Below are 144179 nucleotides of genomic sequence, written 5' to 3'. Positions count from 1 at the left end.
TTAAGCGCTGCGTTCACAGCATGACTATTATGTCATTTGTTCTCCGTCGTCTTGTTTTGCTGGCAGTTGGCAACCCACTTAGGCTACGTTCACACTGGAGGCGAAAGCGCATCAAATCAGATTTTTTTTTTTTTTGACCCTATGCGACCCATATCCGATCATGCTATGACAGTGTGAACGGCACAAATCCGATATTTTCAAATCCGATTTGGGTCACTTTCGTATGTGGTACTGAATCCGATACATATCCGATGTTTTAGAAAGAGACTGCTGTTTGAACGGTCAAGTTGCATTAAATCCGTCTTTTACATCACTGACACAAGACAGACGCTAATTATCAGCACTGGAGAAGACATCACGAACGCTTCCTGGCCATCCAGTGTAGATGTCAGTGAAACTGTTGGGAAGACAACGTGAACATTTTATTTGTACTGTATAATCTGCAGATTCTGACAGAAATCTGCAACTATCCTTTGAAGCACCGCTCCTCTCTTAAACAGCAATAAGGATCATTATTAGGTTATCTACATTATTATGTAAATAACAAAATAACTTAAGCAAAAATTGGGAAACGTGAAGTCCGAAGTCTTTATATTAAGGGCCATCAGTCAAACAATACTGTTTGCTCTGGGTCTAAACAGAGCGCGTTGTGTGTGACATCTTCTTTCGCGCATGCGGGCCGCTTTGAGCGTTCACACTGGAGGACGTTTGCTGTCGCATTTTATTTGTAGTGTGAACGAGCAGACAAAAAAAATCGGATTTGATCAAAAAATCGGAATTGAGCATCAAGACCTGCAGTGTGAACGTATCCTTAGCAGATCGTTGTACTGCCCTCTAGAGGAAGAATGTAATTGTTCTGCCCGTTACTCACGCTGATCGCTTAGAGTACTAATCAGGTGGAACCAAATAATCTTCCACAGCACACCTCATCATTTTCAAGTGGTTGGGAAACACTGCCTCAGATGATCCGATAACGGGTATCCACTCTCTTCGACATCAGTACAGATCTCCAAGAGAACCACTCTGAGTGTTTATAGCAGCCTGGCGCCTGAGCTTTTTCTTTATAGGGATTACTCTTACATACCAAACTTCGTTATTTGAAACGCTGGCCATGTTTAATTAGAAGATTCACCATTTATATTTATCACAAAGGGAAAACCACCTCAAAGGTCACCCTTTAAGTTTGGGAGTGGCTCTTTCATTATCAATTGGTCATCAACTCGTTGCAGCTGGTGTTAGTGCATTTTTAAGCACCTCAAGTGTACTTGAATGAGCCCTAATACTGTGGTTCTTTCAAGAAGCTACAATTAAGTGTAATAATAGAACAATTCTTGGCAGCCACAAAACTCAGAAGTAAATGTTTTTGCCTTCAGTAAAGAATGCTGTTCTTTATGACTCTGTTTTTGCCCTTGAACTGTTATTATCATGAGGGGAGCTTGACACAGGGATTTCTAAAACCGTAATAATGACAAAAAGATTGCACTGAATAGATTCCTGCTCCTGAGCTGCACCGAATCAGGACTTGTACGTTTCCCCCTTGCAGATCTGTGTATTTATATGTAGCAGCTATTCTGCTGCAGTATATTCACTCCTGGTTGTTGAAAAGCTTTCTGGGAAGTGGAGTTGGAGTGAACTGGACTGGAGGAGAAATGGTGAAAATAAAAGCAGATGAAGATGGACTACCAAAAATATCTCGACAGCATCACGAAACACTTGTTAGAGATGCTCACGCTGAGTGTTTGAAGATGCTCAAACCTTCCTTTGTACCTCGCAGTCTGGAAGACGACACTGAAAGATGTCTCTCTCTCTCTTTCTCTCTCTCTCTGCAGCTGTGGACATCGGAAAACCAGGGAGATGAGGGTGAGGCCGGCGATGGAGAGAACTAGAGCGCACTTCACTGTTAACCCATCCCCACACTCTTCTTCCTCTTCCTCCTCCTCCTTTTATCTCTCTTCCTCTTTCTTCTCTACTTCCTCCTCTTCGTACACATAAACGACCCGTTCATTCCCTCGTCCCACTTTTTCAGTCCCAGCCTCCCGACTTCCCTTCTGTATAACCAACAGCATGAATAGTACCTGCCCTTCAGACAAATATTAAAAACAGATATGAGAGGAGGACCCCCCCAGAAAACTACTCTTTCACCCCCACCATTTAATCCATCCCTGTCACCCTCCCTCGATCACGGCACTCCATTGCAGGCCAGCAACTAAAAACCACTGGCCAGTCTAGTCTTATAGCACGCGGGGAGGGTTTTTATCCAGAACCACCAAATAAATTAACGTCTCCTAGAGTCGACATTCGCCTCTTATCTTTCTTTCTTCATTCCACTCTTCCCCTCACTTCCTCCTTCCTAACATCTCAGTCCCTTCCCTCCTGACCCCCACTCCTCTCTCTAGCGAGTTAATGCATTTATATAGTTGTCCATTCCTTCTGTTTTGGCTTTTCTTAGTGTACTGGCAAAAAATGGCTGGTTTTATTCCACTTTAAACAAAAACAAACAAACAAAGGTTATTAAACTGTCCATTTATTTTCAACAAACACTGTGATTGCTTAGTTTTTCCTCCACCTTGCCACCAAGAGCCCTTGTTTGATGGCAAAATCGATATTGAGCTGGGATTGGGGGGGGGGGGGGGGGCGGGAGTGGCGGGTTGGGGGGAGGGAGTGGGAGTGGGTTGTGTGTGTTTCGGGCAGCAGTGCAATTCTGCTGAGGTTTATACAGAAGGGTCCTCCTTACAAGGCTGTATTGTGACACTGACGAGTCTAAAGAGGGGGAAAAAACCCCAAATCAAAAGCGCCTCACCTGCCGCATAATCAAACACTCACCTGCTTTTGTTTCTCTATTTAACAATCCCTGCACTGGGCTTCAAAGAAAAATGATTTGGATAATGATTAAAAGCAAAAGCACATACATTCCACCTTCACGTTTGACTCAATTTAGGATATTTTCCACCGCAAAATGGGACGACCCCAACCCACCCTCCACCTGCTCCTGAAATCCACCTCCTGTCGGGTGCTGTTGAACATCGAGTACTACTGTCCCCCCCCTCGGTTATAAACATGTTCATTTATCTTTGCAAATGCTTGTTTTTTTTCTTTGTCTTTTTAATTACTTTTGTGTGTTTGTATAACAAATCAAACTAATCTTTGTGGTTTTTGGAGACTGTAAAATTGTAAAACATTTTTAGAGCTTAACTGTAAATCTGTCTTTTGGAAAACAGAACGGTTTTGTGGATCTTGTTCGTTGAACACATGCTTGCAGAGAACTTTTGAAGCCGTTGCAGTCAGCTGCTCTTTCACGCTTGGGCTTTTTTTTCCCTCTGCTTTCACCCAGTCACTTTTTTGTTTAGTTTTTTTGGTACTTATCCCCTCACACCATCCCCGTCCCAGACCCCTCGCTTCCCTCTGCGCCCTCCTCACTGCTTGCACGGGCAAGTTCAGACAAGTTCTAAGTTTCCACTTGCTGCTGAATAGTGTGATCAACCAGCAAGAATGCACGCTTTCATTTATCGCAGTACAAATCTGCTGCCGCAGAAATTGTGCACTCTGTGGACCGACACTTAAACTCACTGCTTCCTCATTTCTTACCTGATCGTTCCAGGTGAGCTGCAGAGGAAAAAAATATCAGTAAGATGGACCTAAAAATACAAATCGGACTTGATTGTGAAATTCTGCTAACAACATGCAAAAATATTTGGCCTTTTTAAGCTCGAAACTAAAATGAGACTTGTTAGAGATGTAAACAAAGGAAGCATTGTTTTTAAATGTCACCTGTGGTGCAGTTAGAGTCCACAACAGGTGCACGTGTGGGAGGGAGAACACGTAGTTCGGACCAGTTTTGCTAAGCATGCGTATATATGCCGAGGCAATCTAAAGATCTGTCCACTGCATCAAAAGGAGGCAACGCTCAATCAGCAACTTACGGTACATTTTCTAGCTCATTTTCCAATCTCACTCCTGGTTTTCTTTTCTGGCAAACGTTTCCTCCCAGTTTTTGCAGTCCAATATCAATATACTGTTCGCGCTCTGAAGCAAGGCAAACCCCCACAATTGACCCCCGTTTTTAGACTGAGATGTGATGAAATATAGGCGGACGTCAGCTAACCAGAAATCCTGTTTTTGTTTTGTTGGTAGCGCTGCCCCCCGCGCTCAGTGTCACAATAACCTTGTCATCAACCATCTCGACATTCCACTCTGTAGGTGTAGAGAAGTCATACGTCTCAATGTTTTTGTTTTACTTTACTTTGCTGGGGACACATGTTTTCATGCACTGATGTTTAAAAGGTTGGAAAAGCAGGAAAAAAAAAACAACCCAGTTCCTCCCTCCTGCCGCTCTTTTTCTCGTTAGCTGAACAAAAAGGCAGTTATTCTACGCTTTTTAAGGAAAAAAATGATCCCATGCAGTAGTGAATGTGGCACCGAGCCTGTCTGTATATCTGGTATCTGAAATCATTTTGTTTTTACTGACCAGTATTCTGCTTAAAATAAAAAAAAGGAAAAAAAAAAAATAACCCAAAAAATAACAACAACAAAAAAAGTTTGCTTCTGTGACGGTTTTATTGCTTAGCAGCGCACGTGGTTGTGAAAATTTAGAGTTAGCTTCAGGACACCTATAAAAATGAGAAAATGACAAAAAAAGAAGAAAAAAAAAAAAAACACCCTTCGATACCCCCCCACCCCACACCCCTCCCTGGTTATTGACGTAATAATAGATTTGTGTATGTCTTTTAAAAAAAAAAAATTCCAACTCTAGTTTCACCTTACATGTTATAAACAGGACAAAATGTAAAAGACGATTTAAAGTGAAATAAAGGTTTTATCAGTTCGAATCGGCCCTCTTCTGTTTATTATCACCAATGGCCACATGGTTTTTGTTTGTTTTGGGGGTTTTTTTGTTTGTGGAGTTTTCTGATTAAAGATGAACGCCGTCCAAGATGTCACATCTGGGAGTTAGTGACAGCCAAAGTCAGAAACGAGTTTTAAAGCACAGTTGAGGCAAAAATGCAAATATTCAGCAGTACAGCAGGAGCTCGCTGTATTCTTCTGCTTTTAGAACGGTCGTTTGTAAAATAAGGAAGCATCAGATGTTTGCTGTCTTTATGAGGTCCGAGTAACTATAGTTGGAACTTCTGCCTCTGATGTTTTTCTCTTCCCTCTACCTTCAGCCATAAAGGTTTTTCTTTGGTGTGTTTAGATATCAACGGATTTGCATTTTATCAGAAAGAAACGTCAGCTCAACGTGGCTTTGATTAAATTGTGGACATTAAGCATCACACCTTTACAAACTCTTATCGAGTATCCAGATCCAGAGACTCAATCCATGCATGGCTTGAAGGGAATTTTCATCAGCATCAGACTTTTTATATTCAATTTATATTATTTCTCGTGTAGTGGTTCACTTCCTTTATAATTTTGCTTTGTATACATGCAGAACATAATATGACGTAACAAAACTCCACTTCTGTGCATCCCTTACAGTCATCTGAATGATTACCACAGCCTGATGTAGCCACTGTGTTGAACTGGGCATTTTGAAGCCTCAGTGTTGGGATTTTGGAACCAGAAGTCGCCATGTTTAGTTTATTTCAAGGCTATTTAGCAAGCTGCATCGTTACCCTGTGAAGGTAGAATGTGAAGACACAAGTCAGCTTTTTTGGCTAAAAAACAGACTCGTAAAACACTAGAATTTCACTCGGAGACTGAAGCACAAGGTGAGTCATAATTTTAGTCAGATAACCAATTAAAAATGCTCCAGAGGTCTCCGACAGCTCACACGAATAGGTTACATTTGGTTCTATGAAAATGATGAAGGGGAGGCCTCTCAGATACTGATGACTTACAGCTGTCTGTGTCAGGACACTTGTAAGGAAAAATAGCCCCACCCCTAACCCCAATATCCAGGTGCATGAGTTATTGAAAACATTGATGACTGGGGCTGTACTTTCCATGGAAACCAGAATCACTTTGTACCAGCTGGCAAACATCTTTTTTTTTCCCCCATGTGTGTGACGTGTGTGTGTGTGTGTGTGTGTGTTTGAGATAAGCGGATGGATGTTGTTGTTTTTTTTTAAATCTGCTCTTCACTGAATATTTATGGTAACCTCTGAACACTGAGTTGTAGGGATTTAATCAATCGGTCTATGAGAATGGGGGGGAAAAACCTTACCAGATTAAATTGCCAAATCTCGTGATTAAGATGTTGTTCTTCTATGTATCATTCACTCAGGCCTATTATGACATCTTGCATGTCTGCACGACACACTGTATAGCCTCTTTTACATCAGAACCATGATCCTTCAACTTAACTTTCACTTTGTGAAGTGGAGGAGCTCGGAGGGAGCTGGGTGGGGCAGGAGAGAAGTGAAGATGTCTGTCCAGAAAAGACTTCCAGGGAGTAATCTAAGGATGTTTTCACATATGTACTATTTAGCAGTGGCGTGTCCAGCGGGGTGGCCTGTGCCCCCCCAGGCCACCCCCCCAACCAGACTGGCCACCCCAGGTGCCACCCCAAAGGCAAAACAATAAAATTCAATCAAATATCAAATGTACGATTATGTTTTCACGGTGAAGCTCAGATATCCGAGTGTAAGTGAATGCAGCATTGGCTTCTGCGCTATGTGCATCAAGTTAGCAAAGGTAGGAGAGCCAAGCATGAAAGACGGCACTGCACGAAACAATTTTTCGGTGAAAGAAAATGAGGACAGAATAAATGTCCCGGTAAGTAATATTAAGTTTGTTGAGTTTAGTAAACTAAGGTGAAATTAGAATACCAAGGAAAAAATTGCACTTAAAGAATTATTGCAGCCGTCGAATATTTCAGACAGTATGCTACTGAGGGCAGCTAACATAAGAGTTATGAGTTATAAGATATAATCTAAGTCGTAACATTGCTGTATGGAGCTGCAGATTTGGTTGCAGGTTAACATAGCTGGACTGGCCATCGGGCATACCGGGCATATGCCCGGTGACTTATTTTTTATTTTTTTTTGTAATGGCATGAACAATGAGAGGTGGTGGATTGGCCAGATGCAGGTCGATGTGTAAAAATAACTCAGTTGTTTGGTGGTGTCTATGGCGGGGCTTCCACAGAGGCCAGCAGGTGGATGAGGGAAGGGGAGGCAGGAGGAGAGCCCCGAGGCGGCCACCAGTCCGAGTGTCAGGTGAACTGAACTTCAGGTAAGAAGTTATGACCTGCAGTCTATCTGGGTCAGATATAAACCAAGTTTAGGTGGAGTTTATTTTTGTTGTGCTGACTTTTTACTGTCAGTTACAATAACTCGTACTGCGTTCTAGCCAGCTTGACGGAGTTTTTATACAGCTGGGTGGGTGCTATGATGTTACTGATAGTGAACTTCTCTCATTCTCCCCCCTCCCTCTCCTGTTGCTACTTCAATCATGAAACTGATCAATGATCAGCTGATCGGCTTTTTTCTCTTGTTTATTTATCGCCCACTTTGCGCCAGAAAGGAAACCAGCAGATGTCGCGCTAAACAACAGCAGCACGTTTAAGCTTGATCAGCTTTTGTTAGAATTTATTTAATATTAATTTCTAGTATCAGCTGATGTTTGCTGGAGCCACAGCTGTAAACCTGCTGGTCATGATGTCGGTTTGGTTATGTGGTGAGAGGGAAACATGAAGATGAAACCAGGAGATGTCCTTACTGGATCATCAGAGCTGAACAGATGATGGAGAAACAGGTTTACCTTTTAGGTGACATGGATGAGTTGAAGGGAAGTTATGAACTGTTTCTGAGAGACAAATAACACCAGGATCCTTTTTTATGTAGCTGACAGCTGGTAACTGTGCAGGGGCGGGTCTAGGAAAGTTTTGCCAGGGGGGCCAGGTAGGGCATTAACAGGCAAAAGGGGGGCACAAAGAAATACCTTTCTTTCTTATTCTCATTTAAAATGTCTAGCTTTTATTAAATAATTATCTAAATCTTACAACCAAAGTTTTTATCTGATGTAAAATGTATAGAAATCATACATATACCAACAAGACAGTGTACATATGGAAAAGATATATATAAATTTTATAAAGTTTGTATCTGTCTTGTGTGAAACTTGTATGAAAAGCATACAAGAGTAAAAACAGATATAAGATCCCTTGAAAGATTATATAATGAATCTTGTATGTTTTGGATACTAAAACAACATATGAAAGTAATAAGAAAGTGGCCATTTTCATGAGTAAATCATGTAAGTTTTTACTATTTCTTTTCCATATGGGACTGTCACAACAGCATTTGTTTTCATTCAAAGGCTTTATGGCTTTAATACCTGGTGGGCCGGTCTGTAGTCAAAATGCCCGATTTTCTGTCCCAGTCCAGCCCTGCAGGTTAATACTGGCAGTGTCACCATGCCAGCTGACTGTATTTCATCATCAGCCAGTGTTGTTCTTGATCAATATTACCAAAGTTTACCATAAGGCAGCATAGAAAGTATTTACTTGCTTTCAGGTTTCATTCAAATGTTAGTCTTTTCAGTTGTTTCCCCACTTTTTTCCTGTTTCAAAATCACCAGTTTGTGAGAAGATTATCTTCTTTTTTTTAACAGGCAGATAAAGTTTTACATTGGAATTGGCTAATTTGTCAATTGTTTGTTACAAATGTTCGTATTTTAATATTCAAAAATGTTTTTCCCAAAACATATGTGCACTATATGTCAGTAAAAATACTATGCAAATATTGCTGTCCTTGAATACTGAGTAAACACTGACAAAGCACTGATTGTATCTCTTGTACTTTATCAACACAGTATCTAAAAACTTTGCACCATAGTGGTTAAAATCTCATTCGAATAAGAGTTAAAAGCGCATTCGGTTATTAGGTTTATAGGGTTATTGAATTATGGTTAACGGTTGGTAGGTCTGTGAAGGTTCTCAGTCATCCAGGTCATCGTAGTCAAAGGAGCTTGCAAGCTCCTTTGATTAACGGTTGGTAGAATTTTTTAAACTTTATCTGCCAATTACATCTGCCACCCTTCTCCAAATCTGTGCCCCTACCTGGCCCCCCCAACAAAAATTTTCTAGACACGCCACTGCTATTTAGGTGCTTATAATTGATCTCTGCTTGGTTTTTGCTGTGGGATTAGTTAATTTGTGCAAATGCCATCACAATATCTGGGTCAACCGCTCGGACTACAGAGCTACATCTCCAGAGAGTTTATTCTATGGTGAGAACATGATTCAAGCTCAATCTGACCTGACTACCAGGTGTACACTGCAATCTTCCTGTAGGCTGGTATGCTTTGCATTCTGCAGCAGAGTAAACAAACTATAGCAACTATCCTGGTGCATTTAGTTTGCTGGAAATGGTCTCCAAATAAATATAAATCTTAAAGGAAAATGTTCTTGTTACCACCCTTTGTCATGTGTTTACATTGTTATATAAGATGAATGTTCTCACGTGGTTTGGATGAGGCCACCCTTGGAGTTTCGTTTAAGAAAAAAAAAAAAAAGCTACAAGTTTGCAGATCCATCAGCTGATTCAGATCGAATGAGCAATGGGTGTTAAAAGACCTTGATCAAACAAACCTGCCTCTCCCTGAACCTGGATCTGCAGGTTTCTTCTGGTTAAAATTTAGTTTTTCCTTCCCACTGTTGCCAAGTGCTTGCTCAACAGTGGTTGATTGAAGGTGCCTTGAAGGAGCTGCTGTCATGATTTGGCGCTATGTAAATAAAACTACTGAATTGAATAGATGTACAATGTTGGTACAGGATCAACATTTCACCTGGCCAGTCACGTCTAAGCGTTCAGGTAGCATTACCCAAGAAGCTATTAAGAACTTTCACTAGGAAACTAACATGACTAGCCTAAATTTGGCTAACAAGAAAACGATGATACAATTTTTTTTAATTTTTTTTTTTGTATAAATTAATAAAGAAAACATCTGAAATGCTTACCAGAAGAGTTTTATATAAACAAAGGGGTTTTTCCCCTCCACATTCCAAGATATGACCGTTGATCCTGGACCAACATTATGAGGATGATGGAGCCTCAACACCAACACGGGGATATCAAATAGACCAGTATAGACTACATAAAGCACATGACATCACTTTGAAATGTTTATAAATTTCACATCGGTCTCACTGTTTGAAATGTATTCTAAAACTTTTTGAATTGGAAAAGACTGCAAACGTAGCACCTCCACTTTATACACTGAAACAGCCATCTATCTGGAAAACTTTACTATTGTTATAGTTGCCATATAAGTGGGTTTGCAGTTATAGTAAAGGAATAAACAACCATCACTTTTAAAAAGGTTTGACTTGAGTGTGAAATTACATCAGTGGAAAAAGTTTAAATGTTTGAACCAATGGGAAGGGGGGAGAGGGTTTGCTTCAGGCAGCTGGTTTCCAAGAAAAATGGAGAGCCAACAGAATCTAAAGGCACCTCTGCTACAAACAACTATTTAAAGCCGGAGGAATTTTACCCTCCAGTATCCCCTGAAGTGAATATTACTGTGATGGAGGACCACGCTGGTCCCAAGTCACGTCAGTTTGAGGCATTTGCTTCAGCCCCAGTAATGCCCAGAGCCACTGCTCTAAGAGCTGATGCAATCTGCAACCGTTTCCAAGCCGTCTGAGGGGAAATAATCTACTCCTCCAGTGCTCACACAGCATCAAAGTACAAAACAATGCACCAAATATGAGAGTTACCTAAAATATCCTGTGAAAGACGGACAGGATGGCGATGGAGTGGTTAGAACTGGTTTGAACCCCTGCTGGGGCCTTTCTCTGTGGAGTTGCATGTGTGGTTTTCCTCCAGGTACTCCGATTTCATCCTGCAGCCCAAGGACATCTATGCTAGGCTAGGTTCACTGATGATCCTAAACGGATTCATCACAGATGTGAAGAAGATAAAGTGATATGTGAACTTGTGACTCTGAAATATCTGACTATATGAACATGACGCAGGTTCAGATACACTTGTATTTAATTTTAACATGTTTTTATATGTTTTTTCAGGACTGACTATGGCAGCAGTGATCTTTTGAAATGCAGATTTAGCTAAAAATGTCAATATTAAGTAGAGGATGGATCATCGGGTGTGCAGCTCAGAGTCTGCACTACCTCTAAACACCCCCTGAATATATCGGGCTCTGGCTGCTCGAGTCTTTCGTATTTTTATCTGTTTGAGCTCGTTTTTGCTCTCCGAGTGTTGAATCCACTTTGATGTGCTGTCTTTCTGAATATTTTATTGTGCGCACACTCAGCGGGGTGAGAGATTGAGTGGTGTGAATGTAGATGATAGTTAACTGCTACTTGAGCATTGTACATCTATTAATTAAGGGCTATGCAGGATTTCTGGATCTTTCTTTGTGTACAGGAGATATTAGACCATTAGTTTTGTGCCCAGAACTATGTAATTTGGTAAAACTGAAACTGAATTACTGAAGTTAGTTAGTCAAGCTGAGCATAATGAGACACATTAGGAGGTAAAGAGGTGTTAAAGGTTACGTCAGGCCTGATGAAGAACGGTTTTGTCTGTGAACCTTATTTTTTTATTGACTGCATTGCAAAATGCCAACCTGTTTTTCTTTTTGTTTTTTTTATCTGTAGTTCACAGGAAACACTATTAGATTTGACAGATACTTTCTTTTTCTTTTAGAAAACTAGTTGAGAGGAAAGACAAGCTGCTGTAGTTCTTTGTAAGTGCTTTACAGTTAAGTGAAGTTGTTGGCTTCTCTCCTGCCTGACTGAACTGGACCGGATCTGGGGAAGGAGTCATGTCTGAGTGTGCTGCCAACAAAAACAGCACTTATCTCAATTTCTTGGTTGCACTTTCGATTTGAGGCTGACTTGTGTGTACAGATGAGGAGGAAAACCTCCAAACATAACAAATGGAATTCGATGTTTTCATTTGACTATAAAATATGCTAATCTTTATGTAAAAAAAATAAATAAATAAAAAAAGCTATGCTGATGATTTCTGACAATATTTTCACGGACCGGCCTTTAAGTTGTTGCAGATAAATAATTTATGCATAACACACGGGAAAAGACCCAGGGAAACAGCGTTAACGATAAAAACGATTAAAAAAAATAACGATAAAAACTGGTAAACACCCTGAAAACTATACATTTCACACTCGAGCCTCAACTCTCGCGGCCCGGTATCAAACGACTCAGGGACCGGCCCGGGGGTTGGGGACCGCTGAATTTAATGACTCTGAAAGTGGTATGGTTGTTGGTGCCAGACAGCCTGGTGTGAATACTTCAGAAGGTTCTGATCTTCCCAGAGTTTCCCACATAAAGAAGAGAAAGTATCCAGTGCATCATGGGAAGCCTCTCAGCAGTCTAGGCCTATTATAGCATAACTAAGGGATGGTTCAGGATAAGCTGATCCAGCCTGTAACTATTGGAATCAGTTTTTTAAATAAAGGGAAGTTTTAAGACTAATCTTAAAAGCAGAGCGAGTGTCTGTCTTCTGAATTCAAACTGGGAGCTGGTTCCACAAAAGAGGTGCCTTAAAGCTTTATGCGCTGTCTCCCATTTTGCGTCTGAAAGCTCTAGGAACCACATGTAAGCCACCAGTCTGAGAGCGAAGTGTTTGGTCAGGATAATATGGTACTATGAGGTCTTTAAGATGGGATGGGGCCTTATTATTCAAGATTTTGTAGGCAAGAAAGATTTTAAGTTTAATAATTCGTGTCATATTGAAAAAAGATTGCACAAAGCCATCCAGATTTTAAAAAAATTATTTCTTCTTGCTGTTTATGTTACATAGACACAAGCAAATCCATGTGTAGTTGTGTATAAATCAATGAGACGATCAAATCCTACAGTAAGTATGACGCTGTATGCAGCACCTGGTCAGCTTAGCAAATTGGGGGAAACTGTAAACCTGTGTCACTTGTGTCATTTGTCTTTTTTAGAAGCAGCAACACCAACACATATACAAAATAAGGTATCTTAGCACTTAAAGGGGTAAGCTAATAACTACCAAGCTAGTAGGGGTGTAGTTAGTTTGTCTTACTTTCATCTGATGCTCTGCCAAGTGATCAAGTGCTGTCATATTTTATTTTAAAGACTAAAAGAAGGTAGAGCATGCTCAATCTTTTTTTCCCCTCAAATTTATTTGCAGTTAAAACAGAAGCAAGTGACAAAACTAAAATAACAAACTGCAAAAACAACAGTGAGATAAAACAAAGGATCAAGCATAGATGTGCTTCAAAGTTTCCCTGAATGAATAACTTGATATACATGTGGAGGTGCTGTCACTGAAACAAAAAACATGATTTTAGCTTCAGCAGATGAAAGATGGACACAGGCACTTTAGTCAGGATGGAGATGCTAAGCTACAGCAAGTTAATAAGAAATTTTACTCTATCTACAATGAAATAGAAAGTTCACAGAATGAGGCAATACTTTGTACATAAGGACCCGTGTGAGGACACTACTACTTGGTTCACATACTGCATATGTCAAGAGAAGGGGAACAAGTCGACGTTCCGAAGCTAAAGTACCAAGCCAACCTCTCTCACTTGGGACAGAGAGAAATGAAATGAAGCAAAGTAGTAAGAATGTGGTGTCCAATAGGTGACAGAGATAATATATGCAGATAACCAGAGAAGGACTCCGCTCTTAGTTATAATTTGAACCATAAACAGACTGCACAAGTCTTACAACCTGGAAATGAGTTGGTATGTTTTATTTCCACTTCACTTGCCTTAAAGTCAGTGCATTTTTTGTTTGTTTTTTTAAATGTATTATCTTATTTATTCTTTTTTAGATGTTCAAAAAAGGTCTGCGGTTAACAGATTTTCATACTTTGTTCAGTTAAGCTTTTCTTGAGTCGTCACCATCGAAGCCTTCATGGTTTCAAAAATCCAGTAAGACTCGTCCATCAAACAGCCCGTTCAACAAGTCTTTCATTGGCTTGTAAAAAATGTGCAAGGAGGTGACGGCCACCTGAGAATTTCTACGCTCTCGCATGCCCCATAACAGCCTAGTGGTGTGACGTTAAAGTTAGAAGCAACCTTGGTGAGGTTTGTTTATAGCAAGCGAGTCAAACATGGGTCCAACACACCCATTACATGTCAGGTGACAGTTCGATCAATAACAACTACATTTTTATCAATAAAACGTACTGCTGAGATACCAGCATGGATCAAAAGCAGTGAACTAAAATACTATCGTTAAAACTGATGGCTCATTAAAACAGTGGAACATTTACAGACTTCACATCTTTAGCAGGTCAGCTAATGTAATTTATCAGTGGCTCTCGACCACTGCAGGTCAAATTGCGCCATATGTGGCCCTTTAACTACAATGAGTTGAACACCCTTGGTTTGTGTCCTAACATTAACATTTTACAGCTCGCAACTGCTTATTCTTAAAGCACAAACATATCATGAATTTTTAAAGATCATCATTCTGTACAAAACGTACAGGTATTACAAAATTTTACTCCCCACTGAGCCTACTTCCTGGGAAAGTCTGAATCACGTTTTGGCTGAAGGAACCGGGGCAGTACGAACTTCTGGGCTGGCCTACAAAAACAAAAAGGCAATTCTTTTGTTGACATCAAAATCTGCAGCATCACTACACCTTCCTACATCGGAGTAATTAAGAAGAAATGCCAAAGAAACGTTTTCCTTTATTCCAGGAAATTAAATCCAAAGCATACATACTGTAGTGATATGCTGCAAAAGGCTTGCTACTTGAACTCTCACACAAACAGCTCTGCAGGCATATGACTGCCTCACAAGTTAACTAGATCAGACTCTACTGAGGAAATCTATGCAAGCTATCCTATATGGCATGGACATTATAAATATCAAAGGACCTAGAAACAGAAACATGTACTCCAAACATGGGATAAATAAGTACACTACCTGAGAGTAAAAACATCTGAATTGGCTGTTACCTTGAAACTTAACGTCTATGATCACCAGTGTTTACAGAAGCTTTGTGATTTAACTCTAAAGTGGGCTTCTCAACAGCAACTGATTTCTAAGGAAAAACTCTTTCAGTTTCTGTCAAAACTTTTGGGATTCATCAAACTTTAAGATAATATTTTATCCATGGTTACCTAAAAGACCTCAGCCTGCTAATATGAAGGCATTTTTTTGCCTTCCTCATGCCATTTATGGCCATGTAGTGGTACCATGACACTCAAGCTCCGATAGTAAGCGCCAACCCTACCCACAGAGCCACCCTCTTTGCTATTCCTGTAGTCTCTCAGATTTCTATGTCATGTCTGATTCAACTTGGCTTATTTTTTGGAGAATTCAGCTGCATCTCAGATTTTGCATCAGCAAAGTAAACTTGTTGACTGACCTGTTTCACAGGGTTTGAATATGATCATAGTTTTTTGTCTTGGAAAAGTCCTTAGGTGCATACCCTTGAGGTAAATTTATTTGTCAAAACATACATTAACATCAAATTTAAGTTCTGGCACCCAGCAGGAGCGTCACGTTAGCTGACTGCCTGCTCAAGTTTTACAAATGACGATGGTAAACGTTTATTCTCAGAACCAGGTTGAGGTGTGTGAGTAAAATAAATAACCATAAATACTGGATGATTGGAAACTGACAAGCTAAAAGTGGTAAAAGAAATATTTCCAAGGCTGCTTCATTCCTATTCCAACATCATTTCTAAGTATCCAGAGCTGATGTGGTTTTCTACAAGCACCTTGAGACCAACTTCATGTCTGTTCAAGTGAGAGTAAACACATCAAACAGGAATTCAGTGAAGGAGTTTTGGGAAACACGGGCCTGGTCTTGGACTCACAGACAGTAGAATCATGTCACTGTTCTGCTATTTTCCACCAACTGATTCTTATAAAAAAAGATGACTTTGGCTTCTTGCACTCAGAGCAGTGACACATCCTTACTGCTGCCTCTAGTCCCTGACCTGTCCTCATTTCTTCTTCTGCACTTCCTGCAGGAGCTTCAAGGCGGCCGAGTTCTTTGGTTCCACTTTCAGCAGAGTGTTCAGATCGTCCACGCAGGCTCTGACGTCCTGCAGGGGAGAAGGCAAAAAGTTTCAGAGATTAAAAATGAAACAATGCTGACAAGGTCAGAGGAACTGAAAGTAAAAACACCTCAGTAGAACAGAGTCAGTGACCAATATCTGCATAAAAACAATCAACACAGTTCAGAACAATGCAATTTAATCCACAGTTGACGTATGTGCTTTCTCACAAGGTGAACTTGAACATTTTTAAAAACAAACCAGCTTGGAACTAACAAGTAAATAATAATGTCTCTTGCCCGCTGCCTTATAGTTTGCATATATTTTGCTATTTAGTTTTAAATTTTCATTCATCTGAGAAAACAACTCAATCAGTTTACTTTGAGAAGATCCCCTTGCCATTATTTTGATAGGACCTGAGCATCAACTGAACTTTCTGTTTCATGTTTCCCTGTGAACAGTCTGATCAGATTGCTGTTGTTGTGGCAGTCTCGACTGTCATCCTGTGACGGGTCAGGGTCTGATTCCACCACGTTGGACTGCATCAGGCAACAGTAGTCCTTGTTCTGTTCTGGACATCTATTTGGAAGTCTTGAGGCTCACAGACCAGATTCAGAGCAGAACAAGGACGACTGCCTTTGGGTTCAGTCAAAGACAGTAGAGGATGAGGAAGAAGTTGATAACTATCCCATTACTTTTTGTCACAAAGCATATGTGCTTTATTATTTATTTATATATTCACAAATTCAATCTATTTCTATGGGAAACACTAAACATGGGTAAACAAGTGACACTAATCACATAATGAAGGCTCTCTTGTGTTTAAATACACCTCTGTTTAGCTACCATTTAATATTAAAACGGGATTACAGTCACACTTATGACTGTAAGTGTGACTGTAATCCCACATGACAAAATAAATGTTCAAACTGATTTTTTTCTAAATTCCATCTCAAAGTAGATCAAGATACAAAACGTCACCCAGCAAAAAAACTAGTCATTTCCTTTAGTACTTTGTGACAAGGAAAAAAAATGCCCTCCAAAACGATGAAAAAACGAGTTCCTCTCTGCACAACCAGCTGAATGATTTAAAGCCCACAACTAAGACAGGAACAGCTGGTACTAGGTGGTTAGCATTGACTGAGCTTTAAAAAAAAAAAAAGAGTGAACGAGTGACTAGTGCCCTAGTCTGGGTAACCGGTAGACAATGCCTTCTTGTTTCTTCTCTATCTGAAATAACTACTATTTTTATTCACGTCTTTAGGTGACCTGATCTTGAACCCAGCTGAGATAGTGCTAGCTATGATCAATGATGTAGTATTGAGATTCACAATCACAGGAAAAGAAGAACATGAATAAAGAAAATACATGATAAATCTTTGTTTATTTTGCACCCCCGCCCCCTCTTTTTGTTTTCTTGCGCTGGCAGGTTATCTGTTACTCAAGGCAATGGAAGAGGAGACACTGATAATTGGATGTCTAGATAAAAATCACGTTGAACAATATGAGGTGGAAATGAAGAATCGACTCTCTTCGTGTCTTTTTGACAACTCAAACCTCCAAACACTGACTTGAGCTTTTCACTGCATGTAGCTGTGAGTGCCGAGCTTACTGTCTCCCCTGTGTGTTTTGACTACTAATGAGGAGAGACTGTCAGGGGAAACGCTGGTAATTATCAAGGCAGGAAATGCTTTTTATTTTGTCGCTTAGCTTGAAAACCTGCAGACACTTTTGAAACTAACGTCTGATTGCGCTGTGTGGGAATCAGAAGCTGGAGCGCGGTGATGAAGACTCGTGCTCTTACCTTGAGTTCCTTGTGAGCCTGAGCCCTCCTGTAGAGAGCCTTGACATTGTTGCTGTCAATCACCAGCGCCTCGTCACAGTCTCTGATGGCGTCTCTGTACTGCTTCACTGACAGGTAGCACAGCGCCCTAATCACACAACACACAGTAAACCACATTTAAAACATCTGGGCGCATCTTTATTTATTTGAAGGTCCAGTCAAACAATAATGTTGCCATGATGTATTAATTATCAATCTAAAATGCTTCACTACATGTATAACACTCTGTGATCAGAGCACTCCAAAATGGATGAATCTGAATTTGTATTTATTTTCAGGTTCTTCAAGATTATTCATTTTTTTGTCTAAGCTTTTATTTGAGTGACACACCTAAAACTTTACCTTTAAATGCTTTCTAGCCTCTTCATTTGTTCATTTGTTACTGAAATATTTTTAAATGTGAACTCCATTTCAACGAACTCTAATATCCAGCTAAAGTGTTTTTTGTTTACTTTTTAATTTATATTTATCTTAGTCCAGGGCCATCATGTGATTCAGACTGATTCTTTACCATTCATTGTCAGAAATCCACATTAAGGATCCTCCAAAGAAAATATAACAAGCTAAGGGGCCGAATTCATGTCACAGTGCGGCAGAGAAATAGAGTCCCGGCATTTCTTTAATATTTTTTTTTGTGTTTGTTATTGTTTTCTAGTGCTACTGTGTTATGTTTACTCATGTCAAAAAGTCAGGAAAGACTTAAGTGTAAAGTAATATCTGTGTACTGAGCTAATGATTTTAGCATTTTTGTCCAGTCACGCAGAAAAACATGACTCATCTACTGTGCAACAGCAGTTAGTCCATATAAGCTACAGCTTGCAAATTTCCATCAGCCACTAAAAAACAGGCTTAATAGGCAATGGGCATTACACAGAAACTGCCCAACATAGTACAAATGCCTCCTGATTAAATAAAGCAACTGAATATTAAAGCAGAGAAAAGTTATCAAAACAAAAATCTTAAAATGTATATTATGAATACCATGTCATCTTTAAAGTTTTCATAGGTATGCAAATCCCTTTAACACAGTTTCAACGATATTGAAATCATCCACCTTTGTGAACATATTACTATTCTTATATAGTCAGGTTTTTTATAACTGCCAAAGCTATATTTAGCTAAATCTGTAGGAGTCTTTATTTTATAAACAAACAAAAACAGGACCAAATAATATATGATGGTTGATATATTCGTTGGAGCAATATTAAATACAACACTGCAGAGACACAGATGTTGATGATCAAGGCTCACCGGTTGGTGTAGGTGGTGACTTCTGTAGGGTTGTGTTTGAGGCTCTGGCTGTACTTCTCTATGGCCTTCTTGTGCTCTCCTTTCTTCACCAGGGCATTGCCTTCTTCTTTTAAGGCCTGAGCTTTCTTTATCTCTTTATCACTGGGAGCTGAGGAGAAGGTAAGGAAAAGGTGGGGGGCATAAAAAAGAGAGTTTGAATATGATAATGCTGCTCCGTCTCTAAGTAACTTTTAAAAAAATCCAATGAATGGTTATGTTTTCATGAAGCTGGTCAACTCTTTGACACTAACAAGGAACTCAGTCAATTCAAATCAATAACATAATTTTAAATAACATAATTTTTCATAAATCTATGTACCAGGTTTTTTTGTTTGCGTTGTGCCATTCTGCTGAGGTGTTGGACTTTGTTGGGTGACATTGCCTGCAGACTTTTGGGCAAGTTTTTCCTTCACAGACAGAGGAACTGTGGGAATGGGAGGAAGCTTTTCTCTCCATGACGGACCGTCTGTCTCTGTGAGTGCCTTTGTCATCCTGAGAAACAGTACAACAGTGACAAGAATGTGAACAGAGAAGAAGCTGAAAAACAAACTTTTTGTGCTTCTGCCCACAAGTTCAGGTTCTGTTCTTGAACTATGGAACCAAGGAGTCAACACTTTTACTTTTAGAGATACTGTGAAGACACTTCTGTTAATGTATTTACAAATACTCATGTGTAGGTCTAATGTCAGGTCTGTGTATTTTCATTATGGTTTCATAATCTCTTTCTTGGGGACGGGGGATTACAGAACAGTGTTTAAAACCTACAACAGACCAAGAAGATGCATAAACCATCTGTTTTTTTAAACCTCCTAAAACAGATATTTCTGTACTGATATTTCTGCAAAACTGTAAATTGTAAAGTGTAAACTGGTTAGATTTGTTTATTTCAATCTGGAAAATCAAACTCGGAAACAACTGTGATTGGTCTACTTGGCAGTAACATGCCATACAAACACAATATGTTGATATTGTTCACAGTGCGATTGGAAAGGCTCGTATTAAGGTACTGCAGCTATAGAAACTCAGAGATGGTGAATATTATATTGTAAGCTAAAATATAACCATCACTCAGCTAGCTAACAGACAACATACCTGTTGGTGCCATCGTGAGCTGCTGCTATGTTGCAGTCAATCTGTAGAGCAGTTTTGTAGTCTACGTAAGCTTGCCTATAACGCTCCAGAGCTTCGGAGGCAGCAGCACGACGAAGCAGAGACTTCACATTGAACTGGGATAACTCCAGAGACCTGAAAGAAAACATGTTAAAATCATAATTTAGATAATATTTTGATAATGAACAGGCTGAAAATGGACGTATCGTCATTAAAAATTTAACAATAAGTTTAATGGACAAAACTACAGAAGTCAATATACAGAACAGAACAAAACATTGCTTTTATTTCATGTACTTGAGCGTCTCCCTTATGTTACATTACCAAAGGTTGGATGTTCTCACACAATCAAACACCCCAAATAAGAAAATCAGGGTGTAAGATCTGAGGAAAGAAAGATGCATGAAATCCAAATTGCAACATCACACTCACATATTGCAGTCTTTCACACATTCCCCACAGTTGCCATCCTTCAGGTAGCTGGCTGCACGGTTTGAATACAAAATGGACAAATCCTCTGGATTCCTTTTACCTTAACAGGAAGAAAACGATGTGTTTAAGAGCAGATCGTCAAACAACAAATAACCCTATTAATCTGAAGACATGTGCAACTGTTAGAAAGAAAACATTCATTAAATGACCAGAAAACACAAATCACACAACACAGCATTGTAGTGTTGTCAAGCACATTGTAAAATATTTTTAAGTCTTAAGTCTCTACTTATTGCAACATGGCATCAATTCTCAAAAACTGCTTTGCTGTTCCCTGATGCTACAATAGCCATGTTAGAAACTGCGACTAGCGAGGAAGATGAGGGATTTGATACAATTTAATGTTGCACTCAATTCTTATAGCATTTTGCCTGTACTGTAATACTAAATACTAATTGCAGTACTAATTGCACTTATGTGTGCAGCTCTGCACACATAAGTGGAGGAAGCAGATAGAGAGACTACCTAGACTGAGTATATTCACTTGGGATGTCAGTGTACACACACTGATTTTCCCCAAAGAGGTTTTAGTCAGAGCCAATGGAAAGGAAGAAGAAAATAAAAGAGCACTGGTTTTACATTCATATGGGTTTCATTTTATTGTTTAAGACCTTTTTTACTAAATATCTTCTGCTGCTCCCTTATTCACAAGGGGTCACCAGAGCAGGTAGCTTTGCATATTTGTTTTGGCAGAGTTTTATGCCAAAAGCCCTTCCTAATATAAACCCACAAGCAAACTGTCTCTTGCCAGCGCAATAGCGCAAACTCTGCAGTATTGCACTATGGAGCCACTAGGACAATTTTTTGTATGTCAGTTTAAAAAAGAAGAAGAAGAAAAATGTAGGGATGGGAATTAAGAACCAGTAATAGGTTCCCAATAATTCAATTCCTTGGAATTGTTGGTCTGCTTGCCTATCGATCCTGCTTATCTGTGTGCTGGAGGAGGAAAATAGCGGTTCAGTCTACAGCATGTACTTATTTTTATTGCACAAAAGAATGAGAGTGCAAACTACATCCAACACAGAAACAACTGCATTATGTTGCTAATACAACTTTGGCCCTTTGCAAGCATACTAACACTAAGCTAGCCAAGGACCCAGAGTGATGTTAAAGCTGAGTAAATACCAACCCCTGAACTCAAACCCTGAACTTCAACAGGTAAAAAACGGATGAGCAGTCAGGCTGCAGCCTCCGTTTCTACTTCTATTTTTATGGAGAAACACAAAAGTAATGTAATGTTTCTACAGTAGAATCATAATCACTGTGAAGTAGGGCTGCCACGATTTGTCGACTAGTCACGATTACGTCGACTATCAAAATCGTCGACGACTGATTTAATAGTCGATGCGTCGTTTGAAGCTTTGTAAGATCACAAAAGACGCAGGAATAAGTGGCAGGATTTAAGAGTGTAATAACGGACTGAAACAGAAGATGGCAGCATTGCATGTACAAGGATGTCAGCTACCGTTAAACCCCGAAGAAGAAGCAGCAGCTGTGTCCCAGAATTCATAGCGCGGCCCAGCGCAGTTTCCAACAATGGCGGCAGCTAGTTAGTTTTAATGTTACTCTTATTATTCTTTCTGGGTCACAAAATAAACGTTTAACATATTTTCAGGCGAGAATGTAGCTGTGTAAACCTCAAATATCTGCTCAGTTTATCAGGACACCACATATTTTCAAAAGCGCTCCGACGTTTTCGGAGACATCTGTTACCCACTAGCTCGTTAGCGAGCCGGGGGCTAGGCTCACTAGCGCCGTGAGAACACCGGACTCCCCGCAAATCGTTTTCAAACCCACCGCCGTCTTTCGCTACTCAGGTTAAATATATATGAGTCACTTAGATAACTTAAAATGTTATTGTTTGGCTTTTTTTTTTTTAGTATTTTATTTGTTCCTGAGTAAATCAGTTTGTCTGAGATTAAAGTTATAGTTTTTACACAGCTGAATAAACGTCAAGCAGACAACTGATTATCAGAAGTGTGAGATGCTCCAGAATATACTCCAGTGTCCTGTTATATTTTAGATAGCAAGGAGTTTATTAAACTTCACCGAAACAATCTGCAAATTTCATTAAAATTTAATAAACTATCATCTTGTCTTTATTTTTAGTTAGCACAGACCGTAAACACTTAAAGCTGTAAGCTAATGATAGTTATATAAGAGCAGATGCTGCTGGTGCAATAAGCTGTAGTTTTACGTCCAATGGATGATGATCTGATTAGTCGACTAATCGCAAAAATAATCGGTGACTAGTCGACTATCAAAATAATCGTTTGTGGCAGCCCTACTGTGAAGTCTTCTTGTGCTAGTTTTCATCTTTGCCTTGTGTTCATAACTGAATACTAAGAGAAAGACTGTATGTGTGTCAGCATTAGGATTGGGGTTTTTGTTGAGGAACAGGAATGTGCCAGTAGGTTTATACTGTTAACTGGTAACTATCAGGTCATTTTACAGTAGTGAAATGTTAAAGTAATGAAGGTTATGAGCAAAGAATACTTCACTACTTCCTCTTGGGAGTAGTGAAGTACTACATTACAAAGTACTGCATTTCTTTTAAGAAAAGTGTTCTGTGTAATATATCTTTTGAGTAACAACCTCAATACTGATCAACAAAGAGGGGAAATACCTCCAGCATGCACACACATTTGACCACCACATGCAATTAATCTGCATGAATTTAATGTTTTTGGATATGCTGCTTAATGATGGTGGTGAGTCTCAAAGGAGCCAGTGAGAACCGAATGAGAAGACAACATGAACCTCTAATGGAATTGGAACCACTAAATTGATCAATTTCCATCCCTAGGAAAATGCAGATTTATATCAAATAAGGTCACAGGAACATAAAACATACTTCACACTCATTTCTCGGTGAAGTGTATGCACGCTCAGGTTATAATACTTACTGTTCTTCTCCAGCGCTTTGATTGCCTGGCTGTAGAGATTTGTGGCCTCGCCATATTGGCCTGTCTTGAAACATTCATTGCCAGCTTGTTTCAGCTCAGCCCAGGACTTGGACTTCTGTTTTGGTGGCATGTCTTCTTGCTGGCTCCTACCTAGAATGATACAGTAATGGTTGGTTTATATGTGGATTAAAACATCAGACAATTCAAATGTAACTGAAATGACTCATCAATAAAATACTGGATTTCTATTCATACAAAGGAATAATGTGGACCTCGCCACCTCTGTGTGGTGGCTGAATGAGGCACGTGTTTCTACAACAATTTTGTAAAGAAAGAAATTGATATATTAGTTGTTACACACAGCTTTGTTTATGTGTCAGTCAAGAGAAGCTTGTATCTATATTTTTTGTCAAAGATGCTTCTTCATTGTTTTTTTATTTTTATTTTGTTACTGTATTCACCAGTGTTGGTCTGAAACGGACAATTAACCTGAAAAATGTGTGAAATTATTTTGACAATTAGTTCATCATTTTTTAAGTAAAACTAGAGGGAAAAAAATACTTTTTTAGAGATTTTAGTTTCTCAAAGAGGATTTTCTCCATTCAAAACTAGACAATTGTCTTCGGCTTTTGTTTTGTGCTGTAGAGAAACTGAAACAAAATGTCACAACAAGCCATATACTGAAAGTAATCACTACTTATAAGGTATATATTTTATCATCACTTCAATATAAAAAATTGTACCATAAGCACACCATGAGACTGCCTGATTAACACTAAATCACAAGAGTAATTTTAATTACCAACACTATATAGTCACATTCAGATGCAGGCAATTTTAGATTGACTAACAAGAATATATATCAAATAGCTTTGCTTAGTGCACAGAGGCTTATTTTTGTTTGAGGCCACTGGCAGGGCTGTAAATTAAAGAATTTTCCAAATCTGGAATTAATATAAAATATCTTGTCTAATCTTAAAAAAAAATTTCAATTAGTTACACTGTACAACAATTAAACAATTAAGTTGAAGTCATTTTTTTCTTGCAGTGGTGCTTTATGTTCTCTTCCACATGCCTTTACTTTTTAACCAATTAATTAATTAACATGGTGTCCACAAAAATGTATAGAGTGAAATCCTGCACCCAGCTCTGACATATAACATATGTCATATGACATATAACCACAAACCAATAAAAATACTTTCCACTTTCAGCTTCTGTAGCCTTACTACAACAACAATAATAATAATAATAATAATAATAATAATAATACTGAAATTTGATGGCAGCTAATAGTTTGCACTCACATATACCACAGGCTTAACTTAAATCAGTTAAACCTCAGGTTAAAAACCCCACACCAAATTAACAAACCTGCTCATCTAACTGTAAGCTAATCTGGTACCTAGCCGCTAACAGTTACACAGTCATATTCTGTTCATGACATTTTCTCCAAACCATTACTTAAATCCTACTTTCAAAAAGAGCCACAACTGAATCTTGTTTCCTCGAGATTTTGCTTAAAAACGCGTCTTACTCCCACTCTTTCTATGCGTTAACTCGCTAGCTAAGTAATGCTAACTCGTGTGGGTTTTGAATGGTGTTTTATGGCAGCTAACATAGCGTAGCATAGCTTTGCTACTATTAGCATGTCTTACCGGCTGCTCAGTCTGAGAGATCACAACGAGGAAGTTCCCCTCTTCACAAACTATCTGTTGCCCTTATGAACGTTGCTAATAATGGCATTACTCAGTGCATGTATGTTGTCCCGGTGGCTGAGACCCACACTCTGCCTGGGTAGAGTTTAGTACAGGGGGAGGTATATGGAACTTGCCGGCAGTCTCTAGTAACTTCTCAGTTTGCGATATCGGTTTCGCTTCGTTTTAACGTTGTGTTCAAGTACTGTGGTCAGTGTAGGACTTTCACCTGCATGGCGCGCCCTCTGGTGACCATCTGATCAAAGTGTGTTCAGAGACCAGAAACCACAAATGACTCACTGGTTGAGTTTTCAGCAGTAATCGCCACAATAATTTTAACTTTATAAGATAATACATGCAGATTTTTTTATATATGCTTCAGCTTTTGATCGCGAAGCTATAATAAAGCGCAGCTCGTTTTACTTTCGTGGTGAAAAGTCCTTTGCACTATCCTTTCTGTATCTTGAACGCCTCATGAGATAGGGAGAAGCAGTTGTTCGGTTTCTATTTAGAGAGCAAATTGTGTTTCGACATAAATCTCGCGATGGTACATCGTGTCCTATTTAAATCTAAATGTATTTATTTATTTTTATTTTTGGAATCTAGTTTGACGAGTACAATTTAAATGTACAAACATGAGTTCCTATTAGAGTTAGAAACCTTGTAAACGGAGTTGAGAAAATATATGCAAAAGAAGTACTTATAGTCTGAGACTCAGGCAAAATGTAAAAAAGAATTTTAAAAAAATTGCTCAGTTTTGAATGTTTACAGTGTGCCTTTGATGTTTGGGCCGGTTGGGGTCTCTGTGTGCATGTTTTCTTTGTGCTCAGGATCTTGATCCTAATTCTAGCCAATATAGAAACCATCTAATAGATTACATCAGTCTCAAGACAGCCTCTGCCACCACATTAGATCAATCCCTCTGGGCTCCTTTGATCGGCTCCATCACCTAGCGGGGGTGGGGGGTCGTGGTTTGGTCCCGCTTTCGCCATTGTGGTTGATGTGGAGGTTGGGACGGGCTTAGGGCGTCTGGAGAATCCCTAGGGACGTTATCCCTGGAGGGCTTAACCCAGGGGTTGTAGTCATAACCTGGTTAGTGGCTCTGGTTGCTCTTAGAGGGTGTTCTAAGAGCGATCGTGGCTCAAGAGTTGTTGAGTTGTTGTACAAGTTCGCCTTGTAATCGGAAGGTTGCCGGTTCGAGCCCCAGCTCGGACAGTCTCAGTCGTTGTGTCCTTGGGCAAGACACTTCACCCGTTGCCTACTGGTGGTGGTCAGAGGGCCCGGTGGCGCCAGTGTCCTCTGTCAGTGCGCCCCAGGGTGGCTGTGGCTACAACATAGCTTGCCATCACCAGTGTGGCAGGCTTGGGGTTCGGGGGTGCTTCGCCTCCGTGCTAGGGCTCTGGCTGGGCCTTGGGTATAGAGTTTGTTTGGGGAGTGTGATTGTGTGTACAGTGTCCATGTATGTCTATCCCTACGTTGGGTTAGTGCTGAGTATTTGTATATGTGTGCATGAGGGTGGGAATGCATGTTTGTGTCTGTGCCTGTTTGTCCGTGTCTATATATGTCAGGTCGGGTCTTACACTCCACCTCTCTGGGAACTCCCAGGCCCTCCAAAGGCCTATATCCCCTGTGAGTGACAGTTGTAGTGTGTAAGAACACTCAGGTCTCTCTTGAAAAATACAAATTATTAGTATGACAGAAAGGCCAGAAGCATTATTAATAAAAACAAAAATGTTAACCATCTTCCAATAAACATTTTATTTGTATAGTCATAAAAAATGTACAAAATCTACAGTGCAAATAAAACACATGAGTATAGGCCAGTTTACTTCTCAACCACAGGGAGGCACTTTAACACCTTCTCATCAACAGGCCAGAGGAATTTATGCAAACACAAGGAAATCTTACTGTGTCGTACCATTCGTAAACACTATGAAGAGCTCCAGTTCATTTAGCAGATGCAAATCTGACAGGCAAGCGTTTGAAAATATTACTGTTCTGCTGTGATTGCCATGTGCTTGCTTGTAGCTTCCTTCAGGAGCAGGAATAAGCTTGCAGGAACACTAACCAATACATATTTTAAGAGTAGTTAATAAAGCTCAGAGTCTGAGATAAAACACACAGTGAGAATACAGGTGTCTGTTTTTCAGTTTGCTGTTTGTACAACAGGTTTAGCTACATTCTTAATAATATGTAAACATTCATTTTCACATGAGCATCAGCTGAGCGTTTGTACCTAAAGTGGCCGTAACAGCTTAAAATATGTAGTAGTGTCAGCTTTTGTGTCAGAATACATGGTGACAGTGAATGCGGCAGTTATATGAAACATCAGTGCAGCACTTTCTGTCCAGAAGCACAAACTTGTTTTTTCTTCTGAAAATCAGCGAATGAAAGAAAGGAAAAATACATCAATCAATCAATCAATCAATCTTTATTTATAAAGCACTTTTCATACAGAGAAAATGTAGCACAAAGTGCTTTACATAGTTAAAAGCAGCCCACCCCACCCTCCAACTCACTCCCCACACTCTCAATACACATATATCCCCCCACCCACACACACATACACACACGCGCACACTTAAAGAGTAAAAATAGAAAACTATTATCTCTTATCCCACAAAGGTTGCTTTTTAAAGCAACCTCAAAAGTTTATATATAAACACCCAGCGCGCCCCTGCGGGCGGTTTATCCTTCAAGCTCGGGTCCTCTACCAGAGGCCTGGGAGCTTGAGGGTCCTGCGCAGTATCTTAGCTGTTCCCAGGACTGCGCTCTTCTGGACAGAGATCTCCGATGTTATTCCCGGGATCTGCTGGAGCCACTCGCCTAGCTTGGGAGTCACCGCACCTAGTGCTCCGATTACCACGGGGACCACCGTTACCTTCACCCTCCACATCCTCTCGAGCTCTTCTCTGAGCCCTTGGTATTTCTCCAGCTTCTCGTGTTCCTTCTTCCTGATATTGCTGTCATTTGGAACCGCTACATCGATCACTACGGCCGTCTTCTTCTGTCTGTCTACCACCACTATGTCCGGTTGGTTAGCCACCACCATTTTGTCCGTCTGTATCTGGAAGTCCCACAGGATCTTAGCTCGGTCATTCTCCACCACCCTTGGGGGCATCTCCCATTTTGACCTCGGGACTTCTAGGTTATACTCGGCACAGATGTTCCTGTACACTATGCCGGCCACTTGGTTATGGCGTTCCATGTATGCCTTGCCTGCTAGCATCTTGCACCCTGCTGTTATGTGCTGGATTGTCTCTGGGGCATCTTTACACAGCCTGCACCTGGGGTCTTGCCTGGTGTGATAGACCCCAGCCTCTATGGATCTTGTACTCAGAGCTTGTTCTTGTGCTGCCATGATTAGTGCCTCTGTGCTGTCTTTCAGTCCAGCTTTGTCCAGCCACTGGTAGGATTTCTGGATATCAGCCACCTCCTCTATCTGCCGGTGGTACATACCGTGCAGGGGCCTGTCCTTCCATGATGGTTCCTCGTCTCCCTCCTCTTTCTTGGGTTTCTGCTGCCTGAGGTATTCACTGAGCATTCGGTCAGTTGGGGCCATCTTCCCAATGTATTCTTGGATGTTCCTTGTCTCATCCTGGACTGTGGTGCTGACACTCACCAGTCCCCGGCCCCCTTCCTTCCGCTTAGCGTACAGCCTCAGGGTGCTGGACTTGGGGTGAAACCCTCCATGCATGGTAAGGAGCTTTCTTGTCTTTATGTCAGTGGCTTCTATCTCCTCCTTTGGCCAGCCTATTACCCCAGCAGGGTACCTGATCACGGGCAGGGCGTACGTGTTGATGGCCCGGATCTTGTTCTTACCATTCAGCTGACTCCTCAGGACTTGCCTGACCCTCTGCAGGTACTTGGTGGTTGCAGCCTTTCTAGCGGCCTCTTCATGGTTCCCATTTGCCTGCGGGATCCCCAGGTACTTGTAACTGTCCTCTATGTCTGCAATGTTGCCTTCTGGTAGTTCAATCCCCTCAGTTCTGACTACCTTCCCTCTCTTTGTTACCATCCGACTACACTTCTCCAGTCCGAACGACATTCCAATGTCATTGCTGTATAGCCTGGTAGTGTGGATCAGTGAATCGATGTCTCGTTCACTCTTGGCATACAGCTTGATGTCATCCATGTACAGGAGGTGGCTGACAACTGCTCTGTTCCGTAGTCGGTATCCGTAGCCAGTCTTGTTAATGATCTCACTGAGGGGGTTCAGGCCTATATATATATATATATATATATATATATATATATATATATATATATATATATATATATATATATATATATATATATATATATATATATATATATATATATATATATATACACACACAGAGTTGTGTAAAAATGAATGAATGAATGAAAAGCCTGAAATAAACTGGTAGGTTTTATGGTAGAACATCAAAAGTGCAGGTGCACTTGAGGTCTCTGAAGGAGGAGCAGTCAAAGTCAGCCATGAGAGTTTTCTTTCCGGTCTTCTTGGGAAAAAAGGGCAACTGGATACGTATCCTGTTGCTTGGCCTCAGATTTGGAAGTCTGTGGGAAACATAAGAGTAATACAGAACTGTTAAGGTTGATGTTTAGTTTGTGGATTTGACATAACATTTTATACACAGTAACAACTCGCTAGAAGCCTGTTGAAAAGACAACTTTGCCAGACATCCAAATAATGTTGAGATATGGTTATCATTGAAAAAGAACAAACATGCGCAATTAAGGGACGATTGATGTGGGATAACTTAAGTATGTTAAGAGAAATTATTTATAATGGAAAGGATTCAGAACTCTGCATTTTAGGATTAGATCAAAGGAGGGCTTTTGATTCTGTTTCCCACTCTTATTTATGGAAAGTAATGAAAGCTTATAATTTTCCGGACCAATTTATTTCTATTATCCAATTGATTTATAAAAAGTCCCTAGTGCAAGTTAAGGTAAATGGAAAGCTCTCATCCCCTTTTAGTGCTGAGTGCGGGGTTAAACAAGGATGTCCTTTGAGTGCTGCGTTATATGTCCTTGCAATTAATCCCTTATTGAAAAGGATAAATGATGATAAACGGATCAAGGGATACGTCCTTGATAAATCCCTTAAAATCGCAGCTTTGGCGTATGCAGATGACGTGACGGTGATAATTAGAAACCAAAACGAACTGTCTTCAGTTATGGAGATATTACACCACTACGAACAGGCATCAGGTGCCAAACTGAACCAAGACAAAACTGAAGGGGTGTGGCTTGGACATCCGACCAGACAACCTAAAATGATGATCTCTCTTTGTAGGGAGATTAAAATTCTGGGTATATGGATTGATAATACTGACTCTAGTTTACTAAATTGGAATAAGAAAGAAAATGAAATTAAAATGGAAATTATGAAATGGGAAAATAAAGATACAAATTATAAAACACGTATTAATATTGTAAAAACACACATAATTTCGAAACTTCTTTTCCTTGCCGCAATTTTTCCTCCCCCGAGAACAACTGTAATGAAAATAAGTAAGATGTGCATTAAATTTATCTGGGGATCCAATCGAGAAGTGACTAAGAGGAAATTTATGTACAAGAGTAGGAAGCACGGGGGCTTGGGAGCCCCAGACTTAGAGATTGTTTTGCGAATTCCTTTTATAAAAATTACTCAAAGCGCAATTTCTCGGGGTGCCCCGTGGGTTCGAGGGAAGGAGCAATTGTGGCAAAAGAAAAGGGGCAGGGCCAGAGCGGGTGTTCCATACCACAGACTTATGTTCGGTGACTTATCAAGTCAATGGGAACAATATAGTTTAAATTTTCTCCAAGATAATACGAAAAATATCTATAAAAAAATTAATGAAACCAAAAATGAAGGTGTAATTCAATATAAGTATGCAAATGAAGATGAAAACCTTTCAATAGTTAAAAATATACAAGACAAATTATTATCTGAAAGCATGAGAGACGTGGTATGGCTCATCTCGCTCGGGCGCCTCCCTGTGAGAGCGGTGGTAAAATGGAGTTGTTTTGTTACCACCATGAAATGTCCTATGACAGGTTGTGATGAAGATGAGACCCTAGAACATCTCCTATTGGATTGTTATAGGACAACTGAGATCAGGCAGAAAATGACAGAAATTGGCTATGATGTGGATGTTAATATTAAAGCAGTTAAATATGGTTTGTTTAAAGAAAAAATGTGTGACGACAAAAGGAGACTCTTTTGGTTAGTAATGTGTGTAATAAACACACATATTTGGAAAACTCGTGCCAAAGGAGTGTTAGAACAAAAGATGATAAGTAGTGATGTGGTGAGTAAACATATCATTACAGACCTTCGGAGAAGACGAACAATGGACCTGAAACTTGGGAAAGTTTTCCCCTGGAACGAATTAAAACTGTAAGTCTTGTGAGCGTTGTGTGGACTCAGATGCTAGATTTTCCTCCTTGTTTCTCCCTTTTGTATGTGCTCAAGGTTTTGTATATGTAATTGTATGTGTATGTGCATTTTATATGTAAACTTGTTTACTTTAAATAAAGTTTTTTTAAAAAGAAAAAGTAAAATCTGAAAACTTCAGACTGCGGAAAAGACTTTTACAAAGAGATGACCCTCTTATCATTATTCCTTCAAGGGATTTTGCTGGGGCTACGTTCTTTAGAAAGTCCTGAGGCCTGTACTATGAAGCAGGATTTGGGCTTATTCAGGTAACGTCAGAGCTAACACTTGTTTTTCAGCGTTATAAAGGTGGTTTGCTTCTCACTGTTGTTTATAGTTATGTAACTTATGCTGCAGACCTAAACCGCTCCAGAGCAGGTTTTTATCAATATTAGAGAGACAAGCAACCCATTTGTACTTGTGAATTCAAATTTGGGTGGCTGTAGCTCAGGTGGTAGAGCAGGTCATCTACTGATCGGAAGGTTGGTGGTTCGATTCCCGGCTTCCCCTAGTCTGCATGCCAAATATCCTTGGGCAAGATACTAACCCGAAATTGCTCTCCGATGCATTCATCGGAGTATGAATGTGTGTGAATGTCAGTTGTGCTTGTGCGAATGGGTGAATGCACAAGTTGTGTAAAGCGCTTTGAGTGCTCAGAAGAGTGGAAAAGCGCTATATAAGAACCAGTCCATTTACCATTCTGTTTTTATATTTAATCTTCATGTTACTCTCAGACCCTTAAACACTTCCAGAGGCTGCAGGAGAAAGAATAAAAATTAAATTCTAGATTTTCCTGTCTTAATGATAGAGCATTGACCCATTCACTCACACAGTCAGTATTTTTACTGCCTTTCCCTCTTGGCTCAAAATAAATAATTAAGGTAGCAGATCTTTCACACATACATGCATGTTTCCTCCCCATCCACTAGACCACTTCCAGAGATCGTCAGAGTGCAGTCCGTCAGCATCTTGTTGATTGGGTTCATGAAAACTACTTCAGCAACTGTCCTTTGGTTCAGTCTCACTGGACCATTAACCTGAAAAACAAAAATCTCACTGTTTACTTATTAGTCAGTAAAACAATGTAAAAATCTTTGCATGTCCAGTTTTGATTCCAACCTGCTTGAAAATATAAACTACAAATTATACCTTCAGTTTATCCAGCCTCTTTTTTTACCATTAGCAATGCATGAAAAATAAACATGATAGCCCACATCATATAAAATTACAGATACAGGAGTCACATTTCAATCCTTAATGGACAAACACAAAATTTGGTATAGAGACCAAAGCTGCTGAAGATGAACTGTATAAATAGGAACTGACTCATCATCTATATAGGTCAGGCTCAGTTTGAGCTATACCAACTTATAGCTAGTTATTTTATTTATTTGTTTTGTGCTACTTTAGCAAGCTTTTATGCATCTAACGCACTTGTGAACAAAAACAACAACAAAAAAACAAAAAGAAACATGTCAGCTGAAGCATTATTTGCTCAAAGTCCTCCTTTGGCCAAGAACAGCCTGAATAGATGCTGGCATAGTTGCAGACTTTAGTTTTATATATATATATATATATATATATATATATATATATATATATACACATGCATACATATAGACACATATACATACATATATATACACACATATATATATATATATATTAGAAATTATATTCTATATTTATTTAAAGGCATATAACATAGTTAAGTATAATTATATTATAAGAGTATTTAGAGGAGTATGTATATATTAAGTATAATATATTATTTTATCAACAATCAACAGCAGTCAGCTAATGTGACAGTTACTTCGAACAAAGCAACATAATGATTAAGGAGACACAGAGATGGTAGTTTTTTACTCACTGTGATGGACATAGGAGGATTCAACAGAATGACATCATTCACTGCTAGGTATACATTTCCTGGCTCCAGCTTATCTGTGACTACAGCTGAAATCTTCATGCTGTCAGAGCCTACCATGTGTTTGTGGTACACCAAGAAGGGGACCAAGATAGGAATGGACAGATCTGGAGCAGACAGAGGGAGTGAGAGACAATTATAGTTGTTGCAGTCCCCCCACCAGGACAAATAAATAAAAACACTTGTGAGAAACTCCTCAGCAATTTACCCACCTTTCCCAGGCTGCAGTGTCTCTTCATTTGTCTCAGTCTGGATGTTTTCAAACGGTGAGCCATTGTATCTCATGGCCTGGACGCTGATATTGATGGACACAGGCCTGGCAGTGCGGCTCACACTGTTCAGCACCAGCTTCAGACTCACGTCCTGACCGTCCATTGGCTTGGATACCTGCAGCACCACAAATTCAATTCAATTTTATTTATACAGCGCCAAATCACAACAACAGTTGCCTCAATGCCTAAAGTACTGTTGGGATTTACGCAGGCGGCACAGTGAGGAGAAACTCAGATTTTTGACACTGACCCTGTTCGTATGTATTTCTGGGAGTTCTTATTTTTTTGTTAATAGAAAAAATGTTAACAGTGGAAAAAAGGTCACTGCTACATTCGTAAAAAGTAGACAGAAATTCACACAACAAAGATAAAGGTAAATACTAAAATATATTTAAGATCTACTTGAATAGCTCTAAAAATAAAAACATATATAAGGAACTGAGATGTACCTCTTCAATTCGCATGGATATTTGTGGAAGTGGAAGGATGCTGTCATTTGTATTATTTGTAGTCTCTGTGTTGTTCCCTCCCCTCCCTCCATTCCCAGTTCCATTTGTTGTTCCTCCAATCCCAGTTCCACTTGTTGTTCCTCCATTCTGGATTGGATTATTTGTCCCTCTATTGTTCTTTTCCTCTTCATCTCTGGAGTAATCTCTGGTGAGGGCATATCTAAATACAGTTCTCTCCTCATTAGACCCTGTAAGAGTGGAAAGTTTTAGAGTGAGAGTGAAAATTAATTTTGTTAAAGAATTTCTACTATGTCTTGACCAAAAGGTTTTATTTAACCTTCTTATTAGTATCAGAAAACAGAGAACACAGTCACCAAACCCATTTTTATTTGTAATCTCTTTGCAGATCGCTAGTGAACCGTTAAAACAAGGTTTATATAGTATTTTTTTTAACCGAATACTATCTGTCATTCAAAGAACCAAAGACAGCCTAACTTAGCACAATGGACTGTATATAAAAAGGCGGATGCAACATCCTGTTCTGTTCATGAATTTTAATTTTTGTTGCCATGATGCCAGGTCTCTCTTGGAAATTAGATTTTTAATCTCAATGAGATTTTTTACCTGGATAAATAAAGGACAATTTTTTTTTTACACTACCACTCTGTTGATCTGTGACCTTAATTAACATTTTGGTCTCACATGCTCATTTCAGGATTTATGTGACACATCAAAATGCTCATTTTATAAATAGGGGTGGTATAACAGTGGTAACTTCTGACTGACAAATCATTACCAGTGTCATGTCCCTTGTGAGATCTACTTTCATAATATCAGGATGGTAAAGAACAAAATTCTCCATTTAAGTCTTCAAGAAACACGTCTTTTAGGTGAACCCACCTTCCTTGTACTTGTAGCTGTCTGTGATGTCCAGCCTTGTGTTGGAGCCAACAGCCTTGGTGGAGATATTCTGTCCGATTCTCTTGGTGTCAGAGAAAATATTCACCATTGTGCCATCAGCTTTACACTGCCAGGACACAAAGAAAGAAACACGATAGAAACCAAAATTTGAAATAATAAATATTGCTATTATACTAAAGGCTGCTCCTCTTTTGGTGCTGCTAACTATGTTATTTGTGGATTTATATAGTACAGCTCTGTTCACTAACCAGCCAGTCAATGCAGTCAGCATTGACCATAGCATAAACAAATGGGGCATCATATTTTAGATCGATTTCTCCATTCAGGATGGCTTTGACTGAGGCTGGACCGCAGCAGTATACACCTGCAAAAGGACAAGCAAGAAAAGCCATCAGATGAACATTAAATAAAGAAACATGCTTTACTAATACAGAGTAGTTTTTATTCTAACTTCATGGCACTAAATATGGAACTTTCTAACCATGGAGCTGCCATCACTAACAGCACTAGATGAAAAGAAATCACACAATCGAATATCACATTCAAAAACAATACTTAAAAATTGTTGGTATATTTACTGGCAAAAAATGAATAGTTAAAGTAGGAAAAGAAAAGTCATTAGACAAAGGAAGAAAATCTGAGGAGACAAGAGTTCATACCATCGCTCTTCTCCTGTGGCGTTGGATCCAGAACTTGCCAGCCGTCATATTTACCATCTTTTCCCAGGTCAGTTCGCCTCATCCAGCACTCTAACCAGACATGATAGTTCCTGAAACATAAACATGACACAAAATTCTGATGTTGGAGTCAGTGGAAACACAACAGTGGCTTTAAAAACTCGAGAACATGGCAAAGAAGGCTGGGTGATTCACTTCAATTCAATTGAATTGTATTTATATAGCACCAAATCACAACAACAGTTGAATCAAGGAACTTTATATTGTAAGGTAAACACCCAACCCTACCCTAAGCTTGAGAAATGGCACCATAAATCACACTAAGGACATTCTTTCTATTGACAGATTAAAAGCTTTCAGACAAAGTCACCACTCCCAAAGCACACAAGACATACTTTGTAAAACCACAGTGAAGATTAAAAGCCTTTTAGACTTTTGGACACAATTTCATTTGTCCTCTTTTATGCAGTCTGACATATCAAGAACAAGATGGTGGTTGAGTACTAATAAAACAGAAAAAAACAGCAAAACCTTTTGAAAGTCAACCCTGTAGCTCTATAGCGTTTCTGGTGTTTGTTTTTCCAAAACCACTGAAAATTGGATAAATTATAGTTTGTTGTATATAGTGCCTCTCTGTTTTTTAAATTAACCTTATTTAGTTCTGTGAGAAATTAAGACTGTACAATGCTCAGGGAAACTCTCTCTCTCCCTCTGTGTGTGTGTGTGTGTGTGTGTGTGTGTGTGTGTGTGTGTGTGTGTGTGTGTGTGTGTGTGTGTACAAAGGAACTGTTCAACTCTTTACCACAGAATTTAGTTCTGATCTGTATCTCTCTCTGTTTGCTTTCTCAATATAAGCCATATGAGCTTGTGTCATCTTACCAGACACTGTCCTTGGTCTCTTTCTCTCTCACTCCATAGTCAGCATGGTACACATCAATGATCAGATTCTTGTTGCTGTCGTGAGCTGACTGGTAGTTGGTGACCACACGGCATGGGATGCCCAGCAGACGCATTACTGGAAATACAAACATTAAAAAAACAGATTTTTTAAAAATGTGATATTTGTCAAATTGTACATTAGTTTAGCATCTTATTGTTAAATGTTGTTGCACTGGCCTAGTGATGGAAAGTTATAAGGAAAAGACAAATCAGTAAACCACTAAAGCTATGGCTCACCAGACTTTTAGTGTAATCCTATATTAACACTAGAAAATTGGCAATTGTAAACAAACTTGAGACTTTGGTACATATACCTTGCTAGGACCCTTTTGCCTCCACAATTGCCTTTATTCTTCATACATATATTCAACAAAATGACAGAGACATTCCTCAGAAATTCAGAACTGTTCTAATCCACTGTGGTCATATAGCAAGGGACATGGTCAGTGGCTACCCTCAGGTAGGCTGTGGCATTTAAATGATGCTCAGTTGGTAAATTGGACAAAGTCTGCAAAGAAAATATCCCAGACACCATCGCTCCACAAGTACCAGGCAGAACCGTTGATACAAACGAGGACAGATGTCATATCGCATATGTTTCAGGTTTAATTAATATTCCTTGATTTATTGTTGCTCATGGGTCTAGTTCTCTTTATGGTTTTCTGCTTATGTTATACTTATAGTTTCTACACTTTAGGTCTCTGCATAGTTGTATTGTAGTGAGTGGTTATTTGAGTTATTTTTTCCCTGTTATTAGCTTGAAGCCATTATCCTCTGACGGCTATCAACAACAAGGCATTTTCACCCAGAGAACTGCTGCTTATTGAGTTTCTCTTTTAAGGACTTTAAACCTTAGAAATGTTTGTGAAAAAACATTCCAGTAGATCAGCAGTTTTTGAAATACTCAGACCAGCCGACTGGTAGGATCAACCACGTAACATTTAAAGTCACTTAAATGTGAAGGTTCTCAGTCATCCAGGTGATACAACCTTTCTCCCCAATTCTGATGCAGTTTGAACTTTAGCAGGTCTTCCTTACCATGTCCATCCAGCCATCCTTTCTCCTTTGCTTATCTGATTCAGGGTCGCAGGGGGGCTGGAGCCTACCCCACCTGCCATAGAGTGAGAGGCAGGGTACACCCTGTGAAGGTTGCCAGTCTATCGCAGAGCACCTTCGCCATGTCTATAGGCCATTAAGTTTTTGAGTTGTTGCCCTGTGATTGGCTGATTAAATATTTGGATGAATAAAAAGGTATACCCAGCAAAGTTGATAATGTATGTAAACTAAAGCACCTGCAATATAAGGCAGCTTATTTCTTATTTCTCATTTCACTTGCCTAAACACATACTGTATATATAACAGATATTTAGGTATGTATTCATATTACCCACCTAAATAGATACTGTATGTAAGTGAGGACTTGCAGAGTTAGCCAGTACCTGAACACATCACTCCTGCAAATACCCAGCACTGTCCATATTTGACTGGGTGGCAGTCGATGTTATACCAACGCTTGAGGATGGGATAGCTGCCAGACCAGTGAGTGGGTATAGTTCCACCCCAGAATGGAGCTGACCACCGTCCCTCCAGGACACCACAGTCATCCATACTGTTGATCTGGAGCAAAACAGGAAAACAAAGGTGAGTGAGTGAGTGAGCTTTGGCTCCCCTCAAAATTACTATAAAGCATTAATTAACAAAAGGTTTTGTTAATTAATGCTTTATAGTATTGCTTTATAAGTAATGTGTTATTTTGTTTATGATGCCTTTTAAACGTTATGTAAAATGCTTTAAATTACCTTCTTGGTGAAACTTGCAGTTCAAATACAGTACATCTGTCCAAAACACATGTATATACATAAATATCCTACCATGGCGCTGACCACACGGCTGACGTAGATGGGGTTACAGCGAGCAGAAACGTCATTAGCTGCATTTGCCAGGTGTTTGGGGTTGACATCCAACATCTTAAGACAAATCTTCATCATGTCCTCTTCAAACTAGACAGGAAGAGAGCAGCTTATCTTAAACTACAGTGCTGTAGGTTATTCGTACTTAATGGCAGAGTCAAAAATAATCGAAGCATTTACATTAACTAATTAATTCTAAAGTAAAATATTAACTTGAAGCAGCTAATATCTAAAAATGTCACTACTCTATACTTCATAATAGCATGTTAATAATGACCTACAGTAGTCTCACACCATATAAATATATGTCTCTCCGATTAAGGAGTTACACCTACAAGCCATTAACAGTGACCATCTTTTTTGCGCCTCTACCATACTGAACAATAGAACTCTTAGAATAAAAGACTGATTGGTAAAAACATGATTAATGTGGTACTTTTCGGTGTCGATTTATCAAACCTAGAATCACAAATCTACTAAGCCTACACAGTGTGTGTGTGTGTGTTTGTACCTGCCCAAAGTCCCAGTTAATAGATGTGATGTAGTTCCCACTTCCTTTGTAGATTATACCACATTCATTCATCACAAACTCCTGTCTCTCTTTCTCATCCTGCATAAACACTGAATCATCTACAGAGGCGGGAATAGGGATAACCACATGAGACAGACGGATTAATGGATGGATAATAGTGGTTTTAAGGAAAACAACAGCAACAGATGAACAGTGCTGGAGAGCCTGGAAAACAGGTCGGCAGATAGAAAGATAACTTACCAGAACACCAGGGATTGAAGAGCACAACCAGTTCTGCCAACAACGTTTCCTCATCCCTATGTCTGGCAGTTAAGTTGTACTTTCCGATTGGAGTGTCAGCTGGGGGGGTAATGGTCAAATTCAAGGAGCCTGTTGGTGGGTTGGATCCCTTCTCTAGCTCCACTTTCCACACTGCCTTTGCTGATGGCGAACGCTGGATTCTGTCTGGCATACCAAAGCATGACTTTGTTCCCAGGTCCTCAGATGGATTTTCTCCTGCAGAGAGGATTCACAGAGATCATAGATGTGACAATACAGTACCAACAATACAATACTCTGTAACTACAGAGTGTACATGAAAGACAGACATCATTAACCAGTGTGAGTTACACCTGAATCATTTCCAGTAGTCAACACAGGGCAAATGACAAAATTTTACTGCATGAAAATGTTCCCAAACACACTGTCAATGCAGAAAAAGTATATCTTCATAGAAAAACACATAATAGAACAAAATTAATAGACTGTCCCATTTTGATGGAGAATAGAATAAATGACAGCCAACCTTTAAAAAACAATCATTGAAAGCTACCTAAAACTACAAGAAGGCTTGCCTAATAGAGTTCAGGCTGCATCGAGGAACAGAGGTGGCCATACCGAATACTGATTTTTCAAACTCAGAATTGTAAAAATTTTCATTTCATTGCTGTATTTCCCAGGAGTGGCTCAAGACTTTTTCACAGTACCCAATGCTCATTTTGAATTTGATTGCAACAGAAGGCTGAAAGATCGTTTAAAAGACAAACAGTGGTCATATCCAACTGTGCTAACTGGCAAAACACCTTTAAGTAAAGCTTAGTTTATTTATAAAAAGAGCCTTTCACTTATGTGTCATGTCTGGCTTTTTCCTCACCCTTTCAATTTTTGCCACACCCTCATGGGTTTCACCTGATATTATTTCTCCTGATTGCCCAATTAGTTTTTTTTTTTTTTTTAATTCCATCAGCTCATTAGTAAAACCTGCTTTTTGTTGGGAATACCTGATTCTGGTTCCTGTGTTTGGGTCCTCTTTTTAAACTACACTTAACCACATGTAGCTGTTATTTATTATTAAAATTTATATTTTGTATTGATTTTCACAAAATTCTTCATATGTATCCATACAGATCTTTCAAAAATGTTAATGTCAATAATAAAAATAACAGCAACAAAAAAACCAAGAAAACAAAAGTAAGCAAACATAAACAAACTCCTGTTGATACATGGAAATCAATATTCAAACATCTCTTTTATTTACTATAAAGTGTCACAACTGCAAACTAAATATTTAAATTTAAAAAATATAAATTCAAATTATATAAACCAAACATGCACAGTTTGCAGCTATCAATTCCTCAGACTGACTTTCTCCTGGATCAAAACCTTTCCAAAGCTCAAAAAGGGTGCCTTCAATGGGCTTGGAGGTTTTTGCTTTGAGTCCCAACTAGGGCTGTCAGCGTTAATCGCGTTAAAATGACGTTAACGCCAAATCCACATTAACACAGCATATCCCCATTAACGAGTTAACGTGGATCACCCTCTGTGTGGGGCTGCCAGTGTTGGGAAGGTTACTATTAAAATGTATTCCACTACAGATTACAGAATACATGCCCCAAAATGTATTTTGTAACGTGTTCCTTTACATTACTCAATGAGAGTAACGTATTCTAAATACTTTGGATTTCTTAATATATTATCATGCTTTTTACAACTACATGAATGTACTATTGCTGTGTGATTTATTACTATTACTGAAGGTTACTCGCCATACCAATAGCAACTAGATTTTTAAATCTTAATATAAAATGAGTAACAGTAGGGTGGACATTAGGTAAGGCTGCGCTTTTTGCAACGATCTCGTATAGAAAACTGTTTTTCGTGTATATAAAACAGGTCCTCTGGCTAATACGTCAGGTTCCGTGTTGAGTTCATAGCCGAAAACTAGCTTTACTTTGTTGTCTGGGTCGACTTTGCTAGCGAGAGACAGAGAGAGGCGTTGAAAGGCCGCTCCAACGGAATTTGTTGTTTCGGAGGAAAACACGAACACAGAGTAGAGTAGAGTCTTAATAACTTACTTACAACTGGCCAATACTGCCCATGAAGCTACATTGTTTAGGCCTATGCCTGTAACACTGTGCCTATTGCCTTTATATTAAATAATTTTTGAACAATAATTAAAAAAAATATTTCGTCACATCATTATAGCAAGTAGAGTTGACATGGGCCGCGAGATTGAGACACAGACATTAGAGCCTTTTAATGCGTGTTTTGTTTGGGTTTCCACTGGCGTGGAATTACCAAGGACAGAGAGGGCATAGCCTAACATATGAAACAGGAAAAGACCGCCGTGTAATCCATTTATTTCAACAGAGTAACACTACCTTTTTAAACGGTAACTGTAACAGAATACAGTTACTCATATTTTGTATTTTAAATACGCAACGCTTGTACATGTATTCCGTTACTCGCCAACACTGCGCTAATACGTTAATCAAGCTACCCGCGCTAACCCGTTGACGCAGTCCAGCCCAACACAAAGGGTGATCCGCATTAACCCGTTAACGGAGATATGCCGAGTTAACGTGGTGTTGCCGTTAATTGACGGTGATTAACGGTGACAGCCCTAGTCAACAGCTTTGGGTCAGTAAATGTTTGTTCAGCGCCCATCAAACAGCATCTTCTGTACACTTTGGACATATTTTTTATTATAAGGATTTAACTTGGGAGGGTTTACATACAATATGTTTGCATTTTTTACAAAAAAACAAACAAAAAAACATCATTTAATGGTGGACCAACCTGTTACTGCTGTAAAGGTGAGCGGGTAAAGATTGGGGTTGAACGGCTGTGTCAGTTCAACTTTCACGGTGAACCGCTGGCCTCGCCTCACAATCAGCTGATCCTTTGAGATTTTTTTGGTGCCATGTTCTGTGTTGTTTGTCTCACAGTTGAGATTCACTCCTTTAAAAACTGCAAGAAATGTAAAATAAAATATAGAAATGTTAACTGTGAACAAAAATATCTGAAAGTCAGGTCACAAAGTGAAGTCTTTATTTTAATAAACTTATTTTTAATGGCATGACACTTTAAAAAACAAACAAACAAAAAAGAAAAGAAAAAGACCAATATCTGTCATCTCCTGATACATTTTAACTTGGTTTCCTGGAAAGATTTGCAACTGAAGGATGCAAAAGGCTTTAAGCTTGCTACACCGATACCTTCTCCATGCTAAAATAGATGAAGATTTTAGTGACCTCGATTCACCTCAAAAAACTGCCTCAGCTTGTCAAAAGTCTCAATTCTATCTAGCAATTTGGTGACAGGAACCCAGGGCAAGGCAGGGTGGAGATAAAACTATTTAAACACTGTCATGAGAGTCATCCAAACGTCACAAAGTTGAAGTTACATGTCAGGAAAAATATGCATGGATTGGGCATGCCTCAACAGGGCAGAATCAGTGATGAACACAATGCTCGTGTCTCGACCAAACCCCAACAGCATGGTAATAAAAACAAAACAAAACACAAACCTCACATTTAAGTCCTACGGGTATGTTCAGGAGAACAGGTGAATCCATAGAAAAGCACTGCACTGACAAGTAACATGGAAAACTGAGACACAATTCATAAAAACACTTAAGCACAAAATAGTGAGGTTTGGAGAGACTATCTTAACACTTTGTCTTTTTCTATATTGATATGAGAAGTACTTTTCACAGTCAAACTTTTAATTTTAATGTTAGGAAACAAGATTGAACAGGTTCTCAGTGTGTTTGAAATGAAAAGTGAATTTATAACTTTTTGTTAGGAGAGATGAAGTTTTTTAGATTTCGTGGTGGGTGAGTTTGGTTTGGGTGTGTGTGAGGGAGGGAAAAATGCACACACCTGCTTTCATATTGTAGTTAACTGTCTACATTTTGTCACTATTACTCACATTTTTAACAAGGGTGTACAGTAAGAAAAAACCCCCAAAACTATAAACTTTCTTTAGATTTATTAAACTTATAAATCTATAGCATGTAGAGTTCTCCCCTTGGGTAGATAAATTTATACACATTTTTTTTTACTAAACATACATGAAGGTTGGCCTGAAATACACACTGAAACACCTGAGAGAGGGAATGCATTTAAGGGACCTCTCCTTAATATCTATAGAAAGTTTTGGCTGTCTGTGACATTAAAGTCAGTCTGTGAACACTTTCTAAATATTTTCACATACATTTTTTTTGCAGTGCCTACAAGTTTGCATAAGTTCATATTTATATTTCTAACACAGTCTCATTGATATCTTAAAATTTTAGATCTTTAATTCAGTTTCCAGAGCTGCTAAATGTTACTTTGTTCCTTCTAGAATCTCAGTTGCCTTAAATCTGTCTGCACTGCACAATTGAAACCCACAAAGACGATGTGTTTATCTTTTGATAGTTCTAAAACAATCTGATGGAGGGTGTCACATATTGGAGGTGGTCCTGGATGGGAGGCAAAACATCACGCGCACTAATATTTTGATATTTATGATTATTTATAGATGCCTTCCGAATAAAATAAAACAAACATAACCACAACAATCTAATACATGATTCAAAAACAACTGCTCTTACGTCGATGTAATGGGCACTTGAGTACGAAACTCAAACTGATTATGGGGGCATCGATCAAATTTAGAAGGTGTTCCAGATTTCCTGAACTAAATTTTATGCCAAACTGGCCTGAATCTGAAACTTTGGATTAACTTCAACTTGCAAAACATATATTTGAATTTCCAGGTTGACACATGATGACCACAGGCATGTTGTCGTGTATGTAAAGAGAATAAACTGCAAAAATCCTGTTTAATGTGTCAATGTGAGCTTTTCACACAACATTCTCTGGCATGTACTTTCTGAAGACTGTTGTTGTAAGGCATTCATTTCTATTTGCCAGCACCTGCAAGTAAGATTTCTAGAAACTGGGAGAACTGAGGTCATGCAAACTAAGTGTATAACACGATTTTATTTTAACTCTATAAAAACTTTGAAATAGGTGCAAACTTTTCTAAAACTCTTGTCAAATGCAATCCTGCTTTTGACAAGACTATTTAACTGTTATTATTTAAATTAAACAATTTAATTTAAATCAGAATACATTAAGCCCTTAAAGATATGATGATAAACTTCAGTTAATATATGTCTAAAAGTTAATGTACTTACTTGACTGTTTGGTCTCCGATGTCATCTTTCTAGACTTTCCACAGCAGTTCAGGTACAATGAGAAGCTCTCTGGCTGGGACTCAGCACCACACTGACAGGTGGTTGAGCCCTGATTTATTTTAAACCAGCTGTCACACCCAGCCCCAGGTCACCCAGTTTACATTACACAAACTAGATGAAACATTTCCTCCCTGTTCAAAAAGCCACCCACACAAACACACACATAGGATAATATGATGCTGCAGTGCATTACATTCTGTTTCCTTTGAATTATTAGCGCGTTTCTGAATATCCTAAGTGTATTTTATAGTGCTATCTAATTTGTGTAAATAATAAGTCTGGATAAGGCAACATGCTGATCCAGGTTTTTTTTCGCTAGTTCCATCTCTAATTAAATACAACAGATTGTTCATTTTCTAAATGATGATTCTAATTAGAGTCTAAAAGGAGTATGAATTTTAGTGATATGCAACTGAGAGATTGGTTATTAAGCCTAGTTTCAGAAAGCTAAGATAACTGTGTTTTTCTGGACAAGGCTTCAAAATTGGGACTTCATAAAATCAGGTGACATGACAGTGGCATTAATTTGACTAATGGCTGTTCTTTTTTTTATTTTAATTTTTTTAAATTTATTTTATTTTCACTTACTGAATATGGGACAGACTTGACTGGGGGAAAGAAGGGGAGAAAGAAAGAGGGAAAGAGAAACAGCTGAGAAGAGGGACGGGGGAGAAGGGCAAAAACCAAAAACCAACAGAATGAGCAGAAATAGAAAAAAAAAAAGAAAAAAAGAAAAAAAAAGCATATATCAATCACCTGGATCACCTGCTGAGAAAGAAAAAAGAAAACAAGCAGAAGAGAACAAGAGTAATAGAATAAACAACATCACAATGATGTATGGGAATATGACAGTAAATACTAAATATTAAACATTATTGTGCAGCACATAAGATCAACAGAACACAGTGTGCTTTGAGGTAGGAGCCAAAAAGGGTGTAGTTTGTGGGTGTGATCACCCGTGTGTACACCTGTGAGCATGGACGCACTTGTTTTTAAAAGGTTCCTTCATGTAATGATCTGCTAGAGGGTGTGGGGGGGCCACAGCCCCGTCCTCCAGGGCATGAAGCAGGTATGGAGGAGATCAAAACTCCAGACATCCAGAGGCCCCCAGAACACAAGAGACCAAGGAAGACCAACAGAGGGGCAGCCGCGCCACTGTCCCAGAAAGAGCTGAGGAGAGTCCCAGATGAGGGCTCACTCAGCAGCCGCGGAGCAGAAACCAGGGGGAGTTGCAGTGACGCGCCCGTGAGCTCCGCCGGCAGCCAGCCGTGCCTGAGTGACCGAGCCTAATGGCTGTTCTACAGTAATTTTGTGCGCACACCTCCTCCATGAAACTTAAGCCGATGACGAACTAAATAAATGAAAACCTTGAACACCCTGGGAATGCTTTTCAGGTCAGGTCTTGGCATGCAGTTTACTTTCATGGTTGAATGTAGTTGTGCATGAGAAAGACGTAACTGAAACATGTAACACTGATTATGCAATAAAATTGCTTAATATTGTATGATGTCAGACTATTTAGTAATTTCTTTGGTTTATGTTTTGTCTCTTGAATCATCAAAAAGGTGTCTGTGCTGAAACTGCGTATGGATTGAAAGTTGGGGTGGGTTCACTTTCCACTGCTTAGAGAGTTAGTCCAACCCTGAAAGAGCTCAGTGTACTGATTTTCATTTGGCATTCAGTAAGAATCCATTCTGGACTGTGAACCATACTTATTTTCCTGGGAATAAGAGATGGAAAAGTACATTTATGTTTCACTGAAGCGTAGTTTTCACATTCACTAATAACTGAAAAGATCTCTGGCTTTATCCCTCGAGTTCTGGAAGAGCATCCAGTGTAAAATACAATCAAATGCAAAGCTATCCACTGTGGCAAAGTCTTGTGACTAAGGGAGCATAAATATGCTTCAATTCCAGTAAGAATTGGTGTATCTGCTCTAGACCATGTTGATGTTTTTATTCACATCCTGTTCCAAGTTTTAGTCCCCATTATTGTGGCAATGATTTAGGACTCACACAGAAAAACAAAAGAAATAAATGCCAATAACATTTTATTCATTATACAGGTTTTGCAATCTATGCTTTTCCACATCTTACATGTCAGGTTAGATCTGCCACTACCAGTGATGGGAATTACAGCGTTACAAGAAACGGCGTTACTTTTTTTCAGTAACGAGTAATCTAACTAATTATTATTCCTATCGTTACAACGGTATCGTTACAATGCCGTTACCAAGAAAATGCGGTCGTGTTACTATTTTTCAAGAAACAGACGGTTGAAGCTGTGTTCAGTTTACGCACCTTATATCAGTTGCACGGAAGTAACTGACTACGTAAGTAATCTGGGCGCTACAACTTTAAGCTGTGCGCGCTCCCGCGGATGGAAATCACTTTCTGCCAGACAATCACTTTCTAGCACAACACCCAGAGCTAAGGGGGCAAAACAATCGCTTGAGTGCTGCTGTTTGGCTGAGGAACAATAAAGTAGTCGTGGTAAGCCAATCACTTCAAGATGACAAAGCAACAAGGTGATATATACCAGTTTTTAAATTGTGTTGATAGGCCACGTAAAACCAGAGTCATGATAAACAATATATACCCGTGTTTTCCTCAATAGTTTCATCACGTTTACTGTCTAAGGACAGCGCTAGCAAGCACTCTCTGCTTATGACCAAACCCCCCTCCCCAGCCCTTTCGTGTTGGTGGAAAAATGCACCATGTTGACCAATCAAAAAATAATATGGCAACATGACATTTGGTTGTTTAGGAAGAGGGGGAAGTTTTAGGAGTGACGGCAAGAGAGAGAGTGAGAGAGAGCAGAAAGAGAGAGAGAGCGAGTTTTGAGATGTGAGAGATTTGTGAGGTTTAGCATGTTTGGAGTGTGTAGTTAATGTGTTGTCTTGTGTAGTTAGTGTGTAGTGTTGTGGATAGTTTTGTGTTGTGTGTCAAAACAATGAGGCGACTGCTGTCTGCAGGTGTCAGGCTGTGATGTTCTCCTTTATAGTGGACAGAAATTATTTTTTGGAGTGGCACAAATAATTTTTGTGGCATCTTATTGAATGCAGAACAGCTGATTGTTCTGTAAATAGTTTGAAATTATTATTTTAAAAGGGGTAAAAGGTAAATGGCTGCAAATAACTTTGTTTGCAAAACCTGTGCATATGATTTTAAAATTGGCAATTTATATTTGCATTTAAAGTTATGAAATATAATTCATTAAACATGTTTGTGGTTGTTACAGCATAAAATATAACTTTTTCTACTCAAATTTTATGCTTTTTGTCTAATTTTAGATCAATTGTGTTAATACAGTATGTCAAAATGAAAACATAACTATAAATTCAGACACGTGAGATTGTGCTGAAAAGGATGATACCAAACAAGGCAAAGTAAATAGTTTTTAACAGTGAAATGTGGAGGGAAAATCAAAAGTAGTGAAAAATGGCCTATTATACCCTGGACCCCAGAGGGTTAAAAAAAAAGTTTTTTAAGTAACGCAATAGTTACTTTTCAAGTAATTAATTACTTTTAGAGTCTTGTAACTCAATTACTAACTCAGTTACTTCTTTGAAGAAGTAACTAGTAACTATAATTAATTACTTTTTCAAAGTAACTTGCCCAACACTGGCCACTACACAGGAGACAGTGAGACAGCTTACATAGTCTTTAAATGTTCTACCTGAACTGTTCTTTGTTTTTGACATGAAATGAAAGTATGTTTCCTTCGGTTTTCTTGATGTTGACCTTCTCATTGTATCTGTGTCAAATTTTAATGCACTTATCTGAAATACTAACACAACCATTTCTGAGGCAGACTCTGTATATGTATTTGAATCAGGCTGTCATACTGTGCTTCTTATCTGTACTGATTAAATGAGATCTATGACATGTTTTTGTACGCAGCTTACATTGTGTTTTTCTCACACAAAATAATCCATGTAAGGACTCATAATTCTTAATTATTTTTCTATGGGCACACATTGTGTTTCAAAATTAATCTGAAACTGTTTGTTGTCCAGTTCCAGCCTGAGAACATTTTTCTTTTATATCACACATAGAAAGAAACCACATTGCCCAACACTGACATGAATAAGGCATGTTCATGTTTAATGCAACGTGGAAAGATAAGATCAGGTTTTGAGATACTCCACCCACCTGTTTCTCAACATTCTCCAACACACCCAAGGGAAGCTTCGTTCCTCTTCTTCACAAATGATTCCAGTGAAATCTGTTTGGCACTTCCATTTTTCTTTTGTTCGTAAACCTCCAATTTTTCACTGGTTTTACATGGTCAACGTAAAATTTCCAAGTACAGATTATTTTGACTTTCATGTCCATGAACTTTTTATGTAGTTTTACAACTTTAATATTTTAAGGAGACTTATAATGCCAGCATACTCACTGTCACTGTCAGAAGAAAGTTTAATTAAGCATTAGAAATTAACTAAATTGGCTGTTTTAAACCGAGGACAAACTAGGGAATTGCACCAAGGTCCACAATATGATAAATAAGGATTATTTTAAACTGTTCAGCTATGCTAGCAGAGCACAAGAATTCAAAAAATGAATTTGAAATTAGCATAACAAGTCCCTTTGAAAGTGTAATTTCAATACATTTCATTTGTTGTTTAGTAAAAATCAAACCTGACTTGTGCTTTATACTTGGGGAGTTTTATTATTATTATTCATAAGTATATTTTGGAAATCTTAAGTTAAGAACATTCCTTTCTTACTGCAAAGAAATGCAAAAGTCACATTCAAATTACATTTTTTTTGTTTTGTTTTGAGCGTAACTCTGTCAGATTGGGCAATTGTAAAGTCATAAAAACATGCCATTTCATGACTGAGAGATAAGACAGACTATATGCAGCTTCTTTATCAAACTTTGTTTCACAAAGTACATCAGGAGGAAGGGCAAGCTAGCAATTACAGGAAAGGAAATAAATGGACAACAACAACAGAGGCAGTGTGAATGGCATAAGTTTTAGAGTTTCTGTCACGGTCAGGGGATCAGCAGGCCGCTGACTAGTAGTGTTCTCTCTCTCTCTTGCTCTCTCTCTCGCTCTCTCGCCAGGGTGGAACTCATGGCGGGTTCACGCCCTCGGCCCACGCCCCTCTGAAGACGAAACACCTGGGCCTCATCAGTGCAGCCAGCCTTTAAGCCAGGGAGTGGCTTCTACTCATCGCTGGATCGTTGTGTGTGACTCGCGTCAGTGCAGCCCAGCTCTGAGCAAGTTCTCTTTCATTTCCCTGCGCAAAACCCCTAACGTGTGTTTCCTTCTGTACATAGATCCCCTGGACCCGACCCTGCATTCCCTGAGTGGATTCCTGTTTTTTTGTGAGTGTTTGGAGAGAGACTGGTCACGATAGGAGAGAGTCAGAAGAGGAGCAAGTGTCTTTTCCCTACCTGGAATTTCCCGGAGCCTTTTCCCTGTCACTGCTTTGTATATAGCACTACCCCTGCACTATTTGTATATACACCTGGTGGAACTGTAATAAATACCAACAGTGCCTCTGAGTCCTGCGTGTGAGTCCTCAAGCGTTTCACCTAATTGCCAACTGAATCCTCTGTGATCATAACAGTTAATCTCATGAAATTCAATTCAATTTATTTATATAGTCGCCTCAAGGCGCTTTATATTGTACAGTAGATCCTACAATAATAAATACAGAGAAAAACCCAACAATCATATGACCCCCTATGTGCAAGCACTGTGGCGACAGTGGGAAGGAAAAACTCCCTTTTAACAGGAAGAAACCTCCGGGAGAACCAAATGGGCATGACCATCATGAAAGACTCAAAAAGACAAAAATCCTTTCATTATGACACAGCATATAAGGTGAAAATGAACTATTGTGTATGATTTTTTTTTTGGAGATCAAAATCCAGAGTGACACCATACGTTGTTGAATTTGGGCTATAATCAGGCTGATGTCGTGCTGTCTGAACCTTAAGCATGTAACTTGAGGGTAAAACTCTTAGGGAGGTGCACCAAACTGTCGTGTTTAACTAAATGATACATTATTTTTTGCATGTAGATCACTGACTCTGTAACTCTTTTACCTTATTTAAGCTGCCTTGCTGAAAAAGCTACATCCTTGTGTACATGCCAGCAAATTTCATATAAATTGCACAAGCAGTCCAACAACACAGGCCTGGGAACAGCATGACACTTTCATGGGTAGTTGAGTGTGGCGGGGTATGGTCTGCGGTGCCGGTGCAGAGGAGGCAGACGCACCTGAGCTGCTGATCTGGTCCTGGCTGACACCTCCGCCACCCCGAAGGCGTGGGAGTGGAGGAGGTCCAGACACAACACGAAACTAAGTTGCGAACCGTCCTACCATTGTGAATATTAGCTAGAAAAATACTCTGACGAGTAAAATTAAGTGCCACACGGGTCATTTCCCCCCGTTAAAGTATGCTTGTAGGTCACATTCACAAAGGTAGCATGGTTTGGCAATAAATTTTACATATCAGAGTATTTCTCTAGCTAATATTCACAAATACAGGACGGTTCGCCACTTAATTTTGTGTTGTGCGCATGCGCAGAAACAACGGGTAGGATGGTTTGATGGTTGGTGGGACAGCTTGATAGGTAGGGTGTTTTGTCAGGTGCTCGCTACCTGGAGGAGGGCGGTGGAGCAACCACCTGACAAAACACCCTACCTATCAAGCTGTCCCACTTGTTGTTACTGCGCATGCGCACAACTCAAAACGGCCATGTTTTCGGTGTTAATAGCACACACCTATTATTTGATCCTACTCCAATCTCGTGCATGTGAAAAACAGTTAGTATTATATGTTTTACTTCTTTATTACAGTTTTCCTTAAGCTGTTGTCAATTTGTTAACTTTTCAAGCTAGTATGCATTTTGGTTTTTGTGCTGTTGAGACAACGCCGGTCTCTGTGATTCTTTTGGTCCTGGTAGAGATCACGCTGAGATGTTTCCATATTTTACACAATCCTTTTATTACCCATTATTCTTACAGATGCATTTGGAGATCAGCACACTGCATTCCTATGCAGTCCTATGCTAAAGGCTGTTCTAAAGAACTCCACACAACAGTTACAGTATAACCTCTGGTCCCCCCCAACCCCCTACAGTAAACACCCCCGCAATGGAAATACACTAGTACAGTGGCCAAGGGTGCTGACACCCTGACTCCCATCTCCTTTTAAGGTAGTGTCCGTTTGCCCTTTGTCTGCCCCTCACCCTCAGTAACTCTTGCTTCCTGCCCTGAGGGTGGGGGTTGATTGTCCTCCTGCCCTGCACCCCAGTTCTTTGTTCCCATTCCAGGCCCATTTTCTATTTTGTATTCTTACACCCATTAACCGCAATATTATAATGTTGCAAGCAATCACAAACTATATTCTCTTTAACTCTGATGTATATTAAGAAATCTATTCTCACCAGTGCAAAAATACTCCAATTTGGAGTCTCAGTTGAAGTCATATTTGAAGTCTTGATTTAGACCAAGATTTAGACCCAGACCACAGACCTGTGATAGCACTATCCCCCTGCTGAACGAGCTGAACACTTTCTTTGCTCGCTTTGAAGTCCAAAACAGCACCACTGCACAGAAGACCCCACCCCCTCCTGGTGACCAGGTGATGACTCTGTCACCGGACAGCGTGAGGAGATCCCTCAGCAGGATCAATGCACGTAAAGCTCCGGGTCCCGACAACATTCCTGGTCGTGCACTGAGAGACTGTGCAGTGGAACTCACTGATGTCTTCACAGACATCTTCAACATATCACTCATCCAGGCTGTCGTCCCCACATGTTTTAAAGCCACCACAATCATTCCGGTTCCAAAAAAGTCATCTCCCTCCTGCTTTAATGACTACCGTCCTGTTGCACTTACTCCCATCCTGATGAAGTGCTTCGAACGACTAGTCATGCAACACATCAAGACTGTCCTGCCCCCCTCCCTGGATCCCTTCCAGTTTGCCTATCGGCCCAACCGCTCAACCGATGATGCCATCTCCACTGCACTCCACTCGGCACTCACACACCTGGACAAAAATGACTCATATGTTCGAATGCTGTTCATAGATTTCAGTTCAGCATTCAACACCATAATCCCCCAACAGCTCATTCAAAAACTGGTCCAGCTGGGGCTCAACACCTCACTGTGCAACTGGCTGTTGGATTTCCTCACCGGAAGACCTCAAGCAGTACGGGTTGGCAGTAATACATCCAGCACCATCATTTTAAACACGGGGGCCCTGCAGGGATGTGTGCTGAGCCCCCTCCTCTTCACTCTGCTGACCCATGACTGCACTCCATCATACAGCTCCAACCTCTTCATCAAGTTTGCGGACGACACAACGGTGGTGGGTCTCATTAGCAACAGGGATGAGACCGACTACAGAAGTGAGGTGAGACGCCTGGCCACGTGGTGTGCTGACAACAATCTCTCTCTGAATGTGGAGAAGACGAAGGAGATTGTTGTGGACTTCAGGAGAATGCACACCCAACATGCTCCTCTGACCATTGACGGAGCGTCTGTGGAGAGAGTGAGCAGCACCAAGTTCTTGGGTGTGCACATCACAGAGGATCTCTCCTGGACGTACAACACCACAGCACTGGCCAAGAAATCACAGCAGCGTCTCTTCTTTCTCCGCAAACTAAGAAGAGCAGGAGCACCAGCCCCCATCATGCACACTTTCTACAGAGGCACCATCGAGAGCATCCTGTCGAGCTGCATCACTGTGTGGTTTGGAGCCTGCAATGCGTCCTGTCATAGAACCCTCCAACGCATAGTGAGAGCTGCAGAGAGGATCATTGGTGTCTCTCTCCCCTCCCTCCAGGACATTTACAGCACCCGTCTCACTAAAAAAGCCCTTTGCATAGCGGCTGATCCCACACACCCAATGCAAAGCTTCTTCAAGCTGCTGCCGTCGGGGAGGAGACTGCGGAGTCTCCAGGCCAGGACCAGCAGGCTGAAGGACAGCTTCATCCATCAGGCTGTCAGGAAGCTCAACTCCCTCCCGATTCTGCCCCCTCTCCCCTCTCTCCTCCACGGTCTCACTGAACTCTGTCACACACACACAAACACACACACTCTCTGACTCACTCACTGGCCTGCACCAGTTACCAGTCACTTTGTGGAGCATTGGACTGCCATTACCTCATAAGACTTTGTTGTTACACTTTCTCTTACCGTACACTACTAAATCTCCATTTGCACTATTTGCCTATTTGCACTACTCTGCCTGGTTTACACTCAATGTCACTTACCCATTATATTGTATATTGTATAGCTTTCTTGTTATATGTAAAATTGTATTTATTTAAATTTTTACTTTTTAATTATTTTACTTGCATTTTTTAAATCACTTTTATATTTAAATATATTTAAATGTTCATTTGCTATTTATCCAGGGATTGAAGAGTAACGCAATTTCTATTCTCCGTATGTCCTGTACATGTGGAAGAATCGACAAATAAAGTTGACTTTGACTTGACTTTGACTTTGACTTTAGTACTTCTAAACTTCTGTAAACTGGCGTACAGTGTAAACCTTGTCAATTAATGTTAGTCCTCCTGCCTAAATAAATACCTACCTATAGATATGTACAATGGAGGCATAAACCACGTAAGGTAGTATATTCTGATAAGACAGCACGGATTGGTAGACATGACTATAAATTTACGCTACGGTAGGATGTTTTGACAAAGTAGGACGTTTTCCGCCTGAGCTGGAGGTCGGGGTGCTGGAGGGACTGGCCGTGTGCTGTAGGTAGCATGGTTTGGCACTTAATTTTACCCGTAAGAGTGTGTTTCTAGCTCTTATTAACAAAGGTAGGATGATTTGCCACTGAATTTTAGCTGTTAAAATATGCTTGTAGGTCACATTCACAAAGGTAGGACGGTTTTGCACTTTATTTCGTGTTGTGCGCATGCATAGAAGCAACAGGTAGGATGGTTTGGCAGGTGGGATGGATTCCCAGTACACCTGCCACCCGTTGAGCTGCCTATGAGCCCCGGCTCACGGCCATAATTGCTGCACTCCTGCCAATTGCCACACTGGTGGCCCACAGACCAGCTCCGGAACCGCTGCTTCACATGCGGGCGGAACCTGGACCCACCTCATCACTAGCGCCGCTGTATACGTGGGTGGTCACCTAAACAGACACCTGTCACTAGGCCAGGGGCTGGCCACAGTCGGGTGATGGGGGTATGTGGCGGGCCGTGGTCTGTGGTTGGCACTGCAGACGGACACACCTGAGCGGCATCTGCAATCATGCCCTGCTTAAAGTCTGAACTTGGTTCTGCTGTAATTGTTGTTGTTGGTAATGTGTTTGGCTGCGAGCTGCAAAGGTGTAGCCAATTGTAAAACAGCAACCGTAAAAATAAAGTGTGTGTGAAAAGCATTGCCATGTGGTCAAGTCTGCTGTGGTTCTGTTACATCGAGTTACAACCTGAATAAGTTGACACTCATCTTAAATGTACCAATATGCACAAACATCTGGAGATTTTATAAAAGACCTTTTAAAACATCTGTATTAGATAAAGAAGCATAAAAATACTGTCTCTAACTGTTACAAAGTTAGTGCTGTTTAGTTCTTTTTATTTCTTGACCTCCTAGTCTACATCTACCCAGGGCAGATTTACTGATGTCAGCCAAGTCATCGAGTTGGGACACGTTCTGAGGTGTGTTGAAGTCACTGTTGGATTTGACAGCTGACGTAAATTTCTTCATCATCTAAATGTCTTCATCACCCCCTTGCACGCACCATTTACCTGTCCATCCTTCTCTCACAGGGCATGTGTTTTGTGTAAAGTTGGAGTTTGACTCCCTGACTGACTCCCTTTTATCAGCCAGCTTCAATTGCACTTTTTGGCACTTTGGTATTCATATAATTTTTCTAAAAAATGAAATAGAACAAAATTGACAATAATCTCTGTTGGTCTGTTTGAAATAAAGGCCTGCTTGTAAAAAGTGAAGCCAATATAAAATTCACAGTGTATGTGTGTGTATACCTGTTCAATTTCAAAACTCAAACCTCTGATTAAAAAACACACCATTACTGCTGCCTTATTATCTGCGGAACATCAATACACTTGTATTAAAACCTTGTAAAGCTTGGTCATTAGTTATTGTTAAGCTCTGACCCTCTTGGACAGTGTATCCTGTTCTTGTCCTGTCTTTCTTCCCTCACTCCCAAACCGTCATGGCAGATGGCTGCCCCTCCCTGAGCCTGGTTGTGCCAGAGATTTCTTTTTAGTAGAAGGGAGACTGTTGAGGTTTTATCTGGTTTATATCTATCTTTGTAGGGTCTTTACCTTAGAATATCATGTGCCTTGAGGAAACTGTTGCTGCGATTTGTCATTTTATGAATAAAATTGAATCAAATTTTATTTTGTGTTTTTAGCTAAATGACGAAATTTTTTTGGCCACTTAATTATGATGTCAAAATCTATGGGTAAAACATACCTTTATTTGTTTTCATGTTTAATTTCAGCTTCATTTCTGTCTTAATTTCTGTTCATTTTGTGCTTTCAATCTACTTTAAAGGAAATAAAAAAAAAAAATCTTCAAAAAAGACAGGAAAGACTTCACCAATAATGGGAGTATCTTTTTTTATTTTTTATTTTTTTACATTTCTGCCATCTTGTGGCCACAGTCGAGAGCTCTTTTTTTTTTTTTTTTTTTTTGCCTGTCCCGTTTGGCTCTTTTGCCATCAGAATTGTTGTCTAAAGGCAAAGAAATATGCCCAACGGATTTACTTTACCAAATTGACCATCCCAGCCTTGCCATAATGGTCCATTTGATTCACCTTTTATTGTTTATTCGTTTATTGGGCAGCACGGTGGCACGGTGGTTAGCACTGTTGCCGCACAACAAGAAGGTCCTGAGTTCAATTCCACCATCAGGCCGGGGTCTTTCTGTGTGGAGTTTGCATGTTCTCCCCGTGTTTGCGTGGGTTCTCTCCGGGTACTCCGGCTTCCTCCCACCGTCCAAAGACATGCAGCTTGTGGGGATAGGTTAATTGATTAATCCAAATTGTCACTAGGTGTGAATGTGCGAGTGAATGTGAGTGTGAATGGTTGTCTGTCCCTATATGTTAGCCCTGCGACAGACTGGCGACCTGTCCAGGGTGTACCCCGCCTTTCGCCCTATGACAGCTGGGATAGGCTCCAGCGCCCCCTGCGACCCAGAAAAGGATAAGCGAATGGATGGATGGATGGAATACGGGACAGACTTGACTGGGGGAAAGAAGGGGAGAGGGAAAGAGAAACAGCTGAGAAGAGGGACGGGGGAGAAGGGCAAAAAACAAAAACCAACAGAATGGGCAGCAAAAAAAAAAAAAAAAAAATGCATATATCAATCACCTGGATCACCTGTTGAGAAAGAAAAAAGAAAACAAGCAGAAGAGAACAAGAGTAATAGAATAAACAACATCACAATGATATATGGGAATATGACAGTAAATACTAAATATTAAACATTATTGTGCAGCACATAAGATCAACAGAACACAGTGTGCTTTGAGGTAGGAGCCAAAAAGGGTGTAGTTTGTGGGTGTGATCACACGTGTGTACACCTGTGAGCATGGACGCGCTTGTTTTTAAAAGGTTCCTTCATGTAATGATCTGCTAGAGGGTGTGGGGGGGCCACAGCCCCGTCCTCCAGGGCATGAAGCAGGTATGGAGGAGATCAAAACTCCAGACATCCAGAGGCCCCCAGAACACAAGAGACCAAGGAAGACCAACATAGGGGCAGCCGCGCCACTGTCCCAGAAAGAGCTGAGGAGAGTCCCAGATGAGGGCTCACTCAGCAGCCGTGGAGCAGAAGCCAGGGGGAGTTGAGTACACAGTCGAGAGCTCTAATTGTTTTTTTGCTGCAGCTATCTCTGTTTTACAGGCATGTCAGTCTCCGATAACCAAAGATGGAAATGGGCAAGCAGAGACGCCAGCAGCTTTTTCTGGTAGTTTTTATAAGCACATTGTGAATAAAGCTCTAACCTTTGACTGTGAGCTCCACCCATTTTTATGACATCCTCCACAATGAGGTGCATCTCACGTGTCGGCACAGAGGCAGGCCTGAGACACGGAGAGAACAGAAGGTGAAAACCGCCGCGAACTGAAGTTATAATGCTGGAAAAAAACAAGGTTTATTTCAAATCAATTCACAAATGGAGACACAATCAATTTTGACTGCATCAAGTAAAAATGATTGTTTCTGCACATATGTTTTTTATTTATTTATTAGTTTTAAACTATCAAATTAAATCACAATTTTATCCTTTGAAATTAGACAAGATGACCCCACAGACACAGAAACGTCATTCTGGTCACTCCCAGTGAAAACCTTAACATTTTCAGCTCTGCCACCTCCACCTCGGCCTCCTGTCTTTTTGTTTGGGCCACTGTCTTGAAACCATACATCATAGCAACTTTCATTTTCCCTATTGATGATATCCTTCTGTCACAAAACACACCTCACACTTGTTTCCACCCACTCCATTTTATAATGGGCTTTTAAATTGTTTTTTTTTTTTAAATTAAAGCCCTGCTAATTGTTATCTGGTGGAAGGTCAGACAATTAGCCAACCACTACTTTAGACATTATGAAATGTCAGAATTTCTTAAAATAATTAGATAAAGAACATACTTTGGATTTTTCCCAGTAAATAGTGGCATTGTAAGGTTATTCCTTCTGTATGTTTTTTAACTTTTTTTGTATTAAAACTTTGTCCATTTTGACTTTTCATATTCCAGCTGTACATTCTTTTAAAAGCAAATCTTTGCATTTCCTGAACAAATATATTGTCAGTTGTTTTTCTTCACAAATCTGACTCTGAAACACACTGTATGGTCTGAGTAACACTGCGGTCTAATGTCTCCTTTAGGCCACTGAGGGATGATGACAACACCAGTGCAGAATTTGTATCTGATGTCCCAGTAACAGCTTACAATGTGCAGTGGTGTCAGCTTTTATTTCAGTGTATGTGGTAGTAGTGATGACATATAATACAAAATGTGACATTTATATAAAACATCAGTGCTGTACTTTCTGTACAAGTTTGTGGTGCAGATATGTGACTAACAATGGTGTAACTATGCAAACAATTTAAGTAAAGTAATGGTGGTAACAATAACCAAATGATAATAAATAAAATGTTCTTTACTTATGACTGAACAAAAGTAAATGTAGAGTGACGCAAACAGACACGTTATTCTGTATCATAATTCTTTTTATGACACACCTGTTCTCTTGTGTCCCAAACAACAAATAATAATAATGGATTGGATTTATATAGCGCTTTTTAAGGCACCCAAAGCACTTTACAATGCCATTATTCATTCACTCTCACATTGGTGGAGGCAAGCTACGGTTGTAGCCACAGCTGTCCTGGGGCAGACTGACAGAAGTGAGGTTGCTATATTGCGCCATCGGCCCCTCTGGCCAACGCCAGTAGGGTAAAGTGTCTTGCCCAAGGACACAACGACCAGGACAGAGAGCCCGGGGATTGAACCGCTGACCTTCCACTTACAGATACGCTTCCCAACCCCCTGAGCCACGGTCGTCCTTTATAATAATAAGAAACATTATTAGCACAAGGAGACTGTAAACTGAATGATACTGAGCATGAATGATTACAAACAAACAGCAAAGAAAGAATGAGTTGTGTTGGTGTGATCGACTTCTTGTTACGAATCTGGGTCGTTTGACCCAGCGTTTTGAGTTTTAGTTTATTTTTGATGTTTATGGTTTATGTTTAAGTTCATTAGGTTATCTAAGTTCATTTGTTTATTAGATTCCTCTTGTGTCTTCTACCCCTGTCAAGTTTGTATTGTCATGTCTGCGTCTCACGTTGCCTCTTTTATTTTGAAGGTCCATGTCCTACGTCAGTGTAGTCAGCTTTGCTTCCTTTTTCTCGTTAGTGTCAGCTGTTTCCCCATGTGTTTCCACTTCCCCTAATCACCCTTGTGTGTATTTAGTCTGTGTGTTTCTGTTCGTCCTTTGTCAGGTCGTCTGTTGTTCACGTCATGTTTCATGTCCAGGTTGTTCTTGTTTGTTTAGTTCTCCCAGTTTAGGTTAATGTTAGTTTTGCTTCAGTTAGCCTTGCTCTTTGTTTGTACATTTCTTACCAGCCTCATTAAACGGCTCGCTTTTTGTTAATACCCAAGTTTTGGTTCCACGTTCCTTTTGTGTCTGCATTTTGGGTCCTCTTTACAAATTCCTACAGTCTACCTCCACCAGACTGTGACACTTCTTTTTTTTTTTCTTGACACTTCTAAAGTACACAAAAAATGACCCAAACATCCACAAGGTTTTGACATTTTATTTGGCAAAATTATGCAATCACTTACTGACCCTTTACCAAATTGTGTAAAAATAAAATGTCTACATCAAGCTTTTTTTTTTAAATTTTTTTAATTTTATTTACTGACTAAAATTACACAGCTTCTACCCTGTGATTCTGAGGAATTATGGTTGGACATTGACAGTACAGGTGCACTTGAGGTCTCTGAAGGAGGAGCAGTCAAAGTCAGCCAGGACGGTCTTCTTGCCAGTCTTCTTGGGAAGTAAGAAAAACTTAACACGAAACCTGTGGCTTGGTTTCAGGTCTGGAAGTCTGAGGGAAACATAAGAGTAAAACAGAACAGTTAAGGTTAATGTTTAATTTGTGAGACCGGATTGGTAAAAGCTTGTGTTCCTAGAACTGTGACGACAGGAGGAAGCTGCAAGATGGGCCAAGGAGGTGAGCAGAAGTTTCTCCACTGGAATTTTGCTGTCCTGATTTCAATGGCCCATCCACTGTTTTACACACCATTACAGAAATCTCAGGGACTGCTGAGCACTGTAGTCAGTGGCTAGATAAAGGGGAAAGACCCCAGCTGAGCCCCGAGACGTTAGGGACCCACACCCAGGTGTGATCAGCTTCTAGTGAGCCTGTGTCATTTCAGGTGGTGTGAAGACGGAAATAATGCCATTGCTACATGGAGGAAAAACTGGTGCACACAACACTTGTTGTGTAAAACTGTACACAAGCATTTAGAATCCAGATAAGTTTAAATTATGCACACACGCTTACATGCAATTTTGCTCTCCGTCCACGAGACCACTTCCAGAAATAGTCAGAGTGCAATCTGTCAGTGTCTTGTTGACTGGGTTCATGAAAACCACTTCAGCAGTTGTGCTTTGGTTCACGCTTGCCAGACTGGGAGTCTAAAAGACAAAGATTTTACAGTTCAAAAACTTTTGCATATGCAATATTTTTCCCAACCAAAAATTAGAAACCACAACACGTATATCACTTTCAGTTTATGCAACTTCTGCTATAAATATGACAGCCCACATCATACAACACCACAGATACAGGAGGTGCATGTTTTATACACAGTCATGCACATAGAAAAACACTCACTCTCTGACCATCGCGCATGATATCAGATAAAGGTTTGGGCACACTCACGTGTTCCATCCCGAAGGACAAATATGAAATTTGGTATACATTAAAGACTGCCAACTGTAATAATGTGACCTAACTCCTCATGTAGCAATCAGTTTCAGTTTAACTGTACCAGCTCCATGACCAATTACTTTTAAATACAAGACGTGTCAACTGGCAGCGATGGTGCTTTTTGTTTTGTGCTAATTTAGCAAGTCTTTATTTCATTTCACATAATTATATTTATCATTAAAACAAGTACAGCAGGAGATAACAACAGCTGTGAGCTAATGTGTCAGTTGTTCTTCGAACAAAGCTACAGAATGATTACAGAGTGAGAGAGATGGTAGTTTTTTACTCACTGTGATGGAGATTGGAGGATCCAACAGAATGACATCATTCACTGCTAGGTAGACATTTTTCGGCTCCAGCTTATCTGTGACCATAGCTGAAATCTTCATGCTGTCAGAGTCCACCATGTGCTCATGGTACACCAAGAAGGGGACCAAGATAGGGATGGACAGATCTGGAGCAGACAGAGGGAGAGAATTATAGTTGTTGCAGTCTCTCATATGACCTGATCTCTCAATCTGTCTTTGAGGTATCTCTAATCTAAGAATAAACCCCACCCCACAAAAAACACTTCAGTCCTATCCAATTGACTCACCTTTCCCAGGCAGCAGTGTCTCTTCCTTTACCTCACTCTGGATGTTTTCAACCGGTGAGCCATTGTATCTCATGGCCTGGACGCTGATATTGATGGACACAGGCCTGGCAGTGCTGCTCTCACTGTTCAGCACCAGCTTCAGACTCACGTCCTGACCGTCCTTTGGCTTGGATACCTGCAGCATCACAAATAGAGGAATAAGGTACAATTCCCTGTGCACCAGGTTTATTATGCACAATTCCTTAAAATATGATTAAAAAGATATGCTTAAAACAACAGCTTGTGAGATTTGAGTTTTCTTAATTTAGATAAGCACTTTGCTTTTAGGTAACAACGGTAATGGTCATCTCTTTTGAATAAGTTGTGGTTTTTGGGTGGTTTTTTGTTAAAATTGATTTACAGTAGAGACCATTAAGCACAGCCTTTGCTAGCCTTTGCTAATTTCAGCCAGTGGCTATAAACTATGAGTGATTTGTAATTAGACAGTATTCAGTGTGCTTCATGCACAAGATATAGTTAAAATGTAACGTTTTCATTCTCATTAAAGCACATACAGTAAAGACGAATGCAATCCTTAGTTCCAACAAAAACATTTGGCCCAATCACCACCACAGTTGTTAACATTAATGCTATTTGTGGGCCTCCTGATGACATTTCAAAAGAAAACTTGTCAGATGATGATCCTGCAAACAGCCAATCCACCAGTTATTCATCTAACTGGCTGCTCAGCTAGAGCAGGACAAGTGTGCTAAAATGGTCATACTGTAGACACTTGAGTATAGAACTGCATATAAGAGATAACACATTTCACATTGACAGTGCTTTTTTCAGTCCTTTTTATGGTTTTATGGGGTCTGGTGGATTGGATGAGCTTTTATTCATTAACTGTTTTGGTTAAATTATTAAAATTAATTTAAAAAGGCAACAGAGGTAACTTTTTGTTACATTTGTAATAATAAAATTTTTTAGAAAATCCAGACACCAAGTAAGTACTAAAATATATTTAAGATTCACTTAAATAGAAAAATAAAGAGATACAACAGGAACTCTGTGATGTACCTCTTTAAATTGGATGTTTATTTTTGGCTGTGGAACGATGCCCCCAGGAGATGTTCCATTGGTACTGTTTGTGGCCCCTTCATTGCCCATTGTCTCCTTATTTCTGGAGAGGGCATATTTAAATACGGTTCTCTCCTTCTCAGTGCCTGTGGGGATTGAAAATGTTGTTGAGTTCAAGATTCACAAATTAATTTTTATCAAATAATATCAAATGTTCAGACCATAATGAAATGAACCTTCTCATTACTGATGAAGTTTATTACATCTTCATCTGCAATATATTTTGCAAATTCCTATTACTCCATTAGGTTTATATAGTTGAATTTTGAAATTCCCAATAATACAAAATGTGACATAAATTATGAAATAATTCACAGAAATAACTTTAATCTGTCAAAAGTAATAATAAATAAAAAATTCCATAAATCTTAACCAATGAAAGTCAGACATTGCTTTTCAACCATGCTTCAACTGAATTATTTAAAAAATAAATGCATGAAACAGGCCTGGACAAAAATGATGGTACCCCTAGAAAAGAATGAAAATAATGTGACCAAAGGGACATGTATGTTAATCCAAAGTGTGTTCACTAATCAGCATCACAGGTGTCCACAATCTTGTAATCAGTCAGTGGGCCTATATATAGGACTCCAGGTAGTCACTGTGTTGTTTGGTGATATGGTGTGTACCACACTCAACATGGACCAGAGGAAGCAAAGGAAAGAGTTGTCTCAGGAGATTAGAAAGAAAATAATGTTAAAGGTAAAGGCTACAAGACCATCTCCAAGCAGCTAGATATTCCTGTGACTACAGTTGTACATGCCATTCAGCAATTTAAGATCCATGGGACTGTAGCCAACCTCCCTGGATGTGGCCACAGGAGGAAAATTGATGACAAATCAAAGAGATGGATAATTCGCATGGTAACAAAAGCCCAGAAAGACTTCTAAAAAGATCCAAGCTAAGATTCATTCTCAAAGAACATCAGTGTCAGATCGCACCATCTGTTGTTGTTTGAGCCGAAGTAGGCTACATGGGAGATGACCAAGGAGGACACCATGGTTGAAAACAAATCATAAAAAAGCCAGACTGGAATATGTCAAGTTTCTGGGAGAATGTCCTGTGGACAGATGAGACAAAAATTTAACTTTTTGCCAAGGCACATCAGCTCTATGTTCACAGACGGAAAAATGAAGCATATCAAGAAAAGAACACTGTCCCAACTTTGAAACATGGGGGAGGCTCGGTTATGTTCTGGGACTGCTTTGCTGCATCTGGCACAGGGTGTCTCCAATCTGTGCAGGGTACAATGAAATCTCAAGACTACTCGATTCTAGAGAGAAATGTGCTGGCCAGTGTCAGAAAGCTCACAGGTCATGGGTCTTACAACAGGACAATGACCAAAAACACACAAAAATGGCTAAGGGGAAAGCATTGGACTATTTTAAAGTGGCCTTCTATGAGCCCTGACCTCAATCCTATTGAGCACCTTTGAAAGGAGCTGAAACATGCAGTCTGGAAAAGGCGTCGTTCAAACTGGAAACAACTGGAGCAGTTTGCTCATGAGGAGTGGGCCAAAATACCTGCTGAGAGGTGCAGAAGTCTCATTGACAGTTACAGGAATCGTTTGATTGCAGTGATTGCCTCAAAAGGTTGTGCAACAAAATATTAAGCTGTGGGTACTATCATTTTTGTGTCCAGGCCTGTTTCATGCATTTTTTTTTTTTTTAATAAGTCAGTTGAAGCATACTTGAAAAGCAATGTCTGACTTTCATTGGTTAAGATATATAGAATTTTTATTTATTACTTCTTTTGTCAGATTAAAGTTCTTTCTGTGACCATTGTGAGTTTTTCTTTCATTGACTGAAGGGTACCAACAATTTTGTCCACGTGTGTATAGTTTCATAATATCAGGATGGCAATGGACGAAATGGTCAGCTCAAATCTTTGAGTTTGTCAGCTGAACTCACCTTCCTTGTACTTGTACTTGTCTGTGATGTCCAGCCTCGTGTTGGAGCCAACAGTCTTGGTGGAGATATTCTGTCCGACTGACTTGGTGTCAGAGAGCATTTTCGTCATTGTGCCATCAGCTTTACACTGAACACAAAAAAACTATTTAGAACACAAAACTAGACATAAAACATTTCTGCCAAAGACTTCCTTCTAAATGGGATATTCATGTATTCATAGAGTCGAGCTATGTATACTAACCAGCCAGTCAATGCAGTCCGCATTGACCTCAGCAAAGACAAATGGGACATCATATTTGAGATCAGTTTCTCCATCCAAGATGGCTTTGACTGGGGCTGGACCGCAGCAGTATACACCTGCATATGTAGAGCAGCTCATTCAGACAAAGTGTTCAAACGCAATACTTAGAAATTTATCTTATATTTACTATCAATAAATTAAAGTAATAAAACAAAGGAAGAAACAGTTTAGACAAGAAATTTCATACCGTCACTCTTTTCCTGTGGTGTTGGATCCACAACTTGCCACCCGTCATATTTTCCATCCTTTGCCAGGTCAGTTCGGGTCATCCAGCACTCTAACCAGACGTGGAAGTTCCTTAAACAGATACAGAACACAACATTCTGATGTTGGAGTGAGTGGAAACTCAACACTGGATTTAGAAAGTCCAGAACAGTCAACAGAGCTGGACTAAGTGACAGCATAAGGAAATTAAAGTGGTTGATCAAAAACTGGGGGGTTGTTGATGATTTTGACAAATTAATTTAAACATGGACAATTACAAAGAAAGAACAATATACCATCTTCAGCTGCACCAAAGAGTAAAACAGTTAAATGTGAATTATAAAATATTAGGGCTCTCTCTTATAAGTCCTTTTTATTAAATGATTTAATAACTGACAACATATTAATTTGTTCTGCCTTACTGAAACCTGGTTACAACAGGTTATATCATGTTAGCTTAAATGAGTCCACACCCCCTCCATCCCACTGTCAGAAACTTGAAACACAGGATGAGGAGGTAGAGTGACAACAATCTTCTACTTTTCTACTTCAATCTATTAATCAAATTAATCATAGACTTAGATGGAGTTTTAATTCATTTTGAAAGCCTAACTCTTGGCCTAGTCCACCATAACGTAAAAAATCAAAAGTCAGTTTTATGTTACTATCGATCTTCCTCCCGCCATCCTCCAGATATCATGGGAGGCCCCTGCAATAGCCTAGACCTACTGCAGCGTAACTAAGAGAGGATTCAGGGCCACCTGGTCCTTCCCTAACTACATGCTTAATAAAAAAGAAATGGTTTAAGTCTAATCTTAAAAATAGAGATGGTGTCTGTCTCCCAGTTCCAAACTAGGAACTGGTTTCACAGAACAGGGGCCTGAAAGCTGAGGACTCCCATTCTACTTTTAAATATTCCAGGAACCACAAGTAAATCAGCAGTGCAAAGTACAAATTAAATGAAAAGCCAGACCCTCCCCAGCCAAGACTCACAGACTTCATAGGTCCCTCAAACTGCCAGGCCTCTGGCTGAGGACCCGAGGTTAAAGGACAAACAAATCTCACATGCAGGGTGAGTGGGGAAAAAAAATAAAAAATATATCTATATATCTATATATATATTAGGGGTGCAACGATACTCATATCGATATTGAACCGTTCAATACAGTGCTTTCGGTTCAGTACGCATATGTATCGAACAATACTAAATTTTAAATTAATTTTATCAACTTTTCTTCTGACGATGCTGTCTGTGTTGAGAGCTCAGTGGACCTGCGTTTGACTACTCTGTCTAGGCTGCACTGTCGAGCGCAGATCCACTGAGGCGCAGGCAAGCTAGCAAGACAGAAGCTAAGCTCTCCTTGCAACATGGCAAATTGAACCTCCCCCATCCTCATTCAGATCTGGCCTTTGGAACTATTTTGGTCTTCATGTGAAGTATGACCCTGAAGGTAAGCGCGTCATGGACAAAAGTAAAACAGTATGTCGGATGTGCCACGCAATGCTCAATTACATTGGTGGGAACTACTGCGTTAGCGCAGTTAGCTCGTTAACATGTTGACGCCGTCCAGCTGAAGCACAGGGCGATCCGTGGTAGCTCGTTAACGGAGATTTGCTGTGTTGTGGCGTTAACATCATTTCAGATTAACGCTGACAGCACTAGTGGGAACACAACGAATATGACTGCACATTTACACCGACATCATCCTAGTGCAAAGACAAGTGGAAGCAGACAAAAACAACAAGCACGCATGCTATAAACTTTACCTGAGTCATTTAGACAGCCTTTAGCACGTGATTCTCCTTATGGGGACCTGATATGTTTCATATGCTGCTGAGAATATACCCCAGAAGAAGCGTATAGTATAGCTTTTATTTTGGAAAGAGTCATTTCTCTGTAATAAACTCTCGAGTAATTTCTCGATCAGATAGATTTATTATTTTATTACTTTGTTGTTTCAGCAACATTAAATTTAAAAACTGTACTTTTGAGTTAAAATATATATTTATAATTTTAATAAATGACAAATTAAAAAGGCATGAACATTTTTTTGTATCGAAAAAATATCAAACCGTGACACCAAAGTATCGAACCGAACCGTGAATTTTGTGTATGTTGCACCCCTAATATATAGAGATAGATAGATAGATAGATAGATAGATAGATAGATAGATAGATAGATGGATGGATGGATGGATGGATGGATGGATGGATGGATGTCTTACCAGACACTGTCCTTGGTCTTTTTCTCTCTCACTCCATAGTCAGCATGGTACACATCAATGGTGAGATTCTTGTTACTGTCATGAGCTGACTGGAAGTTGGTGATCACACGGCATGGGATGCCCAACAGACGCATTACTGGATCCCAAAAAACAAAGAAAACAGCCAAAAAAAGAAAAGAAGTGAATGAAGCATTTGTCAAATTGTACATTACATTTTATTGTTAAATATCATTATTCTTAATGCTATGCCACTAGCTGGCCCAGTGATAGAAAGTTGTAAGTAAGGAAAAGACAGATGAGACCCCTGCATATCAGTAATATTATGAACTTCCAGAGAACATCTAGTATTATCCTACATTAGTACTTTGGTCTAGAAAATTGGCGGTTGTACTGTGAGTAAGGACTTGCAGAGTTAGTAAGTACCTGAACACATCACGCCAGCAAATACCCAGCACTGTCCATATTTGACTGATTGGCAGTTGATGTCATACCAGTGCTTGAGGATGGGATAGCTGCCAGACCAGTGAGTGGGTTCATTCCCACCCGAGTATGGACCTGACCACCGTCCCTCCACGACGCCATAGTCATCATTACTGTTGATCTGGAAGCAAAAAAGGAAAACAAAGTTCTCCTTCTTATATTGTGATTTATACAAGTGAGCTATGGTTTCCCTCAAAATGGTTATAAAACATTGATTAACAAAATGCCATAAACCATTCCTTCCTACATGTTACCTTGATTCCTTTTATATTTAAAGTATAATCCTTTAAATCACCCTTTTGCAGAAATGTTCTTTGCAAATAAAATACATCTGTACAGAACAGATGTATATTCATAAATATCCTACCATGGCGCTGACCACACGACTGACGTAGATGGGGTTACAGCGAGCAGAAACATCATTGGCTGCATTTGCCAGGTGTTTGGGGTTGACATCCAAGATCTTCAGACAAATCTTCACCATGTCTTCTTCAAACTGGGCAGGAAGAGAGCAGCTTATCTTAAACTACAGTGGTGTAAGTCATTCATACTTCATAGCAGAGCAAGTCTATTCATACTTATCGTCAAAAATTATCTACAGTAGTGTCAGATTGTATCTATGTGACTCACTGAGTCATTCTGTGTGAGTACATTCTTAAAATTTACCTGCAAGCAATTAGCAAACATAAATATCTTTTTGCTTATGCAAAGGTTGATGGTGGTTACATCTTCTTTCTCTTGTGTTAAACATTTATCAAGAATCTTAAATTATTCTAGATACTGTATACACCCCTTTAAATTAACCAGTTTTATTTTGCTTTATAGAAGATAAAATATTATAGTGGTGTGAAGACAATGGTGTTTAAACCCTTAAAATAAAATATGCAGTAGCAATAAAATTTTAGCATTATTCAGTAGCTACCATTTTGAAAGATAAGATTGTGCCTTTTTAATATGGTGCTATTTGGTGTCTATTTATTAAACTCAGTGTCAAAAATCTAATAAACCTACACAAAGTGTGTTTGTATGTGTGTACTGGTTTTTCCTATCTTGGTGTAGACCAAAATCTAAAATGTACCATACTTGTGGGGCCCAACCAAAACCCAAGTCCCCATGAGTTTGAAGGCATTTTTCAGACTCAAAATGTGGTTTTAGTGTCAGGGTTACAATTGGGTTATGGTTAGGTTTAGGGGAAGGGTTAGGGTTAGGCATTCATTTTTGATGGTTAGGATTAGGGTAAGCGGCTAGGGAAAGCATTATGTCAATGAGACAACACCCGACATATGTATGTGTGTGTGTGTGTGTGTGTGTGTGGTGTATACCTGCCCAAAGTCCCAGGGAACAGATCTGATGTAGTTCTCACTTCCACTATAGATTATACCATGTTCATTCAACACATACTCCTGTCTCTGTGCCTCATCAGAGAGAGACACTGAATCATCTACAGTAAAAAGGACAGGGATAAATACTTAAGACATAAAGATCAATGGATAGTGTTTTTAAGGAAAACAACAGCAACAGATGAACAGTGTTGATGGACAGTTAGGCAAACTGGCAGCAGACAGAAAGATAACAAACCTACCAGGGCACCAGGGATTGAAGAGCACTACCAGAGTTGCCAACAAGGTTTCCTCGTTCCTATATCTGGCAGTTAAGTTGTACTTTCCGATTGGAGCGTCAGCTGGAGGGGTAATGGTCAAATTCAAGGAACCCGTTAGTGGGTAAGATCTCTTCTCAAGCTCCACCTTCCATACCGCCTTCGCTGACGGCGAACGGCTGATTTTGTCTGGAATACCAAAGCATGACTTTGTCCCCAGGTTCTCGGATGGATGTTTTCCTGTTGAGAGGATTCACAGAGGTAATAGGTAACTAGAGATAAACAATACAATACAATCAAACCGTTTTAACCACCAAAGATGGACATTATGAAAACTATCCTTCTTAAACCCGCATTAATTCTAATGACCAGCAGGTGGTGACTGTTTAAAAAAGTGCAGTTGCAAAGAAGACTATGAGAAAACAGCAGTAAGTAAGCACTTTAATGGTTTATGGTCGCAGTCCCTATTTTCAAATTTTACTGAATGCAACATCATGTTCCTGTTACAACGTTGTTCTTCATTATCATCAGAAACAATGCTCTATGAGTGACAAGTCACTAGTGCAGGTGTGTGTCATGTTTCTCAGTCCTTTTCCTTGACATGTCAGTCAGGTCAAGGCTTTAAAACACCACTGTCTATAAACTGGTGGAAACTGTCACACCAACTGGATCCATCTTTAACTTACCGTCTATGGTCCCTGACAGGACCTTCCATGTCCAAAAAAAGAATTTAATAAACATAAATCAGTACCTTAAAGATGCATCATTACTCTTTTTTTTAAATTATGCATTAAAAGGGGAAATGGGTTCAAAGTTGAGCACAGTCCAAGAATAAATCTATGGAGCTATAAATGAGCATTATAGGTTACCATTTGAAAGTTTAGCCATGTTTACTAAGATATTGACCACATATACATGTACAACACAGAACAAGTAAATGTGTCTCATTATAGACTTGCACCTCTCACTCTATGACAGCTGGGGTAAATATTAACTTTCAAACTTGTTAGAATTTGCATTATGTACTGTACTTCCATGCACATTTCAATCATGCCAGTCACTGCCTCCCTTTTTAATTTCATGCCAACAAAGACATTGCAACCAATGACTGAAAGCAAAAGAAAAACTCTGGTCACATCCAACTGTGCTAGTAGGTGAAAGCCTTTAAGAAGTAAAACTTAGTTTATTTACAACAGAGCCTTTCCCCTTTGTGTTATGTCTAGCTTTCTCCTCACCCTTTCAATTGTCTGCTCCACCCTCATTGCTGTCACCTGACATAATTTCTCTTAATCTCTCTTTCTATTAATAAATATAAAACCTGCTCTCTGTTTGAAATATCTGGCTCCTGTGTTTAAGAGCTCTTTTTAAACTACACTAACACGCATGTATCTTTCATTTTTAATGGGTTTCACAAAGGTCTTGATAGACATCCATATTAAGAATTCCGAAACATTAATATTGCTGATAAAACAGAGAAAAAGAAGAAAATAGAGAAAACAGAAACAAGAAAAAAAAAACCCCTCATAAAACACTGTTGATACATGGAAATCAATTTTCAAACAGTTCTTTTATTACTTCAATAAACAAAATCAATTAAAAGAAAGTTATATGCAATTTAAAAAATATCTTCATTGTATAACTACAGACCAACCTGTTTCTGCAGTGATGGTGAGCGGGTAAAGGTCAGGGTTGAAAGGTTGCGTCAGTTCAACTTTCACAGTGAACGGCTGACCTCTCCTCACAATCAGCTGATCCTTTGAGAGTTTTTTGGTGTGGTGTTCAGTGTTGTTGATCTCATAGTTGAGACCGACTCCTTTAAAAACTGGAAAAAATAAAAATATAACTGAAACAGACAAAATCAAAAGAATTGTGGCTAGTTTTCCAGGATACTGGAACCTTCATCCTGTTAATGTCTTTTGTGTGTGTCTGTGTGTGTTTTCCTTTCCCTTTTCTCTCCATATGTTTGCCTTAAATGTCAAATTAACTATTCCACACTTAAGGACTAAAGCCCACAGTGGTGATATGTTTACTCCATCTTTTCAAACTGTCAAGAATTGCACCTTTACTTTGACAAAGTTTACTTGCTGAGTTCAAATCTGAAAACCCCTTTCCTCCAACATGTCCTACTTTTTAGTTATGATGTTGATGCAAGAATTGGACAATTAGGATGACTGAACAGAAACAGCAACACATTTCAGCATTTAAGAAGTAAGTTTGGTCTTGAGATAAGAAAAGCCAGATGTTTCATTCTAAGGTTATTTATAGATGTCTGCTCAAGAAATGGATAAATGTAAGCACAATAATTTAATGGAGCTCAGAAGGTAAAGCAGGTCATCTAATCGGAGAGTTAGTGATTCAATCCCTGGCTGCTTCAGTCTGCCTGCCAAAGAACATTGGACAAGATTAAACCCCTAGTTGTTCTCTGATGTCTCCGTCAGAGTATAAATATTAGACAGAAAGTACTGAGGCATAAAAAAGTGCTTGTGTAATGTGTGTGAATGAGGCATGCTGTATAAAAATCAATCTGGCATACTGGTATTTAAACTGACTTGAACCTGGACCTAATTTTGTTTTACAGAACATATTTTGGATTTTCACGGTTGTGAGATAATGACCACAGGCACGCCGTTAGCTTTGTCTGGGTTTTGTTTTTTATTGTGATAAAGTTAAGCATATCACAAAAAAATCTTCACTTGCTTTAATCCAATGCATTTTTATTCCCCAGAAGCTTTTTTAAAGAAACTGCAAAGGTGACTGAAGTCATATCATCTAAGCATTTTATGATATTGTATTTAATTTACCAGATAAAAACTGACACAGATGCAACCTTTTCTAAAAATCTCTTTTTTATTTTGCTTTTGCTTCTAACAAACCATGTGATATAATATTATGTAAATACATTTTATTATGTAAATAATACATCTTGTGTTAAAAAGAAAATGTAAATAACAATACATTCTTCATGCATACAATATATATAAGGTGCGATGTATTGTAAATGATGGTAAAATTCAGTTAATGTACATTCAAAAGTTGCTGTACTTACTTGACCGTCTGGTCTCCGATGACATCTTTCTAGACTTTCTGCAGCAGTTTAAGTACAGCGAGAAGCTCTCTGGAAGGCGCTGACCAGCACACTGACAGGATACGCTGAACCATGGTGGATTTTAAACCAACTCCTACAACCATCCCCATTTCACAAACTAGATTAACCAGCTAGACTAGCCATTTCCTGGTTGTTCAAAAGCTGCTTGCGCGTGCGCACGCATGCACACACACACACACACACACACACACACACACACACACACACACACACACACACACACACACACACACACACACACACACACAGGGTAAAGAATCTTACCAAAACCTGGATCGACTCCAGAAATTAATAACTTTTAAGCAAGATCAAACCGCACCCCTGGCAAAAAATAAATAAATCAAATTCCATTTAGCAATCAAAACTGAACCCATTGCATGACCTCACTGTCAGAGGTGTCATTATGGATCTGACGGTAATTTGTGGATTCCAGTTTGTGACTGCTAATGTGATTTAACCTGCAACGCATCCAAGCATCACACAATGAGCACAAACCTGGATTAGAACTTTACATGCTGCTTTATTTACTCTAAGTACAATATGCATCAGTTTAAAATAAATACTTGCTGATAATTCACAGGTAATTTAGTATAATACATTGCACTAATTATGTATGGAGGGTTTCATCCCAAGTCAAGCATCTTGTGACTGTATGTTAAGCAGAAGGAAGGAGGCCGGGAATAGTGAGTGCCAGAATCCCTATCAAGAATGAGACAACAAACATCCATAAGTACGTCAGAAAGAACTGATCACGTGCTTAGTGAATACATCATTCAGCAGAAACCCAAGAAAGAAGATGAGCGAGAAGAAGAACCATTATGGATGGATAGATTGCATATACCAGATAGAAGAAGGGTGGAAGATGCTATCAAGTATGGCATTCATGGAATGCCATAACCAAGTAGCCGGCACAGTACAATGGAACATCTGTGCCAAGTATAGACTGGAAGTCCCAAGGTCAAAATGGCATACTAGGGTGGGTTGAGAATGTCCAAGCTAAGATCTTGTGGGTCTTCCAGATTCAGATGAACAAACTGGTAATGGCTAACCAATGAGAAATAGTAGTTGTGGACAGGCACAGGAAGATGGCCATAGGGACAGATGTAGCTATACCAAGTAATAGCAACATCAGGAAAAAGGAACATGAAAAGCTGAGAGAGGTGCTTGAGAAAATATGGAGGGTGAAGGCAACAGTGGTCCAGCAGTTTCCAGGAATGACATCTGAGATCTCTTTCCAGAAGAGGGCAGGATTAGGAATTAAAAATATATTGTGCAGGACTCTAAATTTGGGATTAAAAAATAATAATCTACATCTATCTATATAGATAACTATCTATATATTCAACTATCTATATATTGTCTCTCTTACTTTTAGGCTTTCACTATGATACACAGGCTTCCTCAAGGGTGTTCTTGACTTGGTTAGATGTTTTTCTTAACCATGGAAATAATTCAGCATGCACTCTAGTTGTCTTACGTGGTCTTTCAAGCCTTTTGGTGTTGCTGAGGTAGTAAATACCATTAACTTGTTTTAACAACTGATTTGGGCAATTCTAAAGTTTCTGCTGTCTCTTTGTTAGATTTATTTGTGTTTTTCAGTCTGATCACCTCCATCACTTGCACTAACATCTCTTTGGGCCTCTTATTTAAAATTTAATTTGAATTACAGCAAAGAGCTTGCCGTGTTAGTCCATTTGATTTACCTTTGTTATCATTATTTATTTATTGATTTACTTTATTTTAAGCTATTGCAGACAGGACAGACATGACAGAGGGATAGGAAAGGGAGAAAGAAAGAAAGGGAGAGAAGACACTAAAAAAAATCAGCTGGATTTAAATGAAAAGCAAAAAGAAAGTAGCACAATATACACAACACCACAGCAATAACCTAGATAAGTGTAAGTAACAGTAAATACTAAATATTGAATTTTATTGTGCAGCACGTAAGACCGACAGCACACAATGTGTGTGAGCGCGCTTGTATTCAGAAGGTTTCTCTATGTAACGATCGGCTGGAGGGAGTGGGGAGCCGTAGCCCTGCCCCCCAGAGTATGAAGCAGACACGGAGGAGATCCAGGCGTTTTTCGACGTTACAATCAGTATGTAAGCACACAGGTTTTAAAAATCACAAACTGTAATCCATAAAATGCAGTCTGGTCCATAATTATACTTTTGGTAGTGAGTTCATACAATGGGTTTGGTTTTTTTGTTAGCAGGATTACTCAAAACAATAGGCAAGGCAAGGCAAGGCAAGTTTATTTGTATAGCACAATTCAACAACAAGGTGATTCAAAGTGCTTTACAGAGACATTAGAAACAAGAACAAATAAAAAGCATGATTTAAAATTGATTAAAACAAGCAAATAAACTAACTAACTAATTAACAAACAAACAAACAAAACAGTATATAAAATCAAAACAGATAAAATCAGAACAGTAGATAAAATCAGAACAGTAGATAAAATCAGTAGTTAAATGTAAGTTTTGAAATTTAAGCTTAAAGTGTGGATTTGGTGCTTTATTCAAATGCAGCTGAGAACAGGTGAGTCTTCAACCTGGATTTAAATAAACTGAGTGTTTCAGCTGATCTGAGGCTTTCTGGGAGTTCGTTCCAGATATAAGGAGCATAAAAGCTGAATGCAGCTTCTCCGTGTCTGGTTCTGACTCTGGGAACTGATAAAAGACCGGATCCAGATGACCTGAGGGATCTGGATGGTTCATACTGGGTCAGGAGGTCATTGATGTATTTTGGTCCTAAACCATTCAGAGCTTTATAGGCCAGCATCAGAACTTTAAAGTCTATCCTCTGACGGACAGGCAGCCAGTGTAAGGACCTCAGAGCTGGACTGATGTGGTCCACTTTTTTGGTCTTAGTGAGGACTCGAGCAGCAGAGTTCTGAATGAGCTGTAGTTGTCTGACTGATTTTTTAGGTAGACCTGTAAAGATGCTGTTACAGTAATCAAGCCTACTAAAGATGAATGCATGGACTAGTTTTTCCAGGTCCTGTTGAGACATCAGATCTTTTATCCTTGATATATTCTTGAGGTGATAGTAAGCTGACTTTGTTATTGTCTTAATGTGTTTTTCTAAGTTTAGGTCTGCATCCATCACTACACCCAAATTTCTCGCCTGGTTTGTGGTTTTTAGATGTATAGATTGAAGTTCTCTGGTGACCTGTAATCGTTTTTCTTTGGCGCCAAAGACTATTACCTCAGTTTTGTTTTTGTTTAGCTGGAGAAAATTGTGGCACAACCAGTCATTGATTTCCTCAATGCATTTACCAAGAGCCTGTACAGGGCCTCGGTCTCCTGGTGACATTGTGATATATATTTGTGTGTCATCTGCATAGCTGTGATAGTTTATTTTGTTGTTGTTTATAATCTGTGCCAGTGGGAGCATGTAGATGTTAAACAGAAGGGGTCCCAAGATGGAACCTTGGGGAACTCCACATGTGATACTTGTCTGCTCAGATGTGAAGTTACCTATTGATACAAAGTATTTCCTGTTTTCTACGTATGTTTTGAACCAGTTTAGTACAGTTCCTGAAAGACCTGTCCAGTTCTCCAGTCGTTTGAGTAATATGTTGTGGTCAACTGTATCAAATGCTGCACTGAGATCCAGTAAAACTAGGACTGACATTTTTCCACTGTCTGTATTCAGACATATGTCATTAAACACTTTGGTCAGAGCGGTTTCAGTGCTGTGGTTCTGTCTAAAACCTGACTGGAAGGCATCGTAGCAATTATTCTGTTTTAAGAAGTAACTGAGCTGTTGAGAAACTGCTTTTTCAATGATCTTACTTAAAAACGGGAGATTTGAGATCGGCCTGTAGTTGTTCATTTGTGTCTTGTCAAGATTGTCCTTTTTCAGTATAGGTTTGATTACAGCAGTTTTTAGTGATTCTGGAAACACACCTGATAATAAAGAAAAGTTGACGATCTGTAACAGGTCTGACTCTAAAGTCTTTGAGACCTTTTTGAAAAAACTTGTTGGCAGGACATCTAAACAGCAGGAGGAGGAGTTCAGTTTACCTAAGATGTCCTCCAGGTCTTTGCTGTTAATAGGTTGAAACTGTTTCATGGTGTTTAAACAGTTTTTTGGTGGACACAGTACATATCCTGGATCTGCTGTTGATGTACCAATTGCTTGTCTAATTTTTTGGATTTTTTCAGTGAAGAATTTGGCAAAGTCATTGCAGGCCATGGTCGAATGAAGTTCAGCTGCCACTGACACAGGAGGGTTTGTTAGCCTGTCAACTGTAGAAAATAAGACCCGAGCATTATGGCTGTTTTTAGTGATGATGTCAGAGAAGTAGGACCTCCTTGCACTCCTCAGTTGTAAATTATAATTGTAAAGTTTCTCTTTATAAATGTCATAATGAACCTGGAGGTTTGTTTTTCTCCATCTGCGCTCAGCTTTCCTACACTCTCTTTTTTCTTTTTTCACCAGTGTGGAGTTTCTCCATGGAGACAATAGATGGATTTAGATGACAATCTTTGCAAAAGGTGGAGTTTGATCAAGTTTAAAAGTGATTAACTTCACCAGAGTAGGAACCAGGAAGCTTTGGGAAGACTATTTACCAATATAAAGAGAGTGACTGTGTTTGTGGGTGCTGCATCCTGGAACCTTTGGGCTTGGCAGAGCACGCAGCTGTAAGTGATGTGGCTTCCTGTAGAAGCAACAAGAAAAAAAATCATTAAAAGTTCTACAAAGGTGCATAACTTTCCATTTATCATTATCCTGAGATAACACCTTTTTGACGACGAGAATAAAAAACAAAAGAAAAAAAGCAGTTTGTTGTGAGCTTGGGCTTGAAGTAGCAGTTTACAGTTAGTTAGCACTGTGGATACGATCGAACTCGCTCACATATTTCGCTGAGGGAGACATCAACTGGACTGAATATGTTGAAAGACTGAGAGACTTTTTCTTAGCAAATGAATTCTTGATGAGGGGAAGGAAAGGCCAGTTCTTCTCAGTTCAGAACAAGGAAGTACAAGTTGATATGTAACCTAACTATGTCTTGGAATTGAATCAGCTTCAAAGATCTGGTAACACTGGTTCAAAATCATCGCTGCCTCATGGATTGATGAGGCAGTGTTGCTAATCCAACTTCATGCTCACTGTGTGATGTTTGCAGGCGTTTACTCTGTTTAAATGATGTTACAAGTAGTCTGTACATTTTTAAGTAAGCACACAGGTTTTAAAAATCACAAACTGTAATCCACAAATTGCAGTCATGTCCATAATCACACCTCAGTTAAGCCAGGGCCGTGCCAGCTCCAATCAACATCATGATAATCATGGTTCCCAATAGCTAGATGTCTTCAACGTCCTCCATTGAGAGTGTTGCCAGACACATAACCTGCTACTTCTCCCAGTTGTCCATCGTGTATCCAGCAACAAATGTCAATTGCGTTAAGAGACCAATTGATCAAATCCATAAGTTCGTGATTTAGAGAACAAGACGGAGAGAGTTTCTGAGAGTTAGACAAGACTAGACAAGGACAAGAGAAGCCAAACAGGAGAGCCACACGAGAGTTATTCAGGCAGCTAATTGTGATTAGTGTGCAACGACTTATGAGATGAATTTGCGAATTCTGAACACATTTTAATCACCACTATATCACTGATGAATGTTACTTTTAACAATAATTAATTAACTCAACAAAACATACCTTTCAGCTTTTCATGTGTTTTGAAACTGGGTTTTTGGAGACCTGGAATGTAAATATTTCTGTCTCTAAAGCACACAAAAAGGTTTGGCCATTTTTCATAGTGCATGTTTGAGGTTAACTTTTTCCAAAGAAATAATTAATACAGTTCAGCGGGCTACATACTGAACTTGAAGGATAAAAGCAAAGTATTGATCCAATTGTGTTAGTATCCATCCGATACCAATAATAGTGTTGGTATACTATCGATATTTGGATCAATCCGCCCATCTCTAAAATGCAGGACTCAAATGCAAAAGGTGAATTCAAATTGGCAGCTTTATTGCTAGGAGAATTGTCCATAAACAAAAATTCACACACACAAAAAAACTAAACCCAGAATATGAGAACTAGAAGAAAAAAAACACTGGGAAACGAAAACTGAAACTAGAAACATGGAACTAACATTCAAACCAGAAAAACGGCCTAACACACATGGAGGAGGCACAGAGACTAAATCTAAAGGCTGGAAAATCACAGAGGTGCTAAAGAATAACTAAGGAACATGAAATACAAAAGACAAAACCACAAAAAATCCCACAAAATCCCAGAACATAGAATAAACAAAACCTAAACAAGGAGTCACCTGACTTCAAACCATGATAGTGTTTTTTAAAATGAAATTTAAAAAAATAAAAATAAGTAAATGGATTCAAAAATCAACAATGTATTTCTGACATTTAAAATATCAAATCCTCTTCTCATTTGAGAATCCATTTTCTCACTACATTTCCTTTTCCTGTTAGCTCACAGATTCGTTATTATATTAGCAAATGGATTGGCTTTGGGATTAACTGCTGGAGTAGCTAACAGATTAACTATTGGGTTAGTTATCCCATTTCCAAAATACCAAAATAATGCAAATCAGCCGTGCGATGCGATGCAAAGAGCTCTGTAATTCAGGGGTGCCCAATCCCAGTCCCCGATAGCTACTATCCGGCAGCTTTTAGATGCATCCCTACTTCAGCACCCCTGCTCAAATTGGTTAGACAGACACATTCTTGCTGCCCGCCTTTTGGCTGTGCAGGTTTGCACTGCTAAAACATGTGTGTGCTTATACAAAGGTCATCAGCCTTGGTATTTACACTCTAACCAACAAAGATGAAGAATGAAGGGACTCTTCAGTCAAATGGAGAGCTGAGGCTCCGAGTGTGGGCCTGAAGACAGCCTGACCACCTGTTGAAGGTAACGTGCTGACTTGGCTAATGCTAACATCACCGCATATAGCCCCACGCTTTTCAGATCATGTTAGATTATGAAAATTTGACCTGTTACTTTATACACAGTGTTAGAGCAATAGTTGCAACCTACGGCCTTTAAACTCATGATTAAAATGCTGTCTGTAAACTCATCAGTCCAGATGTTACTGCATACCTTTGTGAGGCTTAGAGTTAGAAGAACTGAGACAGGGTGATTAGAAAAATAGCTCTTAGTTCTCTATTGACTGAAGTCCATTTATTTTAATATACGGGCGCACCTATTTCTGGATGGTTCAAAATCTGAACGCTTAGATTTCTGAATCTAAAGAGTGAATGCATTTAAAGCAGGAACTGCGCACCTTGCTATCAAAAGTTTGGTAAAGTAGCATGAGTACTGTAAAGTTTTGTAGAGTCCTTTTAAAAAATCACACAAGCAACACACCACATCTGGCATATAGTTACATTTTATAGAGTACACTGTTGAAATTGTAAACTGTATAATCCAGTGATCCACTTATTAGTAATTTTTGAGTAAATGGATGTCACTGATAAATCAGTGGTGAAATATACCTGCAGGTGTTTTTAACAAACTGTTTCTTGTTTTTGTTGAATTCATCAGCAGCTGTGGAGAGATGTATTTGAATATCTTCTGCTCCTCTTTTCCTAACCTGGAAGCTAAGGATGGCTTAATCCACACCTGGACACAAGCCTTACCACTTATCATAGATGTTACACCCTCCATGCAGCAACTCCAGAGAGATACCCACGACCACTGATTAGGATTAGCCAGAAATATGTCCCTTTCTGGCAGCTGTGGTAACTTATAATAAGAAAGTTTGCATTTGAAAAATGCTGGGTCATGTATGAATTGTCTGAGACCATGTGTCATCATACAAGGATATTACATTTAGGCTTTTCTGCACCCTCATTCTTAATTAAGTGTTTTAAACTTTGATAAAATATGGCAACTTTGTGTTGTGCTGGGAATTTTTGACCATTCTTCCAGAAGCACATTTGTGAGGTCAGACACTGATGTTGGACCAGAATGCCTGCCTCACAAGTTCTACTCTAATCCAAAACTGTAGTATTGGGTTGATGTCAGGACTAATACAAGCCAAACTTGCTCATCCATGTCTTTAAGGACCTTACTGTGTGCACTGGTGTCCAGCCGTGCTGGAAAAGGAAGGGACCATCCAAACTGTGGCAGGTCATTTCATAACCACAAGGAATTTGATATGAAATGAAATTGTTGCACGATATCGTCCAAAATGTCTTGGTATGCTGAAGAATTATAAGTTCATTTTGACCGGAACTAAGAGGGCGATCCTAACTCCCTGCTCTACCACACTTTACACTTGGCACAAAGCAGTCAGACAAGTACCCATCTCCTGACAACTGCCAAACCCAGACTCATCCATTGGATTGCAAAATGGAGAAACAGGATTTGTCACTCCAGAGAACACTGAGTCCATTGGTGGCATGTTAATTTTTATATCTGTGGCCATGGAAGTGATTGGAAGACTTGAATTCAATGATTTGAATATATGATTTAATAGATTTGACAATATGGTGTATTTTGGACCATTTCTCACAAGAGGTCTCAGTTTTGAAGGGTGCCTCCTCCAGACTTCATGTTTCAGCTCCTTCCATAGATGTTTAACAGGATTTAAATTAGGGCTCATAAAATGCCACTTCAGAATAGTCCAATGTTTTACTCTAAGCCACATAATCCATGTAAGGACTCCTCCCTCTTAATTGTTTTTCTGCGTGCACACATTTTTTTTATATGTACCCCACCCACATAGACACATAAACCCATCATTCCTCACATAGGCACCAAAGGAAAAAAAAATAGGAAACAACAACAACAGAAACACTCCTAAATGCACAGATACGCTAGCTGTCCTGCTGAATGAGGGCTTTGGCTTTCTGCAGGTTGTGATCGACTGCATCATCTACAAACTGAATCCAGGTCAGCTTTGACTCCACTCACACATGACTGGATCTGGAAGGGTTGTGACAATGATAAACAATTTATTTTCATATCACTTATAGAAAGAAACCACCGTGCCAAACATGGACATGAACTAATAATATTCAGGTTTAATCTAACCCAGAAAAATGCAACAGAAAATGATCAGGTATGATCAGATGTTCAGATGCTCCACCCACGTGTTTTTGAATGCTTACTCTGGACTGCACATACAGCACCTGCCGATTGTTCTCTGACCTGCATTAGTTGAATTTCATCTTCTTTCATCATTGAGTACGTTGCTGAATGTGTGCTGGCCCTCAGGTTGTTGTTTGTTCTTTCTTTCTTTCTTTCTTTCTTTCTTTCTTTCTTTCTTTCTTTCTTTTTTTTAATCTAATTCACACATATTTCTAATTAAATGTGGAATATTTGATTGGTTTTGATGAAACAGGTTATGATAATGATACACACAGGTGTGGTTAAACTGGGAGAACAACATCGCCACCTGCCGGTTTAACTGTAATACTGCTACAGCTGCTGCCACAATTGAATGTAAAGACATGTTGACATGCTGAAGCATACCAAGCATAAGTTTATTTTGACCAGAACTAAGAGGGTGATCCTAACTCCCTGCTCTACCACACTTTACACTTGGCACAAAGCAGTCAGACGAGTACCCTTCTCCGACAACTGCCAAACCCAGACTTGTCCATTGGATTGCAAAATGGAGAAACAGGATTTGTCACTCCAGAGCAGTAGCGGTCCCAGCCTGTTTGGCGCCCTGGGCGAGCGTCAAAGGTGTGCGCCTTTTTTGACGTTACACTGTGCGCCACGTTATTGTTTCGGTGAAATGAATTTCTACAATACTGTTACTGTTAATTCTACTCTCTGCAGTGTTTAAATGCTTACATATACACACAGTTACTGTCCCTCCACACATACGACTCGGTTCTGCTTCTATGTCCCATCCTTGTTTACTATTTCCCACCGAGGCTTCTAGACTTCTGATTGGCCAACATTTCTGCACGGTTAGGAATATATCGCCACCTGTTGCTTTGGCATGTTCCTAGCAGCGTTTTCCTTCATTTCTGCGTTTACGTGTGGACGGGATTATTTCTTTTAAACGAAAACGGAAAATCTCCGTTTTCAAAAATACCCGTGTAGCCCAAGGTGTATTTCTAGGATTTCGCACAACCCAGGATTCAAATCATGAATAGATAATGGGCTTGGATTCAGATATCTACTGATACCAGTGTTAAATAATAAAGCTGTACTTGAATGTGAGGTAAAAACTGGAAATCAATCTATTTATGTAAGGCAACATCAGTTTAGGCATAAACATAGCTTTCTTAATTTTTTGCAATATAATTGGACAAATAAATACATTCAAGAATATTATTCACTGCATTTGTATAGTATAAGTTTAGTATAAAATTAGAAATGACTTTACTGCAGTACAGACTTCTTAGCTGTTCCCTTTATGTGTTATTACAGCGGATCATCTGCCTCCATCTAACCCTATCGCCAGCATCCTCCTCTGTCACACCAACCGTCTACATGTCTAATTATATGGTCTAAATGGTCTAATTTTATATGTAGATTGAATTTTTTCCTCTTCCTTTAGTCAATTTATCAATCATACTGAAGAAGCTTTATATATACTTGAACCTGTCTGACTTATTGAACCTTTCATGACATCTCCATATTTTACAACTAATAAAAGGAAATTTTAAATAGTTGTAATTCTGTGTTTGAACAATTGTAATATCATTTACTCATTTTAATGGCTTCAAAATAAAATCCAATCAAAATTTGTTGTACCAGAACTTGAAATTATCAGAACTGGTTATTATGAATTATCAATTCATAAAAAAGTACTTTTGGCCCATGTGATTGCTCTTAAATCTTCACTTAAATTAAATTAATTAGTTAGTTTTTTTTCTTAATGATCAAAATGTTATGTTTACTTGTAAAGATTGTTTCAGTGTATTTTGATCACATAAACAATATACAGAAAGTTATTTAGGAGAATAAAATACTACACAAAATAAAGAATTTATTTATTTATTTATTGCTGTTCTAGGTGTGCTTCCATCTTGGTCAGGTCTCTCTTGAAAAAGAGATTTCAATTTAGTGTCCACATTTTAAGAGAGAAATGACAACTAATACTCATTTTATTTATATATTCGGGGGGGGGGGATCTACGCAGTGCAAATAGAACAGACTGGTGTAGTTCTTCAGTTTACTTCTCAGCCACAGGGAGGCACCTAATAAACACTTAAGAGCTCCAGTTCCTTTGGGAGATGACAAGCCTGTCTGACAGCAAATATTACTGTTGTATTGTTGCAGTGTGTGTGTGTGTGTGTGTGTGTGTGTGTGTGTGTGTGTGTGTGTGTGTGTGTGTGTGTGTGTGTGTGTGTGTGTGTGTGTGTCTGTCTGTCTGTCTGTTTTTCAGTTTGCTGTCTGTATATCAGGTTTAGCCACATTCTTTATGTTATGCAAACTTTAGTTTTGACATTAGCATTGCTGTAAGTAACAGCTTAAAACAGTAGTGTGAGCTTTTATAACAGTGTACATGGTGCCAATGATGACATATAATACAAATAAATTAGACATTTTTGTGAAACAGCAATGATGCACTTTCTGTCCAGAAGCACAAGCCTGTGGTGCGAGGTCACACCTGAACAGATCTGCATTCAACAGTGCTTTAACCATTAATGCAATTAAACAAAACAAACAAAAACAGTGATTATAATAAACCAGTAATAGTATAATTAGTGCTTTTTACACATGAAACACAACAACAGCTGTCTAAAGGCACTTTACATTATAAGGTAAAGACCCCACAATGATACAGACAATTTAACACAGTAGTCTGTTTGGATAGACTCCCTTTTGGAGCCAGTCTCAAAAAAGTTTCTTCTGGAAAATCACTAAATGAAAGTAAAGAAAAAAACATCTCTTATTAATCTCTTATCACATTGCTTTTTAAAGCTACTAAAGTATTTTTAGAGTTACTTTTTACGGATTTACTCATTGAAATTGAAATGTCCCATCCTTAATGGATAAACATGGACACTGGTGGACATTAAAACACTAAATACCCAATTACATTCAAATGCACGTCCATCAGGAGTGACACATTTTTTTGTTTTTGTTTATAAGCCTTTATCCTTCTAACACATGAGAAGATGATGATCGCGTCAGAGTAAATTCTGCTTCTCATCAATACATTCTCATTGGGAAAAATTAACATACCAAATATAGTTATTTATGTATTATTTGCTTAAAGTACTGCTAAACCCAAGAACAGCCTCAAGCAGCTGCTGGCATACCTGTAGACTTTTACTTTACATTTCTGTATATTATATTATATATTTATCTTTATATTTAGCATTAAACCAAGTAAAACAGGAGATACCAGCAGCAATGAGCTTATGTGACAGCTATGTGATGGAGATTGGAGGATCCAACAGAATGACATCATTCACTGCTAGGTACACATTTTTCGGCTCCAGCTTATCTGTGACCATAGCTGAAATCTTCATGCTCTCACAGTCCACCATGTGCTCATGGTACACCAAGAAGGGGAATAAAAAAGGGATGGACAGATCTGGAGCAGATAGAGAGAGAGGTTCATAATTGTTGCTGTGTCTCATATGACCTACAGATGGATTCATTTTCACGTTTCACTGTCAATCTGGTATTGAGCTATGTCTAGTCTAAGAATTAAACAAAGTACTTGTGTCCAGAGACCCACCTTTCCCAGGCAGCAGTGTCCCTTCCTTCACCTCACTCTGGATGTTTTCAACCGGTGAGCCATTGTATCTCATGGCCTGGACGCTGATTTTGATGGACACAGGCCTGGCAGTGCTGCTCTCACTGTTCAGCACCAGCTTCAGACTCACGTCCTGACCGTCCTTTGGCTTGGATACCTGCAGCACCACAAATAGTGTAATAAGGTATGAGTTCTTGTGTACCAGGTGTAATATGCATCATGTTTAGCTTCAGATTTTTTAGATTTTTTGTAGGTAATGTCCATTGTTTGTTTTTTTTCCAAAAATTAAAGTCCGACTAAGTTGTGTGTGTGTGTGTGTGTGTGTGTGTGTGTGTGTGTGTGTGTGTGTGTGTGTGTGTGTGTGTGTTTTTGTTTATTCAAACTGCATTTAATATAAAGAGCATGAAACACAGCTAGTTTATAGCCTTTGGCTATTAATGGTCTGGGTTTCATAATCAGACTGTGATCAGTGTGTTTCATGCCTTTTGTATGCACAAGAAAAAATTACAAAATACAGTTTTACCATCACAGCTGTTAGCAAGGTTTGATGTCATCTTCAGCTGCAGTACAGCTCATATCCAGTTTACTTTTATTGTTTCATACAGTGTGTGTGTTTACATTACTCAGACATGAAAAGCTCTACTTTAAAGTATAAAAAGCGATTGATGATTTTATTTCCTAAGAGTCAAACATGACTGTATGATTCTCAAACTACATATATGAGGGAGAACATTTCAAACTGACATGGTGGATTGGATGAGCTTTTATTCGTTAACTGATTTGGTTAACTTATTCAAAATAAAGTAAAAAAGGTCTATGTCTAACAGTTAGACATAAAATTCACACTTTGAGAGAAAAGTAAATATTAAAATACTAATGAAGTGATACAACAGGAACTCTGAAATGTGTGTGTGTGTGTGTGTGTGTGTGTGTGTGTGTGTGTGTATAAGCCATATGAGCTTGTGTCATCTTACCAGACACTGTCCTTGGTCTCGTTCTCTCTGACCCCATAGTCAGCATGGTACACATCAATGATCAGATTCTTGTTGCTGTCATGAGCTGACTGATAGTTGGTGACCACACGGCATGGGATGCCCAACAGACGCATTACTGGAACCACAAACACAAAGAAAAAAAAGTCAATGAGAAATTTCTCAAATTGCACATTAGTTTTTCATTTTATTTTTAAATGTTGTTGTTCTTATTGTTAAGCCACTAGCTGGGGTTGCACTCCCCCAGTGATGGAAAGTGTCAGGAAAAGACAGATGACAGAACCACATATAACCACATGTGGTTATTTTAGTTGTTTTTGTACTCCAATTTGCACTAAGCACTGCGGCCATTCTCTTCTGACCTCTTAAAACAGGGCATTTTCTCCCAGAAACTGGTGCGCACTGGATATTATCTGTTTTGCCGACCATTTTCTATAAAACAGAGATGTTTGTGTGTGAAAATCCCAATAGATCAGCAGTTTGTGGGATACTCAAACCAGCGATTCTGGCATCATCAACCATCTCACTTCAAGTCATCATCTTTCCTTCCTCATTCTGATGATTCATTTTGAACTACCATGTCTGCTTTTCTATGTCTACATGCCTAAATCAATTTAGTTGCTGCCATGTGATTGGCTGCTTAGATATCTGCATTAACGAACAGTCTATCAGATGTACCCAGCAAAGTAACCGTTTAGTGCATGTAGAACTAGAACCCTGTCCGGCCATAATGGAGTTTGTGTTACTGAGCATGTATATATACCTGAACACATCACGCCAGCAAATACCCAGCACTGTCCATATTTGACTGGGTGGCAGCCGATGTTGTGCCAGCGCTTCAGGATGTGATAGCTGCCAGACCAGTGAGAGGGTTCATCCCCACCCCAAAATGGACCTGCCCACCGTCCCCCCAGGAAGCCATATTCATCTCCACTGTTGATCTGGAAGAAAAAAGGAATGCAAAGTTCTCTCTCATAATGTGATTTATACATGTGAGCATTGTCCCCTCTCAAAATGACTGTGAACCATTAGTTAACAGCAAGCTATATTTCCTATATAATGAAAACAGGACCATTTATGTTTGTTGGCTTCTTTGGCCAGCTCTCAATTTGTCGTATAAATAATACTGAAAGAGCTGTTCTTCTGGTTTGCCAAGCTGCTCACCGTAAAATAAACTAATGAATGAAAAAATTAAAATGTACTTCCAACAACTTGTTATAAATTATGTCAAAATATATAAATTAGGGGAAAATACATACATCTTCCTTCCTTCTTATTTATCCCTTCTATCTTCACATCTTACTTATTTTCTTCCTTCCTTTAATTTACTCTACTTCTAACTCCCTTTTTCATTTTTCATTTGCTTCCTTCTTTCTATACTTTTTAATTATTCCTTCATTTTATATTGCGTTCGTATTTTACCCTAATGCCTTATATTTTATGTTAAACACTTCAAATCACCTTCTTGCAGAAATGTTCTAGGCAAATGACACACGGAGCATATATCCTACCATGGCGCTGACCACACGGCTGAGATAGATGGGGTTACAGTGAGCAGAAGCATCCTTAGCTGGGTTTTCCAGGTGCTTTGGGTTGACATCTAAGATCTTCAGACAAATCTTTGCCATGTCCTCTTCAAACTGGACAGGAAGAGAGCAGCTTATCTTAAACTGCAGGGTTGTAGGTTATTACATAGAAGATTATTATCATGATTTTAAAAAAAATATTTATACCTGCCCAAAGTCCCAGTGAATAGATATGAGGTAGTCTCCACTTCCTTTGTAGATTATGCCATGTTCATTCATCACATACTCCTGTGTCTCTGCCTCATCACAGATAGACACTGAATCATCTAAAGAGAGACAGGGATCTGGGTAAAAACATGAGACAGGCAGATCAGTGATTGGTAGTTGTTGTTTTTTTGGGGTTTTTTTTTAATGAAAACCCATCAACAGATGAACAGTGTTGATGGACAGTTAGTCAAACAGGTGGGCAGACAAAAAGATAACAAACCTACCAGGACACCAGGGATTGAAGAGCACTACCAGATTTGCCAACAGTGTTTCCTCGTCCCTATATCTGGTAGTTAAGTTGTACTCTCCGATTGGAGCGTCAGCTGGAGGGGTAATGGTCAAATTTAAGGAGCCTGTTAGTGGATAGGATCTCTTCTCCAGCTCCACCTTCCACACTGCCTCTGCTGACGGTGAACGCTGGATTTTGTCAGGGATACCAAAGCATGACTTTGTCCCGAGGTCCTCAGATGGATTTTCTCCTGTAGAGAGGATTCACAGAGATCAATAACATAACAATACAATACCTTCAAGCTACTAATTTTAACCAAAGAGTCTACATGAAAGATGTAAAGAAGAAAAACTGAGTTATATCTGCATTATTTCTAATGGCCAGCAGGGGGCAACTGCTAAAAAAAAAGTGGAGTTGCAAAGAACAGTATAAGAAAACAGCAATAAGTAAACACTTTTCTAATGAGTTTATACTCTCAGTTCCTATGTTCAAGTTTTACTGAATCCAACAAAATGTTCCTGTTATACGTTTTTTCTTCATTATCGTCAAAAACAATGATAAGCTAGATATGTTTGAGGGTGGATCTGCTCTGTGATTGACAAGTCCCTATTAGAAAAGTACGGTTCCTCAGTCAGTTCCCTTGACATGTTAGACAAATCAGGGCTTTAAAACAGTGGTCCATAAACTGGTCAAAGATGTCACACCGGCCGGGTCCAACAAGCAGCCTGGGATCATCTTGAGAGAGAACAGAACAAAAGGCAGCCAAAACCCAAAGAAGAGGTTTGAATGCTCTTCAGAAAACCTGGAAAACTAATATTGAAGACTATTTACAGAAATTTAATGAAAGCTTGCCGTAGAGAGTTCAGGCTTCATTGAGGAATGGAGCTGGAACCTGATGCCAGCAAAAGACTGAAAGGTGTGTACCCAAAAAAAGAAAATCAACTGTCATATCCAACTGTGCTAGTTGGCAAACGCCTTTAAGTAAAGCTTAGATTACTTATAAAAGAGCCTTTCCCTTACGTGTCACATCTGGGATTTTCCTCACCCTTATAGTCTGCCCCACCCTTATTGGTTTCACCTGTTTTTATTATTCTTGATCTTTATTTATTTTTCTCTTTTTTAATTCGATCATCTCATTAATAAAACCCACTTTCTGCTTGGAATACCTGATTCTGGTTTTGTGTATTTGAATCCTCTTTTTAAAGTATACTATACTACACGCAGCCTGTGAGCAAGCACTTTTGTAACAGTGGGAAGGAAAAACTCCCTTTTAACAGGAAGAAACCTCCAGCAGAACCAGGCTCAGGAAGGGGCAGCTATCTTTATTAGGGGAGGAAGACGAGTCAAAGACACTTTGAATTAACAATTCATTCTAATAAATCAATTGTTAATTCAACATTATAAATTAAACATCCATGGTTTCTGTCAGTTATTCAGAATGACAGGGTGTTAGTCTTAGGCATGTGTTCAATGATAAAAAGAAAATTTCCTTTCTCAGCATGGTTATACGCTTTTGAAAAAGTCTAATAAAAATGGACTATTTAATAACATACAAACCTGTCACTGCAGTGATGGTGAGTGGGTAAAAGTCAGGCTTGAAAGGTTCTGTCAGTTCAACTTTGACGGTGAACGGCTGGCCTCGCCTCACAATCAGCTCCTCCTTTGAGATTTTTTTGGTGTGATGTTCAGTGTTGTTGGTCTCACAGTTGAGATTCACTCCTTTAAAAACTGAGACTTAAAATAAAAAGAAAAATTATACAAACTTTAGTTTTGTGCCTCAAAAGGGCAGGGTAACAAATAAACACAATGCTCGTGTGTGATGTAAGCTCTCTGGAGAACTGCATAAAGAAGTCTGCCAATCCTCAGCTGCATTTGTGAATTTTGTAACTGCACAAAAATGATCATCATGTAGCTCTAACCAAAACTGGTTAGTGTCATATCCAGAGGTTGTCTTTTGAAAATAGATGTATGAGTGCTGCCAGGCGTGGAGGATCAGCCTGATGGCTGTCGTCCATGAAGAAAGCCTCTTCTAAAGATAATGCACAAGAAGGCCCGCAAACAGTTTGCTGAAGACAAGCAGACTAAGGGCATGGATTACTCGAACCACGTCCTGTGGTTTGATGAGACCAAGATAAACTTTTTTGGTTCAGATGGTGTCAGGGGTGTGTGGCGGCAACTAGGTGAGGAGTACAAAGACAAGTGTGTCTTGCCTACAGTCAAGCATGGTGGTGGGTTGTCATTGTTTGGGGCTGCATGACTGCTGCTGGCACTGGGGAGCTACAGTTAATTGAGGGAACCATGAATGCAAGCATGCACTGTGATCCCCTTCCTTCAGAAGGGGGGGGGATCACAGTCCCCATCATAAAAAACTATGGTGGGGACTGTATATTGGGCCACATTAGTGCAATGTATTATACTAATATACCTGTGAATTATCAATGAGTAATTGTTTTAAACTAATGCATATTGTACTTTAATCAACAAGAGTCTAGATACTGCATAAACATCTAATCAAGTGTTTGTGCCCACTGTGTGATGCTTCCAGGCATTTCCTCATTTTAAATCACATGAGTAATCACAAACTGTAATCCACAAGTTACAGTCAGGTCTAATAATCACACCTCTTGTAGTGAAGTCATGCAGTGGGTTTGGTTTTTTCTTTGTTAGCAGGATTACTCAAAAAATAGATGGATTTATTTATTTTAATTTTTTTGCAAGAGGTGAAGTTTGATCTAGCTTAAAAGTGATTAACCTCTGCAGTTCATCCAGATTTGGATCCATTTTTGGCAAGATTCTTTACTATTGTGAGAATTGGACATGTAATCTAATATCTTTATAAAAACAAACTGAACCACAGTTAAAATTGGGAAACTCCTTATAAAGTTCTCAAGAAAATATTAACAACACGTCCAGATTCAGATATTTGACTCTTGCACTTTTACCTACAGACCGTGGATAATGGACAGAACAACATAAAAAACTATAATCTGTGTCTTTCATCCCTCAGTTTAGTCTGCAGTTTAATATCAATTCTATGTTTATAGCACCATTTCACAATAACAGGCATCACCAAGTACATTGTGAGGTACAGACCTTACACCAGGGATGTCAAACTCATTTTACATTGTGGGCCAGCCCACTTTGATCTTAAGTGGGCACAGCAGTGAAACTCTTCTTTATGTTGGTAACTAAAGTAGTTATGCATTTAATCACCGAGACATTTTAATATAAGAAAAATAAGAAAAATCGCGGGGGCAGCAGCCGAACTAGAAAAGCCCAGACCTCGCTCTCCCTCGCAACCTCCTCCAGCTTGTCCAAGAGAAGACCGAGGTGTTTCCAGGCCAGCCGAAAGCGTGTCCTTTGTCTGCCACGGAGCCAACTCCTGGTGGGACATGCCCAGAACACCTCATGCAGGAGGCGCCCAGGAAACATCCTCGTCAGATGCCTGACCCACCTCAACTGGCTCTTTTCAATGTAGAGGAGTAGCGTCTCCTCTCTGAGTCCCTCCCAGATAGCTGAACTCCCCCTATCTCCAAGGGAGAGGCCAGCCACCCTTCGGAGAAACCTCATTTCCGGCACTTGTGTCCGCAATCACGTTCTTTCGGTCAAAGCTTATAATCATAGTTTAGGTTGGAGTCGTAGATCAACCAGTAAATCAAGAGCTTTGCATTTACATTCAGCTCTCTCTTGACCACAACGGACCAGTGCATCACCAATCCATCTATGGTTCTCCTGCTCCTCTCACTCATGAACAAGACCCCAAGATTCTTAAACTCCGTCACTTGGGTCAGTAACTCGTCCCTGACTGGCAGTGGGCACTCAGCCCTTTTCTGGCTGAGGACAATGGCCTCAGACTTGAAGGTACTGGTGCTGATTCTGATTCTCACCGCTTTACACTCGGCCGCAAACCCCTCCAGTGTGAGCTGGAACCCACCACCTGATGATGCCTACAGAACCACATCATCCACCAAAAGCAGAGGTGAGACCACCCAAGTGGACAAACAGAATCAGTGACAAAGGGCAGCCTTGAAGGAATCCAGTCCCACCTGGAATGAGTCCAACTTATTGCCAGCTATGCAGACCAAGCCCTTTCAAGCCCCATCCATCTCCCATAGAACACCCTGACAGACATGGTCAAATCTCTTCTCCAAGTCCACAAAACACATGTGGACATGCAGACTTGATTTTACACAATTTTATTTCCTATTTGGTTTTTGCACTATGAAAAAAGACTAATTTGACTTTAGACATACTGTACAATCTGGACAAAAATAATTGTCATAAATTTGTACTTAAATTTATGTGACTATTACATATATTATTTTTTACAATATTAAATCAACATCTAGTTACATTTAAACTACATTTACATTGGTTAGTTTAAAGATACCTTTCAGTTCGAGGTAACTTTAAATTTACAAAAAACCTTTGTTTCAGGTCACAAAAACATTATAGCCCCCTACAGATGAAGCAGATGGCACATGTTATCGTGAACCATATATTTCACATCTTTCTTAGTGTTACCAACTCTTGAGGGCAATATCAGGCTCCTTAGCCGCTAAATTCTCCACAGTGCTCACCAGTTACTGGTGCTGAGCAGACAAACCCAATATGACAGCAGTAAAAGTATGACAATTCATTAAAGTTGAAGCTAGACAGACAAAGACAAAGTAAACAAACAAAGTAAAGTTAAGACTCCTGTTTCAGGAAATACATTGATCCATGAACTAAAAAGTGTAAAATCTGGTATGCTTTAGAGTTTTAGTGATATGCAATTTGCATGTTGCTCATTAAACCTGGTTTCAAAAGCTAAGATGGTGATAGCCACAATGTTCAGCATGAGGCTGGTTGCATAACAGTGTCACTTTTCCCTCTGAAATGACTAACAACTACTTTCTGCATTAATTAGGGTAGACAAACCCTTACTTCCAATCGGTGCCCACACCCTGCATTTCACAGAAAAAAATTACGGAACCTGTTAGAGGTCTACTGTTGTTTTACTTCCAAGAACTGAGACCTTTCAAATGTGAGACAGGTAACTTTGAGTCTTTGTTCCTCAAAATTTGTGTCCAGTGGTTGTCCAGTAAACTAAAGCTTTACTTATTAAATACTATCTGTGGTTCTCCATCTGGTTCATTAATGTTAATCCCCTTTCTACAGAGAAACTGGGTTGTAACCGCTGTAAACAATCATGTGGAATCTAAGCTAATAGAAAATTGAAAAAAATTAAAACCTTGAACACCCTGGCACTGCTTGTGTCATGTCTTAGCATGCAGTTCAGCTTCTTAGTTGGTGAATGTAGTCACGCATGAATAGGATGCAATTAGCATGAATCATCTAAAGCTGACTAACCAATAATATTGCCTAATGTTGTATCAGACTATCCCATCTCTCTTTTGGTTCATGTTGACTGACTCAGGCTTTTCACGAAGACCTCAGTTGCTGATATTGGCCAGACACACAGCTCTACGGAGAGTCATGCTAGTTCCAGACTTCTTCCATCTACAGATGATGGAGGCCACTGTGGTTGTTGGGGCTGTCAGTCCCGTAGTAATTTGGATTTCATGGCTTGGTTTGTTCTCTGATATGCAGTGTCAGGTATGGGATCTTTTATAGACAAGTTCCAAATCCTGTCCAGTCAACTGAATTGCCCACAGGTCGATTACCGAAGCTGAAGAGACGTCAGACAGATGATCAGTGGAAACAGGGTGCACCTGAGCTCAATGCTGCCAACTGTGTCATGGCAAAGGCTGTGAAAACTCATGTTATACTATTTATTTATTTAAAATTTATTTGCAAGAATTTCAAGCAAACTTTTTATGACTTTGTAATTACGGAGTATTGTGAATTTAACTCATTTTGAAATGAGGCTGTAACATGATGAAATATAGGAACAAGTAAAGCATTGTGACTATCAGATGCACTGTACAAATAATCCCTGAGATCCAAAAACTCTGCTCTGAAGGCTGAGGGTGAATAGAGGGGCTACACAAAAACCCAATAAATGTCCCCTTAACCCCTAGTGTATCATGTTTCAAACACACAGATTTTCTGTGAGTTTTTGAGACTTCTACATCATCAGTGTGATTTTTGTCATGTATGGAAATTAAAATTAACTTAAAAAAAAAAAGTCAGATGGTCCAGTCTGCATTTTTACAAAAAGTGTAATTTTCCTCCAATTATTTTATATTTTAGGCTTTAAGGAGATATATGGATTATTTAGTTATTCCAGTACTGTCAACTAAAAATAAAAAAATCAGTTAAACTGTATCTTTTAAAAGTTTAATATCAGAACATTCCACTTGTCGTTCAATAAGGACCTGGGCTGTGAACCATACCTATATTTCTGTGAATAAGAGGGAAAATTGCTAGATGACGACAGTACAAAGCTTCACGGGACTTCGCACACCAGTTGGTGGCGTAACAGTGGCATTTTCCCCCTAAAGGGACTCACATCTACTTTCTGCATAATTTTGGTAGACACACCTTTCTACAGTGAGAAAAGTAACCTTTCGTTTCCCAGTGTTTGTGCGCTCTGCTTTCAGACCTTATCCACTTGTGGATAAGTGCATTCACGTTTTTTCTTAGCCAACTGTATCCCTAAGATCTCATCAAAACAAGTAACTTGACACATGCATAACCTTATTTTTGGGCAAAGTCACCAAACATTTTAATAGCATTTTAACTTAAATTTGATCTGTAATTCTTCAGACTGTTTTATGTCTCTGTGACCATCAACATGAAAGTTATATTTCATTCCCCATTCTTTCAGGTAGAGGATTCAAAAAGAGTGATTTTGTTTTATTTTGCTTACATAATCTGTTGATGAAGCTGTTCTTTCATTTTAACAGAACTGAAAATGCTGTTTATTTGAGTAAGTGAGATCTATGACATGTTATTTTATGCAGATTACATTGTGTTCTCACAAAAAACAGTGTAAGAAGTCCCACCTCTTAATTATTTTTTTCTTTTGCACACATTTATACTTGTTTCAAAATCCATAGCATTTTTATACCCCCCCAAAAAAAAACAACAACAACAACAAAAAAACCCAAAACAAAACAACAGAAACACGCGTAACTGCACAGATACACTAGCTTTCCTGCTGAATGAGGTCTTTGGCTTTCTGCAGGTTGTGATCGATGGCTCCATCTAAGAACTGAACCCAGGTCAGTTCTGACTCCCCACACACGTGACTGGACCTGAACAATGATAAACAGAGTCAATAAAAGAGCATTTTCCTCTCACATCACTCATAGAAAGAAACCAGATTGTCCAACATTGATGTGAACAAGTCATGTTCAGTGTTCATGCAACCCGAAAAGATGTAACACAACATGATCAGATAAGATCAGATTCTCAGAAACTCCACCCACCTCTTTCTCAACATTCTCTAACACACCCAACTACTTTCCCCGAGGGAAACTGGTTGACAAATTAGACCAGGCACAATCTGCTTTCCAGTTTTATTTTCATGTTATGTTGTAGTGTCACTTAATGTCTAAGAACATTTTGTTTTGACTGTAGTGACTCTTACCTGATGATTTCCAGAACTTTCTTTAGAAGTGCTGCTAATTTACACACCTGTTGAGAAAAAAAAAAACAATGTCTTTATTCAGGTTCTACGTTTATATATCATGAAGAGAGAAAGAAATTATTTTATCTCCTGCTGAATTTTTAAGTTTGCCAACTTACAAAAGAACATAGAGACTCTCGGCTGCCTTTGGATCATCAACAAGCTCCTTTCATATAGTTTTCGACTGATCCATCACCTTTTTCAAGATCATCCTTACCCCATGAAGCAAGATTACTTTATAACTTTATGTAATGTGTTTTTTCTTCTATATTTCTCATTCTCATCATTCTGTCTCTCTTTATTAAAATGAAACTACCCTAAAAATGAAAGACTGTTCATTTGTTTGTAAGTGAGCAAACTTAGAAATTCAGTAGAGGATCAAATAAATAATTCCCCAACTGTATAAATTCAGACTTGAGTCCCCTCTAAACACTCTGTTTCATAACATGTTTTTTTGGATCAATACGAGATTGGACATCCTTAATATCGTCATCTCAGGCACACAGCTCTGACTCTAATCACAGAAGTCCCACTCATCTACTGTCCAAACCTTTTATTTGCAAAATGTGGCCAATCAGAAGAAAGTTGCGATAAAAGCAGTCATAAAATAAAACGATTTGTTTTTAAACAGAGGATGATCTGAGAGGCTACACCACAGCCCATAATATGATAAATAAAGATTATAACAGGCCCATTTAAAAGTGTAGTTCCAATACATTTAATTTGCTGTTTAGTAAAAATACAGTCTGAGCTGTGTTCAATACTTTGGAAAAAGAGTGGGAACTGAGAAAATTCAGAAGCACAAATATACTTTTTAGGAAAGTCAAGAATATTCCTTCTTGACCACAAAGAAATGCTCATGCCCTGTTTATATTAACATTTCTTTGTTTGCTCTCAGTGTTAGCTTGTGCAACTGCAGAGTCATAAAATGATCGCTTTTCATGATTGTCAGACATAACAGATTAAATGCTGCTCCCTTATACGTCAAACTTTCTTTCACAAAATGCATGAGGTCATCAGGAGGGAGGGGCAAGCTAGCAATTTTTAGAAAACTGTGTAAGCGGGCAACAGTGGACAAATGGTAGTTTCTCCTACCCATTTACAGCAGTACATATCAGAGCAGGTGGGGGGGGATTTTCAGTTGTTTGGCTCCCTGCGATTCTTTACATTATCTATATGCTGTCTTGTGAAAAAGCAAGGCAGTGAAACAGCGATCAACTGAAGTTAAAAGCTTTTCTGTGCACATCTGACTCCACTCCCCTGCACTCTTGTCACTTTACATACCAGCACAGTTCACATAAATTACACAAGCAGATCAACACCACAGGCCTGGAAACAGCATGACACTCTGAGCAATGATGTTACAACCCGAAGTAAGCTGACTCTAACCAAATATTTGGAGATTTTATAAAAGGTCCACATTTAAAAAATGAAACACTCAGATCACTCAGCTTTTTCAGGTGGCTGACTTTGTGAACTTTTGATCAGAGCTGTAACCAAAACGTTCTTAATCCCATTGGATGAAAGTGTGTCTTACATTGGTTTCGACGCCATTATAATCCATGGGGGGGTAGAGACAAAGGGCCAGATCATCAACGCTAAGGAGAAAAGACAACCAACGACAAAGGTGAGTCTGCATGACTGTGACATCATTAAAACTTGCACCTTAATTATGACCCCAAACACACATTTTGATTTGCATAAAAACTATGGAAAGCATTATTAATTATATAACATATAAGAACGTCTGCATTAGCCAAAGAAGTATAAGCATCCAGGGTCTAACTGTTAGAAATTTTGTGCTGTTTAGTTCTTTTTGTTTCTACTAGTGTGAAGTCTTGACCCCTGTGTGTGTGTGTGTGTATGTTTGTATGCATGTGCCTACCCAGGGCTGATTTCTTTGCTGATATCAGCCAAGTCGTCAAGCTGTGACACGTTCTGGGGAGTGCTGAAGTCACCGTTGGATTTGACAGCTGATTTAAGTTTCCTCAGACAAGCTGCTGCTGCTTTTATCAGTCCCTGGCACGCACCAATCACCTGCCGATCGTTCTCTGACCAGTACATATCCTGGTTGCCTCGGGGTTCATCTCCGTCCTGGTCATCATCGAGTACGTCGTTGAATGGGTCTTCACCCTCAGCTAATGCCTGATGGGATTTGATAGGCAACATATTTTTGCCATTACAGTTCTTATGAGAGGTGAAACTAGACCAAAACCATACCAGAATATAAACATATTCAATTTTGCTGTAAAGTTGGAGTCTATGGGGACTGACTTTCTTTCATCAGCCAGCTTCAAGTGCACTTTCTGGCACTGCTGGCTTTATTATTATAAAAAAATACACAAAGAAAACTTCTAAAACTGAACGAATAATAATAATAATAATAATGATAATAATAATGTTGAAATAAAGGCCTAGTTATAAACACCAGAGCAAATATGAAATTCACAGTGTGTGTATACCTGTTCAATTTCCTCTATGGCATCTTTCACAACTCGAACCTCACACAACAGAACCACGACCACTGCTGCCTTATTATCTAGAGAAGATCAATACACCCATTATTAAAACCTTGTAAAACTTTGAGCAAAATTACCAGTTAAAGACTAGAATCCTATATCAATATTTAAAGTTTTCTTATTTTGTGTATCAGCTAAAACACTCGTCTGACGGCAGATTTTTTGATCACTTAACTGTGACGCTAAAAATTTGTGGATAAATGTACTTTCTCTGTTTTAATGTTTCTAACAATCCAAAAATGAATATAAATGGATAAAATTCACACCTGTTCTTTATTAAATGTAGACATTTTGGTTTTGATGAAATAGCTTATGGCACTGATACACAGACTGGGAGTTAGACTGGGAGAAAAACATCCCCACCTGCAGGCTTAATGGTAATACTGCTATTGCTGTCATAATCAATGTAAAGGCATATAAAGCATTATCAAAGTAAAGATATCTCCTGCTTCTAATATTAACATGTAACTTCAAAGCAGTGGCGTTCCGTCAGGCCAAGCACATAAAACACACAAAAGTAAAGAAATCTCTGTCCTTTTATGTCACAGTGCTGTCATGAAGCCGTCTTGTGGCCACAGCTGGCTATCACCGCTTAAAGCTCCACTTGTTTCATAATCATAGGAAACTGCAGCTGTCTCCATTTTATTAGTTTATCTGTCTCAATTAACAATGACTGGAGCCGATTGGCCACCTTTTCTCTGGTGGTTTGCACATATGCATTGTGGATAAACCTCAGATCTTTGACAGCGGTCACTGGGTCCACTTTCACTGCTCTGGGATCAGTTACAATCTGCACGCCCTGTGGAAACAACTAGCATTGGCAAGTAGACAGGTTCCTGGCATTTATCATCATAGTTTCCTCTTGCTAACCAGCTTGGCCAACATGTTTGATATAGAGATAGAGAAGATGAAGAGTGAAAAAACTGTTAATAATGCCTTTAGTACATTAGATAGGAAAGCTGACCATGATGGAGAAAGGCAGACATCTCTGACTATATCTAGTCTAAAAAAACAAGCAAAACAACCAGGTGCTGGCTCAGCTAGCACTGTATACTTAAAAAAAAACCCAACTTGTAGGGTTGTGTTTCCGAGCTCATGAACAACGGTTTGTTTTTGTTTTTTCTGCAATATGTGGTCCTCACAAGACAGCCACGACATGCTTCATAAAATATGATGCTGAACATTAAACTTAAATATGAAATATTTTAAATAAGCTCAACCTTAAAGATAAGCAGCAATAATACTAATCAGTTTAACAGTGACGTGGAACACTTTTCTGCAGAATACTTATTTTTACTTTGATACTTCATGCATAATTTTTCCAAATTTATAGTGTTTCATTGCTTCTTTTCCTAAAACCCCACTGTTTCAAAGTATCATAAAACAACTCCCTGAAAGGCTGGAGTTAAACATCATTTTACTGGTTTGTTTTGTTTTGTCTTTGTCAACGGACCTTTTGACAACTGAGGGAACTGGTCGCAGGCAGACCACACTCCTCCTGTTGACATCAGCTGTTCCTGGCTGAGGCTGGAAGAAAGTGTTGGAAAGAGAACGAGGAAGAAGATGATAAATTAAGAAGAAAATAAAACAGAAAGGGGAATATAAAGAAAATACCTTACAACTTACAGTTTAAGCCGCTAATCAAACGCGGCTTAAACATGTTAACGCTGTCATCACAATTAACGCGATTAACAATTAATCCACCTGGAGCGCAGACTGACTCAAAATCCCTGAAATGTCTCTGTCACAGCATTTCAGGCAGTTTGTCCTAGCTTTGTCGATTCTGCACTCCAGATGGGTCTGCACTAACACCGAGTAACCCCTTACACGGGTGCATTAACGCATTAATGCGGAGAGCACTCATTTTTTTAATCACGGGATTTCCCCAAGTCCTATTTTGGTGCTACCTGTTGATTCTAAAAATTATATTTTTTACCCATTAAATGTTCAGAAATGACAGAAACATGACAGATTTCTGAAAAATATGGTCGTACAAACTCAGTACCATTACTACATCTGAACCATGTAGTCACCAGCCAGGAGAGATCCGGTTAAATCTCACTGTGAAACAGATCGTTTAATTCACCTTAAAACTCATGTCCTTACATAAGTAACTGTAATATGCAGAATTTGTTTATTTTGCCTGGTGTGATTTTTATATTCTGACAGATTTCTATCATGGAGGAACGTAAACCATTGCAAACAAATAACACCAACAAACAACAAAATGTCGGCATCGATGCAAGCCTTATGCTATTTTCTTTACCTTGTTGTTTACCTTGTAATCATTGAAAGACAAAATTAAAATTTCCCAATTTCCCAGGTCCCACATGTAAAACTCTGGGTTTGGTGTCCATACCTTTCTACAGGTGAGCTCATTATGACCTCTACCAGTTGTGCAACTCCCTCTAGAACCTCGACAGTAGCATCTCTGACCAGTCGGCGCAGAGCCAGCCCTGAGACACCGAGAGAACAGAAGGTCAAAACACTCTGACACTGAAGTCGCAATAAAGGTACAGATCTACATGTATTTCAAATCAACTCACAACACAATAAATGTTGACAGCATCAGCATCAAGAAAGTTACAATGACTGTTTCTGTACATAAGTTTTATTTTTTAGTTCGCAACCACTGAATCACACTTGTTCTATTCAAACCAAATGTGAAGTGAAGTATTTGTGCCATGTGATCACACAGAAATGGCTGTAAGTTCAAAAATGATGTTACTATTACTTAATTCCAGTCTCTGGTTGTACTTTGGAGGTTGCAGTGGCTAAAAGCGGTGAATAAGTGGGTAAGGACGCATCAATCTTCTCCAGTCCGATTCAGACACCTCAGCTTCAGATACCTACTGATACCAGTGTTAAATTATCAAGCTGTACACTTGAATGTAAATGGCCTGTATTTGTATAGCGCTTTACACTACATTCAGTCATTCACACACACACTCACATTCACACACCACTCTAGGAAAAGACTAGAAATCAATCTGTATACTTAAGGCAATATCAGGTTAAACCTAAACTATTCTTTCCTAAATTTGTCAAATATAATGTGACACATAAATGTATCCACGAATACAGTTTGCTTCATTTATATTGCATGATTTTAGTAGTAAAATAACAAAAATATATATTTATGCTATTTATTTGTGAGACTTTAACACTGAGCTAAAGTGTGAATACTGCTGTTGCTACATTGGATATACTTTCTTTTTCCCCCCTCTCACTTTGTCTCACTGTGAGTGGAACAGAGATGCACAGTGTGTCCTTAAAAAGTCTGAGGAAACAAGACAAATAGAAGACGAGTTTGCCTAAGAGAGTTCAGGCTGTGCTAAAGAATAAGAGGGGTCATACCAAATACTGACTTTGATGCTTGTTAGAATTATACGAACTGTTTTTGCCTCATTAACTGTATTGCAGTCTATAATTGCACATTTCAATAAGTTGTTCCTATTTTCCAAAAAAATAGGGTGAGTGAAGACTTCTGTTAGTACTACCGTAGTAAACACAGAAGCGCGTCGCACTGAAGTAAATAGATAAGCCCACAGACGGGCACTTGCTCTGGCTTTTGGAGTCTGGATTAGATTGACAAGTGTATTGCGATATTCTGGCATTGTGAAATGGTCCAAAAACCTGAATGCAGTGCAACATATTCACCTCGCTCGTCTGAATACAACATAACTATTCTGCTGTTCACAGGGTTTTACCTTGGCTCTTAGGTAGCCAGTAATACACTGTGGACAGTGTGAGGATGCTCTTCATGATGGACTCTGCCAGCTTCTCTCCATCCTGGAGATTGTGGAGGAAAAACAGACAGAAAACAAATGATGTAATGGTCTTTAGAAGGTTTATGTGGAAATTCAAGACCCTGAGATACATGACAATAATTTATGGCTCCAAGTAAGAGCTCAGCTCACATCATCATCATCATTTCTTATTTTTACACTATACCAGACTTCAAAACAATCTGTTTATCAGCTCAGTGAGAAACCTTCATGATTACAGAAATAATCTGACCTGTTGTGATGGCAGAGGAGGTTTGGAGAAGGCCAGGCTGAGTTTAGTGGCTTCCTGGGACACTGCCTTCACTGCCTGATCTGTTGACACAGACAGTTGCATCATGTAACAACAAGACCATGAAGGAAGGAATTCTCCTAATGCTTCTTTTCTTTTCTTTTTTTTTTAATATCAAATGAGTCATTGCAAAAACATTATAAAAACGATGCAAATACATTTCTCACAAAACATTCACTGTAACGAGACATGAACATCATCCAGTTGTCAAAGGATGTTCAAAAGTCTAGGAGCTGAAACAGCAGCAAGAGATCATGATACTCAACTCAAAGTGTCCCAGAAGTTGGAGAGGTTGAATGCTCCATCGGACTCGTTTGATTCTCCATCTGCGAAGGAAAAAAAATGTTCTAAATTCTTGGTTCTAGTTCTTAAGCTAAACTGCAGAGGAGTCTTCTTCTTTTGGCTGCTCCGTCGATCATCTGTCTCCATCTCATCCTGTCCCTGCATGCTCTTCTGTCATACCAAACCTTGGCATGTCTTCCTTCACTACATCCATGAATCTTCTCTGTGGTCCTTTTCTCCTGCCTGGCAGCTCCATATACAACACCCTTTGCCTAGGATATTCCATATCCCTCCTCTGCACATGTTCAAAGCATCTCTGCCTTGCCTCTCTAACTTTGTGCTGCTCAGTCTGATCTGTCCATCTGATGTACTTATTTCTAATCTTGTCCATACTGATAACTCCAAAGAAATTCTTAAACTCTGCCACCTCCAGCTCCACCTCCTGTTTTTTCCCCACTTTAGTCCCACTGTCTCCAACCCATACATCATAGAAGTTCAAACTACGATCTTGTAAACCTCCCCTTTCACTCTTGCTGCTCTCCCTCTGTCAAAAGATCACCCATGACACCTCATCTCCAGCCTGCTGGAAATCTCTTCTTGTGCACTGTCTGTTGTTTTGGATGGTTGACCCCCAGGCCTACTCATCTAACCTTCACTACCTTTACTCCTTGCAACTTCACTGTTATCAAAGTGCAGAGAATTATTTTCAGTACAAACAATTATTAAAATAATTTATTCTTTAAATAATCTAATTTCAACTTCTGAAAAAGGAGAATTAGCTTCTATTGCTGTTTAAAATCACTGTGAAATGGATAAGTGGTCAGAAAATAGGATTTAAAGACAACTCCATGGCACAAAAAATATTTCTTTCTTACAATCTTTATTATTTAAGGGTTTCTTGGGTTAAAGCTGTCAGTTTTGATCAGACTCATCTTCTCAAGTGTTAACAGAAGTCAGTGCATTTCTGTGTCGTTTCTGGACATTACTTTGGAGAAAAAAAACAAACATATTTGGGCTTTTATATACTGGGTTTTCTTCAGAGGGAAGACCAAAACCTCCCATGTACAGAAAAACACGGACCTCATACTAAATAATTAATAAACTAGATTGAAAAATTCAATAATTAAATGATCAACTACAATTAGCTAGCCACTGCTTTGGACATAATGAAATGTCTGAATATTTTGATGACGACAACAAAGTAGGTGTTTTGGATTTATGGCAGTAACTAAAGGGCCAGTTAGGGCTGAGTGGCGCTTTAGTTCCTGTCTGTATGTTTGTCTTGATAAACATTTTTTTTTCGTATTAAAATGTCTGATATTGTCCATTTTGTCATTTTCGTATTTCAGATTTACACTTTTGTAAAAGCAAACCTTTAAGTATTCTTATGTCCTGCACAAGCAGTTGTTTTTGTTCACAAAACTGACTCATGAAACACACTCTATCTACCGAGTAACACTGATGTCTAATGTCACATTTAGGTCAGTTAAGATGAGGACAAGATAATATAACTGAAAAAGCAAGACAAAAAGCCCCAACCTCCATTTTCTACAAGACCTGGGAATACAAACCTGAATAAAAGCGAACATGAATTAGCAGCTAAATGTAGCTGGGTCACGTAATAAAGTGCCAAATGTCTTTATCGCTGTATGTTACATTAGTTAAATCCCCGTCTTTGTCTGCTAACAAACAGCAGTCAAACTCGTTAACTGCTGCTAAACTCACGAATCGAGTTTAACAAACAGTTAAACTCGTAAATCTACAACAGTTAACAATAAAGTTTATACCAATGTTAGCACATATTTTAGCACATATATTAGCACGTTTAGCTAGCTTGACATAAGCTTTTATGGTTAAGCAGTTTCATTTGTGACAACACAGACAGATAATGTGGCGCAGTTACCTCTGACTCGGTCTCGGATACAGTTGATGGAGTTAACCAGATTCCGCAAAGCCACTTTTCCACCACAACTATCAGCACTCATGTCGCCAGAGTTTGTGGATCGTGTTACATGCGTGTTGTGGAACTACATAAGAGGAGCCCGTTGATAGGGGGACAAAAATAAATGAAACAACGGCGCCGCCGCCTGCTTACCCGGCTGCCATTCAGCCAGGAGTGCAGCAGAGGGCGCCAACGAGCTAGTCTTCAAAAACTATTAAACAAGCCCGCATACCTACCTCAAACCAAACAAACAAAGACATTACAACTCTTTAGTTCACAGTTGTGCAAGATGTTTGCTTTATTTATCTATAAATTCTTAGCAGGGATGAATTATTCTACACAAATTATTTTGTAGGTCTGTGTGCTATACAGCCATACACTGTTGTATAACAACCCCAGTAATTATCTATTTATTAAAAATCAAAGTATATTAACACCACATCGTCAAGTGAAAAACAATACAAATTGTAAGTACACATTAAACACATTAAGTAAACAAACTGTCATTTATCATTAATGCAGTGATATAGAGAGGTTATCTGTAAGCACAAGAATCTGGATGTTTTTTGATGTGTTTTACTTGTACATATAAAACCAGTTAATCAGAGGATTAAAGATTGAATGATTAACGTTAATTTAATTATTTCAATCTCAAATTTGAAGACATTAATTTGGCTGCTTGATGAAAAAGAAGACTCCGGTCCCGAATCCCATCAGGCACAAAACGACACTCACACCGAAAAACACGGCTGCAGGGCTCACTCTGCTCCTCTTATTTTCCTTCAACTCTGAAAATAAAAAAATAAAAAAAAATTTTATTTGTGTATTTTGAAAATGACTGAAAATTGCATCTGTTTATGTCTAAAAAGGCCTTCTTGTAATAATTCTATGACTGTTGTTATTTAAGGTAAACATAGGAAGCCAGATGACTTTTTTAAATATAGAGTCTGCAAAGGAGGCATTTATCACAATAAACAGATATCTGTGCAAGACTGCAAAGAATCTGTTAGCAAAGCTTTTAATGTTTCTAAACTGCATTCAAGCAGGCTTTGGTTGTATGCAGGTAAAGGTGTGAAAAAAGGATTATGCTTCAGTCAAGAAAACACTGGTTTTCATGTGAAAGCTACTCAGTTTTTCTTTAGCCTTTAAAATTTTACCTACATTTGTTAACAGTTACCAGCACAGAGAACAGGAAATCATTTCCTAGCCCAAAAGCCCCTAATATTGGCATGTTGCACATGTCATCAACCAAAGCCAAACATATTTTTTGCTTGAGGCACGCTTGGACTCATTGTAGTTTTCTCCTAAGTTGTAAGTGCTGCAACTCTGCATCAGCGCTGGTGTGGAATAAGAAGAAGTCAAATGAAAAAAATCACAGAGATTTTTTCTTTGTATGTTTTAAAAATTTCTTCAGGGTTCCTTGTTTTTTTTTTAAACTGTTGCACCTCTTCCCTCTATCTAAGCTGGATATTTCTGAGCTCCAGCATTAACATGACCGAACCCTCTCATAGATCCATGCCTCCAACCAAGAACGAGGTTTACAAAAACCATATTACAATACAAATCAAGTGAATTGTGATATCACTTTTGACATGTGCAACTGCTTAGAAGGATGACAATAGGAAGCATAAATTAAATATAAGACATCAGACGGTAGATGGAGGGTTCCCCGATTCACAGAACATGAATGTTAGGAGGCTGCTTTTTGCTTCAAACAGCTTTATTTTAGTTGCTAATCTAGGATGTATGAAAGCGATAATGTTGCAGACCTTACATGTAAAAAGAAAAATGTAATCTAACACAGTATTGGTATTGCTGGAGGGTTTCTACAATTGGTATCATCACCTGATTGTCTACTGGGGAGAATTTCAAGAGTCCTTGGCTTATTCATAAAAACAGTTCAGTTCAGTTTAATTCAATTTTATTTATGAAGTGCCAAATCACAACAGCAGTTACTTCAGGCACTTTATATTATAAGGTAATAATCCTACCCCAGCTCTTGCTGATAGGCACTTGCGCAGCTTGATGCTCCACCATGCAGATATAATAGTCTCCAGGTTTTGGAGTGAACAGAAGCGTAGAAATCATGTGGAATGTCCCATCACGATTGTGACGATAACGTAAGTTTGCCACGCCCTCTGTGAGCTCCACTCCATTCTTGGTCCATGTGAAGTTGATGGTGGGTGGGTAGAAGTGGTTGGCCACACAAAAGAGTGTGTTCATCACACTAGCCTCCCCCTCATACCGGGTATAGATGTAGATGTCAGGAGGATCTGGTCAAAGAGGGACACATTTCATACTTTTAGAGCAAAATCCCCCCCAAGAAATATTACCTTGATAGAATTAAGAATATATAACAAATTCACAGATTTAAAATGTAAGACATTGACAGAGACATTTAAGCATCTAAAAAAAATGAAAATTGTATTTTCTTTTGCATTTTTTTTTTTTTGCCAAACATTGTTGGTGCCGGAGGTTATTTTAATATTTAAACGAGACTATTACCATAAAAAAAAACTGCAAATGTGCCAGTAGAAGCCAGAGGGGCTCCTAATGGGACTGTAGCATTTTTAAATGAGTTGCTTCTCTGTCATCATCTTTCTGCAGGTTACATGTTCATCACAAAGTTATAGCAGTTAACTAAACCAAAACTAACAACTAAAACTAGGCACAAAAAACACTCAAAAATTAAAATATAAGCCAGGCTTCTGATTTAAAAATATGATAAAAGAAAAACTAAATACTTTGTTTACAAACCAACCAAAAAAAAATATATATATATATGAGAATTTTGATGTGAGGAGGCCTTATTGATACGTTTATTAATTTCAAGGCTGAACCATGAAATAATTGCCAGAAAATTCTGAGTGTTTATTGAGCCTTCTGATGAGAAACAAATATTAATTTGCATATGAGAGTTTTCACTTGTGTCATATTTGCTACATCAGGCAGTTTTTTGAACATTTATTCCTTAAAATTATATTGTGTAATTAACTCGTAAAGTAAATAAAGGTACTAAATATAAAAAGGTAATAAATAAAGATGGGAACCGACTGCTTTTTCACTGGAAAGTTCATACGCTATGGCAGACAGACTGCAAAAGTAAAGCTTATATGGAAACAATCTAAACATTAATGGTGTCATTATTCTGTAGACATTACGTTGTGCAGTCAGCGGAGTAATAACAAAGCTAAAATGCTCTATTGACAGTTTAATTTAATCTGTGCTGAGAAGCAGAATGAGATATCCAGCAGTGCATGGTTATAATTCACAGACATAATGGGCTGGATTGAAAAGAAATGATTTGTACCTGTGCTGACCTCCAGAATATTTTCTCATTGCCACTTGACCCTCTTTGAGCTTTGTTTTTCATCATCACCAACTATGCTGCACTTTCATTTGAGAGAAACTCCAAACACTAAAATAACAGTCTACAGAGTCAGGCAGCTATTCTCTGTGAGTTTGCCACACGAAATGACACCACACACATTGCATTTGTTCATCTTATCTATAATTTCTAAGAAAATGCTGGCATAAGCAGAAGAGTTCAGTTTATGGAAGGAGACTGCCTTAGAGTAGTTTAGAAAGGCCACTGTAACACAAGTTTCAAGCTAATTTAATAGTATATAATTACTTTTCAAAGGTGATTCTGTCTCAATATATTTTCAAGCCAGAGAGAAGGTCACTGATTAGCTGTGTAATTAAGGCTCCACCAGTCTAGCACCTGCCTGGAGCACTTAGTTTCAAAGCAGCTTGTGTAAGTAAGTCACAGAAAAGAGATATTTTAAACCCGGTATGTGCTCTCTTAATTCTTTCTGGTTACATCTGCTTTCAGTTGGATCAACAGTGTTCTTTCTTCCCCTCGATCAGGCTGAGCTAAACGAATGCTCGCAATGAAGTGTGCCAAGATCAGTACCTCGCCGTAGGGGAGCGCCGGGATCAGCATTTTTTGCTTTACCCAAAACGCTGTGACAGTGTGCAGTGCTGGCTTTGGCGAGTTCATAAGCCATTTTCTGGATGTCTTTTGCAGGTTGTGGCAAGTGAGGTAACACCCACACTACCTCTTTCTTGTTGAAATCGGCATATGCAACCACGTCGTCGTCAACAACAACGTCCACCCGCACATCATCAGATTCATAGCATCCATAGATGTAATGGAAGTTGTGGGACTGTGCTGAAAAGAAGAAGGTGCAAAATGAATACATGATGGAAGCAGTTCAAACATTCTACACACTGATTTCCCCGACCTTAACTGCAGCCAACAGGCTGGTAGGGGGTGTAGCTCTTCTACTCAGTATATTCTAGTTTGAAATAAAAGAGTAGTTTTTATTGTTGTTAATTAATGAATTACTGTCTAACTGGCTAATTTAAGTCAACTCTATGTCAAGTGAGGACACAACACTTTTCTTCTAGAGTTGTTTTGTATTCACTCGTTCTTTAGGTTTAGGCACTAAAATCGTTGCGTTTACCAAATCACTGTGTCTTTGCTTGAACTACCATATTTACTGAGCACTTCACAGGTGTCCATATGTGATTAGCTGGGAATGATAGACCTCACTCACTTTTAGCAAACCCTGGTTAGCTGTATTCCCCTGTTTCCAGCTCGTCTTATCTTCACTTAGGCTAACAGCCTCCAATCTGCTTAATCTGCTGCTGTCTCTTTCACACTGCTCCAATTGCAGCTACTTGAACACAGAGCAGAATACCTGTTCAGTCAGTCATATTAATTTCACCTGAATCTGCTGACAAAATACCTTTCCATGTCTCCTTTATTACGCTATAGGACAGTACCCTTTAATCTTTAAATGTATGCACTTTAAAGTTTCAGAGCTCTAATGAGCCATCACATTATAAATACACTTAGCACAGTGAGTGCACTCAGCACTAAAATAAATATATTAACTTGAATTAAAATGTTTATTTTACCACTCTGTGCACTAAATCAGCTGATTATTAATTTTCTGTAGCATTAATTGCCTGTCTTATTTGCAACAGTGTTGCATTTTACCATTACATTGTTATGTTGTTCATCACCATTTTCTCATCATTATCTGACAGTGTCTATGGTTGGGGCAGATCAGCGTAGGCTGCACTCACAACGATCAATTTTTGTAAGGAAAGAGTCATGCGACGTGTCAAACACCCCTTTTCATGAGTATGCACAGAACCTGAAGCAGAAAGCAGAAAGCTAAGGAACACTGTCATGGCACACATTATCTCCAGTTGGGGTTTTAGGTTTGGTCAAGCCACTAATGCATACAGAGCTTGGCTGTGCTGCACTTTCTTCACAGTACAACCCCTCAGGCTACCGGCATGCACTCCAATATGCTGACATAAACAGAAACCAGCAGCCTGTTATCATTTGGTAAAATTGAGGCATTTGTTTTATTTCAAACTTTAAACTCAAACAGCATTTTTCACATTTTTTTTTAAAGGTGAAAATATATAACGATTCCATTATGACAGTTATTCTAACCTTTCAACTTGAGCCAGGCAGACATATTGTTTGGCTGACGTTGTGTGCAAATACTGGCCTGACACAGATATACATGGATATAAGTGCTGATATGATAAATTGCTAATGTTTTTTTTTTTTTTTTTTGCAGAACACAATGCACAAAAACATCAAAAACATCACATTTTATCTAGCATATTTCACCTTAGTGTCTGCAGGTAACTAAATATGTAACAGAAGTGAACAGAAAGTGGTGTTGTGCCTAACTCTGTCTTCATTTACCATTTCATGATAAAGTGCTAATAAGCTTAGGAAATCATACCAATGATTCTGTCATTTTGCCTCTGTACACCACCACAGTGAAGATGTCACTGAAGCGCAGACTTTCAGAATAAATTCAGGGCTTTACAAAAAGAGTAGCATTAGCTGTTCGGGAATTACACCCTTTTTTTATACAAAGGCCTCCATTTTTATTTAGTTATGGGCCTGGTTATGGTTGTTAGGTGAGTTGGTAGCATCTGTATTGTGAGAGGTACAAACACAATACAGAATTTTAATCCCCTAAAATCCTCTTTAAAAATTCCAGAATTTCAGGCGCTACTTCCAGCCAGCTATGTAATGCAATAAAAACTGTTGAATGTCACATTGCTAAATGTCATTTAAATGTACAACAGATTATTTTTGTAAACACAAAGCAAATGTAAGAATTGGAGTCGACATCTTGATCTAACAGTTTGTAATTTTGTCAATTTTAAAACATCAAATTTAACTAGCACTGGCTGAGCTCAGATTACAACAAGACATTCCAAACTACTCGCATTTTACCATGTGACTGGTGTTCAGCAAACATTTCCTGAGAAAGACATATTTAAATTCAAGTTCTTGTTTTTTCTTCCTCTTGTATTCTCACCTACTGTAGCACAGCTCTATAACTAAAGTAGACTGATGTTGTTGTTGTTTTTACCTTTTGTAATCCTTTACTAACTGTGGCTGTTAAAACATGTTTCATGATGACCACCTATACAGCAATACCTGCAACTTAAACAACAAACATCTACACTAAGTCATTTTTAATTCTGCAGGATACTTCCACTTTCTCATAGCTGAGCTACTCACAAAAAGCCAAGTGACAGTCGTAGCCTTACTTGGTATATATCCACAAGCAGCTCCAGCACTTAAAATCAGTGCAATCACAGAAAGAGCCATCCCTGTTAAAAGGCTTGTATCTCAGCAGCAGCTCCAAAGATAAACAGCACGGTGTGCAGCAGCCAAGCAGAAAGGATTACACCTCTGTATTTGGGTAGAACAGGAAGTTATGGGCAAGCTCTGTAGAGGGCTGAAAAGAGTCAAATTAGAAGTGAAACTACAGCCAAGCTGTCACATTTTGTTTCAAGCGTTATAAGAATTATGCTTGTTTTTTGGCAGTTATATCCATCCATCCATCCATCCATCCATCCATCCATCCAGATAGATAGATAGATAGATAGATAGATAGATAGATAGATAGATAGATAGATAGATAGATAGATAGATAGATAGATAGATAGATAGATAGATAGATAGATAGATAGATAGATAGATAGATAGATAGATAGATAGATAGATAGATAGATAGATAGATAGATAGATAGATAGATAGATAGATAGATAGATAGATAGATAGATAGATAGATAGATAGATAGATAGATAGATAGATAGATAGATAGATAGATAGACACATGTATTGTGATTGTGTATTTTTTTTATTTCTAATTGTTTTGTTGTATTTATTGTAGCCACACCGGATAACTATATGTTATTGCTATATTCTAGATGGGTATTAGCTGAACTCAGGAGGTTAAAGCTTCCTCCTTTGGATGCTAATCATGAGGACTGCAGGTGTTTCCTGTTGGCAGATATTGATTTCGTCTGGCTTCCTCTTCCTCCTCGGACAGTCGTTCTCATACTGTTTCTTGCCTGGCCTCTGTCACTTGTCAAAAAGAGTTAACATCCCCTTGGTCTCTATTTTGTTTTACATGAAAGAGTGACAATCACAATCTCTTTTAATCTTCCCCCTAAATTTATTTGTGTTTTCATTTTCAAAATGAAAAATGTTCAGATAGGGCGTCGTTGTGCAGTCACCTGTCATTTCTCATCGTGTGAGTCTCATTAACTGTCAGGTTTACGATCTCAGGTCAGCTGCACTGAAATCTCAGCAGTCTGGATCTTATCGGCTCTCAGTTTTGTGAAGTCATAAAACCACAGTCCCTGTATTGTTCACAAACTCCCTTCTTATTTCTCTTAGTGTTTAAAGTTCTTCCAGTAGTTATAACAATTGCAACAGGAGAAGTTAAAAAATGCTGTTGGATGCTGTAGATGATTGATGGTTCTGGGGAAAGAAAGTTTATGCAGTACACCAAAAAGACCACTCAGAAGCAACAGGCACGTGGGTCTTTTTGAAAGGTTTGGATTTTTAAAAAAAAATAGATACTTATGTAAATGTTAATCCGAGGTATCAGGTTCAAAAAATAATGTTCTCAGCAGAGTAGAAAATAAGAGAGTTGAGTTAATGGGAAAAAAAAATGTCTACGGTTGTAGTTTTAGTTTTAGTCATATCCATATCAGATATCATGATAGAAAAGCAGTTTATTAGAGAATGCTGCTTTGTATGCTCAGTCACAGATGTGTTCAGCGTGCCCACATGTAATAGACTCTCAGACTGAGCTCACATAAGGTTACATGTTTATGAATCATCTTAATCTGATCATTTTACAGCAGTGGTGTCACAATAGATTCTATTGTGTGAGTGCGGGAAGAAAGCATTTCCATGGACACTACTTGTTTTGTTCAGCTGTTGGAATTTTTAATGTCATAGGAGTGTCTGAAAGCTTTATCGTGTTGCAAACTTGAAGCAGAGGTGATTTATTGCAGTTTGTTTGATACCTATCACTAACTGGATGGCAGCTGGAAGGTATTGTGTTTCTCAAATACACAAAGCAACATTGTGACAGAAGTAGATTGTTAACATTATCTTATAAGCCACACTACGGAGAAATATTTACCCTAAAAGGAGCATTATTTGATAATACCAAGCACCAACTTCATGAAAATCTCCCACAGATTTCCAGTCAGATTTGAGTGCAATGGTGATATTTTTGTCATGAATCACTGTGCAGCAGGCAGAAGTTGGACCCGAAATGCAGGACTCAGACTCAGGGGATGAATTCAAAATCACAGCTTTATTTGCTGGTCACAGAAAACGAGCATACAAAACTAAACTAAACTGGGAAAATATAAACTCACACTTTGCAGAGAGGCACACCAGAAAACACACAGCTTGAGGGACAACACGACACTGACTCAGAGAAACACAGGGTTTAAATACAATGGGAAGTAACGAGGGGAATGAGACACAGAAGGAAAGCACAGCTGGGAGAAACCAGAACTGACGAGACAAGGGAGCAAAGTAGGATACACTCACATGAGACACAGACCTTCAAAGTAAAACAGGAATTAGCACAGATGCAAACTAGACTAGGGGAGACAGAGCAACTAAGAAACACAGAGGGCAGCTACCAAATACTCAGAACTAAGCAGAATACAAGAAAACCAAACTAAGACACTACACTAAAGAATAAGCTGGGACAACAAAGAGAACTAAGAACATAATACAAAAAAACTCAGAAGCACAAGAAACTCAAAACACTGGGTCACTGACCCAGGACCGTGACAATTTTTGTTTCCTAGCCAGGAACTGCTTTACAATTTCCACAGAACTAGTAACAGAGATTTATTGTGTTTATTACTTCATTCATGTACTGCCTGTCATTAACAAGAAGTCAATATCATTGGCTCTAAACAGTAAAAAAAACATTATTCCTCGGCGTTGTCATATCTTTCCAGTCATGTTGGACTCATGGTTGACTTAACCTTACACTGACTACAGCCCAAAAACAGTATTACCTTAATGTATTGAGATTTGGAGCACACAGTTCACGTTAGAAATGTATTGTGCCTTTTATTGCAAAGTTTAGAGATATATTTCACATACAAATGCAGAATTCCAGTTTGTCACACCTATGAAACAAACGAGATTTCATATTACACAAATGAACCGCTAGCTACAGTAATTTAAAAAACTAAGCAAATAAGGAAGTAGTATCTACATTCTCATTTAATGAGGCATATAGGAGATTAAATGGTTGGATAAGCAAAACTTACATGTAACCAATTCTTAATGCATAGCATTAGCACAAATGCATTTTACATCATGAGCCAGACCAGTGAAACAGCCCTTTCTGTCACTGTAAAGAAATTTAGTTACATGTTTAGTCCTTAAAATATCTGAATGTAAGACAAATAATTGCGATTTTAGCAGGAAATTTCCAGTTTAGCTGAATCCCCTTCAGTTATTCTTCCTGACCAAGACTCACTCAGAGATGGACCCACTTGGTTATAGTATTCCCAGAGTATTTTAATGTATTTATTGTAATATTAATATTTGGAGTCCCTAAAATTGCTATGCAAATTACTCCAGTGGATAATATGAATAAAAGAACTTTTCCATCATTTATTTGTTTAAATTACTTTGTTGTGTTATGAAAGACCATGTGGAAAGTCTATCGGTAAAAAAAAAAAAAAAAAGTTGTAAAACTTTAAAACTGAAAATACAGTTTAAAGTCAAAACATATGTCTTTCCAAAGCTGTCCAGTGGGGCCAGATTGGAGTCTTTGACAGGTCAATCCTGGGTCCCAGGATTCTGGTCGTTTGGACAAGAGAAGTGTAGTCAGATGATAACAAAAAGAGGTAAAGTAGTCAGAGCTGAGGGGATCGAACTACCAGAATGTGTGTGTGAATGTGTGTGTGAATGGGTGGATGATTGTGTATAGTGTAAAGCGCTTTGGGGGTCCTTAGGACCAAGTAAAGTGCTATACAAATACAGACCATTTACCATTTACCAGAAGGCAACATTGCAGACATAGAGAACAGCTGGGGATCCCACATGGGAACCATGAAGAGGCCGCTAGAAAAGCTGCAACCACCAAGTACCTGCAGAGGGTCAGGCAAGTCTTGAGTAGTCAGCTGAACGGTAAGAACACGATCCGGGCTATCAACACCTACGCCCTGCCCGTGATCAGGTACCCTGCTGGGATAATAAGCTGGCCAAAGGAGGAGATAGAAGCCACTGATATCAAGACCAGGAAGCTCCTGACCATGCATGGAGGGTTTCACCCCAAGTCCAGCACCCCGAGGCTGTACGCTAAGTGGAAGGAAGGAGCCAGGGACTGGTGAGTGTTAGCACCACAGTCCAGGATGAGACAATAAACATTCACGGATACATCAGGAAGATGGCCCCAACTGACAGCGTGCTCAGTGAATACCTCAGGCAGCAGAAACACAAGAAAGAGGAAGACGAGGAACCATCATGGAAGGACAGGCCCCTGCACGGTATGTACCACCGGCAGATAGAGGAGGTGGCTGACATCCAGAAATCCTACCAGTGGCTGGACAAAGCTGGACTGAAAGACAGCACAGAGGCACTAATCATGGCAGCACAAGAACAAGCTCTGAGCACAAGATCCATAGAGGCTGGGGTCTATCACACCAGGCAAGACCCCAGGTGCAGGCTGTGTAAAGATGCCCCAGAGACAATCCAGCACATAACAGCAGGGTGCAAGATGCTAGCAGGCAGGGCATACATGGAATGCCATAACCAAGTGCCCGGCACAGTATACAGAAACATCTGTGCTGAATATGGCCTGGAAGTCCCGAGGTCAAAATGGGAGACACCCCCAAGAGAATGACCGGGCCAAGATCCTCTGAGACTTACAGATACAGATGGACAAAGTGGTGGTGGCTAACCAACTGGACATCGTTGTGGTAGACAAACAGAAGAAAACAGCCGTAGTGATAGATGCAGTTCCGAATGACAGCAACATCAGAAAGAAGGAAATACCAAGGGCTCAGAGAAGAGCTTGAGAAAATGTGGAGGGTGAAGGTAACAGTGGTCTCAGTGGGGTAATCGGAGCACTAGGTGCGGTGACTCCCAAACTAGGTGAGTGGCTCCAGCAGATCCCAGGAACAACATTGGAGATCTCTGTCCAGAAGAGCGCAGTCCTGGGAACAGCTAAGATACTGCGCAGGACCCTCAAGCTCCCAGGCCTCTGGTAGAGGACCCAAGCTTGACGGAGAGACTGCCCGCAGGGGCGAGAGGGGAATTATTATATAATATATAATATTATGTGTATTATATATATATATATATATATATATATATATATATATATATATATATATATATATATATTAGGGGTGCAACGATACACAAAATTCACGGTTCGGTTCGGTTCGATACTTTGGTGTCACGGTTCGATATTTTTTCGATACAAAAAAAATGTTCATGCCTTTTTAATTTGTCATTTATTAAAATTATAAATATATATTTTAACTCAAAAGTACAGTTTTTAAATTTAACCCTAACCCTTGTGCGTGTTTTTTATTTTGACAGCGAATGCGCACCTGCGGACCACTTATGTGCAGCCCTGGTTATATAGCTTGTCATATTGCAGCCACAGAAATTCTTTTGTCCATGAAACCATAAAGCTGCACTTTCTTTTTGCCTTATAGTCTGATTTGTCATAACTTCTCCGTTTTGTGGTAAGCTTTTCTTTGGCTGTCACTTCTTCACCCTGACCTGTCTTATTTGGCTCAGCAGAACTGAAATGCTTTTACACGCTCACTCACATAAGCTCAGCGATTCTCTGCGCGATCAACCTCTCACATGTTTAAGCTGCGGGAGATTTCACTTGTCATGTTTGCATAGTAAGCTAACGATTAATAAGACGATGTCAGAGGAATTGGTGCACAAATTATCATCACTCACAGATCAGTGCTGTCGCTCTCTATACACAGTTCGCGCGATTGCAAAGTGAAAGCAAAAAAACAAGCGCAAATTCAAACGCGATTTCAATATGTCACATATTGACAGTGGCTCACCGACGCCAATGACATAATTACCCAGCTACATTTCTGAAAGAATGCAAAAGCATTGACATATATTTTTCCTTCCTACAATAGCCCGACGGGCAGGGAAGAGATAGATTTTGGTAGCCCGACTGAAAAAAATCTCTAGCTCCAGGACGTCAGGCTAGCGATATTGCAAGCCCTGTATCTGATTGAGGAATCACTCATCTTTGGAAAAGAGAGTTTATTACAGAGAAATGTCTCTTTCCAAAATAAAAGCTATACTATCCGCTTCTTCTGGGCTATATTCTCAGCAGCATAAGGAGAATCAGGTGCTAACAGCTGTCTAAATGACTCGGCTAAAGTTAGTAGCATGCTTGTTGTTTTGGTCTTTGCACTAGGATGATGTCTGCGTAAATGTGCAGTCATATTCGTTGTGTTCCCACTAGTGCTTTCAGGTTAATCTCGTTGAAATGACCTTAACGCCACAACACGGCAAATCTCCGTTAACGAGCTACCGCCGATCGCCCCGTGCGTGGGGCTAGACGGCCAACACGTTAACGAGCTAACTGCGCTAACACACTAGTTCCCACCCATGTAATTGAGCATTGCATGGCACATCCAACATACTGTTTTACTTTAGTCCATGACTCGCTTACCTTCAGGGTCATACGTCACATGAAAACCAAAATAATTCCAAACGCCAGATCTGAATGAGGGTGGGGGAGGTCCATGTGTCTTGCTAGCTTGCCCTGCGCTCTTCCTTCTGACTATGCTGTCTGTGTTGAGTGCTCAGTGGATCTGCGCTCGACAGTGCAGCCTAGGCGGAGTAGTCGAACGCAGATTCACTGAGCGCTCAACACAGACAGCATCGTCGGAAGGAAAGTTGATAAAATAAATTACAAATGTTGTATTGTTCGATACATATGCGTACCGAACCGAAAGCACTGTATCGAACGGTTCAATATCGATATGAATATCGTTGCACCCCTAATATATATATATATAAAACACCCAGCACGCCCCTGCGGGCGGTTTATCCTTCAAGCTCGGGTCCTCTACCAGAGGCACAGATGTTCCTGTACACTATGCCGGCCACTTGGTTATGGCGTTCCATGTATGCCTTGCCTGCTAGCATCTTGCACCCTGCTGTTATGTGCTGGATTGTCTTTGGGGCACAGCCTGCACCTGGGGTCTTGCCTATTGTGATATATATATATATATATATATATATATATATATATATATATATATATATATATATATATATATATATATATATATATATATGAAGAAATACCAAGGGCTCAGAGAAGAGCCCTCAGAGAAGAGCTCGAGAGGATGTGGAGGGTGAAGGTAACGGTGGTCCCCGTGGTAATCGGAGCACTAGGTGCGGTGACTCCCAAGCTAGGCGAGTGGCTCCCGGGAACAACATCGGAGATCTCTGTCCAGAAGAGCGCAGTCCTGGGAACAGCTAAGATACTGCGCAGGACCCTCAAGCTCCCAGGCCTCTGGTAGAGGACCCGAGCTTGAAGGATAAACCGCCCACAGGGGCGTGCTGGGTGTTTTTTTTTATATATACAGTGGGGCAAAAAAGTATTTAGTGCAAAGTGCAAGTTCCCCCACCTAAAATGATGACAGAGGTCAGTAATTTGCACCAGAGGTACACTTCAACTCTTTGGTCTTGGCCCCCTCGGCGGAAGGGGCTACATGAATAGGATGAGGGACCTATGGATATATATATATATATATATATATATATATATATATATATATATATATATATATATATATATATATATATATATATATATATATATACACACACACAGAAAATCCATGGCAAACAGCCCTTTACCCATGCCTTTGTAAACACTTTTCATTTACTGATTACAAGTTCATCACATTTCCTTTGACAAAATGTATGTTTAAAAAAATTGCAACAGAGCTGAGCACAAACAAGGACATTCAGATTCATCACAGTCAAAAACTGCTGGCTTATGCTCAAACTACAGCTTCGTGACTTAGTGGTATGTGTTATTTAAAAAACAAAAAAGCAAAAACAATATTCCATGGCTTTTAGACAAATAGTTCATTTTCATTGTTTTTTAAGAGCCTGTTTTATATTCATACACAGACTGCATATTAATCTAGTTATAAAAGTTGTCCAGATGTCCGGACTTTCCAAAAGAAGCCTCTTAAACCTCACTCCAAATTGCTAGCAAAGTGATCATCATAAAAATAGAAGTGCAAGACCACACACTCACACGCATACGTCAGAAAATCAACCAGTCTAGACCGTAGGGAACAGAGCTAATGAAGGTACTCCATACTATCAATCTGCAGTTTTGCAAAGTCTGTCTGCATGTGTGTTATACACTTTAGTCTTTTTATTGCCGCTTTTCTAGCCTCCCTCCCCCTTTCCTTCATCTGTCTTTCTCTATTCCTTCTCTCTCAATCTCCCTCCTTCACTCAGTCTGCTTTATGTGTCAGACAGCTTTCCTTCGAGTTCAGCAGATGAAAAAAGGCAAATCATTTTATCACCAGTTTTTTTCCTTCTCTTCTGTCTCATTTCCTTTTTCGTCTCTCTTTTTTCTGCTGCTCCCTCCATCGCTCTCTCTCCATTTCCCTCTCTCAGGTGTGATCTGTGTGGGGAGTCACTGTCTAGACAACCGATTATACCGAATAATGAGGGAGAGGGAGGGAGGAGGGGATAGATGGAGCATTAAATGGGAGAGGGAGAGAGAGAGAGGGAGGAAGATGAGAAGGAAGAGGCAGAGTGCCAGACAGAAAGAGAGAAGTGTAAAGGAGAGGAAAAGTAGGAGGAAATGCAATAGACAAGGGACTGCAGGTAAGAAAAAATTGGAAGGAAGCATAAACAAGAAAGGAAACAAGAAGTGAAGAGAAAAAGTAAAGAACAAATGCAATAGGAAAAAGGTTTAAAGAAAACAAAAATATGGTATAAAGGAGAAAGGAAAGACAGGGTTGAATTCAGGCAAAGAAAGAAAGATTAAATGAATGAGCCAAAAAAAGACTAAAGGGAACATATCACACACACACACACACACGCACGCACGCACGCACGCACGCACACAAACACACAAATACACACACACACACACACACACACACACACACACACACACACACACACACACACACACACACACACAGACACCATCGAGCCAGAGCAGAGACACAGTCTGATCTGCTGTGTTAGAAAACCCTATCAGTCACACAGGCTTTACTCATTTTGTGCATGTGTGTGTGTGTGTGTCTTAGCTTTGCGATGAGTAATCAACGAGTCCAAAAAACCTCCCAGACACACACACACACACACACACACACACACACACACACACACACACACACTATAATAGGCTTATCCAGCGCTGCAGTTTCAGTCCTTAAAATGGGACTTTTTTCTTTGCTGTTTAGGATGAAAGAATATTCTGTATCTGCTAAAACAATATTGACTTCTGAAGAAACCTTCCTACGCTTGTGTGTGTGAGAGAGAGACTGTCAATTTTAATTTTGTCTATACACATAACTGAAATAAGGAAAATATATATATATATATATATACGTGAGACAGGGAGGCAGACAGTGAGACAGTCTGCATCGCAGTTTATGAGTCTTAGGATGGACAGGATGAAGCAGACATTTCTTTTGGGGGTTTAAGGCCTTGTGTGAGAAAAAATATAACCATCATTTCAATTAGTCCTCTCTGTTGCAGTGGGAACCCCAATACAAAAAAAAAACCCTGATAAAAAAGTTGAAAAGTTGAAGCAACTTTTGTCGCAATGCGGTTCAAATAATCCCCTGCTGACTGACTTTACATTGGGCTGATGTTATGAATATAAAACTCAGGTTTATAGGGCCTGGGCGATATGAAACAGAAGATATACATGTAAAAACTGATTACAGAAAAAAATTATTCTTTGTAGCTGGAGGATTAATCAATCTATAGGAAAATGTTTGCAGGGGATATTTTGTTGCAGTACTACAAGTGGCCACTTGGAAAGAAATTAAGCAAGGCTGAGTTGTCACACCTCTAAAAACTCACAGAAATTGATAGATATGGACAAGAGTGCATGAGCATGACTGTCTCCAAAGAGACAACTGAGAGTGGCCTCAGGTCAGCTGACTGCCAAAGGTTAAAGGACTTACAGACTAATTTATGGTGCATGAAGCACAGTCAGAACATTTAGAGACTATGCCTGTTAAAATGTAAAAGCATACCCAATTAATCAGTGGCTGCTATTCTCTCTATAGCAGTCTCCTTGTGGAAGGTTCACAGTACTCCTGCTATGGTTGGATAAATCCCTTTAAATTCATAGGGGCACATGCTGGATCTTGTGTAAAAAAGGGACAACCCTTCAACTTGAACCCATCAAGGAAAACGTTGCAAGCAGACAAATCAGCTGAGCATCAAGAGAATGACAAACTCAAGAATTCTGGTTGTTTCTTCAGACACGTCAGAATATTAAACTCAAACTTAGTGTTTCCAGTCTGATGCAAAATCTCAAATGCTTTGATCACATTCCTGGCCCTATATGCACCCTCTCCAAGCTTACAGGCTATGAGGTCATTCACTACAGACTCCTGTCTGGTGATGCTGGAACAAAACCCTTGTCACCAGTGATGCCTCTTAACATGAAAGTTAGGTCAGCTTAAACCCAAATATGATATTACCTGCAAGCGTTAGGTTGAAGAAACATGTTAGTGGAAAAAGGCGAGAACAGGTCTATTAAAGGAAGCAGGATTGTTGGCAGCAGCTCCAGGAGACTATCGGGTATGACTTTTTTATAGACGCAGTCTCTACTGATTGCAACTAATACTATATAAAATATAAATACAATATATAATTGATTTAGGCTTAACACATTAGACTTTTTTCCTGTGTATGATTAATAGCTATCAGGCAGTCAGACAACTGTATTACAATGTAAGTTGTATATATGAAAGACAGGCAATCCAAGTGGCATTTCTTTTTATTTATAGAGAAAAGTAGCAAGATAGACGGACAGGAAATTGAAAGGCATCAAATCTGTCACACTGTAACAAGATTAGCCTGATTATACAATGACACCATTAAATCTACCACACACGTCTGAACACACAGACACACACTGAATTAGAGACCCTCTGTGTTGTTTGTGCTTGGATAACTTGAATGCCTGATATGTCTGTCCAAAAATGATTTGTGTATGTGAAGTCTTCTTATACAGTGTGTGTGTATTTGTGTCTCGGTGTGACCTGATTTTAATTTTCATGGTGTGTGTGTGTTTGTGTGTGCGTGTGTGTGGGAAGATCGACTGCTTGTTTTTTAGTCTTTTAATTCATGTTGCCGGCCTTGCCTCTGCTCACATTGTATTTCTGCCATTCACCGGAGACACCACCGCAAAATGGCGGCTTCACAGATTTTTTTTTTTTAAATCCGAATGCACACACCCTCACATCCTTTTGTGTCCTCCTACGATAAACATACATCTGGTAATTTTCTAAATGCTTATCCAGCTAGGGTCGTGGTGGAGCTGGAGCCTTTCCCAGCTCAAAGCGTTAACCACTGAGACCACTACAAAGGATAAAAATGCAAGATTAACACGATTAATGCAGCTTTAATAATTTGTTAATAAAGACCAAGAAGTGTTCACTTAAAGTAACAAAACAAACACAACATGTCTCAAGTTTAATGCCAGGGTGCTTTTACAATTAGTTTGCATCCACATTGACCATTAGTCAGTTTACTGCCAGTAATCACAGCAAAGTATTTCATCATTTGATCATAATGTTCTCCCTTACATCAAAATATAATAATTATTAAATGTTAAGGTTTTAAGAGGAAATAAAAAGCTGCTATATCACAAGCTAAACACAATTATTGCTATGTATTGGGGCAGCTGTTTAAGCTATCATACTAAATTACAGTTGATTGAGCATGACAAACACCGGCAGGGAGTATACAGTCAGACTAGAACGTTAGTGCTGGAAAGAGTTCTTTAAGTTAGTGTCAGATATGGTATGGAAGTAGAAGGTGGTGAAACAGGTTAAAATTTCGAAATTAATTAAGGAAAGTTTAGTGGAGAAACAATCTCAGTGCTCAGCAAGACAGGCCCAGTTGTGAATGGGTTCTGGCAAAAAGTGTGAAATTGATTTTTAAAGCAACATTCATGCAGGTCTAGAGACTGGTCAGTGACCCTCTGGTAGCCATGTATTGCCAGGGAAAAGCAATTATTCTGTGACTGGTTGGTGAGTGATTTCTATGGGTTACTGGAAGTCACTGGTATAAAACTGGTCAGACAGACATATATGTTGCTATACCGAAAGCCTCCTTGCAATTGCTTTGGTTGCTAGCAAGTTGATATAATCAAGAGTAGTTTGCATGGTAGCAGTAAACCACAACTTTTACTTTGGAGATGAACACTTTCCAGTTTCACTATTGCTCAGTGATTAGTTGTGGAATATTTTCAGTCTTCTATGCAAATTATGTGCGACTGTGGAAATCTGCTAAAAACCAAAGCAATCACAGGGAGGTTTTTGCTGCAGCACACTCTTTCCTACAGATTTTATCTGGTGAAAGCCAGCAACCTCTCACCAAGCTTAAACACAAAGAAGGAAATATTTAGTTTGGTGACGTCTCTGAGCAAATCTCAGTTTCATGAGGTTTTCATTCTTTAATTTTATTGGTTTGCTGGTTGGGCTTCAGCATTCTTAATTTGAGAACGTTTGCTTTAAACACAAATATTAAATACTGCACCTATAAGTATAAACCTTTGATTTCAGAGGAATTTGTAGTGGAATTTGTATTCTGTCCATTTAATGCAGGTAAGTCCACCGATATCTCCCTTTTAGTTTTGGTTTGTACTGATCCCTGAAAAAAATGTCAGCTAAATTCTCCACTATCTGTATTAGTTGGTTACTAACTGCACAGCTCAATTTAAAACCAATTTAAGCCACAGAAGCAGGTGTTGGCAGTTCATCTTGTAATCAGAAGGTTGCCGGTTCGAGCCCCAGCTTGGACAGTCTCAGTTGTTGTGTCCTTGGGCAAGACACTTCACCTGTTGCCTACTGGTGGTGGTCAGAGGGCCCGGTGGTGCCAGTGTCTGGCAGCCTCACCTCTGTCAGTGCGCCCCAGGGTGGCTGTGGCTACAATGTAGCTTGCCATCACCAGTGTGTGTGTGAATGACTGAATGTAGTGTGAAGCGCTTTGGGGTCCTTAGGCCATTTACCATAATTCTGTTTGGAATTAGATAAAATATTATAAGAGCCAGCATTCACCGTGACATTGTTTTTACACCGTGGTGTTTTAAACATTATTAATATAAACATACTGATTAGAGCCACTTCAATATAACGAAACATCTTCTGATTTGCAAATGCACAAGTTCAGAACATTTTTTTATCTTTTTTTTTGTCTTTTTCAGGTTACAATCAAGCCTGCTCATACATGCAGAACATTTCAGTGAAAAATAAAGCCTTATTGCTCATTTTAATTTCACTGTGGGTTTTAAAGGTTTGCTGAGGGATTTTATTTTTGTTGATTTGTTCCACTGAGAATAATAATAGAAAACCGTTTTTGTTGGGCTCTTCAGTCTGACTTGACCCATATTTACCCCTCTGTGTACTTGGCTCCTCAATCTTGTGGTTGTCTCTGTCTGGTCTTCAAAACACAGCCATGCAAATGTCTCTAAACAACACATATATATGTTTCCTTGAATACAGCGTAGAGGAACATGCTTGAGGCTTCAGAGGTTAAGAAAAGTGCAGAATATAGTGATATAAGATTGTTAAGCTTGTGTGTGATTTTAGTGTCTTTTTTTTCCATGGGATTTCTCTCTACCCTCCCCATCTACTGCCTGTTTCCCTCATGCACCCTTTCTCTCTTTGTTTACAACACAATCTTTTCTCGACAGAGGACATTTTTAATAGTCTACTGCGTCTAGCCTCAAACAGAAGTGGGGGAGTAGGGGGTGGGCGAGCGAGCGAGCAAGGAAAAGATGAGTGTAGACAGAGGGAAGAGAGACAGGGAAGCAAAGGTGGGGGGCAGAGAGAAAGACAGACCGAGGGTGAGATAATGAGATAGAAAAAGGATGAGAGAGGGAGAGAGGTGGATTTGTTATTCTTGCAGGGTGTTGCACAGAGACACAGACAGACATTACCTCACACAGCTGCGGCAGTGAGAAGAGAGGGTGACACTGTGTGTGTGCAGCCAGACGGGAATCTGTTTATAATATCCTGGAGCACAGATTTTAGTCAAATGTCAAGCTTTTATCGAATGTATTTTTCACAGAGCAGAAGAAAAAGATTATTCCAGTTTATTCAATATTGGTTTTATTTATATGGCTCTGCCCTTTTCATATCTATCAGTTATGATTGAAATTTTACCATTCTGCCCTCTTTAAAAACCAGAAGGGAGCATTTACCTACAAGGCTGATAAATCCTGACTTTGCGAGGACAATTTGTTTTGCATGCATAATAAGTGGCTGTTATAGTAATAGATTTTGAACTAATGAGTTTCGCCAAAAACTAAAATTAAAAGGGCAATAAAATGTAGTCAGAAAAAAGTAAATGATTCAATTATGCTATCACTTTAAAAAATCTTCAACTTTGTCCTTCTTTAACCAAATGGATTAGTCAAAATATGACTTCACGGTACACAACTTTCGTACCTGGAGGCTGGCCTGTACAGTCTTATGGATGCTCAAATCAGATGTTTTGGCTAAATTCTGGTTTTTTTTATGAGCTTCTAACTGATACCATTTAGCTTTGGTTGGCCAATTGTAGTTTCAGCATCGCATAGGTGCACTACTGGTGTTGAAGAAACCAGTTTGAGACGATCTGAGGTTTGTAATAAAGCAGATTATCTTAGTGGAACCAGCCATCAGAAGAAGGTTATACTGAGGTCATAAACGGGTGGACATGGTCAGCAAAACAATGGCAGGCCGTGGAATTTGAAAGATGTTTGAGGAGTTTAAAGTATCTCCCATTTTTCTAATCTTCTATTGTCCAACTTTGGTAAGTGAAGGAAAATTATACCTGAATTATTTTTAGCTGACAGAAGCAACATCAGACACGGTCTAATGCTACTATAACTTATATGCTTGCAGATCCTTGTCAGTGATTGGTTCTTGTGGACATGTGCCATGTGACTGTGCAAGCAAAGACACTCCCTCCGATCCCTCCCTCTGGCACACACATCTTGAAATGTTGACATGTACATGCTGGACAACAACACATTTCAGTGCTGTGCCATGGGAGGAGGAACACATCACCGTATTTACATAAAAAAAACCCATAGAACAATGCAGGCTTGAGATCTACAAAAAACGGACTTGAACCTTCAGATTTGATGACTCTAAAGGCATGATGACTTATACAAACAAAAGCAAAAAAAAAAGAACATGCCTTACATTGTGTAGGTCCCCTTTGTCCAACCAAACACCCCTGACTCATTAGGAAATGGACACGTTATTTTGAGCGTGTCCTCAGGTGTCTGGCAACAGAAAGTACAACCCACAGGAAGATTTGTGTCTTGTGGGTTGCGGGCTTGGTCATCCAAGAATAGGTCTCATTCTAACCCTTCTTGTGAATGCTTGATAATACTACAAAGTTTGAAGGCTGGGTTGATACCTCTGATTTTGTCCTCAAGCTAATCCTCAGAAGTTTTTGGATTGTAGCAGGGAACCTTGCCCTGCAGAGGCAGGCTGCAGCCACTGGCAAGTGCCATTGAGCACAGCCTACAACAATATTTAGATAGGTGGTGCATGCCAAAGTCAAACTTCATAAACACAGAACCCTGGTATCTCAGCAGAACATTGCATTGTATAAATATTACCACTATTGTTCACATCAGCCCTCTGAGGCTGGGTGCCATTGGCTGTTGGTAAAAAAAAGTTGTCAAAGCCACATCCACTCCCACCAGCATGGGTACATTTCTCTCACTAATACATGCCTATGGTACAGTATTGTTTGGTCTGTTTGCTCCATTGTTAGGTGATTGCTAGTCAAGCCATCACAATATGTCTTGAATAAAGACTGTGTTGCGGATTTAAAATAGATGTTATTGTTGTGTTATTAGCAGCATAAATGCTGCAAATAGCCAGTTGGTAGGTGGTTACTAGGCAGTATGATGACATAATATTAGCTGATATAGATGAGAACCTTCAGGGGCCTCAGATGAACCTGTGTGCCAAGTTTGATTGTCCTCCTACTAAGATTTTGTGTAATGTAATATTCACTGTTTTTGGCTTAGGCATCAACTTATTCTGCATTGTAAACTACAAGTTTGATGAACATGTAGATGACATAAGCTTAGTGGATTTTTTGTCTCAAACCATAATTGTGAGCTGTTATAGACTCCACTTCTCCCTCTAAATCTCAAACAATAATTTGATCATGGGCACGGATTTCTACCCAAAGATTTGTCAGAATTTCACCATTCATACAAATACTTTGATCAGCAGTGAACATGATGTGGATGACCTTCTTCTTATTAGCTTGCACTCAAGTATTCTGGACTCTATAGTCCCAGTCAGCTTTAGAAAATTGAAGCCCTTCACACTTCGTTGGTTGAATGAGGACTAAAGACATCAAAAGAATGAATGCAGAAATGGCTGAGAGAAAGTGGAAAAAGGAGAAAGTAAATGCTTTTGTCTCTGCTTTTAAGAACCTTATGTTCACCTACCAGCTGAAATTCAAGGAAGTGAGCAACACCTATCTTTCATGACTGATCATCAACCATGGTCACAATCCCGGAAGTTTTTAATTCAATAAAATCCATCACTGATACTCTTTAAGTTCTTTAATTTTAAGTGAGGCCCATCTCCATCCAGCTGTAAGGCCCATCTCCAAACTGCCATTTTTATCCCAAATTTTAGGGAAAAAAACCCCATGGCCGGCCACTCAGCCACAGTGGCCACTGACAATCACATCTTTGAAAAATTTCAGTCTGGGTTTTGCTCACATCATAGGACTGATACTGCTCTGGTCAAGGGCTCAAATTATCTGCTGCTCACTGCTGACTCTAAGCTGTTCATTGACTAAATTCTGCTTGATCTTAGCTCAGCTTTTGATATATAACAATAGCTTAATCAACTATTTAAAACCAGTGTTGGTGATATGGTGCTGGGATGGGTTTATCTTTCTAATAAGTCATTTTCTAAGGACTGGTGATGCCTCATCTTCTCATAGTCATCTTGCTTGTGTGGTCCCCCGGGATCTTTCTTACTTCTGAGACATGGTTCAGATTTTTATTGCTATGCAGGTGATACACAATTCTATGTTCCATTAAAACCTGGTACTGCTGATAATGCACACATTAGGTCTTGTCTGGAAGAAGTTCCGATCTGGATATCTAAAACTTTCATTAAACAGAATGACTCCAAAACTGAAAAACGTATCATTATTATCATTATTTTAGATTTTAAATTATTGTTTTTTAAATTCCACTGTATTTATGTTCGATTAAATATTTCCTAGTGGTTTCTTTTATTATTGTTTAGCACTTTGTATTGAAAAGTATACATACAAATAAAGTAAAAAGTATTTTGGTGTACTTTATCTCTGTTTGTCAAGGTGAAAAATAAATATAGTTCATTTATTCCTGCCTTGCTTTTGAGAGGCAGCAGTCATTACAGTCTTATCAGTCATATATTAGGAGAGTTTATGACAGACATTTGGATATTGATTTTCTACTAAGTACTTACTAGTAAGTAAGTTCTTCTCATTGTTAATCCAAAGTGCAAAAGAACGCAGTTTGGGTTTCTTTCATAAAGGTGTAATGCAACAAGACGGTACCACCTGTCAGAAAGCAGACACACCAATCAGCTTAATATTTATTAATGTTATGGATTTATATAGCAAGTACTAAACTATTGGACTGTCATGGACTGCAATGGCAGACCGTGGAGTTGCAGTGAGAAGGAGGCCCCAAAATGCAGGACTCTTACAATGAGCAGTAAATTTATTGAGAGTGAGGTGATGAAGAACAACTATATACAATCCCAGCACTGTGGCCCCCGTGGCAATTCTCCCAGAATCCCACACAGTGCGAGTGTCCATGAGTGTACAAGCTGAAAACAGCAACTCCAAAAACTCCAATTTCCGACCCGTGGCTCTGCTCCAAAGAAACACACTCCGCTCCCAACTCCTAGTGAACACACAAAACACAAAATGGTGACTAAGCAATCCCTTCCAAAGCGAGGTTTTCAAACTATAGCTATCAGTCAGTGTTGGGGAGTAACGGAATACATGTACCGCCGTTACGTATTTAAAATACAAAATGCGAGTAACTGTATTCCGTTACAGTTACCGTTTAAAAAGGTGGTATTCAGAATACAGTTACTTTGCTGAAATAAAGGGCTTACATGGCAGTATTTTCCTGTATCATATGTTCAGCTATGCCCTCTCTATTTTTGGTTTCCACACCCCAAGCAAAACACGCATTAAAAGGCTCTAATGCCTGTGTCTCAATCCCGCGGCCCATGTCACCCCTACTTGCGGCCTGCATAATGATGTGAAGAAATATTTTTAAAAAGTTATTCACAAAAATTATTTAATATGAGTGTTACAGGCATAGTCCCAAAGAATGTAGCCTCATGGGCAGTGTAGTCTGTGCTGCAGGGAGAATGGACTGCCATACCCGTTATGTGTCTGTGAGCGCCAGGGAGGAAGAGAGTCGAAAAGTAAGAGATGTCACTGAGCAGAAGTGGGAGATGGAAGCATGTAAATATAATAATAACCACTGCAGCCAAAAAGAATATCTGACGAGTCCAGTTGTAAGTAAGCTATTAAGACTCGACTGTACACTGTGTTCATGTTTTCCTCCGAAAACAGTTGGAGCGGCCTTTCAACGCCTTTCTCTGTCTCTCGCTAGCAAAGTTCACCCAGACAACAAAGTAAAGCTAGTTTTTGGCTACGAGCCCGACACGAACCCGACGTATTAGCCAGAGGTCCCTTTACTACAATTCGGACTTCGGAGCCGCGGACCTGTTTTCTATACGCGTGGAATAGTTTTCAATACGAGATCGCTGCAAAAAGTGCAGCCTTACCTAATGTCCACCCTACTGTTACTTATTTTATATTAAGATTTAAATCTAGTTGGTATTGGTATGGCAGGTATCCTTCAGTAATAGTAATAATTCACACAGCAATAGTACATTCATGTAGTTGTAAAAAGCATGATAATATAATAGGTAATCCAAAGTATTCCGAATATGTTACTCTTATTGAGTAACGTAACGGAATACGTTACAAAATACATTTTGGGGCATGTATTCTGTATTGTGTAATGGAATACATTTTAAAAGTAACCTTCCCAACACTGATCATGGTTGTACTGACGAGTTTGACTTTAGGAACTAGTGCTGACTGGAGCTCAGCCACACTCTTAAATGGGGCGCTCTTAACGAGGCCATCAGCTGGCAAGGGTGGCAGCTTCCAGCGCGCCGGGAACACTTCTGAGTCACAATCCCTCGGCGACCCAAAACATCCAGGAGTGCGAACGTAAATGACACACACAGGGAGAAAAAGGAGAGAGAACAACCAAAATACTGCACACGGAAAAATAAACATGAACATAGAAATACATGAGCTCTGGGTCCCTAGATCCAGGCCATGACATGGACTCAATACAATTTTTTATTTTTTATTTTATTTTATGATGCCCTATAGATGTCTTGTCCATTCATCCATCAATCCATATGTGTCTTAGTAAGAAGTAATTACTGAACTTTTTAGTGTACTTTATCTGACAGCTGCTCTTACTAGCTGCTTTAAAGATTTAAAATCCATAATATGTAATGTTAATGATACCTTGCCATTATAATATATTAAAAGCATGGTGATATAATAAAAATTACTTCACCACATTCAGCTGTAACAATAAAAAGGCATTTACATATTATTTCATGAGTCAAAAGAATCTAAAGGAGAAAAAAACAAAAACACTCAGTGATATTGGTGATGATTTTGCTGTTAGAATTTACACGTTACTAGTTTTCTCACTCATAGCAACAAGTTACCTTTTTAAAAAAAATTATCATTATTTTTCACTGTACCTGAAACAAAGTACCTGGAAATATTACTTACGTAAATGATATCAACCAATGCATGTAAAACACTTTAGCCATAACTATAAAACCTGACCTGAAATCCAGTTCCTACTGTGGTTTTAACCTTAAACCCTAATCCAAAACTAAACCCTTGTAGACGTCAACATTTATTCCCTTACGTTTTGTTCTCCAGTGGATATTTGATTCCCATAAAGGTAGAAGCCCAAGAATACACACACCCATAAACACACACACTTACACAAAATGCAGGCACGGAAGAGTGGGATTGCTCAAGCCTGCTGCTTTTCAGTACAGGGCTAAAGTCAGATTAGTGCTAGTCTGTCTGTCTGCTTTCACAGAGAAACACAGTTAATCCCTGTTTAATCCCACCTGCAATGGGATTGGCCACCGCCTAAGACTCTGACGGCTATTACCTCAAACACAGGCGTAAGACTGAGACTTCTGTACACCTGGGCCAAGAGACATAAGCAGATGTAGGGAAAGAGGGATGTAAAAATGTTTATCTTTGTCTTGGATATCCTTTGTTTGTCACATTTGCCAGTGATGCATGAATTTATAAAGAAGCAAAGAAGCAAGAAGATAAGTTGACAGAAAATTGCAAAGTGAAGGATTTGGATGGGGTAAAGAAAAGACATAGGGAGCCCAAAAAAAAAAAAGAAAAGAAAAGAAAAGAAGGAGGCAACAGGAAAATTACTAGTATGCATTATATCTTTAATATAACAGTTTGAACTTTGACAGGGGATATTTACTTGTGCCCCTGTAGGTGGTACCTAATGAAGTCTTAATTGACCTCTTAAAACAGGTACAGAAGGGAAGGGATCCATTTATTTGTAATTATTCATACATTTGGAAGTGACATTTTTATACCTTTGAAAATGGCATTTATATAGCACTTTTCCTGTTCAATTGACCACTCTAGTCTTTATCTAATGTCTGCTGAGAACAAAGGCATACAGAACTTTATTACTGTGAGACAGCAGTACTAACCACTGAATTATTGTGGTGCTAATCAGAATGTGTTCAGGGAACGACCCAGTAAAACCCTTAAAATTAAGAATAACATTACTAGTTTTACTATTTTGGCCAAGCACAGTCACTTAATGTACCTTTCTAAGGACCACTTTATTACTGATATGTTGTACTGGATGTTGATTTTTATTAACTACACCTAGGAGTGTACATTCGTGTAATTTCACTTGTAAGGAGAGAAATGGACTGGCAGTCCATGGACAGCCCCTGCAGAGAGCATCTGCTGTCGATGGAGGCAGTATACAAAGTATGTGGTACAACAGGTCTGTGGGCTGTTTTTACTTGTGCTATTGGTGGTTGTTCAGTCAGCAGTGGAGAAAAGAAACTAAAACAAAGAAAGAACTGAAGTGAAACCAATTGTTAAAAACAATGACGATTGTTCAACGCAGTTACAGTCTGTGTTTTTCATACTGTATTTTTTTTTTTAATCTTTGATATTATTTTCATGGTTCTTTCATTCCTGGTTAACTCTGCTGTCACTCCCTTCCCTATTCTGACCCACTTGTAAACCAATCAGCATTAGATGACAAATGTCATCCATGTTCAGCAATGTGTAATTGGGATTTTGGAGAACTGCATGGAGGCTCGTTTGCAGAACGTGCAGGCAATATTTTAGCTTTCAATAAAAAATTTATTGAGATGCTAGTTTAATGGCTCTCAACGTTTTCCCCTCCAATAGTCCAATAAGCCATTTTACAGTTTAAAAACAAAAATGGAAAAACTATTTAATAAGTTGGTTCTAAGTTGGAACCACAAGCTTAAAGAAAACAGGAGTATTATTTTAGCTGTTAAGCTAATACCCATCCACATGATACATTATTGTTGTATGTGAACGATATCGAATCGTGTTTTTAGTGTAGAAAGTGTATAAATTGTGGTCACGGCATCTAGCCATCGCTACAAAAGAAGAGCAAGCATAAAGACAGTAACATCAGCAATACAGTTTATCACACAGTGTGTCTATTTATTTCCCAGGGACTGAAAAGAATATGAGATAATGTCATTCTGAGAAGGAGACAGATGTAAGAAAGACAGAACAAGAGAGATAAAACAGAGATTTTTTGGGAAGATAAGGAACCCTCATTAACATTTGATATAATGGAAATTAAAGCTATCTGTGCTAACTGTGGTGAAGTCTATGGTAATGCATTGTGCTGTACTGGTGTAGAGTAACTATGGTGTTCATGGTCAGTGTGAGGTTACATTGAGGGAACCTTTACACTTTCTAGGTGTTGAAAATCAGTTATTATAATTCATGTAACATCTGCTCATATCTTGCTGAATTCAGTTGTGTAAACCCAGAAATAGAGAGATTAGATTAGATTAGATTAGATAGAACTTTATTAATCCCTCGGGTGGGTTCCTCTGGGAAATTCGATTTCCAAAAAAGCACAGCACCGAATAGCAGTGAATCTCAGAGCAGTAGCATCACCACAGCTCAGTTAACAGCCTGTACACAAAATCTAGATGTGCTCACAATATTGTAACTTGTTCCTGAGTGATCATTTTCCCCACACTGCACCACTGCATCTGATCTTAGGGTTCTCCTATTTACTAATTTTCCCTTTCTGTTGTGGAGGAAGAGTCACTCATCTACAACAGCAAATAGCTCTATTTAAAAAATCCCTTTCTTTGTCTTTGTTTGAGTTCTGTATAACAGATGTTCAAGGTGTGTGAGTTCAGTAGAATTACAATTTAAGATTAAATAAAATTTGTATTCCCATGTGTTTATAAAAACGAATGAGGAGGGTTTTTTTTTTAATCTGGTAGAAAACAGCTAAAATAAAGGGAATAGTAGCTAAGGATCACAAAACCCAGTGTAGTAGTTAAGAACATTTAATATATTTACAATAAAAACAAACTCAGTGCATTAAAAAGAACAACAAATGCTGAAATGGCCACTGAAGTTCTGTCTAAATTATCCTTTTCTGTGGCTGCTTCTAGTACAAATCCTCTTCCAATGGTTTTACCTATGATATACCACAAGGTTCTGTTTTGGGGCTCTAACTATTTATGTTATATCTGTTCCCTCTTCAGCAAATTTTGAGAACCTTTAAGGACATTTCTCATCATTGCTACAGTACGCAGATGACATTCAGTTATGTATTTCTTTTAAATCCCAAGATGTTTATTAGCCTCAGAGCCCGCATAGGTGCTTAGACCCTGTTAAACTTTGACTGGCTGACAACTTTCTCCAACTTAATAAAGAAAAAAGTCAGTCTTTCTTTGTGCTTTGGACAGATTTCTGCCTACGGTAATGAAAATGGAAACTCTGAACTGGAATTTGTTATTCATGTCTTTATTAAATCACATCTGGATTACCGTAGTTCATTATTCGATGGCCTAAACAAAATCTTGAAATATTTGCAGATTGTCTGATGAAGGTTTCTCATATGTCACACTGTTTCTGACTCAACTGTATTGGCTCCCCATTAAATTCAGAGTGCACATTAAGTAACCAACATTTAACTTGAAAAGAATGCAATAAGAAGACTCAAGTGCATGGCAAAAAGACAACCAAAGTAAACAACACAAGTGAAAACAACACAATTGAAACCAATGTGGATGGGGAGCAGGGAAAGGCACAACAGTAGGAATTAAAACCAAAATGTTACACTGGACAGTAACCCTCAAAGTAAAACAGGACTTAACCAAAAAACAAATTACACTAACACATAAAGAATAACACCAAACATGAAGATAGACAAGGGACACAGAAAAAACAAACACTTGTTAGTGGAGAAAGGAGACAGGTGAAAAATATTATTAACAATGGCTCAGTTGCATTACATATCACGAGAAAACCGGACAGCAAGCCTGACTACACAATAACAAGACCCTGAAACTGGTTCAGCTACAGGAAATGCAGTAATGTTAGCTGTATCCCTCCTTACGTGCCAAACTATCTGCTGTCAAAAAATGTGGTCTCCACAGTTTTAGAAACAGCTAAAAAAGCTCCAGGCTTTTTAAGCAAGCAGATATTCAACAACCAAGCCACATTCACATTTTCATTTTCTATACTAATTTCAAAAAAGAATAATCTTTAAGAAGAAATGCAATACAGCTCAAATGATTTAATGAATATATATCAATTAGGAAAGTGTTCAAATAGAACCTGAAATTTAATTTATTGTTCAAAACTGATTCATTGCTTAGAATTTGAAGCGCTTATCGGGGGGGGGGGGGGGGGGGGTGTTTGTTATAGTAATATATCAAATGATTTTTGGTGGAAAAATTACATTGAAAATAGAGAAAATGCCAACTAAACAAAATGTGAAGAGCAGCAGAACTACCCAAGGAATTATACAGTTTATTAACTAAAGCTATTTAGAAAAGGTAAGTCTACAATTTTTTTTAACTGGATTTAGTTATAAAAATAATATGAATAGTATAAATATTGTTAAATATTGGCACTTATTCACATGCCTCATATATAAACAATAGCAGAGGTTTTGTACTGAACATTAGTCAGTTAAAAGGTAATTTCCAGAACCGCACTTCTCTAAACATTTGTTGATAAAGAAGAATCCAAATTACTTTGGGGGGGTGAGCATTATGATGTTTTTGCCGTGTAACCACTGAAGAGCAGCCACCCTTCTGCAATTACTCTACAATAATTGAATCTGGGTGGTGATAGCTCCCTGACACATACATTGCCTGAACATGCCTTCACAGCAGTCAGGATGAAAAAAAATGCAGTGGGTTTGCCAAAAAGGATTAAATGACAGAACAGAATCAATGGGAATATACAGTTGTGGTCAAAAGCTAACATACACTCATTATAGTCATGAATGTCATGGTATTTTGATGCTTTTAAGGATTCCTTTGAACTGTTCTTTTTCCAGGGTGGAATGATTGTATAGAATATATCTTTAATGATATTACAAAACAAGAATTGGGTGCACAAGTTTGACTATATTTTGGCTTTTCACTAAGCCAAACATGGTCAAATATATACATACAACCCCAAATACACTGCTCAAAAAATAATTAAGGAACACATCAGATTTTAATGGGGAAAAAGTCCATACTGATATGGACTGGGCAACATGTTAGGAATGAAAGGATGCTGCATCGTTTGATGGAAATGATAATTATCAATTATCATGCTTATCACTAACTTCTCATTCATGGTTGACTACAGCTGGCAGTTTCTCTTTCCCAGTATTAAAACACCAATAATCAGAACAATGGGAAAGTCCAAGAAATTCAGTGAAAGTCTAAGCAGGAGAACTGCCGTTTTACAAAAGCTGGGGAGGTCTGCTGGAACTATTTCTAAACAACTGCAGATTCCACAGTCATAAGTTAAAAAAATGTATTTAAAATTGTTGGATGTTTCAGCACTTTGCCTAGGTCTGGAAAAAAAATCGCTGGAAATCGTTGAAACAATAATTCCACTGTCCAGAGTTAAGTAAAGAGAATTTGACATTTTCATGGACTGAGAACGTGAAATAAGCCTTCCCACCAAAGAACACTATCAACTGTTAACCATGTTAGTGGTAGCATCATGCTCTGGGGCTCTTTTCTTGCCAGTGGTACTGGTACATTGCACAAAGTAGGTGGAATAATGAAGAAGGACTACCTTCAGGCAACACTGGAGACATTGAGGACAGCTACAAGTACCTGGGAAATCCGCAGGCAATTGGGAACAATGAATAGGCCATTAGGAAAGCCACAAGCACCAAATACCTGCAGAGAATATGCACTGCATGTACTAAGTCAGTTGAATGGGAAGAACAACATCAAAGTAGTCAACAGCCTTGGCCTGCTGGTTGTCAATTATCCCACTGGGAGAATCAGCTGGCGAAAGGAGGACTTAGAAGGCACTGATATCACAACAAGGAAGCTCCTTGTCTCAATATCAGTTATATATTGAGACTTGGGAGTGAAACCACAACTCCAGCACCCTTAGGCTGTATGCTAAGCAGAAGAAATGTGGCAGAGAACTACTGATTGTCACAACCACTGCTCATGATGAAAGAACAAAGACCCACGTGTAAATCAGGAGAAGATGGCCACAACTGATGATGTACTAATGGAACACCATTACCAAATGGATCCAAGCTAGAAGGATAAAGACCCCCCACAGGGCCAAGTGTATGTTTGGACACACCTTCTCAGTTAATGATTTTTCTTTATTTTCATGTCTATTTACATTGTAGATTCTCACTGAAGGCATCAAAACTATGAATGAACACATATGGAATTATGATTATTTGATTACTTCTTTGCACACTCTTGGCATTCTCTCGATGAGCTTAATGAGGTAGTCACTTGAAATGGTTTTCCTATAGTCTTGAAGGAGTTCTCAGAGATGCTGAGCACTTGTTGGCTCTTTTGCCTTCACTCTGCGGTCCATCTCATCCCAAACCATCTTGTAATTAAGCCAGTTTCATCTTAGTGCTTGATGGTTTTTGTGACTGCACTTGGGGACGCGTTTAAAGCTTTTCTGGACTGACTGACCTTCAGTCCTTAAAGTAATGATGGACTGTCATTTCTCTTTACTTAGCTGATTGGTTCTTGCCATAATATCAATTCTAACAGTTGTCAAATAGGGCTGTCAGCTGTATACCAACCTGACTTCTGCACAACACATCTAATGGTCCCAACTCCATTAAGAGGGAAAGAAATTTCACAGATGAACCCTGACAAGGCACACCTGTGAAGTGAAAACCATTTCAGGTGGTATAAGTAACTGAACTACTTCATTCATGATGCAAATTTGTGCAAGAATCACTGAGAAAATGGAGAATATCTGTGTCCATCTCACCCAATACCATGTACCCTCTTCTGGCACACCAACTCTGTGCATATCCTCCTTCACCATATCCATGAATCTGTTTATACCTTTTTCCTCTAAACACAGCTCAATATACCTTTGCCCAGTCTATCAGCTAGCCCTCTTCTGTGCATGTCCAAACCATCCCACTCTTGCTTCTGAGCAGTTTAGAGGCAAGAATTTGAACTTTTCAACTAATCGAACTACAGATCACAATTTAATCTGCAAACTTCATATTCCACCAAGACTTCTGCCTGAACTAATTTGTCAACCTATTCTTCACCAGGGCAAACAAGAACGAGCTATGAGTCAATTCCTGATGTAACCCTATCTTAACCTACCTCTAACAACTTCCATACGTTTATGGAATGGTTCATCAGCTTTTTCCCTCTGTAGTTACTGCAGCTCTGCACATCACCCTAGTTCTTGAAAATCTATACCAGTACACGTCTTCATTCCTCATACATCCACTTCTTACTTCTGTTACAAAATGTGGTTCAAATGATACTATCCTCTCTTCTATACATCGCCATACCTTTGCAGGTAACTGCTTTTCCAGTCTTCATCCTCTTCACATCCTCTTTACCTTACTTCCTCATTATTAAGCCTCGGTACTTCTTTATTCACTAACTTGCCTGTCCTAATCTCTCTCCCATTTTCTTAATTCATTAGCTCCTCAAAGTACTCTGTCTATTGTCTCAACAGGCTCTTTCCATTTGTTAGTACATCTTCATCTCTATCCTTAATCACCCTGACCCATTGCACGTCCTTTCCAGCTCAATCTCTCTGACCAGTCAATCAGTGTAAGTCTTTTTCTTCTCCCTCTTTCAGACTATCCAACTTTTTCTTTGCCAGGCACTTCCTTTGGATACTTACCTGTACTTCATCATTTCACCACCAAGTCTCCTTTTCATCCTTCCTCTGCCAGTGTTTTCTTGGTAGTTTACCACTTCAGTTGTGCTTTCCCAGGCATCTGGGATTATCACCCAAAGCCTGTCTCAAAACTCTTTGAAGTCACTACTACATTCATTCTTCTTTACATTTACCATTTAATCCTCTATCTTCATTCATTTCCTCCTCCTGATTTCCAAAGTCATCCTACAGATCACATCCTACTTGTTGCTGCCTAGCTGCACTCTCCTGTCTTTCAAATGGCACCTTCTGCATAAGGTTTCTACATATAAGAGTGTAGAAAGTTTCCAACTTTCTACACTCTTATATGTCACCCTATGTTCCTCCTTCTTTTTGAAGTACATTTTCACAACAGCTATTTCCAACATTTTGCTAAAATCCCCATCCGTCTGTCCTTCTGCATTTCTCTCATTAACACCAGACTTACCCAGCATCTCCTCATCGCCTTTGTTCCCTCCATCTACATGTTCACTGAAGTGTGCTTCAGTGATCACTCTCTACCCCTTGGAGAGACACTCTTCACAACATTCAATTCACTCCAGAATTCCTTTGTCTCTTCTAACTGACGTTCAACTTGCCATATGCACTGACAACATTCAATATCGCTGCTTTGATATCCAGCTTCAAACTCATGTTGCCACTTGGCATTCCTTTCACCTCAATAGGATTCTTCACATAGACTTCCTTCAAGATTACCCCCACCCCATTTCTCTTCCTGTCTACACCATCATAGCACAACTTGAATCCACATCCAGTGTTCCAGGCCTTGGTTACCTTTCACCTTGGTCTCCTGCCCACACAATAAATCTAAGTTTCTTCTTTGTATCATATCAGCCAACCCTCACTCTTTAACCAGTCATAGTCCTTACATCTCACCTACAAGGTCGTACTCTCAGCCCCAAATTCATGCCTTTCCTTCTCTCTGTATGCCTCAGAAAATGACTTCTCCTTCTCTGTGGTTGTTGGTGATTGAGTTGGTTGTTGCCAACCTGGGTCTTGACTGATCCATATGCAAATCGCATTCATTATAATCTGCATGTTTGATTTTATGCTGTATGTCTTTCCTGACTCAACCCTCCCATTTGGGACTGGCAGGGGTACACTGGCTTACGACTGATTCAAGGATAAAAAAAAATCAAAAATCAAAACTGACTTGCACAACGCATTTTTATCCTATGGAATCACAGGACTCAGCCAGCAGTTTTCTCAAATGCTGGCTGCAGCACACTATAATACACAAGGCATCTTTTAGCACTAGATCCCTGATGTGCTAGACTAGGCGAAATTGGGCACTGAGTGAGAGTTGTTCTAGTTTAGATAACTGCATGGTCCACATTAAGATGTTGAAGTGGTGGTGGTGGTATAGGTATAGGTGTTTGCAAGAATATCAGTCATAAGACCATGGTTCATTTCCTATTAGGCATTCTGCCCCCACTTTCACAACAGTAACCGTCCATGCTGGGAGTGACAGACTTGTTATGTTACTCAAAGCCTAAGAACATGAGGTTTGACAAAGGTGCATTAGTTGACACCTCAGGAATGAGAATAGGCTGAACTTGAAGCACAAACCAGTTTACATGCAATCTTGTTTGTGATAATCCCAAAGGTTTATGGTTTCTACCTCCTTTGTCCATCTTGACAACCCAGATTAAGGTGTCCATATCAGTGTGCAACTGTGTGCAAACAGCAAATACATCTCTTTAAACATAAAATCTCATTCTACTGCATGTCTCACAGTGGATTAAATAAATGCTGCCATAAAAACTTGTAAACTTCTGTAACAGTAAAGAAAAAAGTGTGCTGCAGTGTGCAGTGTTTTTTTCATCAGATAAGCCAACCCCAAGGATGTGTTACTCAAGCTAACCTTCCTGGATTGTATTTCATCTTCTCGCCAGTCACTGAAACAACATGCCCCTACCAGTGCAGCCCCTGCCTTTAATACAGAGCCATTTTCTGTCTGAGCACCAGTGATAAATAGATACACTCACTCTTTAGAGAGAGTCAGGCGAGCAGGAAAAGAGCAAGTCCTTAACCAAATGATTCACCCACTTCAGTCTTCAAAGAAAGGCTACGATACAGAGAGAAAAAGAGAGAGACAGGAAAAATGACCACACCTGTTGTCCGTTTTGGTGACTCAGCCCCCTCAGACGGTAAATTGACTCACCGCCAGCTCGATTATCACTGTCTCAGTCTGCTGCATGTGTCAGGGCCTTCGACAGGAAACACAGACAAAAACAGGAGCTGCGTATTGGGCTAGGAGACTTCCAGTAAACAACCAGCATGTCACTGGCAGATTTTTATTTATAAGCCACTGTGACAAATTTCTTTCATATCTTTTATTTCACAGAGCTCATTTTCCAGTCCCAGTTTTAGATGCCAAGACACAATTATACTGTCAATTGCTGTTATACTAAGAGAGATGGTAGAAAAAAAGCTTTATGATTTAGGTTGCATCTTGTTGCAAGAGAGTTTGTAGAGGGAAGTTAAATTAAGAGCTCAAAGCACTTCTCAGCTCATGCAAATAGCTTCTTTAATAATCTTCCATGTGTGTATGCCATTTTGTCTTTCTTAATACTGACAAATGTTTTGTGACTATATTTGGGCTTTCCCAAATTGCCACCTGGCTTTTTAATGTTAATGTCTGTGTGCTGGATGTTGTGTTGTTACTTTTGAAACTTGCAGCCATTTTGATAACTGGTTTGGGAATTATTTCATAATAAAAATATATGAACTCATTGAACACTTACAGATCCTTAATTTTCAGTCCACTTTAGGTCAGACAATGAAAACACATTCACGCAACAGCACTTGTTCTCTAAAATACACAGTCAGCTGCCTGATATTTGTTTGATTGATTGTTAGCACTGTTGCCTCACAGCAAGACGGTCCTGAGTTCAAGTCCACCATCAGGCCGGGTCTTTCTATTTGGAGTTTGCATGTTCTCCCTGTGTTTGCGTGGGTTATCTCCGGGTACTCTGGCTTCCTCCCACAGTCCAAAGACATGGAGTTAGTGGGGATAGGTTAACTGGAAACTCTAAATTGCCCTTAGGTGTGAATGCAGGAGTGAATGTGAGTGCAAGTGGTTGTCTGTGTCTATATGTTAGCCCTGTGACAAACTGGTGACCTGTCCAGGGTGTACCCTGCCTCTCGCCCTAAGACAACTGGGATAGGCTCTATGGCAGCAATAGCACTAAGGTTTAATTTGAATTCTTTAAAGCTTATTGTCTTTATGCAGATTATTTGTACTGTTATAACAGTACAAAAAAATTAAAAATTTTCTTAAAGCAATTTGAGTCAAATTGCTTTACTCTTTCCATTCATACAACATGATTTAGTCCCATCTCTGTGCAGCCTTGCCGCTAGTCTTCAGCAGGGGGCAGCAGAGGCCCTACACACTTTTTAACATGGCACATCTAGTTTATTGGCTGGACAGTGATGCTCTGTAATCCTATCAGATTTGATTTAATTAGATGGATAGACTGACCTGGTTTTAGTTTATTATCTAATTTAAGTTGCTTTTCAGTGTCAATATGACACAAAGGATAGTGAGACTGTTTAATTGAATACAGTCCCATATCATATCATGGTAAACATGTTAAAAATCAGTTTACACAAATTACAATGAAAGGGGCACTCCTTTGGGGTGTTTGAGGTATTGAAATTTTGTATATTTCCCTTTTTACTTTACCTTGATTATCTATTATAAATTATGATAGTTTCTCTAATTTGGCTGAGATGACCAATTATTAAGTTAGCTATGATCTCATCTACAAATACATCTTCCGTGCCATTTTCTATCAAGAAGTAGAAAACTTAAATAATTCAACATTTCCAGCATTTTACCACCTGTTTTCCGTTTCAGAGCTTTGGAAAAATGCTGCCTCCTGCTCTGTTCATCTCACTGCTCATATTCACAGCAAACTGTAACATGTTTTAATCTATACATTTTTTGCTGTATTTTTTTTCCTCCTTCAGTTTTTTTCCCTCTGTACATATTGAGCAATGTATTTTGGGTGATTAAGTTTTTTCTGTCTACATGATTAGGGCTTTGGGGAGTCCAGCTGGGCAATAAAACCACTTTAACATGCAGCTATAAACTTCAGCAGGCGTAATTAGATGCAGTTGACTCAGATGAGACATGCTGTTACAGTCTAGCCTCATTGGTCCCTGGGGCCTGTCAGTCATGGGGGCTGACGTAATGCTGTCTGGCTCTGTCGATCTGCTGCAACACTAATATTCAACATTTTGAATCAACTCTTATTGGACTTTTGGAATGATGAACATTATAAAGGTTATATATATATATGTGTGTGTGTATATTGATGCACATGCAGTTATATTCCTAATGGGATTTTGCCTGCATGTCAGTTAGGTGAGCTCAAATTTTGGCAACACAGTGTTAAAAAAAAACAGCTTTAAATGGTGTGGGTTTGTGTATTTGTCATTTACAGCTTTACTGAAGTTCATTTTACCCGTATTTTGCCTGTTTCATTAGCGAGAGAAACAGAATGAGGGTAGAAAAACAAGCAGACACAAGAAAGGCTGGAAAGCTGCTGCAGAATCTTTTGAATTTCAGCTGCTGTGGTTTGACATTGAGGGCTAACTCGCTGCTTTTAAAATGAAGTTTGTCCTACAATCACACACTATCTAAAAAAGCTGCAAAAAAGACAGAAATAATGGATCATGAATATTCCTGCTTTTATCTGTTATTGAAATTACTATATCATATCATGTTTCTCTATTTTAATAACATGCATGGAAAACTGTTATTTATCCAAAATTACATTTCTTGATGCATCAACTGATGAAGTTAAAAGTTGATATGTAAGTGATTATGTCTGTTATAAATCCTCAAAATGTGCTTATGATTCTTTTAAAATTAAAGGGCAGGTTTTCATATCGAAATGCTTATATTGCTGGTAACTGTAATACTTGTATCTTTTTTTTTTTTTACAAAGTTCTGCTTTAAGCACTGAATGTAAACTGTATAAACTGAGGATTTACTCTGTTCATTTAAACCAGTTTACTGATCTATCCTCAGTCATTTACTTAGTCATTTAGCTTCAGTTCATATCCACATGTAAGTTACCTG

At 39.1% G+C, this 144179-nt stretch overlaps 6 protein-coding genes, 1 long non-coding RNA gene and 1 pseudogene across 10 annotated transcripts in view; 1 reads left to right on the top strand and 7 right to left on the bottom strand.

The window, feature by feature from the left end:
- The window catches only part of ywhaba (tyrosine 3-monooxygenase/tryptophan 5-monooxygenase activation protein, beta polypeptide a), a 23044-nt gene extending 20506 nt beyond the window's left edge, over nt 1-2538 (top strand). Inside the window, exon 7 of the mRNA XM_086293035.1 lies at nt 1830-2538. Within this exon, the coding sequence (XP_086149161.1) occupies nt 1830-1886 (57 nt within the window). The 3' untranslated portion in view covers nt 1887-2538. The remainder of the gene's footprint in view (nt 1-1829) is intronic.
- Nucleotides 2539-12690: 10152 nt separating this feature from the next.
- Nucleotides 12691-25445, bottom strand: tomm34 (translocase of outer mitochondrial membrane 34). The gene is made up of 8 exons (XM_086293034.1): nt 25222-25445; nt 23564-23713; nt 20598-20697; nt 20148-20300; nt 19375-19547; nt 19017-19164; nt 17727-17853; nt 12691-15970 (listed from the first exon to the last, which is right to left on the bottom strand). The coding sequence occupies exons 2-8, from the start codon at nt 23691-23693 to the stop codon at nt 15869-15871; spliced, it is 933 nt and encodes a 310-aa protein (XP_086149160.1). The 5' UTR covers nt 23694-23713; nt 25222-25445; the 3' UTR covers nt 12691-15868.
- A 4167-nt stretch (nt 25446-29612) lies between these two features.
- Nucleotides 29613-44822, bottom strand: LOC147331022 (protein-glutamine gamma-glutamyltransferase E-like). Of its 2 annotated transcripts, none has more exons than XM_086293032.1 (15): nt 44743-44822; nt 42354-42524; nt 39537-39791; nt 39276-39394; nt 38726-38854; nt 38294-38471; nt 36795-36930; nt 35898-36007; nt 35487-35602; nt 35218-35344; nt 34318-34565; nt 33809-33983; nt 33540-33703; nt 32573-32706; nt 29613-29802 (listed from the first exon to the last, which is right to left on the bottom strand). In XM_086293032.1, the coding sequence occupies exons 1-15, from the start codon at nt 44765-44767 to the stop codon at nt 29655-29657; spliced, it is 2235 nt and encodes a 744-aa protein (XP_086149158.1). In that variant the 5' UTR covers nt 44768-44822; the 3' UTR covers nt 29613-29654. The 2 variants fall into 2 exon arrangements, with proteins under 2 accessions (XP_086149158.1, XP_086149159.1); XM_086293033.1 differs by lacking the exon at nt 44743-44822 and adding an exon at nt 43084-43150.
- Nucleotides 44823-60030: 15208 nt separating this feature from the next.
- LOC147331021 (protein-glutamine gamma-glutamyltransferase E-like) lies at nt 60031-73208 on the bottom strand. The gene is made up of 16 exons (XM_086293030.1): nt 73119-73208; nt 72763-72963; nt 71368-71538; nt 69702-69956; nt 69442-69560; nt 68487-68615; nt 68063-68240; nt 67640-67775; nt 65397-65506; nt 65150-65265; nt 64909-65035; nt 62939-63084; nt 61880-62054; nt 61575-61738; nt 60856-60989; nt 60031-60396 (listed from the first exon to the last, which is right to left on the bottom strand). The coding sequence occupies exons 2-16, from the start codon at nt 72785-72787 to the stop codon at nt 60249-60251; spliced, it is 2133 nt and encodes a 710-aa protein (XP_086149156.1). The 5' UTR covers nt 72788-72963; nt 73119-73208; the 3' UTR covers nt 60031-60248.
- A 4293-nt stretch (nt 73209-77501) lies between these two features.
- LOC147331020 (protein-glutamine gamma-glutamyltransferase 2-like) lies at nt 77502-91891 on the bottom strand (annotated as a pseudogene). The gene is made up of 9 exons (XR_015129209.1): nt 91780-91891; nt 90055-90231; nt 88493-88747; nt 88209-88327; nt 87987-88115; nt 87239-87416; nt 86458-86593; nt 85466-85640; nt 77502-85318 (listed from the first exon to the last, which is right to left on the bottom strand). The product of XR_015129209.1 is annotated as a protein-glutamine gamma-glutamyltransferase 2-like (transcript).
- A 3248-nt stretch (nt 91892-95139) lies between these two features.
- On the bottom strand, nt 95140-105043 carry ccndbp1 (cyclin D-type binding-protein 1). Its single transcript, XM_086293031.1, has 11 exons — nt 104855-105043; nt 102936-102995; nt 102613-102692; nt 102303-102384; nt 100952-101048; nt 100046-100119; nt 98536-98612; nt 97959-98218; nt 97611-97671; nt 96035-96081; nt 95140-95699 (listed from the first exon to the last, which is right to left on the bottom strand). The coding sequence occupies exons 1-11, from the start codon at nt 104934-104936 to the stop codon at nt 95591-95593; spliced, it is 1029 nt and encodes a 342-aa protein (XP_086149157.1). The 5' UTR covers nt 104937-105043; the 3' UTR covers nt 95140-95590.
- Nucleotides 105044-105190: 147 nt separating this feature from the next.
- LOC147331018 (H-2 class II histocompatibility antigen, A-U alpha chain-like) lies at nt 105191-111634 on the bottom strand. The gene is made up of 4 exons (XM_086294273.1): nt 111494-111634; nt 108810-109067; nt 106885-107166; nt 105191-105681 (listed from the first exon to the last, which is right to left on the bottom strand). Exons 1-4 carry the CDS (start codon nt 111552-111554, stop codon nt 105560-105562), a joined length of 723 nt encoding a protein of 240 aa, XP_086150399.1. The 5' UTR covers nt 111555-111634; the 3' UTR covers nt 105191-105559.
- A 17605-nt stretch (nt 111635-129239) lies between these two features.
- Nucleotides 129240-131663, bottom strand: LOC147331017 (uncharacterized). Of its 2 annotated transcripts, none has more exons than XR_015129251.1 (2): nt 130637-131663; nt 129240-129443 (listed from the first exon to the last, which is right to left on the bottom strand). It is a non-coding gene; the product is annotated as an uncharacterized LOC147331017 (long non-coding RNA). The 2 variants fall into 2 exon arrangements; XR_015129250.1 differs by having other exon boundaries at nt 131526-131663.
- Nucleotides 131664-144179: the final 12516 nt, after the last annotated feature.

The sequence above is a fragment of the Aulonocara sp. 'chitande type north' Nkhata Bay genome, linkage group LG5, assembly GCF_057382095.1.
Source record: "Aulonocara sp. 'chitande type north' Nkhata Bay isolate Kocher_YH1m ecotype deep benthic linkage group LG5, A_spYH_male_GT1.1, whole genome shotgun sequence".
NCBI lineage: Eukaryota > Metazoa > Chordata > Actinopteri > Cichliformes > Cichlidae > Aulonocara > Aulonocara sp. 'chitande type north' Nkhata Bay.
Note: the sequence above shows the minus strand (reverse complement) of the source record. Positions and strands in the feature narration are given on the sequence as shown.

Excerpts from the sequence above, each read along its gene's own strand:
- LOC147331022 (XM_086293032.1), bottom strand. The coding sequence starts at position 44,767 with ATGACATCGGAGACCAAACAGTCAA. Across the intron at positions 42,525-44,742 it reads ATCGGAGACCAAACAGTCAA|TTTTTAAAGGAGTGAATCTC; the intron begins GTAAGTACATTA and ends CATTTCTTGCAG. Across the intron at positions 35,345-35,486 it reads CTGACTGCATTGACTGGCTG|TGTAAAGCTGATGGCACAAT; the intron begins GTTAGTGAACAG and ends GTGTCCTGGCAG.
- ccndbp1 (XM_086293031.1), bottom strand. The coding sequence starts at position 104,936 with ATGAGTGCTGATAGTTGTGGTGGAAAAGTGGCTTTGCGGAATCTGGTT. Across the intron at positions 98,613-100,045 it reads GTTCCCTCAGTTGTCAAAAG|ATAATAAGGCAGCAGTGGTC; the intron begins GTCCGTTGACAA and ends GATCTTCTCTAG. Across the intron at positions 96,082-97,610 it reads ATAATGGCGTCGAAACCAAT|GTGTGTAAATTAGCAGCACT; the intron begins GTAAGACACACT and ends TTTTCTCAACAG.
- LOC147331018 (XM_086294273.1), bottom strand. The coding sequence starts at position 111,554 with ATGGCTCTTTCTGTGATTGCACTGATTTTAAGTGCTGGAGCTGCTTGT. Across the intron at positions 107,167-108,809 it reads CGGCGCTCCCCTACGGCGAG|ATCCTCCTGACATCTACATC; the intron begins GTACTGATCTTG and ends CTCTTTGACCAG. Across the intron at positions 105,682-106,884 it reads GCCTATCAGCAAGAGCTGGG|AGTTGAAGGAAAATAAGAGG; the intron begins GTAGGATTATTA and ends TTTTATTTTCAG.
- LOC147331021 (XM_086293030.1), bottom strand. The coding sequence starts at position 72,787 with ATGTCATCGGAGACCAGACGGTCAA. Across the intron at positions 71,539-72,762 it reads ATCGGAGACCAGACGGTCAA|TTTTTAAAGGAGTCGGTCTC; the intron begins GTAAGTACAGCA and ends TATTTTTTCCAG. Across the intron at positions 67,776-68,062 it reads TGCTGGCGTGATGTGTTCAG|TAATGCGTCTGTTGGGCATC; the intron begins GTACTTACTAAC and ends TTTGGGATCCAG.
- tomm34 (XM_086293034.1), bottom strand. The coding sequence starts at position 23,693 with ATGCCACCAAAACAGAAGTCCAAGTCCTGGGCTGAGCTGAAACAAGCT. Across the intron at positions 20,698-23,563 it reads CAAAGCGCTGGAGAAGAACA|GTAAAAGGAATCCAGAGGAT; the intron begins GTAAGTATTATA and ends CTTCCTGTTAAG. Across the intron at positions 17,854-19,016 it reads GTCACCACCTACACCAACCG|GGCGCTGTGCTACCTGTCAG; the intron begins GTGAGCCTTGAT and ends TTGTGTGATTAG.